The sequence below is a fragment of the Podarcis filfolensis genome, assembly GCF_964270895.1.
Source record: "Podarcis filfolensis genome assembly, chromosome: 6".
NCBI lineage: Eukaryota > Metazoa > Chordata > Lepidosauria > Squamata > Lacertidae > Podarcis > Podarcis filfolensis.
In genome coordinates this window covers 4,149,666-4,276,441 of record NC_139609.1, presented here as the reverse complement: position 1 = coordinate 4,276,441, position 126,776 = coordinate 4,149,666, and the positions used below count along the sequence as shown (strand labels likewise).

General features: G+C 42.6%; 1 protein-coding gene and 1 long non-coding RNA gene across 3 annotated transcripts; both read left to right on the top strand.

The window, feature by feature from the left end:
- The first annotated feature begins 27,211 nt into the window (after nt 1–27,211).
- COP1 (COP1 E3 ubiquitin ligase) lies at nt 27,212–124,793 on the top strand. Of its 2 annotated transcripts, none has more exons than XM_083621602.1 (20): nt 27,212–27,783; nt 31,008–31,067; nt 32,568–32,665; nt 37,000–37,076; nt 37,926–38,045; nt 41,481–41,549; nt 47,212–47,271; nt 48,907–48,983; nt 50,271–50,328; nt 53,203–53,317; nt 54,664–54,799; nt 67,774–67,917; nt 78,073–78,181; nt 80,243–80,324; nt 83,681–83,797; nt 100,014–100,131; nt 105,153–105,277; nt 106,047–106,207; nt 121,787–121,831; nt 123,687–124,793. In XM_083621602.1, exons 1-20 carry the CDS (start codon nt 27,347–27,349, stop codon nt 123,702–123,704), a joined length of 2,226 nt encoding a protein of 741 aa, XP_083477728.1. In that variant the 5' UTR covers nt 27,212–27,346; the 3' UTR covers nt 123,705–124,793. The 2 variants fall into 2 exon arrangements, with proteins under 2 accessions (XP_083477728.1, XP_083477729.1); XM_083621603.1 differs by having other exon boundaries at nt 27,213–27,783; nt 37,000–37,064.
- LOC310765994 lies at nt 67,954–73,413 on the top strand. Its single transcript, XR_014549909.1, has 2 exons — nt 67,954–69,280; nt 72,634–73,413. It is a non-coding gene; the product is annotated as an uncharacterized lncRNA (long non-coding RNA).
- Nucleotides 124,794–126,776: the final 1,983 nt, after the last annotated feature.

Sequence of the window (126,776 nt, the reverse complement as noted above, 5' to 3'; positions counted from 1 at the left end):
AAGAAGAAACCTCAAAGAGATTTACCAAAAAAAATCATTAGTAAAAACAATTAAAATATTCAGGAAATTAAAACCAGCAATAAACTAAAAACATATCAGCGTTCCAAATATCTGGATGCAATTTCCCAGCACTCAGTCCCAGAAAACAGGAACAAAATGACAATCCCAGAACAATCCCAGTGACCTTATTTAGGCAGCATCATCAATGCAGGTGGTGCTGTGGTCTAAAACACTGAGCCTCTTGGGCTTGCCGATCAGAAGGTCAGCGGTTTGAATCCCCGCGATGGGGTGAACTCCTGTTGCTCGGTCCCTGCTCCTGCCCACCCAGCAGTTCAAAAGCACATCAACTGCAAGTAGATAAATAGGTACCGCTCCGGCGGGAAGATAAATGGCTTTTCTGTGCACTGCTCTGGTTCGCCAGAAGCAGCTTAGTCATGCTGGCCACATGTCCCAGAAGCTGTCTGCGGACAAACTCCAGCTCCCTCGGCCAGTAAAGCGAGATGAGCGGCACAACCCCAGAGTCGTCCACGACTGGACTTAATGGTCAGGGGTCCCTTTACCTTTATCAGCTGTTAGACCAGCCTTTCTCAACCTTGGTCCTGTTTGCTAGGGGTGATGGGAGTTGTAGCCTGACAGCATCTGGGGACCCAAGGCTGAGAAAGGCTGTGATAAACCCTAGACCCAAGAAACAGGTGTGTCAGTGGCTGTTTTCTAGTCATCTCCTCAGGGTTTCTTTATGAGGGCCCATCATCAAGCTGTGGGAAGGAGAGAGGGCCTTTGTATGGCTTGACAAGAGATTTCCCATTCACTCCTCCCTGTCAGTCTACACACGAAGAGCATGGAACAAATATACTCATGGTGTCTGAGCCAAGAGCAAGTAGGTGCAGAGGATATTTGGCGGCCCCAAGGCAGCCGGGGCAGAGTAGCCTGCTTGGAAACTAAAGTGGGGGTTGGGGAGTGATAAGAATTACCTGGGTCTGTTGTTCCTGCAAAAGCAACCTCCACTCTTTTTAAACATGTGCAGACATGCGCCCAAGTTTTGCCTGGCGTGGAAAACGAAATTTCAGATTTGGTCAGCAGAACCAATTCCTCCTCCCCGTCGTTCTGAGGCACTTAGTCTTTCCTTTTGGCTGCTCCACGGAAGACTTTCCATGGCATGTATAAAGTAACATTGGAAGACGTCGTAGCAAGATCCTTATTATTTAGTGCATCAAGTGCCTGGAGATCCTCCAGCCTAGTTGGTAATGTTTCTTCTGACATCAGGGAAAAGATTAAGAGGCACACACACACACGCACACGCACCCAAGTCTGAAGAAATATGGCACAATTGGCAAGTGAGGATTGGCTGAGAGAGAGAAAAGGAAAGAGTGGTTGCGGTTAATGCGCTGGCTGAATGGAAAGTGACTGCTCTGCCTGGTGTTATGCAACCTTGTGCATGTACATTGGTTCTGCTCCATGTTGGAAGCAGATTTTTTCTTACTTGTACAGGGGGCATCTGGGGGCAAAGGCAGGGCTCCCCCATAGCTACACTAGCTATTGCTAAAGTTTCCTTCCATGGAAACTCTCTCTCTCTCTCTCTCTCTCTCTCTCTCTCTCTCTCTCTCTCTGTGTGTCTCTCTCTCTCTCTCATCCTCCTAAAACACTCATCTCAATTAACTGATTAACAATAAAAATAAACATCACGAAAGCACCCCCATAGCAAGTAGGAGGCCTTACCATAGTTTTAGGGTTTTCCAACCTGCAGAACAATTGGTGAAATCTTGCATGCATATTCATTAATTGCACACTGTATCTGAGGGCCAAAAACTTCCAATCTTGCTTCCTCCCTCTATGAGGCAGACCGCTTTAATTCCCACTGTGGGTAGGGCCACAGTTGTACACCCAACTGAGCCACGCTCAATGCACAAAAAGGTTAAGAGGAGCCCACAGGTGGAGGCCTGCAGGCACAAATATCCTCTACATACTTTTAGTCTTTGTTTCTGGGCCCAGTTCAAAGTGCTGGTGTTGACCTATAAAGCCTTACACAGCTCAGGACCTCAGTACCTTAAGGACCATCTTTCCCGATACAAACTGACCCAGACCCTGTGATTGTCGCCTGAGGCCCTTCTCTATGTCCCCCTATCCTAGAAAGGTTCAGAGGGTGGCAACAAGAGAACAGGCCTTTTCTGTGGTGGCTCCCTGATTGTGGAACACTCCCTAGAAAGTCTCGCCTGGCACCATCATTACCTGTCTTTAGGTGCCAGGCAAAAAATTCCTCTACCCAGGCCTGCAGAAGTCCCTGGCATCTCCAGGTAGGGCTGGGAGGGAAAACTCTCTGAAACTCTGGAGATCCTTTGCCAGTCAAGGACTTCACAATACAGCTCTAGATGAAACAATGATAAAAGGCAGCTTCTTAGGTTCCTCAATTAACATGGCTGCAAGAGTGAGTTGATGTGATGGACGAAAACTACCCCAATTCTGCAATGTAACAATTGGTCAGATGTTGATGGCCATTACAACCACATGGTGTTATCTGCAGAATTTAATGTCATCTGTTAATGTCGTACCGAAGAGTTGGATATCATGGAGACAGTGACAAGTGGACAGTGGAAGAGGCTTCATACCCTATCCATAACTGCCATCCTGGAGTATATCCCATCCTTTTTGACCGTGGAGTGGATGGTGTGGACACTAACCAACAACAGCATCACTGTTGGGCTCAACATTCCATAGAAGAAGGAGGTGCCCAAAGAGAAAACTGTATCTTAGCTAATTGAGCAACTTGGAGGTGCTGCTATTCTCTTGTGTGATCCCCAGTATAATTTTTTCCCTATTCTGCCCTCCTCCAAACACATCTAACGGGCTTCTCTTCCTAAGGGTGACATTTGGTCCCTTTCTTGATTTCCTTTAGGTGAGCCCTAAAGCCATTTGTTTTCTGATCTGCTTTTGGTAATCTCCATATGCAGTGCCCAGGCTTGCGCCCCGGGGAGGTCACTTCAGTACTGCTAACACAGCGGTTTGATTTCACCCCCAAAGGAGCACTTCACGGTCTTTCAAGACAGACAGATGCCGGCAAAGCAATGCTAGCATGGTTGTTATTTTTGTCAATTGCATGCATATTCTGTTTCGAATACTGCAGTGCAGCTGGCTGTCATGATTATGTGGTTTCCTTATCTACCTCTCTGCCCTCAAAGGGGCTTAGAATATAAGATTCACAAACTGAAACAGCAAAACAACATGATTAAATGTGCCCCCAGCAGCCTCAGCTGATGGTGACAGTAGAAGCAGAAGCACCTCCATCCACACCAGGTGAACAGAAGCCAGTTGCCATTTTGATTCCCCTCCAAGGACCCTCATGTAGTGTCATTCTGGAGCACTGTGGGGAGTTAAAATGTCTTCTGGGGACCACAAGCTAAACTTCCCATGATGCCCTGGAGTAATGCCTGAGCAGGAATCGTAGCAAGAGATTAAAGCAAGTGGCTACCAGACCCAGGGGTTCAGGCTGGGGGCCATGGGCCTTGGCAGGTCACTGGAACCCCATCAGCTGCCCATGGATGTCAGTTGTTGGCGCCAGACTTGGTGGGTGGCATCAGGAAATCCTAGGGCATCCTCACTCCATCCTTCAGGATGATGCCACTACCAATATTTTGTTGGGTTTTGTTCTTCCTTTTTCGGCTCTGTTCTTTAAGGCCAGTGGATAATTTTGTTTTCCTTTTAAACCTGTTTATTTATGTATTGAATTTGCATACCGTCCATCATCCAAAGATCCCAGAGCGGTCCACAGCAGAAAAATACAAAAGGAGGATACAAAATACATAATAAAACAAAAACAAACCAATACCTCCCTAAACACATTTAGAAGGCCATAGAATGTTAATCAGCCAAACGCCTGGCATTTCTGTCTGGTGCCTAAAGATATGTAATGAAGGCACCAGGCGAGTCTCCCTGGGGAGCATTCCACAAGCTGGGAGCCACCACAGAAAAGGCCCACTTTCGGGCTGCCACCCTCTGGACTTCTCATGGAGGGGATACACAAAGAATGACCTCAGATGATGATTGCAGGGTCCAGGTTGGTCCATATGGGGAGTTAAAGGGGTTAAGAGTTATATGAGAATGAGTGTTCACCCTGATTTGATTGTGGGGTGGTTATATGCTTTTCCATGAGTCATTTGTTGACTTCACACTTTTCAGTACAGTTCATTGTCTAATTGTGCAAAAATAAATCTCTAGGATGTGTTTGAATCTCTCCTGCAAATGCTGACAGTACCTTAAGTGTAAGGTTTGGGTTTGAGAGTCTTTTGGCGGGGGGGGGAGGGGAGATTGCTTCTCTTCTCTTTTTTTCAAGTGGGAGGTCACAACTGAGTGGCCAAGCACTTTCACAATGGCTTTCCTTGAGTCCAATCTGGCACTGGCAGTACCTGCTCTCATGACGTTGGCAGGACCCAATAACTCTCTTGTGATCTGGATTCTGTGACTTCAATTTAAACACACACAGCACTAAAGAATAGAACAATTAAATAGGATATGGACATCAACAAACACACAGTTAGGTAGCAACCCAACAGAGGAGCGACATCTTTGGGAGGGATATGAGCAACAACAGTCACCAGGGAGATGCTGTCTTCCCAACCTTTGGGTTTTATAAACAACCACATCACCTGGTTGGGAGAGTGGTTCCAGGGCCTTGTATTGGCACCTGAAACAGATTTTGGGGCCTCACACAGTTTTCAGTGAGCAAATTGGAAACTGAACACTGAAGCTGCTGCTCATGTTATGAAAACAACCTGGCTGCATAAGCCTCAGATAGAAGACATGTTCTGGTTGTTTGGCTGGAGGAACATCTTGTCCACAGTGGATAATTGCATTCTATATTCTAGAGTACAGCAGGAGTTAGCAGTATCTGGAAGAGATACTATCAAACAGGTTGTCTTCATTAGCACATGATACTGATACAAAGCACAATATTCTGTTTCATATGTTCTACAGCTAAACGCCGGCACTGAAAACCAGTTCTGGGACTGAGCCCTACAACTGAGCCCAGCTGTCCTATTACAGAACTGTCTGGGCCTGACTGGACAGGTTTGCTTCGTGCTGAAGAACCAGGATGGACCTGGGGGGCCACATCACGTCCTGCCAGCACCGGCATGCTGCAAGGAAATCTCCCCTGCTTTCGTTCTCTGAAGATGACGTGCCCCCAACACCTTGCTTCGTAACATCTCTGTTAAAAAATGGCTGTTACACTAACACCTTGGCTATTAAGGTACTAACATATTTCTTATGTAATGGTTCAAAACACAAGTCAAATTCCCCACCTCCCCTTTGAAAACACATATTCCCATACTGCAACACTCTGGTGTTGCCAAGGAAATGAATGACCCAGCCACAAATGTACAAGTTGACGCCTGAGATGCTGCCATGATAAGGTAATTAAGGACCTCTGTTTCAAATTCCTTGTTAATACATATTCATGTTCTGCTCCTCCACCTGCTGTCTGCACGGCTGCTTTTTATGAGTGAGAGCATAATGAGCCTAGGAAGTGGGGGGAACAGAAGGCAATGGATTGTATCATATATACCATGTTAATAGCGGGTAATTTTTATTACCCCACCTTGGAAGGAGAATGTTTGGTTGCGGGAGGTAGTTATTTTAGTGAGAAGAACTAGGGACAGATGGGAGCAAGAATCTGGGAGAGAGGTGGTCTCCACCACCGCCCCAGCCCCGTCCAATCAGTTCAGGTAATCTTTCCAACTGGATTGTGGTGGCTCAGACAAAATGGGGGACTTGCTAAGTGTTCAGTCCTGCTGTGGTATGTGAAATCCATGGACAAACCTGCACACTGTACCTATGAGAAAACCCCATACGTTCAAGGTACATTCAAGGTACATTTGAAGCATGTGAGTTCCCCCAAAGAATCCCAGGAACCATCTCTTTTCACTCACAGCCCTACAATTCCCAGTACCCTTCAAAAACTGCAGTTCCCAGGATTCTTTGGAGGAAGTCATGTGCTTTAAATGAACATTGGATGAGTTTTAAATGTATGGTGTAGATCTGCCCTGTGGAACAACCTTTACAAAACCTTTGCAAAGTTTTTTTTACTTTCTGAATTAAAGCTGAAGTTCTAGGACTTACTGGCAAATTTAACAAATGAACAAATCACCAGGTCCAGGTGGGAGCTGCTAAGAGCTCTTAAATTGTTGATCTCCTGTCAAAATATAGATACCGGTAATTTAATGAGCCACCTGTAAGATGCCTGGGAGGTGGGCACGTAACATCAATTTTTAAAAGGGGGATTAGTTTGTGGTCATTGTGTACCTGTACATCTAAATTATTGCCATCCTGTCTCACCGCTTCTGGCCTGCTCATGCCTTTATCTGGTCAGGATGGGACAGAAGTGACACAGAAAGCAGCTGCAACTCCCACAAAGTTACTATGGAATTTGCTACCATAAGTTGTAGCATTGGTCCCTAAGGTCGATGGCTTTAATGGGGGTGGGTGGGCAAATTAAGGGAGGAAAAGGTTAATCAATGGCTGCTACTAGTGACAAGGGCTCCGTAACACCTCTAATATTGGATGCAGTGTGTCCCAGAATACCAAAATTGTGGAGAGTGTACAACTAGTTTAATGGCTGCACAAGTGGACTCTTGGCTCCTTCAGTCACGCTGTTAGACTATTTATTTCACAGAATTTATATGCCACTTGATTGTACCAAAAACAACAACAAAAACAAACCTCAAAGAGGTTTATGAATTATGTAAAATGTGAGCTAAATGAGTCACATTGTGAATCGCATTAGGAATTACTGACAGCAGCAAAGTACGTACTTCCCACCAAACAGAAATAATAAGACACCCTCCTGAAAACATGCCAGTCTAAGGCACTGGTCTTCAGCTGGTGGGTCAGGGCAGCCTGATCCCGGGGGGGGGGGGGGGCAACAGGAGCACCAGCACCCAGGAAGGTTATGGTGAAAGACTAAGAAGTGGGTCTCCAAACAAGTTTGGGTTAAAAGTGAGTGCTGGGTCTGGAAAGGTCAGAGGTACCTGTTCTAAGGTGTGGTATATGGCAGAGATGGCAAAAATGGCTGAATATCCCATTAAGTTAGGAAATGAAATTGATGGGAATGTTTTATGGTAACTGACTGCCATTTATCAGTTTTAGGAAGGGAAGGTGTTATCTGGACAATGACAGATATTCTACATTTAACTTTGTGTGAAATATTATTATCAGGTGAAGAATTCTTGATGAGGTGGGCTTATGTTTGATATATTATGCATATTTTGGAGCACGGAAATGTTTTATATATAATTTGGTGGTTGTAATGTAAGGCATCTCATGTAAAAAATTTGAGGTATCTACAGTAGTATGTTTATGGTATATATGATATTTCTCATCAGGACTGTTGGTTTTGTATTGTGTCTGTAAGTGTTGATTATTTGAATTGATGAAGAGATGTTTATCTTTTCTAAGAACTGTTCTCTAAACAATTCCTTGTAGTGATTATGTTTTAGTTATTTATTTAGCATATTTATTACCCACTATTCAACATAGTTCCCAGCATGATAAAAACATGATAAAAAATAAAATAAAATAGTGAACAATTTAAATAACAACCAACCAATAACACAAAATGGCTACTTGGGAGACATAACACAAAATGGCTGCCACATCTAAAAGAGCAGAAAAAGAGACCCCTTCCTCTGCCACCATCAATGGGGGGGAGGGGGCGACATTCCTACATTGGCCATTCACAGAAAGAAGCTATTTGCACCTCTGCTTTGCTCAAAATGGAAGATTGTGTGGGTGTCCAATTCTAGCATCCAAGAAATGTGGATGTATATTTTGTATAGGAGAGGCTAAGCCAGTACAAGCAGGAACAAGCAAGAAGAGCAAATGGCCCCTCGTGCATTGTGGATATGTGACTATACCTCACCTTTCCTTACAAAAGTTCAAGGTAGCTCATCACAAAAATAAAATATTCTTTCTTATATTTACGGACGCATTTTGCAGCTGCCATAGGAGGTACTGGTGGGCACAGGCACTTGGCTGGCAACCTGTGGATGAATATTAGGGTTCAGTTTCAGGCAGAAATAGAACCACACAAATGGACAGCCTGAAAAGGAACCCCAACTCAGTGGTATCCCGCCAGGTTTCACAGTAGCTCCACCATCTTCCTGGGTGCGCTAGACCACATTGTATGTGCTTTCAGGTAGGGATCATGGGAATTAGATCCAGTTTGCATGTGAGGGTGAATCCATAGCTGCAGATCTTTCCTCAAGCAGCAACGCATCTTCTTCCAACTGTTCTTCCAATGCTGGTTGCGCATGCTATGGCTCTTCTTCATTCTTGGAACAAGAGTTGGGGTTGGTTGAGTCGAGTAGACACCATTAGAAATTCGCTCAGGAGAATCCAGCCAAGATGCATAGGTGCAGCAGCAGACATGGAGGAGAAATGCAAAGCAGAAGAGGAGGATGGGCAGTTTCTTCAGAGAGCCGTTCTTTACAGAGGATGTTTGCCAACAATGTACTTTAATAATTTAAAATACATCTCAGTATTCACATCATCATGTCAGCTCAACTCAAGCTGGTTCAGGCAGTGTTTATGATGGGATGTATCTAGGGCTAGTCCAACTCATTAACTCTGACTCCATCCCATACTACAGGTGCATCACCTTCACGGTGGCACATCAGTGATCCCTTCTGAGGCCTCCTCTGCCTGACACCTCATGCTTGGCTGTTCATGTGGCAAAAAGACAAAACAAAAAACAGCAGAGCTCAATCAGATTCAGCTAATTTTAAAAACTTGCTTGTATAATGTTATTCTGGTAAGACCTTTACACAGGGCAGCCTTTAACACAGCCACTGGCTCCTTTCTTCTGAACATCGCTCAAGCTCCTTGACAGATGGGCACAAAATGCATATGCAAGTTAATTGCAAGCAGCATGAATTAACACATGATGAACCATAATGTATTAATCTTTATTAATGATTTCAGATTTGAGATTTACGCAGTACATGATTACCATGCGTGGTTATTCTCCTTGCCCCATGCTTTCACCCTCGGGGAATAAAATAACACAAACAAAGCGTTTTGTTTAAAATTGCTCTTTGAGAATAGTGACAGGAGATGAATGAATAACGGGGACTAAACTGTGGAACTTACTTTTGTTATGTTCTGACTGGCATATGCTGTGGGAGATAGGCAGGCATGTAGCTGCTTGTATCTGGACTGCCACACAACCCCCGTCAGTCTCCTGCAACACAGCTGGACTCAAAAGGAAGTGAAAGAGTTGACTATCCAACTCTTGCTGGAATCAGGCTCTTCCGGCTGGAATTGAGACAGAAACCGGCTGTCAGACAGGCGCCTTCTTGACAGTGGCAACATACGGAGTCCTCTGCCAAGCTGCCATGCAGACATTGTTGCTGCTTCTACTGGATTCAACAGCTGGCTAGTTTATGAGCACTGGAGGCTTACAGGGTAAACAGGCAGGGCCCACTGAAGATAAGTCAAGGCAAAGCAGAAAGTGAACAAGAACAGGACCTTGGACAGCCCCAAGGCTGAAGCCCTCTCCTTGTAAGGCAGTTACAGGAAGGTGTTGTCTCACCAAGAAGCAGGACCCAACTGAAGCTTTACAAACCTGACTAGACCTGAAGTGGGCAAGCTCTGCATCCCTTAATTTTCAGTCTTCAATATCTCCAAGGCTCTGGGGATAGAAGTCCTGCAAGACTTTTCGCTCTCTGAGGCAGAGAATGGTGGCAGGCCACTGTAGGTTAGGCAGGAGGTCGCTGAGCAAGGTGCAGAGAGCTTCCCTGCTCCTGAAGAAGCATCCTGAACCTCATTATCATGAGAGTTCTCTGCTGTGCACTGCCAAGTCCCTGCTGGAGCCTGTAAACTTCCCTTCTTGGCCTTGCCTCTGCCTTCTTCACTAGAACCGGAACACCTGTCATGGGATGCTTGGGATGGAACCCTCCTACTTCTGAGGCCATTGCTTGAAGCACAACATAACTGGGAGGGATGTGTCATGATGCATGATGTTGTGGTGCACACTGTAGAAAACAAATGTCATATTGTGCATTCCAAGCCCCCAAGATGCGCTTTGGTAACATACATTGTCCAGCAATTTGGAGTTGCTTTGAAGAATGAACACAGGTGAGCTTTCATCTGGGTTTATAACATTGGGTTGTAACCTGTTTGCCAGATTCAGAATAGTAATCCATTCTGAATAGTAATCTATTGCCTGTCAGCCATCATCGATTTTGCAGACTTTTGAATATTCTGTGTGCTCTACGTACATTACCTTGAGACAGAGGTTTTCAACCATTCTGAGTCCATGGCTGCCTTGACCAACCACATTATTTCTGTGGAATACTGTGCAGGGGAATCCCTACTTATGCAGGAGTTCCATTCTGGGCCATGGCGTGCATCACTTGAATGTTCATAAGTGGAGATTCCCCTGTTCTGTCCCCGACCCTTTTTAGGACCATGTTCAGTGCATGCTTGGGCAGCACTCTTTCAAAGATGACCAACATCACATAGTACAGAGATGCATGAAAAAGTAGAGAAACATACCATATCTCGTTTGTCTGCTTGAGTAGGGAGTTTCCGGCTTTGCGTTGGAAGTTGTGGATTTTTTTCATCAGAGGCGGCAGGGAAGGGATGGGGGATGGGGGCTAGTGCTGTTTGTGGGATCTTTGACCATCATTCAAGTCACCCCAGGGTGCTACAGCACACTGGTTGAAAACCACTGCCTTGAGATCATTACAACAGCTGTGTAAGGTAGAGAGCCAGTGTGGTGTAGTGGTTAAGAGCGGTAGTCTCATAATCTGGGGAACCGGGTTCGCGTCTCCGCTCCTCCACATGCAGCTGCTGGGTGACCTTGGGCCAGTCACACTTCTCTGAAGTCTCTCAGCCCCACTCACCTCACAGAGTGTTTGTTGTGGGGGAGGAAGGGAAAAGGAGAATGTTAGCCGCTTTGAGACTCCTTAAAGGGAGTGAAAGGCGGGATATCAAATCCAAACTCTTCTTCTTCAGGTTGACTTGTGAGTTCAAGGCTGAGGGCAGTTTCAAGCCGAGTGCACCTGTCAGTTGTGCTTGATGGCAAATTTGGGTCTGACAATTTCACTTTCGATGGTTTAAAGATGTATACTTAAACATTTTAGATATACAGTTAAACATTTTAAATATACACCTAGAAATTTGTGGAGGTTGCCATCTTAGTCTGTGCAGCAAAAGCTGAAAAAGAAAGCACCTTAAAGACTAATGGCAGAAGCCTTTGCAATGTCTTAAGAGGCCCTGAGGCAACATTTGGACCAGGAGCCTCCCAGATCATTCCTCACAGTCTTAGCCTTACATTACAGGATATATCATACACCAGCATTGCTCTGGCACCCACTCAACTACCTGTAGGTAAAGGCCTTGGTGAAGAGGGGACTGATTTGCACCCAAGCAAATTAAATGGGGGCAGGAATAGGCAGGGTCGGGTGCTTCTGTTGACCATCGGCTGTTCCGCCATTTGTGGTAGGCAGTTTTGTGGCATGAGGCCTGGTGCGAATGCCCTGGCTGCCCTGACCCTCGAGGCTCTTCCTGGAATCCTTTCCCTGTGTTATTCAGTCGGCAGCTAATGCACTTTGAAACTATATCAGCTATCTGTCTCCTGAAAATCTCTGCCTTTGTTTGTGCCTAAAGACCACCCTGGTTAGACAGATATGTGGAGCGCTAAGTGTTGGGTGGCTCCAGCGGCCAGCCATGGTGACCTCATTGCTGAAGCGAGTGCCGAGTGCTTGATTGGAACGAACTCCGTGAGCCAAAAAGGCTCTTTGAGTGGTGAAATTATTTTTCTCGCAGAGCTTAATTCAAGTGATGAAATATTCATAGGGCACTAAAGTGAGTGGACTGGCTGGCTGGCTGCTTTCTTATGGGAATATCAATAAGGCTGGAGACAGCCTTAATCCAATATTCAAAGAGCTTCATTGCCTGCTGTTGCTTTGGGCTCAGGCTTCTTTTCGGAAACCTTGCTCTTGTGCCTCCTCCCTCTCCCAACACCAGCCGCTCCATTTGGACAAACAGGTACAGAAGGGTTGATGGGAGAGGAGGAAACCATGTGAGGGGGGACTGAGCAGGGAGGGCAAGGCATGGCCCAATGGTCAGCATGGAGGGGAGACACTTCAGGAACTTGGAGAGAAGCAAGGTCTTGAGCCCTGCCAGACCAGACCAAAGGTCCACTTACCCCAGCCTTTTTACCAAGAGTGGTCACGGTGGAGCAGGACCTGGGAAGCTTAGAAGAGGAACACAAGGCAACAGCCTGTTCTTGGTCCTTAGCACTGGGTGCTCAAGAGGTCTACTGTCTCTGCTTATGGAAGTTCTGTTAAACAACATGGTTGTTGATGGAACTAAAGGTCAAAAAAGAGGTAAACTTGGCCCCTAGAAGGTTAAGTCCAGTCAAAGGTGACTATGGGGTGTGGCACTAATCTTGCTTTCAGGCTGAGGGAGCCGGCGTTTGTCCACAGACAGCTTTCCAGGTCATGGGGCCAGCATGACTAAACCACTTCTGGTGCAGCAGGACACTGTGACAGAAGCCAGAGTGCATGGAAACCCCCATTTACCTTCCTGCCACAGCGGTACCTATTTATCTACTTGTGCTGATATGCTTTTGAACTGCTAGGCCGGCAGAAACTGGGACAGAACAACAGGAGCTCACCCTGTCACACGGATTTGAACCGCCAACCTTCTGATTGACAAACCCAAGAGTCTCCCTGGTTTAGACCACAGCACCACCCACGTCCCTCCATGATTTCCTTTTGTCACTGGTAAAATTCTAAAATGCTGCATTATTTTTTTTAAAAAAATCCAATCTGCTGCAACAGGTTTTGTGATTTGAAATTCAGTAGACTAATTAATGAGTTATGTTTCCTGCCCTCTGCCCCATGGTTTATAATTTTTTCTCCAGTTTGCATCAATTTTCTCATTCCAGATTTGTAATTTTGGATGCCATCCACCTGATTGAACAAATGTAGTTGGGCCTGTGTGTAAAACACTCTGTTGATCTAATCTGCCAGCATGTAGAAAATAGAATTTTAAGCTCCTTTTCCTGACCCAGCCAATATAAGCAGATTTTAAGCACAAACATGAACACAGCTCCTGTTGCTAAATGTTAAGGCTAAAAAAGATGAGCATAGTGGGAGCTCCTTTTCCTGTTCTTCCAGTACGTTCGCAGTGTGTATCTTGTGCACTTTACTAATGTAATTTAAGTTGGTCAATAAACAGAATAATTGATCTCTTGCAAGAACCTCTAAGTAATTCAGAGGCTGGCCATGTGGCAAAACTTCTTAGATTGTATCATTACAGTAAGAGTTGCACCATGCTGTTGAAAGCAATATATACGCAACACCTGCCTAAACAGTTGTTTCAGAAGGATTTCTCTACCAGTCTCATGCAATGGGTGGACACAGATGAAAAACAGAGTTTCAGCTTCTCAATCCCTACCCTGCTCAGGGATTTCAAAGGGCCAGAGTCACTATGTTCTTTGAGAGTTGACCTAAAAGAATGTCAGATTAGCACACTTCAACAGGATGTGGTCTGAAAATGTCTTGGTAGGTATCTTGTGAGCCGTATCTGGAAGTTCTCCAATGAGCCCAGTGTCTCCCTACCTCTATTCTTCCATTGCCCATCTCCTTTCTCTGCAGGCGATGAACCTGACTGACCAGATAAATAGGTACCTTGAGCAATTGCATCAAAGAGCATGAAGGTTTTCTCTTCCTTGCATAGCATAGCACCAGCCAAAATTCCATTTTCTATATATGATGAAAGTCCTGTCCCACCTTTGCCAGAGCTAGCATGACCATTAGGTATGGTGAGGCAGCCACCTAAGGTGACCTATATTGAGGGGGTGGGATAAGGAGTGGTGGCAAAATGTTGGAGGGCAGAATTGTGTGTGCTGTGTGTTAGCTTACTGCCCTCAGGTGTGGTGCAAGATGCTGGTCCATCACTAGTGTCAACACAGATTCATTTTTCAAGATTAAATGTGATGTTTTCCACCTCTGTGACATATGTTATTCCCTTTTATTTTGGAAATTGATTGGTCCAGCGCTCTTCTCTGCTCCCCCAGTAATGATTTCATTGAGTTTTGAAATAAAAATAAGCAAAACTGTCCTCAGCTGCTTTTCAGAAAATATAATGATAAGTCGCTCTGAGTTGGCTCCAAACAACTCTAAGTAGGAATAGACCAACTGAAATCAGTGGGCATAGCTAATTTGTCCATTAATTTCAGTCGGCCTTCTCTGACAAGGAGTTATTTGGGTACAACCATGTATGTCCAGTCTGCTCATTTTCAACTCCTCTTTACAGCAACAGCTTAATAGGTATCTCTGGCACTGTTTTTAAGGGAAGGGCTTACCACTGGAGGAGGAAGAGGAGTGGGGGGGAGCGAAACCGCCCCCGGCAGTGTGATCCCGGTGGGGTGCCATCACAGCTGCCCCCCTTGCCCGCATTGGGCGCCACGCCCCCGCAGGTAGCATGCCATGCCCCCGGGACGCGCGCCAGCCCTGCCCCCGGTGCAGGAGCATGAAGCTCCGCCACTGGGGCTTACGCACATGAGCAAAGATCAGGAAGGAATTCTGGTGCTGCTCATTTGTCTTTCTCTAGCTTTCAGATGTTGGTGACAGAGTCACCCAGATGAGATTCTCACAGCTTGCTAGAAGACGGGATGTGAGGAAAACATGGGAGTGGGATGACTTAGCTGCAATTCCTGCATTGCAGGGGGTTTGAATAGATGACCCTTTGAGACCTGGCATGGACTGGTTGGACATGGAGGAATGCTGGGAGGAACCAGCTGGGGGACCCCAAGGGAAGAAGGATCAGAGCCTGGGGAGTGGTGGTGGTGGGATGATGATGACTGGTCAGGTGGGGAAGAGGAGGTGTCAGAAGCTGAAGGGGGAACAAGGCTTAGTAAGCTGGGAGAGTCTGTGGAAGATAGAAGTCCGGAATCAGAGGGAGAAGCTGAAGGAGGAGAAGAGGGAGGCCAAGAGGCAGAGAGGAGTCATGCTGCTGAAGAGTCACAGGTGTCTCCCCCTCCTGCTGCGACAAACTTTCCTCCCCCCCCCCCGTCTCCCAGAACCAGAAGAGGCTTGTAAAGAGTGGAGGAGAGGTTGGCTTCATGCAGGCACAGTCTCTGATTGTTTGGAGAAAGCCATGGAAAGCAAGGATGTGGGATGGTGGGAACATTCAGTCTTGGCAACTGATTAATGGGGTGAGACCTACTGGGGATGAGCTGTTGTGTTCCTTAGGTCTGACTCTCAACCAAGTCTGTGCAGATTGTGTTCTTGCTAAGAAAGACTTAACTCCAACTTGAACAGTGTGATTTACTGCTGGCTCACTCCTGAGAAGACTCTTCCAGCTCTACAATTATATGATTCTATTGACTGTCAAAAGGACAAACAAGGGATTGCCCAAAGCACAGGGTGGCATTTGCGTCGAGAGCACTTGGAGGTGGGATGCTAGTTTCCCATCATTCCCAGAATGCCACATGTGACTTACAGCTACTAGAGTCCTATGGAGCCAACTACTCCCTGGCAAGTTCAGCATGAGAAGCCCCTGCAGTTTCTTTCAGAAACCTGTAGTGAGGGTTCATGCAGCCTTCTGCCCCACTTTCTTCCCAAGCTCCCAGCCCCCAGGGGCTTGATCCTGAAATTCAAGCCCAGCCCAAGTGTTCTGGCCGCGCCCTTCCCATTACAGTACAGAGGCCATGCTTTTCTTTGAGGAAGCGTTTGGTGACTTATATAAGAGTGCATTGCAGAACCAGAATCCACTATCTATGGTTGTCCATCAACAGCTACTGGTCACAATGGTTGTTCTCTACATCCACTGCCTCTGAATACCAGTTGTTGGGAATCATGAGTTGGGAGAGTGCTGTTGCACTTGGGTCCTCTTGTGGGCTTCCCATAGGCATATGGTTGGCACATTGAGAACAGGATGCTAGACTAAATGGGCCATTGGCTGCATTCAGCAGGCTCCTATGTTCCTGTGTCCTTCCAAAGCAGTCTTTGCTCCACCCCCCCAAATTTTCCTCCCTTTTCTGAAGCTGGTTCTCACTCACTCTTTCCTTGACAGGCCTAGCAGGGTGTGTGGCAGAGCAGATGTGATTTCTCTAGAGGCCCATGCAGATGAGGGCTTCTGAATGACAAATGAAGATTGTCCAAAACAAACTGGACCTCAGTGAGAGGTGGGCTTGGCAGCTTTTACAGTGTACTCAGTTTCACAGGAATGCACCTTGGGAAACCTCTTTCAGGAGGCTGCACAACAGGCTGGGCCAACCTTCCTTGTTCCATGCCTGTTGGCTGATACATACAGAAGCACAAAAACACTTGACGTAGCGGCCCAGCACTCCTGAGGACCACTGAAGCCCCTCTTGCCTAAGAGCTGTGTATTTGATTGATTGGTTTATCACATCCTGTCAAGCTTATCCAGCAGTTCACAAGGGCCAGAGGTGCTTAGCCTTTGTGTGCTTTCAAGGAAAAGATGATGAATAGTGACTGGGTTTCATTATTCCTTTGACAGAGGAGGCAAACTTAATTACGCCTTCTAAATCTTCTAATTCTGCCTTCTAAATTGCCCCTCTTTGAACAAGCAGCAGTGCCCCTAAAAACCCGAAGAGGGCACTTCTGGTGGCTGCATTGCACATTATGCATTTGAGACCAAGAGAAAAAGGCCCACTTTTGCATGCAGAAAGGAAGCGTATTAGCATTGCCCTTTTAGAGCTTCCTGAGTCCAGAGGTGCCAGATGTTTGCCATGTTTGCTCAATTATTTTGAGTAGCTAGACTAAAATAAAGCTGTTCTCTTCTGAACAGAAGTGTCTTCAGTGTGACGTTCCTGGGACTGCTAAAGCTGTTCCCCTATTTTTCACAGCAGTCTGACAAACAGAGATTTTGTCTGCTAAAACATTTCTATCCATTTCTTTGAAAAGCATCGCCTCCTGAATTAGCTGTCAGTCATGAGGATAGCTCAATAAACCTGGCTGGTCAAAGGGCCTGGGTCTGAACTTTAAGGGCCCCTCTCCTCTCTCTTCCTACCGAGAGGAGCGAAGCCAGCAACCTGTTTTGTGCTTGGCTGAGAGCTCTTGCTTTTAGCTTTGCCCCCTGTTCATCAAGCTCCATCTGAGCTACCAGACAGACTATGTTCCCAACCTGGCCACGTATCAGCCTGTGCCCTGAGCTGACTTCACCCCACTGAGACATAGCTAAGTGGAACCTCCATGTCCAGAGGTAGCATACCCATTGTTGGATGAAGGCAACAGAGGAAGGCCATTACCTTCATGTCCTCTTTGTAAGCTTCCAAAGGTATGTTTGACCAGATGTTGGAAACAGAAGGTTGGACTAGAATGACCCCTTTCTAGGGGATAAATTTTATTATGTATGCCTGTTAATGCTTTATACAAGGGGAAACTGCTTGCAAAAAAGTGTACATTAGTGAAAAAACTATACTAAAAATGTGTTCATTAGGAAAGATTTGCACTAAAATGCTGGTGAATTTTTGAGGATTTTTTAAAAAAGCAAATTGCTGCAGGAATATGGAGAACTGAATGCAAGACTCAAAAAATGAGAAATGGAGAGAACCCAAAATTCAGATTAGTCCATTCTTACCTTGATCTAACCTAGCATGTGTTATGTTGTTAAAAGATGAAGGAGCAGAGGCTGTAAGAGGTGGCACCACCAGATTGCAGGCTGGAGTGGGACTTTCTTCTGACTAATCATGGGTTAGGGCCAGGAGCCAGCCAGTGAAATTTTATTAGGAATTGCTTTGTGGAAGGAAGACTTTCATTTTCGAAGAACTGGGAGTTTGCAGGAGTCAGTGTGCTCGTTCAATAGGACTTTATGGTGCCAGAAATGCCTGAGTATTTCATGGAACAGGAACGTTCTGAAATAGCTAGGTATATTTTCCCAACAATCATGCACTCTCTTAAAGAAAAAGAAAAAGCTTGATTCAGAGTACAAATTAATTTCCTAGTGCTCAGGGGCAGGTTAGAGGTCTCTGAAGGAGAAGGGAGGAGGAAGCAGTCTTGCCATTCAGAATTCTCTGGTCCCGAAATTCTGCAGGCATGGAAATTAGGGTGGCTGTTAGATGCAAAAGAGGCACTTTGAAGAACTGTCTTGCAAGCTATACCTGCTGAAAGCCCCTTTTCTCTGCAAAGTTGCAGAAGCCCAGTCCTCTTTGGCCCATGGCCACCAAACCACCTGCCGCTTCTCTGCCTAATCAAGAATTTGTCAGTGAATCACAAGCATGAGGCAGGGACTAGTTCACTGTCACACAATAGCTGGGGCTCTATCCACAGCCCCCTTCCCAAAGTGGCCAAGCTCTTATAGGTAAAGGTAAAGGGACCCCTGACCATTAGGTTCAGTCGTGGACAACTCTGGGGTTGCGGTGCTCATCTCGCTTTATTGGCCGAGATGAGCCAATAAAGCCATCGTACAGCTTCTGGGTCATGTGGCCAGCATGACTAAGCTGCTTCTGGCGAACCAGAGCAGCGCATGGAAACGCCGTTTACTTTCCCGCCAGAGCGGTACCTATTTATCTACTTGCACTTTGATGTGCTTTTGAACTGCTAGGTTGGAAGGAGCAGGGACCAAGCAACGGGAGCTCACCCCATCGTGGGGATTTGAACTGCCGACCTTCTGAACAGCGCCACCCATGTCCCTCAAGCTCTTATAGAGCACTTGTTAGAAGTTTGTCTTATCTCAGCTTGTAAATACCACACCCTCCAACATTTCTGCAATGAAAATGGGGGCGTCCCATTCCATAATGATAATTTTACTATTTCTACCCCACACATCTCACTGGGTTGCTCCAACCTCTCTGGGCAGCTTCCAACATATATAAAAACTTGATGAAACATTAAACATTACTTTTTAAAAAAAAACACTTCCCTATACAGGATTGCCTTCAGACAGCTCGGGGGTCGGATAACTCCATACCCTCCAGTGAAAATAAAGACATCCTACCATACCCTCCAACATTTCTCCAATAAAAATATGGACATCCTAAGGAAAAGTGGGACATTCTGGAATCAAATCAGAAACCAGGACAGCTTCCCTAAATCAGGGATGTCCCTGGAAAATAGGGACACTTGGAGGGTCTGAAATACCCATCCAGATATTTGTGTGTCGAACAGAAAGAGTTAAAAGCTTGTCCCATATGCTTACTTCTACACCACCCAGAAATCCGGAATACACATAATTCGTATCATTAAAACAGTTTGAAAGGAGACCATTTCGAAGTCTATCTCTAGAAATGAGGGACAAGAAGTATTATAGCACTACCCTGCCACGCCACTCAGAAAGCTAAAATATGGTTGATGTACAGCCCAAGACCCAGTGATCAGCATTGAAAGGGCTATATCTGTACATCTCTCATTAGAAGCAGGGGGCATGAAATGCACCCCAAAATGACCAAGGCACTGACAGACCACCTAGAAGACTGCAGCCATGTAGCCCAAGATACAAGTAAACACAGTCCCAGAACTGGACATTTTTGCACCTAACAGCCAATGTTTACCTCTTTGTAGAAGCCAGTATTTTGCCACACAGCAAGCCAAGGCACAAGTGGGACTGAATGCTGGGCCATGAGAGTTCTGCTGCCTTTTCAGAGTTGGATGGAGGGAAGGAAAACTCCCACTTGCAGCAAGGAAGAGATCTCCGTGTGCAAATTGCATTTGCTTGCACACACAGAGGTAAAGAAACAAATATCTGTTGCCTTCAGCTTATCTTGCAGTGTTGCTTTTTTTTTTTAGTATACAGCAACTAACAAATGTAATACACAACATCCTTTGCCTGCTGCTGCTTTTTCTTCAAGGAACTAAAGTCAGCAGACATGTTCCCTCCCTTCTGTTTCATCCTCAAAGCAACTTTAAGATAGTTTAGGCTGAGCCCAGGGTCAAGCTTCATAGCCAAGTGGGGCATCCCACAGTGACCAAACCGGGCCACAAAAGCTTATGCTATCACGATCCAGGGCATGGGCGCCAAGAGTACAGGACTGACACCAGGACCAGGGTATGGGCAGTGGTAGCAGTCCAAGTGGCAGGTCCACAGTCAGGAGCAAGTCCAACAGAGATCAGGGACCAGAGGAGGCCAGGATGCAGGATAACTGGAACACAGGAGCAGACCATAGCATAGCACAAAACCACATTGCTGTGGCAAAGACCCACAGTGAAAGGCAAGTCTTATATAGTCCTCCTGAGCTTGCCTCCAGGGGCAGTGCATCACATCATCTGACCATGCCTGCTGGCCTGAATCTGATTCTCCCAAGGCAAGCCTGGCCAGGGCCTGGTCCCTGCAAAGACTCACGGTGCTCATTACACATGCCACAATAGATTTGTTAGCTTTTTACTAACAAGTGCTGCAGGATTCTTTCATGCTTTTGCCTCCTTAGATCAACATCAATACCTCTGAAGTTTAAAACAAGTGGCTGACAGACCCTTCTTCAGCAGGTTGTGAACATTCCATTTTTTTAAAGGTGTGTGGGGGGGTGATATTATAGGAACCCTTTAAGATTCATTTTAAGTGATTGAATTGGATTGGGCCCATTCTCATGGCTGTGTTACCCTGCCTCTCCTGCAACCTTAAAACTCTTCCATTTTCATGTCCAGATATTGTTTGCTTGCTCATTTATTTGTTTATTTATTTATTTAGTCTTATTCTCTCTTGAGCAAGTCTGCCCTCTAGCGGAGAGAAAGAATAATGATAATCAGTAGTAATCCTGTCACCAATCTTCTTTATTATTTTTTTAATTTTTTAAAACTTATACACCCGCTGACTGCAAAAAAACACACCTCTCAATGCAGTTTAGAAAACATAAAACAGTAACGTCAAGGGGAAAAAATACAACTCTACTTTAAGATATAAGCAATTTAAAATAATAAAACGGATTAAAATTACCTCAGCTTCCCTGTAGTATCAGCTGCCTGAGGCAGTTGCCTTACTCTGCCTATAATAATAATAATAATAATAATAATAATAATAATAATTTATTATTTATACCCCGCCCATCTGGCTGGGCCTCCCCAGCCACTCTGGGCAGCTTCCATAAAAACCAAAAATACACTAAAATATCACACGTTAAAAACTTCCCTGAACAGGACTGCCTTCAGATGTCTTCTGAATGTCAGGTAGTTGTTTATCGCTTTGACATCTGCTGGAAGGGCGTTCCACAGGGCGGGCGCCACTACCGAGAAGGCCCTCTGCCTGGTTCCCTGTAGCGTTGCTTCTCGCAATGAGGGAACCACCAGAAGGCCCTCAGCGCTGGACCTCAGCGTCCGGCCAGAATGATGGGGGTGGAGACGCTCCTTCAGGTATACTGGACCGAGGCCATTTAGGGCTTTAAAGGTCAGCACCAACACTTTGAATTGTGCTCGGAAACGTACTGGGAGCCAATGTAGGTCTTTCAAAACTGGTGTTATATGGTCTCGGCGGCTGCTCCCAGTCACCAGTCTAGCTGCCGCATTCTGGATTAGTTGTAGTTTCCGGGTCACCTTCAAAGGTAGCCCCACGTAGAGCGCATTGCAGTAGTCCAAGCGGGAGATAACCAGAGCATGCACCACTCTGGCGAGACAGTCTGCAGGCAGATAGGGTCTCAGCCTACGTACCAGATGGAGCTGGTAAACAGCTGCCCTGGACACAGTTTTGACCTGTGCCTCAATGGACAGCTGTGAGTCCAAAATGACTCCCAGGCTGCGCACCTGGTCCTTCAGGGGCACAGTTACCCCATTCAGGACCAGGGAATCCTCCACACCTGCCCGCCTCCTGTCCCCCAAAAACAGTACTTCTGTCTTGTCAGGATTCAACCTCAATCTGTTAGCCGCCATCCATCCTCCAACCGCCTCCAGACACTCACACAGGACCTTCACCGCCTTCACTGGTTCTGATATAAAAGAGAGGTAGAGCTGGGTATCATGAACACCCAGCCCAAACCTCCTGATGATCTCTCCCAGCGGCTGCATGTAAATGTTGAAAAGCATGGGGGAGAGGACAGAACCCTGAGGCACCCCACAAGTGAGAGCCCAGGGGTCTGAACACTCATCCCCCACCACCACTTTCTGAACATGGCCCAGGAGGAAGGAGCGGAACCACTGTATGACAGTGCCCCCAGCTCCCAGCCCCTCAAGATAGTCCAGAAGGATGTTATGGTCAATGGTATCAAACGCCGCTGAGAGATCCAGCAGAACTAGGAAACAGCTCTCACCTTTGTCCCTAGCCCACCGGAGATCATCAACCAGTGCGACCAAGGCAGTTTCAGTCCCATGATGAGGCCTGAATCCTGACTGGAAGGGATCCAAATGGTCCGCTTCTTCCAGGCGTGCCTGGAGTTGTTCAGCAACCACTCGCTCAATCACCTTGCCCAGGAATGGAAGATTTGAGACTGGGCGATAGTTGGCCATCGTGGCCACATCTAAAGATGGTTTTTTAAGAAGCGGTTTAATAACCGCCTCTTTCAGCGGGTCTGGGAAGGCTCCCTCACGGAGGGAAGCATTCACCACCCCACGAAGCCCATCGTCCAGTCCTTCCCGGCTAGCTTTTATAAGCCAGGATGGGCAAGGATCCAGGAGACAGGTGGTTGGTTTCACTCGTCCAAGCAGCCTGTCCACATCCTCGGAGGTAACAGATTGGAATTAATCCCACGCAATTTGACTAGACAAAACTCTAGCACTCTCCCGCCCCGGCCCTGCTCCCACGGTGGAGTCTACTTCTTCCCGAATCTGAGCAATTTTATCTGCAAAAAACTTTGCAAAATCATTGCAGATCATGTGGCCCGTACTGGGCCCCGATGCTGCAGGTGGTTCTGCTAAATTGTGAACCACCTGAAAAAGTCTCCTGCTGCTGTTTTCTGCAGATGCAATAGAGGCGGTGAAGAAATTTTTCTTCGCCGTCGCTATCGCCACTTGGTAGGCTCGACGTTGAGCTCTAACCTGTGTCCAGTCAGATTCGGAATGAGTTATCCGCCACCGGCGCTCTAGCCGGCTCAACGATTGTTTCATTGCCCTCAGATCCATGGAAAACCACGGGGCTGTCCGGGCTCCATGCAATTGGAGAGGGCACTTCGGAGCCAAACAGTCAATAGCCCTGGTTAACTCCACATTCCAGCGGGCCACCAGGGAATCAGCTGAAAGGCCATCAACATGGGATAAAGCATCCCCTACCACTCTCTGTAAACCATTTGGATCCATTAAGTGGCGGGGGTGGACCATCCAAATTGGTCCCACCTCCCTGCAGAGGGGATGGGTCACAGAGAAGTCCAGTTGCACCAGGAAGTGATCTGACCATGGCACTTCTTTCGTTTCGCTTTTACTTAGTGTCAGATCACCAACATCCATAGAGGTCCAAGGCATGTCCACGGCTATGGGTTGGGCCAGACTTATTCAGGGACAGCCCCATGGAGGCCATGCTTTCCACGAAGTCCCGAGCGGCCCCTTGTAAGGTCGTGTCGGCATGGATGTTAAAATCCCCTAGGACGACCAAACTAGGTGTCTCCAGGAGAACATCCGCCACGACCTGAAGCAGCTTGGGCAGGGAATCCTTGGTGCCACGGGGAGGTCGGTACACCAAAAGGAATCCTGTACTGCCCCTATTGCCCAACTTCCAGAACATGCACTCGGAAAACTGGGTCTTCCCAATAGGACGCCTGGTGCAAACTAATGACTTCCTAAAAATCACTGCAACCCCCCCTCCCCGCCCACATGACCTGGGTTGCTGTGCGTAAGAGAAACCTGGTGGACAAGCAGCGGCAAGGACAGGCTCATCTGCTTCATACAACCAAGTCTCTGTTACACATGCCAGGTCACGTCCTCCATCCATGATCAAGTCATGGATGGCAGTGGTCTTATGAATCATTGACCTGGCATTGCACAGCAGCACCTTCAGGTCATGTAGGTATCTATGGAAGGGCCAGCTCTGTATTCGCTCCAGGATGGGTGGGGAGACCAAAGCATTGCCATCTTCTCCAAGATTTACTGGGATTGAATGAAAATCAGTGTCCTTGAGTCCATCAGGGCACATAGATTACTCCAGGAGATATTAGGACATTGGGCTCATCCACACTTCTCCTTGTCCCACAGCTTTCCCCCAGGGAAAACAGCTTTTTAGCACTCAGTTGGAGCAAACGGCAATTCGGGTTCCCCCCGGATTGCCATTTGTTCCAATCTATAGCTAAAGAGTGGGTTTTCCCTTGGAAAGGAGCAGGGCAAGGGGAAGACCACTCGGGCCTGTGCTTTCTAAGCACAGCACAAGCGGAAGTGTGAACGAGCCCATTCTGTCAAGAGCAAACAATGTGACATTGTAGTGAAAGAGGTGCCTGTCTCCCTAAATATTCACATGATGGTGGTCTTCTCCTAAGTTACTGTGTCCTGAAAAAATTAAAAGTTCAGAATGCAGCAATTTGCTTTTTTATTTTACAAAATTAGGGAGGCTTATTTAACTAACAGGTTATAACTATAACTGACTTATTTAACTATAACATGGGCATGTCAACACATACAACTTGAGCACAAGATGGAAGAGCTCACAGCATTAACACTTCCAACAGATCCAGATCCCCCAGGGAGGCCTCACAAAGCTCTTGCTCCCCCAGGAAGGCCTCCTTCCAAGGCCATGCAAAGCCACAACAAAATAAAAAAAAATCCTTCCAGTAGCACCTTAAAGACCAAGTAACTTAGTTATTGGTATGAGATACTATCTGAAGAAGTGTGCATGCACATGAAAACTCATACCAATAACTAACTTAGTTGGTCTCTAAGGTGCTACTGGAAGGATTTTTTTTTTATTTTGTTTCAACTACAGCAGACCAACCTACCTGTAATGCAAAGCCACAGTTCTGGTTGCAGAAGAGAACATGCCAAGCACCTGTGTCTTCACAGCTGGATGGGTGAGATTGGCCAAAGGCTAGCCACTGGCCTATTATTCTCCTACTCCAAGGACTTGTCATCCAGCCAGGTGAGGGGGTAAGGCCAGCCCCCTTCTGTGGGAAGCATCACTAGCTAGCTGTTTCTATGACAATCTAGCTGTATTTAACCAGCTCTTTAGACATATTAAAAGGATGCTTAACAGGCTGGACCACTGAGTTAACAAAGAGACTGGCTTGACTGTGTCAGCAGTTCCTTCTGCTACTGACTCCCATCTTACAGATACAATACAAAACCACTGGCTTGGAAGGAATCCACAGATTTCATTCCAAGCAACCAAGCCCTTCAATCCTATAACAATATGATAGACTCTACAGACTCAATAGGAATGGTTCAGCTAAAAAGGTGCAGATGGTAGCCCTAGCCTTACCATGAAGTAATGTGGAAGGGGCTTAGGATTTTTGGCATCACTAAGAGCTGTGGTGCGATACAGACAGAGCTGACTCAAAGGCACAAGCCACTGGAAGGTTATCTTGGTCTACCAAGATGCATGGAAACTCCAAAAGGACATTACTGACCCATTTAGACGACAGTTGTATTGAGGAACTTTGGAGTAGATAGCGTCTCCTATTAATTAGTTGAAGGGGAGGCTGTTATTTGGATTAGGTAAAAATGTCTTTGACCTGCCCCAATTGCATACATAACACTGGAGATTTCTTATCAGCAATCGATAAGATACATAGGGTTTTAACCTTTTCCTACGGCAGTTTTGGTGCACTTAACCATAGGTTGGAGGCAAAAATGAGAAAGCGGAAGATTTTCCTGGGAAAAGCCTGTATCGCTGTATCCCTGACCAGGAACCCTGTCAAAAAGGATGAGAATATTTCGGCAGCAGAGGACTGGAAGTGCCGCCATCTCCTCCTTCAGTGTGGATGGTGCTACGCTGGGAGTCCCTTCTCTTGGTCCTGCCATCTTCTCAGGCACCCAGGAAGGGGCCTTCCTGGTGGCTGCTCCCAGACTCTGGAACTCCCTTCTCTGGAGAAGCTAGACCAGATCTCTCTCTCCTTGTCCTTTCACGGGCAGGTGGGAGACCCTCTTTGTTCCAAGGGGCTTCTGACTGCTTCCAATGGAAGGACTGCTGCCCAGCTGTTTTATATTACAATGATTTGGGAATCGTTGCGGCAGCTAGACTGGTGACTGGGAGTGGCCGCCGGGACCACCTAACACCGGTCCTGAGAGATCTGCATTGGCTCCCAGTACGTTTCCGAGCACAATTCAAAGTGTTGGTGCTGACCTTTAAAGCCCTAAACGGCCTCGGTCCAGTATACCTGAAGGAGCGTCTCCACCCCCATTGTTCAGCCCGGAGGTCGAGCGCCGAGGGCCTTCTGGCGGTTCCCTCGCTGCGAGAAGCCAAGTTACAGAGAACCAGACAGAGGGCCTTCTTGGTGATGGCGCCCACCCTGTGGAACACCCTCCCTTCAGATGTGAAGGAAATAAGCAGCTATCCTATCTTTAAAAGACACCTGAAGGCAGCCCTGTTTAGGGAAGTTTTTAATAGTTAATGCTGTATTGTTTTTAACACTCAATTGGGAACTGCCCAGAGTGGCTGGGGAAACTCAGCCAGCTGGGCGGGGTATAAATAATAAATTATTATTATTATTATTATTATTATTATTAGCCTGACTTTAATATATAGATTTAATATAAATAGCTTCGAGTCTACCAATATTTAATTGTATTTCCCCCCTATGTTTTAAGCAATTATTTTCTCTCTCTCCCTCTTTTTAAAAAATCTGGAAGTCCCGTCCTATCAGGGGGGAAAGCGGGGTAGAAATGAAACAGAATGATCCACACACAGAGCTTCCGAAACAGAGTCAGCGAGACTCGTACGCATGCAGCTGAAGCTACTGCATCTAGCGATGGGGTTGAGATTCCTGCAGCAGCCCCGCTTTTCTTCGGGGTCAGTCGGGGGCTTAGCCAACTCCAGCAGAGGCGGGTGGTTTGGTAGGCCCGCTCCGGTTGCTAGGCTACCCAGCCTTTCGCTCCTTGTGCGCAGGCGCGTCGCCTTGCGCTTTCTGACAGGAAGGGGAAAAAAAAACCCAACGCGAGCCGACTGGCGACGTTCATCTCGTTGGTAGAATGCTTTTTGTCAACCGACGGGCGCTTGTTAATAAAGTTTCAACAATGAGGTGGTTTCCCCGCCTCCTCTTTTCCCGGGAGGGGAGGGGAACCAATCAGATTCCTCTCCCGCGTCCCTCTCCCCCTCCATCTCTGGGTTGGAAGGGGAGGCGGCCCGCGGGAACCAATCAGGTTCCCGCACACGGAGTGGAAGGGGCGGAGGGACGGCGTCGGCGGCGTCGCCGAGCGAGAGTTTTTATTTTCGTTGTTGAAACTTTATTGTCCCCTCCTTCCCCGTAGACAGTCGCCCGTGCTGAGGGGAAATGATGCGCTGACTGAACCGGGCGGGCGACCCGTCGAGCCCAACAGGCCTCGGGATGTCAGGGAGCCGGCAGCCGCCTCCTCCGCCGCCGCCCCAGCAGCAGCAGCAGCAGCACTCGACTCCCGCGCCGGGGCCTGGCGCCGCGGCGCCCCCCCCGGGACCTTCCTCTTCCTCCGCAGCCTCCTCCGTCACCACCTCGGCCTCCGCGGCGGCCTCCTCGGCGGCGCCGGGCTCCTCCTCCTCCTGCGCCCCGGCGGGGCTGGGGGCCCCCGCGCGGCCTGTGCTGGTGGCCGCCGTGGTCTCCGGCTCCTCCTCCTCCTCCTCCGGCGGGGGGCTTTCGCGGCTGGCCGGGGCGGCCCGGGCCGGGGCCTCGGGGAGCGGCGCGGCGGCGGCGGCGGGCGGCGCGAGTGGCAGCAGGAAGAGGCCGCTGCTCACCCCGCTCTGCAACGGCCTCCTGAACTCCTACGAGGACAAGAGCAACGACTTCGTGTGGTGAGTTGGGCGCGGAGGGAGGGAGGGCGAGAAGCCGCCACGGGGATAGCCGAGAAATCCCCATTAGCAGCGACGCTCCCGGGCCAGAAGGGTTTCCTTTCTGACAGGTAAATGCCCACCCAGAACGGCTCTTCCATGTCGAGGGGTCTTTATATTATTCTGTTTTGTGTTGAGCTTTCAAAGTCTCCAATTGGTGTTTTGTTTTGGTACTGGCCACTGACCGTAAGAAAACGACTTGATTCGGACGCTAGTAATAATAACAACAGTGGCTGCACACGTGCACACTGATGCAGAGCATAAAATCGCGAAATTGTAGAGTTGGAAGGCACCACGAGGGCCACCTAGTCCAACCACCTGCCCAAGGTGGGACTCGAACCCGCAACCCTGAGGTTAAGAGCCTCACACTCATCTCCCAAGCGTTCAAAGTGCACCTCGGTCGCCAGTCCCTGCCTTGTAGAGGGATTGTTATAAAAGGTTATCGGAAGGAAGGCTTGTTCACATGAGCGCCTGTGGAGTGCTGAGCCCTCAGGAGAAAGTGCCCAAATGCACAGAATCTCTATAACAGCCCTGTGAGGTAGGTCAGTGTTGGGTTGAGCTTTGAGGATGGGCCTTTGTTCCAAATGCAACCAGAACTGTTTTTTTCCTTAATGCACAGGGATAGGGGCATGTTGCCTTTATGTGCTCATGGCTGAGGAGTGGTTTGAACTGGGGATTTAGTACCTTATGTTTTAGCAGAGTTCTTACATGGTCTCTTAAAAGCAAAATCTGCTGTGTTCTGTACAGTTTATTTGCTTGTAGTTATGGCTGTGATTGCAACCAGGTAAAGGAAAAGTTCAGCACCCTTGAACTCATCTCTCCTATGTAGGTGACTGAGGCATGCCCCAGATTTGAAAAAGACAGGTCTGCTGTTGGAAAGTTGGAAAGACTGTAATGCACAAGTAGCTTGTGGTGTTGCTCTATAGCTAATTTTGGCAAAAAGGATTTGAGGAAACTGGCAAGATTTTAATCAAAACCTTCTTTGTGCTCCTCAGCTTGGGTTGTTATGTCTGTTTGATAATCAAAGTGCAAACTTACCTCAAAAGGTTTTCAAGTGAGTGGTGGCTCACCCACTGATCGCTAAACACTCAAAAAATGTCCTAGGGTTAACTAATTTCAGATGGTATTTTTTGGCAAATTTCCCCAGCTGAGGAATTAACAGGTAGATAAAAGGCTTTGAAGGGTAAAAAGAAGAAGATGAATTTGACAATATATTGTATTCTTTTATTTCTTATGTGAATAAATCAAGCCACACTACAATTCCTCCACTGAAACATGGTGATTTCGAAAAAATGTTGGAAAGACTTTAGGATGTACAACAGTTTATGGTGACTCTATTTCTTGTTATACAGATAAATTCCTTAATAACAAACACTATTTTGTAAATCTTTGAATAAAAATATTTATAAAAAATAAATACCAGTTACAACCCTGCCAGCTTCTGTTCTCTATCAACCCAGCTCTTGGAGAAGTAGATCATAGGCTTCCATTTTCATGCATAAGGATAAAACCAGTAAGAGAAGATCTGTCAGAATCTCTTTAGCTAAAAATTTACTTAGCTAAAACTGAAGCCTTATTAACACATTCAGAAAACATTGTGTAGTCAGTGAAATAGACCTAGGTAATGTTGACTGTAAGGTTATATTTTATACGGCACTGGCAGGACTGTAGCCTAGGGCAGTAGGTGACTTTTATCCTGGTAGAAGATGCAGTGTGGAATTCAGTAAGTTTCTTCAGGATACAGGGCAGGGTGAAGCAAAAGATTGCTTGGATCTCCATGCTTACTTTCTCTTAAGACAGTATGAAAACTGAAGTGACTGCTACCTTTGTTTTAAAAATACTTGCTTATCTTGGGGTGGGCAGTTTTTTGCTGTTCCTTCTATAGAGGAAAATAGTCTATGCAGATTTAGTTCAAATACTGTTTGTTGTTGTTGAATCTGTCTTTTAACCAAAAATGATCTGGAGTCTTGAGTTTCATTCTAGAGTTCTTAGGACAAATACTGTGAACATTTTGTTTCTACTTTAAGGATTGATACACTAAAAGAGATTGATGCACCCTTTTGACCTTTCCTAACTTGTGAGGCTTGAGACTTAGTTGTGGGCTCTCCTTCTCAACACTGTTAAAGAAGATGTGAAATATTCTAGAAGGATCTCACTCATGTATGTAGATAAGGCAATTTGATAAACATTTTATACTTGGGATTTCATACAGCTTTTGACAAAATCCCTCATTGAAAGTTGCTAAGCCAACTTTGGCCTGTAAGAAGGCAGGTGGCAACAGTGGAAGAGATTTGGGTATTGGAGCAGCTGGCACCTCTTGCAGACTACTAGAAGGCAGGAGGCAGGCAAGGATGGTAAAGCTGTGATATGACTTACTGGAGCCATCACAGAGAGAGTGGCAGTCATATTCCAGTTCTAGAGTGCCACTTTGGAGGATGAAAAGATTGTTGTGGAGGCAAAGGGAATTTGAGAAGAAAATGCCTAGGAAGTAGTGAAGATATTTTGCTAACTCTGCCACTTAATATTTTTGAAGTTCAATTTCCAATGAAAGGTGCCTTTTGATTTATGTAATTTCAAATATCATTCCAGATACATTATTCCAGATATATCTTACATCTCAACATATTTAAGCAGAATACTTTAGGTGGAACTATTGCATTTACTGCTTTTATGCCATTTTTTGGGAATGTTTTTAAAGTTGTTGCACATGAGATTATTTGAATCAGCTGGTTGGTTTCAGCACAGTTCAATGGTTTCCAAATAAATTGATATAGGCTTTAACAATGGGCTGGTTTGCACACCACATTAAACCATAGTTCAAAATAAATTGTGGTGCTTTAATCCTCCTCTGCTTCTCCCTTGCTGCTGCTTACGTGTCTGGAAGGAAGCAAGCCATAGTGAGAAACGAACACAGATTCTGATGCAACAGAAATCCAGACTTTGACTAGTTTCCTTCTTTATGTGGCAGGAGCTGGGTAGGAACAGCAAAGTGTCTGTGATTTCACCAGTGTGCTGCTTGTTCCCATTAAACCATCATTAACTATGCTTAACCAGGCCAGTGTCTGTTGGTATTTGTTTAATGTTCCTTAGGTGCTGTTCATTCTCTCCCTCCTCTCCAGTAAATGGAAAGGTTGCCTGTTTAACGTATGTGATGCATTACTTACACACCTTTCCCCTCTTTGTTCCAGCCCCATCTGCTTTGATATGATTGAAGAAGCTTACATGACAAAATGTGGGCACAGCTTTTGGTAAGATTTGTTGACCAAACTGCATAGCATGATAAATTTATTTATAAAATTAAGTGTTGTGGGCGGGGGTTGGATTATTGGATGCACCCTGTGCCTGGGGTGGATTTTGAGCAAGTGGCACAGAATGACATTGTCTGAACATTTCCATGGATACTTCCTAGAGATAGATCCTGAAGACTGTCCTGGAACCTGCTTTTAGAGTATTTTCCTAGTTAATTTCGTACACAAAACTTATTAACCTGCATTGGGGAATGTCATCTATTGTATAATATCTGAAGTGGTGTTTTTTACCATAAGAACACGGATCTGTGTTGCAGCTTCCCAGTCCACGTAACCATGATGGGGAGAGACTTGGGCTGCTCTTAATATTAGCCTTAAACGAAGGGCTTGCATGTATAATCTTCTCTGCATAGGACATTTTAAAGCATAAGTCAGTTGAGATGTTGCATAATGCAGGGGAAAATGGTGAAACTCACAGAAGTGCTCCCATGTCTGTGTCCAAGATAATCTCCATGCAAATGCTTATAGTCATTATCCAAAATATAAAATGGATATCACTTAGTAGTTCCTAAATGTGTATGGACCTTCATAATAAATAAACTTTGAATCAATAAACAAATTGGGGATTCATAATCAATAAACAAATTGGGGATTGAAGCAAATTAGATATATTAGGATTACATTATAAAATAAAAAAAATTCTTCTAAAAATCTGGTTAGAGATAGCATTAATTGTACCTGTCATCCCAATATAGGCTTGCAAGAATGTTTTTAAACTACTTTTACTCATCTTCCTTTTGTGATCTCTGAGCACTTGATCAAAATAATGGCACATGGTTGCTGTTGGATGAATGGGGCACATTACGGATAGTGTTGAGGTACCACCTGCCTTGCTGACTAGCAGTCTTCCTACCTGATCTGAGGTGTTCTCAGATGTGATTTTGACATGCCCCAGGCTATTGGTGGTAACTGCTGACTGGGCTAAGGTGGTAATTAAATGCCTTTCTGAGAGTGGGAGTGGTCCTAGGCCTTCTGAGAGATGAATCATTAAGAATATTTTGCTCCATCTTGGACCAGGAGATTTAACAAGTATCGGCCAGTTGCAGGTGATGCCTTTATAGACAATCATCTTGAGTTGGTAGTCGCTTACCTCCTTCAGGCTCTCTTGGGTAAAACTGATAGTCTAGAGCCATTTTAATCAGGGTTCAGGTCCAGTTTTGGTTACCCTGTAATGACCTATTTTGTGAAGAAGGTATTGATTCTCCTTGATCTCTTGGTGGCTTTCAGTACTATCCAAAATGTTTTATCTACTTGACAGTCTTGATTGGTCTTTTACCTGAAGCCACCTAGGCCATAGGCCTACTTCTGCAATATTTATGGTATACTGTGCAAGTAGAAAGCAAGGGATAAAAGAATGTGGCACAACATGCCCAGTTGTACACATGCTCTTGCTTGCTGTATTTTCTTTCTCATGGTTCTGGTTTGTTTTCCCTTCGACAGCTATAAATGTATTCATCAAAGCCTGGAAGACAACAACAGATGTCCCAAATGTAATTATGTTGTAGATAACATTGACCATCTTTACCCCAACTTTTTAGGTAAGTTTTAGGATTTGTTGGTGTTGCAGCATTGAATAATTATATTCCAACTTGGGTTTTAGTGAGCAGATCTTGTATCATCTTTTTGCTCCTTATTTTTCTAAACATCATTTTGCTAACTTTACAGAATTTGGGTGGCATTCAGCCAGATTTTACTCAGAGTAGACTCACTGAAATTAATGGACATGACTAAGTTAGATCCATTAATTTCAGTTGGGTCTCTGAGTTAAACTTAGTTGATACCACCCAATGTTTCATAGAATGCAGTCTGTAAGCAGGTTGTGCTTTAATATATTTTCTATTCAAGCAGCATGTTGTCTGACATACTGAAAAAGTGCTTAGAGCACACTTTGTTTACTGGATTTGGCTTAATTCTTATGGGCATGATGGATAGAGAATGGAATGTTGCTGTAATAAAGAACCTGGATATAGTGTTGTGCAAAATAGATAAATTACCCTTGTTTCAAGGATGGCATATTTGGAAAGTATGTTTTAAAAATGTTTTTGACATTGAATTTTAAGTTGTTGTAACCCTCTCTAGGTATCATCTAGCTAGGTTTGCTTAGTAAGCTAGGTTTTATACTGGATTTTGCCATAGATGAGGGAAACAGTTGGAATATAGCAAGTTTCCGTAATTTTTGCTACTGCGGAGCAACAGACTTTAGATCTCTGGTTGGGATCTGTGTGTGTGTGAGTTAGAGATGCAAACTGGAAAGCATTTTAAGATCTTTCGGAACTGCTGCACTGCTGTTATTTCTTCTGTTCTGCTTCTTACTTCCACAACACCATCTGTCATGATGGAATATCTCATTGTCCTTCTATCAACCTGCTGTGTTCCTTCTTTAGATCACTTCTTTACTAGGCTATTGTAACTTGTGCTGCCCCTGAGTCCTTGCGTGTGTCACATTTATCAAACTGTCCTTACCATGCACTCCTGTCTTGTTAATCTAATACAGAGTAAGATCATTCTGTTCAGGGATACTTTACAATAATTTAATACAAGATCCCTCGTAGTGGAGAATGAACCTTCGGTGCACATTTGCCGTGCCAAGATAGCATAACACACAAGCTAGCACCAAGCAGAATCAAGGATGTAGGTGGCTTGCACAAGCACTTTCTCCTCCAGGAAAATATGCCTGCCTATTTTACTGACTTTCCACCACCCCAAAATGTGTCTTTAGCTGCCAGCTCTGCTGCCTAATACCTGACAGTGATGACCCTACCTGCTCGTGGACTGCCTCGCCAGAGTGGTGCATGCTCTGGTTATCTCCCGCTTGGACTACTGCAATGCTCTCTACGTGGGGCTACCTTTGAAGGTGACCCGGAAACTGCAATTAATCCAGAATGCGGCAGCTAGACTGGTGACTGGGAGTGGCTGCTGGGACCACATAACACTGGTTCTGAGAGATCTGCATTGGCTCCCAGTACATTTCCGAGCACAATTCAAAGTGTTGGTGCTGACCTTTAAAGCCCTAAACGGCCTCGGTCCTGTATACCTGAAGGAGCGTCTCCACCCCCATCATTCTGGCCGGACGCTGAGGTCCAGCGCCGAGGGCCTTCTGGTGGTTCCCTCATTGCAAGAAGTAAGGTTACAAGGAACCAGGCAGAGGGCCTTCTCGGTAGTGGCGCCTGCCCTGTGGAACGCCCTCCCAGCAGATGTCAAGGCTATAAACAACTATTTTACTTTTAAAAGACAACTGAAGGCAGCCCTCTTTAGGAAAGTTTTTAATGTCTAATGCTGTATTGTTTTTAACATTCAGTTGGAAGCCACCCAGAGTGGCTGGGGAAACCCAGCCAGATGGGCGGGTATAAATAAATAAATTATTATTATTATTATTATTATTATTATTATTATTATTATTATTATTCTCAAGCGTGAGCTCCACTACTTTAATGTCCCCACTAGATAGTGCTCAGGTGCCGCTTTAGGTTTCATATAGGTAACCCTTTCTCCAGTATCAGTAATGTCAGATGATCTAAATTGTTGTGTGAAAATATCACTACTACTAAGGGGTTAATTGGAAACAAATGGTGCTTTGGCAGTGAACTGGCATGGAAAAAGATAGGGGGTTTCCTTGAAGATGATTCTAACCTTCTCCCCACTTCTTTGACCCAAAATGTATTCTCCTGGAAATTTAACAGTGCACTGTATACCCCATTGTATTATGTCTAGCTCAGTAAGAGAATTAGCCTTATGTAAGTGAGCTACATTGTGCAGTGAAATGCGTACATTTGATTACAGCAGGCATAGGCAAACTCCAGCCCTCCAGATGTTTGGGACTACAATTCCCATCATCCCTGACCACTGGTCCTGTTAGCTATGTATGATGGGAATTGTAGTCCCAAACATCTGGAGGGCTGGAGTTTACCTATGCCTGGATTACAGGCATACAGTGGTGCCCTGCAAGACGAATGCCTCGCAAGACGGAAAACCCGCTAGACGAAAGGGTTTTCCGTTTTGGAGGTGCTTCGCAAAACAAATTTCCTATGGGCTTGCTTCGCAAGACGAAAATGTCTTGCGAGTTCCTGCGGGGTTTTTTTCCTCCCCCCCCCTTTCCCCAAGCCGCTAAGCCGCTTATCAGCTGATCCGCTAAGATGCTTAACAGCTAAGCCGCTAAGCCGCTTATCAGCTGACCCGCTAAGCCGCCAATAGCGCTAATCCGCTAAGCCGCTAATGGGCTTGCTTTGCAAGACGATAAAACCGCAAGACGAAGAGACTCGCGGAACGGATTCTTTTCGTCTTGCGAGGCACCACTGTACCTCCCCGACTTATGCACATCCCACCTGCGCGTGATCTTGTTTAAAATAGATAGATAGGCTTTCCCTTGCTTGGGGCTGCTGCCTGAGCTAGGGGAGGTGGCCTTTGATCAGCCAGCACTGGGCAGGAGGCTCCCATCCTGGCAGCAGTTCTGCTAGCGCCCTTCTTGGTTCTTGCCCCTCGTGGCCACACAGAAAGGTAGGCTCAGGGCAAGCTGGGTAGTAGCCCCAAGTGCTTTCCAGGGTAAGCTCTGTTTTTCTCTCCCCCACTCCCTATTTAAATGGAGTGCTCCCCACTTTATGCATTTTCACTTCTGCACATAAGTAGGGGGATGCCTGTACCTCCAGTGTATAAAATGTGCTTTCCTCCCCCCCCCCCCCGCTTGCCAAATGCTTGGTACTTAAATGCTGTGTTCTTCTACTTTGCTCATTCTGTTTTAAACAAAAATACATACTCTCCCAAGAGGTCAGAATTATTGTGTTTTTCTCTCACTACATTTCTAGATATTTTGCTCTAGGAAATGTAAGGTACCGACCTGTTTGAGAAAGTGTGGTAACCAGCTGGGAATATCTAAATGTGAATGTTCTTGACCCTATGCTGTAGGCAAGACTCATTTACTGCATAACATTTTTTGTGCTCAACGGGAAGGTCCCTTGCTATGAAAAAATTAAGTGGTGTTGGTGGTTTTTATTACTTTGCATGTGTAAACAAACTACACGTGGAGTGAAATTCTGGAGAGAACATAGGTTAAAGTGTTTGTTTTAATTATTCAGATCTTATTTATTTAAATATTTAAAGCCTATTTATTTAAATATTTAAAGCCTACATCAGATGATCTCAGGGTAGAGTACACATATATCTAAAAGTAATTCTAATTAAAAATAAGCAGCAGATCAAAACAGTAAATAATTTTAAAACACATTGCTATAGTATTTATAGTATTAATCTGTAAGATTAACAGTTCCCCAAAGCCTGAGAAAATAACTATGTCTCAGTGCTGAAACGCAAACAAAGTTGGCATCAGGTGGATCTCAGATGGGAAGATATTCCACAGGAGGGTGTGTAAATCCTAAAGGTGGGATAGTTGAGAAGGGCCTCCCCAAAAGATCACAATGTTCAATCACAATACAGGGAGAGACACTACTTCAGCCCAGTTGTCCAGGCCTTTGTAAGTCTTAACCAATACCTTTAATTTGTACCGGAAATGCATTGGCAGCCAGTGCAGTTTCTTAAAAACTTATTTTATGTGGTTGCCTTTAACTGTTCCCTTTATAGCCTAGCTGTCCAAAATTACTTCGTTTTCAGCTGTTCAATATTTTATTTCATAATGTGTGCCTTTATCAGCAATTTATGTACACATACTTAAACCATGTGTTACTGTGTAAACAAAATAGACAAACCATAGAAAAAGTTGTGAAATGATTTTAATTCAATCACATTAAATGAGTAAAACTGAGAAGTTGGAAAGATTCCTTTGTTTGATTTGCCTACTAAGACTAATTTCCTAGTAAACATACTTCAAGACAGTACACACACGTGTAAAAATTCACTGTTTATTTCTTTTCCTTTTGTTTAGTGAATGAACTTATCCTTAAACAAAAGCAAAGATTTGAGGAAAAGAGATTCAAACTGGACCATTCAGTGAGTAGCACCGTATGTCCAAATTTCTTACTCTCATTTTTCTTCCGGGTAATAATTTTAGTTACGGGTACTGTTTGTTCAGATTTGTTGCTTGAAACCACAGGTCATCATGGTAGGAAACATAAGAGATGGATGTGGAGATGAAAAACGGAACAAAAATATTCTTTAAAATTAAATTTTGTTATTACTTTAGATTTTGTGATAGGTTTTTATAGTCTAGGAATCAGTTATGCAGTTCCAACATACATATTCAGCTTTTTCTGTTGTATCTGGGGGCTTGGATTTGAGTGGAGATCAGAATGCGTGTAAATAGTCATAGGTTTTCAGAGAAAACAAATTGATGTAGCGTACAGTGTGTAATTAGCTTATATAACTACAATCCTGGGAGGGACCCTGAGGATCTAGGAATATGCAGCTGCCCCATACAGTTTTGAGTAGAAATGCTAAAAAGTTCATTCTTCATGCTGATAGTAAAATGATTCAATTAAACTTTACCCTGGAAACTAGGGCTCTATATTTCTTTTAAGAATTATTATCAAGACATTGACTTGTTCAAAGCTAGTGTACTTAAATGTTTCCCCTGAAATCTGTACCCAAGTTTCCACTGTACAGCTCCAAGGTTTGGATCCAAATAACTACTGGCAGTGTTTTGCTCTTTCAGTGGGGCATTCTGTTCTTACCTCTTGTCTCTCCTGAGGGTTAGATGGAAGCTGTGGAATAGTGTACAGTGGGTGGACGGCACTTAAGATGGGTGAATCTCTTTTTTGTGAGAAATGCATGTCTGTAATCTATAAATTGCTGCAACATTTATTTGCCTGTTTCCACCAACTCATACCTGTCTGTCTGTTTGCTTGCTTTTAGAATGGCCACAGGTGGCAGATATTTCAAGATTTGCTGGGAACAGATCAAGATAACCTTGATTTGGCCAATGTTAACTTAATGTTAGAACTCCTGGTCCAGAAGAAAAAACAGCTGGAAGCAGTAAGCTTTTCCCCTTCTCTCTGTTAATAAATACATTAAGAAGCATTACTTTTTGTTTGGTGAAATTCTAATACAGTCATTCCTTGGTTCTCGGACGGCTTAGTTGACAAACAAATTGGCTCCCAAACACTGAAAACCCGGAAGTAAGTGTTCTGGGTGGGGAACACTTAATGGGAAACCCAGCCAGATGGATGGGATATAAATAATAAAATTCTGGTTTTCGAATGCTTTTTGGAAGCCGAACGGCCGACGCAGCTTCCGCTTGAGTGCAGAAAGATCCTGCAGCCAATCGGAAGCTGTGCCTTGGTTTTCGAACAGTTTCAGGAGTCTAACGGACTTCTGGAATGGATGAAGTTCGAGAACCAAGGTTCCACTGTACAGTACAAAGGTGACTTCCTGATTAGCATTGTTGCTTAGCTATTTTAATACAAGTAGGAAAGCTTGTAAATGCCACTTACCTGGTAACTTGTGGTGAGTTATAATAGAATTGTAGAGTTGGAAGGTACCCTCAGGGTCATCTAGTCCAACCCCTTGCAATGCAGGAATCTCAACTAAAGCATCCATTACAGATGGCCATCCAACCTCTGCTTAAAAACCTCCAAGGAAAGGGAGTCCATCACCTTCTTAGTGAGTCCATTCCACTGTGGAACAGAAAGTTCTTCTTGATGTGATGGAGGGACTCAGGAGTGAGGCTGCTTCACCTGCAATAAGAGCTGGGTGAAGCTACCAACGCACTCTGGCCCTCATACCACAGAGGGACTGTGCAGGCAGGCGGCTTCTTTAAACTGCTTCACTGAGGGCCCACGCCTCAGCGAGCTGTTTAACAAAAACCCCACTCCAGCTTGCATGAGCTGGATGCTGTGGGCTTGATCAACTGAGAAGCAGACTTAACTTAACCCCCCGCTTCTCAGCTGATCAAGTCCCCCTTTGGTGCGTACATGGGGTGAGCAGACTGACTCTTTCTCTCTCCCCCACTCAATGGACCTGCCTCAGTTGCCTTAGCATGGGCAGATGGGCAGCAGTTTTGAAAGAAACAGAAGCTGCACACAGTGATGTTAATTGTTTCCATGGCCGGCAACTGCCATCTTTCTCCTCGCCTTCTTTCCGACATTGTGATGCCCCACCATATTGTGATGTTTCACAGTGTTGTAAAGCAGATACCACCCAGCCCAACATGGTGTAACAAATCAAGCTTGCACTACTTGTAACCCACCATGTAAAGCACTGCCCTCAAGAGAGCCATTGGCCAGCTACAAGAAATATGATAAACGTGTTGTTTGCTTGGGTTTGCTAATAACTGGTGGACCAGGATGCAAAATTGCTGGGCTAGATTCAGATTTCTGGGTTTGGTCCTGGATTAAATAAAGCTGATGATTCTGATGGGAAAAAAAGGTCAACAAAGCCTCTATTCTTGCTTTTTTCACCTTTTCACAGCCATTTTCACTTTTATCTTCTACTACATTAATATCATCAGCCCCTAAGACAGTTGGCTGGCACACTGTACACCTCCTTCCTGCAACTCCTGCAGCCAAGCATATTGCTCTGCTTTCCTTTCGACCACGTCAACCAGGACGAGAGGGGGGTCTTGTCGTTTGGGCAGTATAGGACCTCCATACACACTGCCCTGGCTTGCCCCCCAGGGAGGACTCTTTGGTGCTTTTAATGTAGCTGTTTGACTTCACCCCTGGAGGTGCACTCTATTATCTCTCAAGACCAGGCATAGGCAAACTTGGCCCTCCAGATATTTTGGGACTACAACTCCCATCATCCCTAAGTAACAGGACCAGTGGTCAGGGGTGATGGGAGTTGTAGTCCCAAAATATCTGGAGGGCTGAGTTTGCCTATGCCTGCTCAAGACAGACAGATACCAACAACTAACATCAAAATCATTTTTTCTTTTTTGAAAGGACACTACTTTTGCTCCCCGCTCCTCCTGTTCCACTGCTGTGTGGAGTGGGTACATATGCACCTTAACAGATTTAATGACCTTGGTGTGAACTAATATGCATAAATTCTTGGCTTGAAAAGCCATTGAACTTTTTAAAGGCTTATTTTTGTATGTTTATATGGCTTTAGATATTTTTAAGGCCTGTTGTGCACAGATTTATTGTATTTATTACACTTATATTCCACCTTCAGGAGAGTTACCAGAAAGTCTCCTATCTAAGCATTTAGCAAACTCAAAGCTGCTTATATTCAGCACTGGTTGCTACATGATGCGCCTTCTAACCGCAACTATGGCCTGTAGCGCAGATATGCATAAATGTATCAACTAACAATATTGGAGATTGCTTAGGAAACATTTTTGTCCCATTTGAGTGGACACTGAAAAGGGGAGTACTTTTAAATATGTAGGCTCAGTTAATATTTGCCCAACCAATAGTGAATGGAGATCTAATTAATTGGGTTGGGGAAGTGTGATGCGGTATTTTTCAGCTGCACAACCTTTTCCCTTAACTTAGTCTTCAGACAAAAACGCAATAAAGTGGAACAAATAGCTGTATGCCTACATTTAGACTCTCAGTTCCTCAGAGAAATTATCCTGGTATATATACAGTATGTATATAGCCTCCAGTAACAGTTTACTCTGCTTATTTTCCAGAATCTTTTGTGTTAATTGTATCATTGTCTTTTAGCAGCATAAATATATTTTTTAGAAGGGGAGGATAGCATTGATAATAAAGGATATTGGGCTGGTGCAGATAAAATGCTTGTACTAGGTAAATAGCCAGTTTTAGGAATATAAGACCCTAAGCCAAAACTGATCTACTTTGTGGAGCAAATTCTCTCCAACCAAGATTTTCCTTATTGCAGAATCTAAAAATCTAATTTGGAGTGGGTTTCAGATTGTGAGTGAAGTGAAAATGGCCTGTATTTGTATTCCCAAAGCTGGTTCTATAATACATGACCTGGAAAGCTTGTCTGCAAACAAATGCTGGCTCCCTTGGCCTGAAGTGAGATGAGCGTCATACCCCATAATCAAGTTTGACTGGACTTAATCACCCAGGGGTCCTTTACTTTTTACCTATAAAACCAATAATGTTCGAAACCTAAACATCACATGGATGTGTAATGACAGTCGTTCCCATTTCTGCCAGCGAACAAATGTACAAAAAGGTCTGGGTGAATAAATGGGTTTTTAACTAGTGCTTTAAATCCACCAGAGTCAGCATCAGTGAAATCTGAAAGGTGAGGGCATTCCATAATTATCAAGGTGCCACACATGCAGATTGCCATGTAATGTACAAAATGTACATGCTAGGCTTTCCTATTGTATAGGTTTTTGTAAATATTTCCATTTGTAGTCACGTATCACTTAGCATCTTGTATATGCATATTTTTAGAGAGAGAAAACATTTGCACTTTTTTAGAAATTTATTTTTTTATTTTATTTGGCACATAGTCCCGTTTTTATGTCTAAACCTTCTGTTACAGGAATCCCATGCTGCCCAGCTACAGATTTTGATGGAATTCCTGAAGGTTGCCAGGAGGAATAAAAGAGAGGTAACGTAACCTACTTAACACAACCTACTTGATTTACTACTATTGATGTCTTTTTTTCCATTGCACTATTTTTAATAATGCGAGTTGGCATATCACATTGTGTTAATAAAGAGGTGTGTGGGGTGAGGTGGGAATCCTTTCCAACAGAATCTTTAAAACACATGGATTTGAAAGACTCGACATCAAACTGTGAAGGATGGTTTGTGTTCTTGTGTTTCAACTTGAATTGGGTGTTTCTTTTGCTTAACTTTTAATATGCTGGGAAAGAAGACTGTCAAGGACATAGTTGTTGGCAGTTGCAGGAACTTTTTGGAGCAAATTGCAGCGGGGGCTAGAATTGGGCAGCATTACAAATTATTTTCTAGCAAAGTTTTTAAAAAGTCTTAATATGGAAGCCCTGTTACTGTGTACATACATATACTATAGATTCTAGGATGATTTTTATTTATTTATTTTTGCTGAAATAATATTGTGGTAGGTCTTATCCCATCTTAATAAAATGTGGGACAAGGGGAGATGGTATCTGTTTAGTGTATTGTGAAAACATGAAGTTTTGCTTTAATTGATTTAGCATGGGGGGAAAGTGTTAAATCTCATAGGATGCAAGTAGGTTTACAGCAGGCTTGTTAGCCTATTAGGTGGGGGGAAAGGAAGTTACCCTACATGGCCAGTGTGAATATTTGTCCTTCCAACTTAAATGAGTGTTAATTTAGGGCCATGGGGTTGCACACATGTGATTTCAGATTTACTCTGCCCTTGCCCCTCAGTATTGGTGATGCATCTAATGATGATTAGCCTGGAATAAATAAACTATATTTACTCTTAAACTCACGTTCAAAAATTGACACTTTAATTTTAGATGTTGTCATCATCATATCATTATTATTTCTGTTTCTATTTTTATACTGCTTTTCTTGTGTCCCTGAGTATATAAAAGCCTTTCCTCTTGGTCACAAATCTTGTAGTTTTTTTGCAAATAGTCTTTGTCTTGTCCCTGAACACCCCACTTATGAATGGTAAATTGGATTTAAAATTAGTTGGCTACTTTAACTTTGTTGTTGGCCAGCAGTAACCGCAGGGTACATTAAGACTTCCTGGAATGGTCTCTTGATACCCTTGGGAAGGATCTCCCAGATATCATAAGAAAACAAAAAGGTGTGTGACAGTGGAAATACGTTTTTATTTGTTCCTGAAATGTATACCCCAACTTTAAATAGCCAATTGGCTTTAAAAAGTTAGCAGTGTTAACAAGCCTGGAAACAGAGCGAGGTTTTGTCTTAGCAGTACCCAGTTGATCGGTGCCATGGTCTAGTAGAAGTTGAGAGAGAGCTGGTAATAGTGAGGCAGCAAGAGAATAATTTTGGGGGAGGTGTGGGGAACTGGTGTACATCTCAGTTTCAGTACAATGACTCCAAGGCTGCAGAAGATAAGGTAGTAGCATTCTGTAAAATTGCCAAGAGGGGTGAATAGCTAGGAAAGGCCTAAGCTGTGCATTCTTCTGCTGCTTCTGAAAAGAAAGAACTGGGTTGACATACAGACTAAAATCCTTTCAGGAGATACCAAGGAGGGCGGGTTTTCCATATTGCAGGGGGTTGGGCTACGCGGCACACTAGTGTGCCGCAAGATGTTGCCTGATGTGCCGTGGGAAAAATTGAAAAATTCGAAAGATTTTTTTTTTAAAAAAAATGTCAAATTTTCACTCACTAGGCGGGCGCCGGACTGTGTCCACCCTATTTTCCATCCATCCTGGGTGGGGCAATAGCATGCAGCAGGGATTTTTGCTGGTTTAATGCTCATTTCCATAAGCATCCATCCATTTGTTTGCCTTTTGAAAAATGTGGCATTCAAATCTCTGAAGTTGATTACTCAAAACTACAGCTGCTTTATGATCAGCTTTCTTTTTGTTGCTTTTATAATCTTTATGGTTTTTGGAAAGTGTTCATAGAACCAGGGGTAGATTTGACTCTGGAACATACAATGAATTATTGGCAACAACACATTTTATAGACTTTGTAACAAAAGCATATGGTGCCTATGTAAGTACACCCATCAAATTTCACAACTGTGTGAGTAGGTCAAATGAAACTATCATTTGAAGCATATATTTGGTATGATTTTCCATTATTGCATTTACTGCACAGATGATAGCTTCGGTTTTCCTTGTTGGCAGCAGTAGTGGGTCCTAACAGTTGTGAAGCTACCCCTCTTGATGTCCTAGACAAGCTGGTGATGTGTCACTTAAGCCAGGGTTTGTTCAACTGTAGATTCAGGTCTCATAGGAAGAGATGCTATTTGGGATGTTCACATCATCCTAGGTTTTTCTGCTTCAAGATTTCATAGGCACTTAAGTAGGCAGTGTGCCCGCTCCCCATTTGAAAATGAAGAAAAACTATCATCCACTGTTTGATTTTGCATATTGAAACCATCTGGGTACAGGTGTTCACAGCACCTTTCATTTTCTAATAATGAAATAGTCTTCCCAAACTGGTGCCCCAGATATTTTGAATTAAGGCTGTCACCATCCTCGACCATTAGCCATGCTGGCTTAGTTTGATGGGCATAGTAGTCAAAAACATCTGGAAAGAACTAGGTTAGAATCAGGTAATAGAGAGTGATCTCTGGCTTGGAATCTTGGTCCGAGATTGCAACAGTGTTTACTGAAGAAGTAAACACTGCAAAACCTTCTTGAAAACTAAGTATCTTGTTGGTGATACTTCTAAATTCTGGGCAAGAGTGTCAGGGGTAATTTCTGGTTTGTTTTTTTCAGTATGCCAAACTGAGTCAGGTTTTTCTTGTCTAATTCCCTGGTGAGTGGTCCTTTGGTAAAGAAGTTACCACTTTGTTTTATTCTATCCAGAACCCTGCAAATGTAATGTTACTTTCTAAACCACTGCGTGGCCTGTTTCATATTGCTGGAGCACTTCCTTCCTTCCTTCCTCATGTGTGTCTGTATTATAAACACAGGATCTGGAATTGTGATACAGTTAGGAATTGTATGCTATACTTTGTGGGCTTGGATGGCACATGATGCGTCTTCAGACATCCTTTTGTGAACGATGCTAATGGATGATCGGTTGTAACATTCCAATGTGGCATGAAGCATTGTGTGAGTGTGGTAAACAGATCCTACAAATAATGAAGAGGGTCACACTTATCTCTCATGCTGGTAGTTTGGGGCTGAAGCTGATAATAAAACCTGGAGATTTTATTGATTGTTTTGAAGGTGACTATTGACACTCTGCCCTGTAAGTGTCCAGGGCAACTCTCAGCAGCCACATTTTGCAAAGATCTTTCTGTGACAAAAGTAGTAATCTAAGGGCCATTGATTGAGATTTGCCATTAAAACTGGCTAGCTGCTGGAGTGAGACTGCTGCTTGCTTGTAAACGTTTGCAGGCGCAATTAAAATCTCTGACCACAAAAGCTTTGCTGCATCACAAGAAAGTTATCTGTCTGTCTGTCTGCCTCTCTCTCTCTTTCTCTCTCTGACTCCAAAAGCTGTAAGAGCAACTCTGGAAATAGTATAATGTGATTCCTTTTTTCAAGATGAAGCTGTTTTGTTTTTAATCAAAGTGCCCCAATTTTGAAATATTCCTGGCTGATAAGGAACCTGTTCAATCCTTTGTCCTTCTCCTGACAGCTAACTAATCAAAGGAGGAAATGGGTCTGTGTAGGGGGCTTGGAAATGGGGGGCAAGCAGGAAACCTCAATCTGGCTCCAGCGCTTGTTGCTTTTTCTCTCGCAGCTTTGGTCTTTAATCCTATTAAAAGGGTCTGGCTTATTGGACACTAAAAAGGGAGAGCCCATTACATGCAGCAAAAACAAGGGAAGGGAAAACCACTCAAGGGAGTTTTGCAGCCTAAAGAAGAGACTCCCTTTCCTTCTTGCAAGCCTTCCAGGAGGACCCTTCCCGCCATTCCATCATGTCTACCTTCCTGCAAAGACCTGCAAGAGAAAAAAAGCAAAGCAGGCACCGATCTCTGCATGGATAGAGTTTTGCATGCATTGGCAGGCTCTCTTCCTCCCCAAGCTGTTGCAGAGGCACATCACAGTTAGCAAAAAAAGCAGAGCAATGGTGGGGGGGGGGGCACACAAGGCAGGCAGACAAAGAGGGGAGGCTCAATGTCAGTAGGGAAGTGGACAGACCCTTTCCATTGGGGATGTGCTGACTGCACACATATATATCCCAAGAACGAAAATGGGGGTGGGGTGTCAGGATGGGTTAAGAAGGGGGGAAAGGGTTGGTGTGTAAGACAGGTCAGGTCCCACAGATCTGAGGAGCCGGCCAAGGTAATGAGGGAGAGGAAGCAAATGAGAAGGAGACCAAAGAGGACTGAGGGAATGCTGAAGGTGTAGGGGGGTTTCTTACAGGTGCAAAGAAAGGGAAACTTGGAGAGGCTATTTGAAGTATGGGAGGGGGGAGGATTAGAATGCTACAAGGAAGAAGCTTCTTTTGGGGGATGCGGGAGTAGAGGTGTAAGGAGAGAGAGAGAACTGAACGAGGCAGGGATCATGGCAGAGGACTCAGGACAACTTGGAAACTTGTTTTCTTGGGGAGAGTGGGCTGTCCCATAGATGGAAAAGTGGTTGGTGGAAAGAGAGATGGGGGAATTCCTCGATGCAAAGGTCCTTCTTTTGGGGATGTGGGGGGAGGGGATGTTCCCGTCATTGTGAAGAACTTGGGACATAATGGATGCAGGGAGATGATGAGGCAAAGAAAGCTAGGACTTCTCTGCCAGGACAAAAATGGTGGAAGGAGGAGAGGCAGGGCAGAAACGCCTTAAAGGGCCAGCGAGAAGAGAGGGAGAGGGAATGGAGAATGGGAGGATCACTTCAAATACAAGACAAACTGCATCCCATATTAAATCAATACAGAGCTTAGCATTTTACTTTCAAATACAAGACGATTCCGCATTTTAAGGGATGGGTGGCAGCCCTAGTCACAGTTGAATCTTACGTATCATGGCTACTCTACAGTATGGGTTGATACCGCTATTCAAGTATCTGATGGTGTCTAGATAACTCCTCCCCTTCTCTACTAGTAATTAGTCTGTTTTGATTTTTATTCCGTGGATTTAGTGGGCCCTGGACGTGACCTATTTTGATACAAGCTGTTTGATATAATGCCTAGTTGTATTTTAGCTGCTCCTTTCAAAAGATTTGAAATTCCCAATGTTGACATCGATGCATTGCCAATTCCCAAATAAACAGAATGTTTATCACTAGGCAAATTAAGTTGAGCTTGGTTCAAGTTGAATTATTTTACTTGTTTCCGAAGGATTTTTTGCCTATTTGCTATTATCTTACAGGCTATAGCAATACAAGTGCTGGGTGGATTATCAGTAACTTTCTAATTATGTGAAGCATAATTGCTTTTAAAATCACTTTAAGAACCTTGGATGTTAAGAGTACCACATATTAACGTTTAATAATGTTGGGCCCCTTTATTACTGAAGCTATGCAACGTAATGTTCTTGCCTGTGACATTTTTGTTTGTTTATATAATGCACATTACTTTGTGCACAGTGACTACCTGAGATGAGTATTTTTTCCTAACCCATTTGCGCTTCCTTCTCTTTAAGGAAAGTGATTTATTTTATGCTAGTGTCAGTATTTCCAGTACAAATTGGCTTAGATTTTGCTTATCCCTTTTTTCATCCACAGCAACTGGAGCAGATCCAGAAGGAACTGAGTGTTCTGGAAGAAGATATCAAACGAGTGGAGGTGAGGCACTGAGCCATTGTTTGCAACTTGAGCAGTTTTTCATTTCCATTAAACTGTCTGCATTGCTGTGAGCTGCTGTGTTAAGTTTATGGCAGTTACTTCAGTAATGATGAAAATGAACAGATTAAGCTTTCTGGTTAATTTGTTCACTTGAATGCTTGAGTTTCCGCTTGATGAGAGGGCATTTCAAATATATGTATACCTTCAGTGTAATCAGAATTTATTTCTCTGTGTGTAGCTTTCTGTGTGCTTCAGCTTGTGAGGTATTGGGAGTTGCATCATAATCCTAGAAGGCTCAAAAGAAATAATTATTATGGGTCATACTTCACTTCAGACTCTGATTCTAAACCTCTGCTGCCTTGTGGGATATCTTCGGGAGAAGAAAAAGCCAAGGAGTAACCTGCACAAATTCAGAGTGAACTTCCTAAGACAGTTGGGTGGCACCTTGTACGCCAAGCTGTTGCCACATGTGTTACTCCACTTTTCTTTGGCCCACATCAGCAAGGTTGAGAAGGGGGTCTTGTTGTCTGGGCAACACTGCCCATGTTTGAGCCCCAGACAGGTCACTTCAGTGCTGCTAACACAGCATTTTGACCCCATTGTCTCTCGAGACACCACCAACAAGAACTTCCCTTCAGCCCATAAAATGATAGTGCCAGAAGGAAAAGGCTGCATCCAAGTGGCAACATTCAAGTAGATAGGAATAGTGATCTCGCCCCTTCTGTTTACTTTGTCCCTCTCTTTTTCTGGAATAAGAGCCCCGTTTTGAAAGTTATTGCAATGATGTGGCAGTTCCTGATCCCATGTGGTTGCAGCATGTAACCACTGAGGGTAACCATTGGGGCTCTTTGTTGGAAAGACATGTTTGATTAGCAGTGCCCACATATTGCTTATATTTACATAAGTAAAGACTATGTAAGACTACAGGGAACTGCCACCTATTCTGTTGCAGATGTGAAGGAAGGCAGGCTATAAATGTGAATATTCAGGTGCTTGTTAAATTTCTTCCAGTAAGAGAAAAGATGCTTAGTAATCCTGTCTAGTTAGTTTCCAGAAGTACCGTACATTATGTTTTTTCTCCACAAAAAACATAATAACCTTTTAACCATAGTTTTAGTTTTGGACTTTGCAGTTTGACCCTGCCAGTTTAAGAGTTTTGCTACCTGTCAGCCTATTCAGGTAGGCTGCCCGGTAGGCTTCACTTATCTTGAGAAGCTAATTTAGAAATGCTGGAATGAACTTGCTATTTATTCAAATGCATCATCATATGTCAGAGCTCCTGTCTCACCATTAAGCTTATAAAAGTGTTTGGACATTTTGAGAGATAGCAGCTGACTTTCTCCATCTGGGCTGATATTAAGAGGCTCAGTTGGAAGCTATTGGTCCTAATTGTACCAGCCTGCTCTTGGAATAAAGCACTTTGATGATAAGCTCAGTGTGGCTTAGCTGCTTTAGCACCATAAAAAGAGAAAATAGCATTAGCTGCTCCAGAAAATGCTAGGAATGTTCTATGAAACTAGCTGAGTTGAAATGAAAATAATGAGTTAAGTAATATTTTCCTAAAGGTGCCTGTTGTTAATGGGGGTATAAATCTTACTTTGTATAATTACTGTGTTGCATCTGGTTATATTGCAGGAAATGAGTGGCTTGTATTCACCAGTCAGTGAGGACAGCACTGTGCCTCAGTTTGAGGCTCCCTCACCTTCCCACAGGTACTACTCTGTTGTTTGCTGAGATGTCTGGTATAGAACACACTTAATAAAACCAAAACAAAACTTGCTCCACCCTTATCTTCCCCCCTTCCCTCCTTCCCTTGCCATAGTCTACACCCATCTGCTTTACTAATGTTTCTGTCTTTTTGGAAGGAAATACAGTTTGTACAGAAGTAATGGGAATGGATTATGTCCTATGGGGGTAGGAAATCTTTTGCAGCCCGAGGGTTTGATTCCCTTTGGAGCAACTGTCTAGAGTTCACTTTGTGCTTCTCCCCAAAATTTTGGGGCTAGTACATTTTGCCAGGAATTTGAATCTTGCAGGAGGAAGAAAAAAACCTTGGGAGTCTTTTTTTTTTTATTTGCAGTCCAACAAATTACCCAAACATATACTTGCCCAAAGGGAAAACTCTCTCTCTTACATCACCATGGAATGTGATGGCTTAGGGCCTCTGTTGTTCCCACCTTGAAGAGAAGATCCTTGTCACTAGTAATAAAAGTCCCGAAACCTACATTTAGCTTCCAATGGGAAAACACCCAAACTCACTCCAGCAAATTTACCCGTGAAGCAACCCCACTTGAACACAATTCTAATAATCAGTAAGCACTTTCAGAAAGTCAAATAGATAACAAAACTGCCCCTCCTTCCCACCTTAACCACACCTTTTCTGCCAATGAAGACCAACATTTTGATTAAAGATCACACTTCATTGATTGGAAGAATAGAAGAATGGTGAAAGGAAATAGAAATCCATATGATTTCTATACAAAGTGGATGGTGTGGTAGGGGAGGCATGCTCAAGCAAGGCAAAATGGGGAGTGTGGTGCAAGGGAAGGTGTATGGTACAGCAAACTGCAATAAAATCACCAACAAAGTCAACCTCTTATGTCTGGCAAGGTGTAATACTACCTCCCTTTAAATGCCTTAAGATTTGCTTTCCTGGCAGCTTCACGTTACTGTGATTATAGCTTGTAGTGAGCTTTAAGCCCCAGTTTGAAGGCAAATGGTTGCTCTTTAAGTGTGGGGAGATGCACTGGGATGCCATTTACTAGCTTCTAGAAAGGTAGAAGAGTAGAGAAGGTAGAAGGTAGACTGAGTGGAGATGTTCCCTGATGACAAATGGTGACACTGTGACTTTTCTGGCTACTGAAGTTGCACATTGGGGAAAGTGTATATGACTTGCACTATACTACTAATTTACTAATTTATTTACGGCTATTAGCCCATAAAGACTTGCACTATATATTTTAACCCCTTATGTAGATTTTTTTCTTTATTTTTTTCAGTAGCATTATTGATTCTACAGAATACAGCCAACCTCCTGGGTTTAGCAGTACTTCCCAGGTAAGAAAATAACCTTGGCATGTACAAAGATGGGGAAGTTGACCTCTGACAGCTCAATCTGGGAGGGTGATACGGATGTTCTTAAATATTTACGGTGAGGAGCCAAAGCTAGTTTGTAGGTTAAATGCAGAGCATTTAAAGTTTTCAAATATGCTGATCAGGATATAATGCTAAACCATAGTTACAAGAATAAGCCTAGTCTCTTCCTAGACTTACACAGTTCTCCCCTCCTCTGATGCAGCTAAAAGGAGAAGTTAATTTTTGATTAGCTGCAGCTTGCTGTGTTGTCTATACCCAGACAGTCTTAAATATGGCAAGTGAAAGCATACAAATTTCAAACCATACTTTTTGAAACTGGTTTGTTTTCCTTATCCATAGTTACAATTAACCACAGTTTAGTTATTTTGGTACTCTTCAGATTTGTTTACCCTGTGGGGCAGAGTGTATATATTTTGTCTCATGGAGCAAATAGATTTGGGGATATTTTCATTGTGAAAACAGTGCAGTGGGGAAGGTTTTGCTTACCACTTATCTAGTGCCCTAGTCTTCATCCAGTCTGGGTTTCCCTATTGACCCTTCAGATCATCGCCAATCGCAGATAACAATGGCTCACAAAGTGAACCATTCACAGTGGCATCAGGTGTTAAACAGGGCTGTGTTATTGCTCCAACTCTATTCATTATTTTCATTGCTATGATCCTACACTTTGTCGAAGGGAAACTCCCCACCGGAGTAGAAATCATATATCGAACAGATGGAAAGCTCTTCAATCTGAGCAGGTTGAAAGCAAAGAGTAAGGTTACCGTTACTTCCGTCATAGAGCTTCAGTATGCTGATGACAACGTAGTGTGCACACACTCAGAGGATGATCTCCAAACCATCCTAAATATCTTTGCAGAAGCTTACAAAAAGAACCGCCGACCTTCTGATCGGCAAGTCCTAGGCTCAGTGGTTTAACTTATAAATGCCATCTCCAACTCCTCAAAAGATTCCATCAGTGGTGTCTCCGAAACATTTTACACATCACTTGGGAAGACAGGCGAGCTAATATCAGTGTACTGGAAGAAGCAAAGATCACCAGTGTTGAAGCAATGATTCGTCAACATCAACTTTGTTGGACTGATCATGTTGTGTGGATGCCTGATGATCATCTTCCAAAGCAACTACTCTATTTCGAACTTAAAAATGGAAAGCGTAATGCTGGTGGTCAACAAAAGAGATTTAAAGACTGTCTCAAGGCAAATCTAAAAAAATGTAGTATAAACACTCACAACTGGGAAACACTGGCCTGCGAGTGCTCCAGTTGAAGAACAGCCCTTTACCAAAGGTGTCATTGGCTTTGAAGACACTCGAACTCAGGACGCAAGGGAGAAACGTGCTAAGAGGAAGGCATGCTTGGCAAATCCGCACCATGATCAACTCCCGCCCGGGAACCAATGTCCCCACTGTGGAATGACGTGTGGATCCAGAATTGGCCTCCACAGTCACTTACGGACTCATTGTTAAAATCGTGTTTATGGAAGACAATCTTACTCGGCTATGAGTGACCGCCAAAGAAGAAGAATCTTCATCCAGTCTGGGTTTCTCTATTGACCCTTCAGATACTTGCAAGAGATATGTATATTTCCTACATTGTATTTAGCTTGGCCCTAATGAAGTTTTTCTGAATACTTCCTGCTGTATACTGAATACAACTACTTGAGATGGCATGGTAAGCAAGAGAGTGAACAGATCATTGAAGAAAACAGGCTGTGTGATGTGAAGCAGCTTGATTTCATCAAAAATGCATCATGGCAGATTGATCATTTAGTAAGAGAGCAGGTTCTTAGTTTTGTTGTAATACAAAGGTACATTGTACAATACTATCATGCAAGAGATGGCAGCTGCAGTCTTCTGGTTCACTTAGAGTTCAGTGTTGCTTTGACTTTTGAACAAACTACACCTAGCAATCTTTTTGGAGGTGTATTCAATTTTTGTGTGACATCAGCTTGTTTTAACACTATATCCTTAATGGGTCAAAGGGGTGGATTGATTTCATTTGGAAGTGGTCCTGGAACCCATACCGTAGTACAGATAGAACGGATTGAGGTTTGTTCTAAATGGGCACACCTTAGACCAAATTCCATATAAATCAAAGTGGAACTTACTCATCCATCATTCTTATTAGCTTTTTGATGTTAGTACAGTGGTACCTCGGGTTAAGTACTTAATTCATTCTGGAGGTCCGTACTTAACCTGAAACTGTTCTTAACCTGAAGCACCACTTTAGCTAATGGAGCCTCCTGCTGCTGCCGTGCCGCCGGAGCCCGATTTCTGTTCTTATCCTGAAGCAAAGTTCTTAACCTGAAGCACTATTTCTAGGTTAGCGGAGTGTGTAACCTGAAGCGTATGTAACCTGTATTGTAGTTCCGTAAGTTGCCTTTGGGGGAAAGGAAGCTCAAGAAGTATTTTCTTGGTCATTTGTTTCCTTGAAAGTGATTAGTGTAAAGACATTCCATTCCCTCCCCTCAACTTGGAGAGCTGGGTGTCATTTCTTTTGTAGTGGTATGACAAGAAATTAGAGAAGTTGCTGTTGTATCATCTGTTCACCGGAAGACTGTGATCTTTGATTTGTGTGATATTTCTCTTACAAATGTTATGCCTGAGGCATAAATATAGATCTCTTGTAATTATTACCTTCATATCAAAAGGATTATAGGTAAAAGACGTCCCATGTGGACCACTGACAAAATCAGAAGCAAATACAAATGTTAACCCTTATTTTGATTCTTAGCATATCTGAAATGTCTATCTACTGTTTATTCGTTGAGCAGTAGAATCTGCCAAAGGAGTTGCTTCTGAATACAGCCTTTCTCCTCCCCCTCCTTCTTTCAGGCTAAGAAGCAGCCTTGGTATAACAGTACGCTAGCATCAAGGAGGAAGAGGCTTACAGCCCATTTTGAAGATCTGGAGCAATGCTACTTTTCCACCAGGATGACTCGAGTATCAGGTAGAATACCTGTTAGCTACTGAATAGGGTACTTGACTGTGTCTTTACCATACATCTAATTACCTGTATTCTCCTGTCCAGCATGGCAATTTGCCACTCACCAAGGTTGATTTCTCTAGGCGACCAAGACAATTGACACCCACAGCCATAATATTGATTTGTTTCTTCTTTGTAATTTTGTCTGCCTTCCAATTCCTTATTACAGTGAACCCTCAGGTAACGTAACTTTTGGGTTGCGAATGCGGCAAACCCGGAAGTATATACTTCCAGGTTTCGCCGCATGTGCCGAAGCAGTGCTTCTAGATGCGGACTTTTTGGGGTACATACGGACCTCCGGAACGAATTAAGTTCGTATCCAGAGGGTCCACTGTAATTCTCTCCATTGGTTCATATTATTGCCCTCCACCCTGTCAACCAGATACAAAGCTTTGTCTTTATTTAATTCGTCCCTGCTTTGTCCCTAAAATTCAGTCTGACTTACTGTACAGTACGGCAGACTTCTCTCAGTCCCCACCCACAATTACTTCAGCATAAACCTCTAGTCTTCTCTTTCCTTGACTATCGCAGCTTTTCATTATGATTGGTTGTTTTTTTATATGTATATTTTATAACCTACTATGAACCATCTTGAGAAACCATATGGTAGAATAAATGTTTAAAAACATTCAAAAATAGTATATTAATTGCCCTCTCTTGTGCCACCTCAGTCTCCTTACCTATGTCTATATCTAAAACTTCACTGCCAACAGCATTCACCTCTTTGGCTCCTCTTTTAAATTCCCTACATAGATTCCTGTCCCTATCTGCAATCAGCATAGATTAGTTTTCTTTAACTTCAGAGTTCTTTGTGGCCTTTCCTACTCTGTTTTCATCTGTCCCTGTATTCATGTCTGTCCTGGGAAGTGGTGTATAAATTAGGGTGACAATTTTTTTGTGGGGGTGCTGTAGGGCACCCTGTCATCTGCCCTGCACCACCAATAAGGCTTTCCTTTTCCTCCCTTCCTAAAATGAGACAGGAAGGGTGCAGGTGGAAGAACTTGCTGCCATTGCTGAACCAACAGCGAAAGTAGTATCTGCTTAGGCTGTGATTCCATCTGGAAAGGGTGGGCCTGGCTTCATGCACTAATAATATCCAGGTTAGACTGCTGTAATGTGATTTGTGTGTACCTGCCTTTTTGAAGACTATTCAGAAACTAAGTGATGTAGAATTTGGCTGTCAGAATGTTAGTGTGGTTAAGGATGTCAGAACATGTGTCACTGAATAATATACCAGTTGCACTAATTGCTGATGCTCCTGACTGTTCTACCATCTAAAAATCCTATCCCCCCCCCTCCTACCTTTGTAGATGACAGCAGAACCTCAAGCCAGTTGGATGAATTTCAGGAGTGTCTATCCAAGTTCACTCGCTACAATTCTGTCCGACCCCTCGCAACACTGTCGTATGCTAGTGACCTCTACAATGGATCCAGCATAGTATCCAGGTAATAAACGTAATGTTGTTGAAATTCTAGAAATTCTACAAAATGGGACTTCATAGGGTCAGGCAAAGTTCTTCCTTTACTTGAAGGTCTATCTTTGGCCTCAATATTTTGCCTGCATGAATGCTGCCCACAATTTCTCCTTCTTGGTTTTCTTCTTAAGCTTGGTAAATCAATGAGTGGGCTTGAAATTAAATTTGCCAAATGAGGCACTAGCATTGCAGCAGGAACTTGCTGTGAGTAGAATAGTTTGGAACGTAATCAATGAAAAGAATGCTGTATGTTTGAATTGAGTTGGGAGGTCAGTGAATATAGGAAGAAACTTGAATATTTGGAGATATTCAAGAATGTTTTTGTGTATTAAAGACATACAAATAGTTTAAAATGCTGAAATCTTAAAGATGCCATCTCCTCTAATTCCAATCTACCTAGCAAGAATATAAAAATATATATATAGTTGGTTCAACACATGTTTAACCTGCAGTCAGAAACAGACAGAATTGGCCTGTAGGGTACTTCAGCTTTTTTTAAACAGCTCACTGTTTTTTCCCTTTCTTTCCTGTTATGCTGTAAGTAGAACATTTCCATTAGAATGTCAACTTTATTTTAGAAGAGTAAATTGACAAAGCTTGAAGCTGAGTATCTTGGGAGAGCTTTTTCTCTCTCCATAACGTTCTGAACACCTTGCAGTTGAATTCTTTTAAGATGCTAAATTAGGCATTAGGAAGTAATATGATCAACTTCAGTAATAGCTCTGTCTTGGAGGATTCAAAATGCTGAACCAAACATGCTGTTAAAACAAATGAGTATAACTTTCTGATGAGGTGTAAATGTAGACATGATGAAGTTACATTGATAAGAAAATGGTTTAATGCCAACTAAATTGTTTTTTGTTTAATCCATAATTTGTCAGTAAGTCGCAGAACCATTTTATGTTGGTTTTTCAATCAAATAAATTAGCAATTCCTAGTGTAGAAATTCACAAAGATAGGAAACTTCATAAAAGAAATTGGAAGAATGAAAAATGATTGAAAGAGCTTGCCTGTCATAAATTTTTGAAGGACATCTTTTTTTAAAAAAAATTATGTGGTGTCCATTACTTAGATATCAAAAACATGTTTGAGAACACTAAATGGACATACTAATTAAAATTTTAAAAATATCTAGTTCGGTTATATCCTTTACTGTCTATGCACCTCCTGTCTGGAAATTGTCCAAAAGTTAGACTATATATATAGTGTTTCCCATCCAAAATAATATTTAAAATATGACATGTTTATAACAGAATATGACCAAATAGTTGGATAGAAAACTAAATAGAAAATAAAATTAAAAGGGCACATAGAAAATGAAACAGGTTACATTTGGGACGATAAGTCAGCATGATGCTGACTGACAACTCCCATCATCCCTGACCATTTGCTGTGCTGGTTGGGATGGATGCCAGCAGTTTTTTGCAGGCAAGTCACTGCTGGCCACTGTCTGTTCTGCCACCTTCTTTGGGTCAGACTATAAAAGGCCTCATACTACCTAGAAAAGCTCTGCTGGTTGACCCGGTGGGGATGTAATGGAAGCAGCAAAAGTATGTCTTCTTGGCCACCTTCACTGTCACTATAAATAGGCTCAATAATGAGCACCCACTAATTTTGCTTACATTTACCTGCAGTTTTTCTCTGCATGCGCTCTAGCTGTCTCCCCTGTATCTTTCATTGCCCTCAGCTCTGCTCTACACCAAGGAGCCAGCGAGGCTCTGTCAAGTGGGAAAGGGTACTCAGGCAAGTGTGTCAATGGCCTGAGCCATCTGTATATTCCACAGATCAGGCAGTGTTTCAGCAGGAACCCCAGTCATATTAGGTGGGACAATTCCCTAAAATCACGTGGAAACCAACTGGATCCTTGAGCCTCTGGGGGTACACTATCCTAATAGGTCCCCTACCTCTGCAGAGGGGGAAAGCTGCTGGACACCTAAAACTCCTCAGGAGGCGAGCCAACCATGATAAAAGACTGATGTTAATATCCTTTCACTCTCAGTTCACTCTCTTCCTGCCTGGTTGAGAAAACTAGATCCAGGGTGTGGCCTCCCATGTGGCCAGTGACATGTTGAGACAGCCCCATTTTTGTCATGGCTGCCATGAAACCTTCAGCTCCCACAGCATAGATGTCTGGAAGCCTTCAAGACCACTTCCAAGACCACCTCTGTCAGCTCAGTCAGCAAGACTGCTGGGCAGTGTGGTGGGTGGCAAACCAGCAGACTCCTTAATATGTCCTGATTGCCCAATGCCAGGTACATTCACTCTAGATTCCCACTCAAGCAGACAGGAAGTTTGAAGAGAGAGATGGAATACAGCCCCACCCCCACCCTCAAGACTGATGCTGCACTGAGGACCCAGGTAGGCACAGCTGAATAAGACCAAACCCACTCTGTTTACCCATCCACAGTGCTATTTTTCTAGAAAAAGAGATGCCGGAACTGAATTCCAGTAAGTTCTGGCTGAAAAAAGGTCCCACCAACCCATGTCTCAGTAATACATACCAGGTCGGCCTCCTCATCCACAATCCAGTCATGAATGAGAGAGATATTATGTAAAAGCAACCTGGCATTTTAAAGCAGCGTTCTCAGGCCTGAGGGCTGGCTAACAGAGCAGTCACAATTCCTCTGGCTAGAGATAGGGCTGGCATGTGGCACAGCCACAAACTGTGTCAAGCTGTGACCAAAAAGGGACTAAGAAACTCAGTAAATTAACAGAAAGCACCAGTATTGCAAGTGAATCTTTATACATGCATACATACATAATTTTATTTGTATGCCTCCTTTCCATAGTTAAAACCATGCGCAAGATAGCTTACAGCATAAAAAATTACATAAGTACAAGCATAAGAAAGTAGTCATAAACAGTAAATAAAACATCAAAAAGTACACAGCCAAATCGAAAAGTTTTCACATAAATCATATTAAGATCTAAAATAACGATACAAAAAATTAATATCAATAACAGCAACCCCCCCTCCCACAACAAAACCTTCTAAACAATACTCCATCCCAATAGTCTGTTCAGCAGCCTCACCTTTGATAGCTGGAGTCAGTCCGGGTCCTGCCCTCTCAGGCCAGGTGGGAAAAGGCCTGGAAGGCAGGGATGAGGTCTTCCAGGACTCTCAAGAAGGCTTGCACTAGCATGTTCTCCCATTTTTATTTTGAGATCAGAAGATGCATTTGAGAAGGATGTACTATTTCCTATGGAAAAGCTAAATCATAAGACTCTTTTCTCTCCCCTGCTTAGTTTTGACTACTTCCAGTTTCCCCTATCTGCTGTTCTTGCTTCGCTGCTATGATTTTCTTCTGATTACTGCATAGGATTTGGAGTAGCATTGGCCACCCCAGCCAATTTGGAACAATGGAGTAAATGGGATAACATCTGTTACATGCTGCTTTTATTGGCAGCAAACACTTTCAATCCCTTTCAAATAAATTGCAAGAAGAGGCAGGATGCTATTTAATGCTTAAAATATTCCCAAAACATGTATTCACCTTTTGTATCAGATCTCACAAGAAGTATAACAACAATATATCATTTAATTAATAGCTGTAGTTTACCAGCCCACAAGGTGGCAACCTCTGTTTGCTTTGGAATCATCATTGTATCGTTTGGAATATGAGTTCTGTATCCAGCCTTTTGGTAGAAATTTCATGCTGTTGCAGATCCATAGCACTTTGGCTCAACAAAGGAACATTTGAGGCATTCTTTCTTTCTGAATTTATTCTATGACCATTTTAGCAAATGTTGATATTAAATAAAGATCAACAATGGGTTTTTTAAAAAAATCAATAGAAATGTGCTTCAGGTTTACCTAAAGGTAAAGGTAAAGGACCCCTGACAGTTAAGTCCAGTCGCAGACGACTCACTGCTGACCTTCTGATCGGCAAGTCCAAGAGGCTCAGTGGTTTAGACCACAGCGCCACCCGCGTCCTCAGGTTTACCTAGAATAATATAAAATCAATATAAAATGTTAGAAAGATGTGGTGAACACCTTGTATATAAATAGTGGGGGGGGGGGGGGAATTGGTCTTAAAAGCTATTACACACATTACATTTTTGTTGTTGTTGTGTGGACAAAAATATCTGTCTGTACCAAACATATGTATTGTATAGATGGGTCAGGGACCAGAAATTGGCTGAGAGTTCTCACTAGGTGCATTTATGGTGGCATACACACTTACTATGTCATGTATGTAAAACAACTTTTGAACATAAGAGTCTGCACATACAATTTTGGCCTACTGATAACTGAGCATACTGGCAGTCTTCAGAAATTTGATAAATGAGTAAAAATGTCAGCTTATTTGGATTCTGGTCTACAGTTAATGCAGCTAAACAACTTCTAATGTTTTCCCCATGGTGAAAGTCAGTACTAAGACATATAAAAGATGAACAAAGAATCTGCAATGTTTGAATGACAATGATTTTTAGGAATTTATTTAAATAATTGAAGTAGAGAGGTTCAAGGGTATGGCATAATTAAATTATTTCTAAAATTGCACTGGTAACTGATAGAACAGGTCTATAACTGGTCTACTGTGATGTCCTTTGATACTAGCAAGTTGTATTTATTGAGAGTGGTTAAGAATATTCTCAGTAGCTGTTAATGTGTGTGGCACAGGAGGTCAAAAGTGTGTGTTTAGGTTGGAGTAATGTAGCCTACAAAGAAGGATAAAAACTCATTGCAAAGTTTTACAGTGATTTTCAATAAGTGCTTGGCCTCTTCACTGTACACATGGTTACTCTTGTGTAGGCAGAATGTTAGGTTGGCCTAAAGACCACATGGCAAAACTTTATTTCAGAGGTGCTCAGAAAACCACAACCTCATTAGTGAGCTATAGGGAAAGAAAGGACATGGCACCCCATCAGGGCATGTTTCTCAGTCTTGGCAATACATGCATGGTTTCCCCCTTTTCTTTGCTATGCTTTCAACATTAAGAACTGATTGCTTAAGCTGTGATTGAGGTGTATGTTCTGATGGGATATGGCACCACCACCTTTCTGAAACTAAGCAGGTCTGGGTCTGCTCAGTGGTTAGACAGGAGGACTGTTGGAGAACTCTGTGTATGCCATCTTGAGTTCCATAATGAGGGGGGAAATATAGAATGTTAAAATTACAACATCATATGGGCACCTTTTTTCTGTTTTGGTCTCCATGGTACTGGGAAAGGGTTCCATGTGGGAATAAGGAAGATACAATGGCAGCCTCTTGCCATAGTACTCAATCATAGACTATGACATGAGCCTTTTTTCTCTCACTTCTAATTTTAACTTCTTCATAGTAGGGTAGAAGATGCATGAGAAAAATCCATATCTCCTCTTGGACTGCTTTCTTCAGGCTTACTTTACTGTGCTTGGCTTGCAGCTGATACAGATTTCCTTGTTTCCCTACCTCCTTGTCACTAGAAGTTAGAAAGTTAAGGGTTAAATTATGGAAAATACCTAAAATGCTTGAACTCTTCTTATATTCCTTTCCCCTAGTATTCTTCCTGTGAAGAGAATCTACCTGCCTCTGCTAGCAGTTAGGGCGAGTTCAGAAGTTAGAGCAACCTTTAATTGTTTAAATTGATTTTTCTTATTTTGTTAAAATATCAAATAGTTTGATAAAAGTACAGTTGGTGTGCTTTGATTCAAGGGAATTCTGAATTAACGGTAGTGTCTTACCCTACATCTTTGCCTTTGATGCTCTGTATTTGGTTGATAGTTGGGCAGGCTATTCTATGGTCAGTTATCCTGGTGATAAAAGTGGGGCACGAATACTAAATTAGCTAATCATCTGTCATATTATCTCTAGGGCAGAGGTGAGGAACCTCAAGCCTGTGGGCCAGGCTTGGTCTGTGAAGCCAATTTGGGGAGGCAAGAGAGTTCATTGGAAATGAAATGTGACACCCTGGATTCTCAAATGCGGGTGGTCCCCACCCACCTGTCAGAGTTGACCTGTGGTGCCAAATAACTCTAGGGCCGTGGTTTTCAACCAGCGTGCTGTGGCACCCTGGGGTGACTTGAATGATGGTCAGAGGTGCCGTGAGCAGCCCCAGCCCTCATTCCTCCTTCTTTCCCTCCTTCAGATGAAAACAAAACTCGGCTTCCAGTGCAAAGCCGGTAACTCCCTACTCGGAACCGACAAATAAGATGTGCTTCTCTACTTTTTCATGTATCTCTGTGCTATGTGATGTTGGTTGTCTTTGAAAGAGTGCTGCTTGAGTGTGCGCCTCTCTAGCCCGTCTCTATGATCCCAGCTGCTGAGGGGAGGCCTGAGTCACTGCCAGTTGGGGCTGCTTAGGAATCGTGTTTCAGGTTTTTTTTATTGGATGCCACCTTACAAAAAGAACATTGAGCAGGGCAATGAATGACTCATAAGTTTTTAAAAGCCTTTTCAAATCTGTACTGCTTAAATTTTAATCCTTCATAAAAGGATAGGCAAAACCACTAAATGACAAAACAGCCCAAGTTTTTACCAAGTACTGGGGAGTCCCCACTTGTGAACTACTGGCACACATGCTCCCACTTACACACACACTGAAAGTGGCACACAAAAGGGGCAGGGGCAGAACAAGGGAATCCCCACGTGGTAGCCCGGAATGGAACTCCAAAGTAAGTGGGGATTCCCTCGTATCCCGCAGGGGAGCCGCAGAAAGAATGTGGTTGGTCAAAGGAGCCATGAGCTCAAAAAGGTTGAAAACCTCTGCTCTGGGGATGCCAGGGTGTAAAGATGGGTAAGGACTCTCCTGAGGAGCCGGCAGGAAGGTCCCTTCCAACTATGATTCTGTGACCCAAAGGCACATCATTATTTCTTTAATGTAGTAAAAGTGGATTTGGGTGTCAGGTATTTCAGTTCAGTTTTCTAATTGATTTCAATATCTTAGTTTGAAATACAGTGGTGCCTCGCAAGACGAAATTAATCCTTTCCGCGAGTCTCTTCGTCTTGCGGTTTTTTCGTCTTGCGAAGCACGGCTATTAGCAGCTTAGCGGCTATTAACAGCTTAGCGGCTATTAACGGCTTAGCAGCTATTAACGGCTTAGCGGCTATTAACGGCTTAGCGGCTTTAAGAAAAAGGAAACAAACTCGCAAGAACTTGCAAGACATTTCGTCTTGCGAAGCAAGCCCATAGGGAAAATCGTCTAGCAAAGCGACGCAAAAACCGAAAAACCCTTTCGTCTTGCGCGTTTTTCGTTTTGCGAGGCATTCGTCTTGCGGGGCACCACTGTAAATGTTTTGCCAGAGCTGTCTTGAAGCATAGCTAGAAGAATACCCTGAAATAACTGCCCTTGGGCCAGAATAAGAGAGACGTTTGAGGTTTAGTAAGAGCACACTGACTTGACTGTGATAGCACAAAGGTCTACTAAGGACAGGGGTGGGAAACCTGTGGCCCAGGCACCATCAACTCCAGCCAGCATGGTTGGGCATGATAAGAGTTGTAGTTTAACAACTTTAGGAGGGTCACAAGTAGGCCTGGATGATGTATCGATACATTGCCTGAAACCAGTTTAAAGTTAAAATCGTGAGAGTGATTTCAGAATTGCAGAGCAGGCAATGTATTGTGAATCCCTGCTCGCCCCTGGCTGCAGCCAGCACTGCATGCTTTAATCCGGAAACCCCAGCCAGGCCACCTGATGTTTGCCCACTCGCTCCCTCCGCAGGCCAGCCACCGGCCTCAGGAGTCTGGCATCACCTTCATTTCTTTCCCTGGCCACGTGAGTGTCAGTGGGCTGCTCCCTTCCTTGCACCAAGCGCTGAGTGGAACGGAGCCGCCTCCTGTGCCTTGCGTGATGCTCTGGAGGGTGGTTCCTGGTAGCTGCCATTTGCACAGCAAAAGGCTATTGCCAAGGCAAGCCACAACTGCTGGCTCCTGGGAGGCCGGCGGTGCCTCAGGGCTCCGCAGTGTTATGCCATGTGGCACCTTGACTGGTGCGCCCCACCTGGGGCAGTGCCACCTGCCCAGCCTTGCCAGGAAGTGGCAGAAGCTGATCATGGTGATGCTGATCATCTGCATGGCTGACAACTGCCTGCTTCTTTCCTACCTTCTTTCCCCCTTTCCGACATTGTAATATTTTGGGATATCACGAGGTTTAGCTGGTGATATATTACAATGTTGGGAAGAAGAAGAAGAAGAAGAAGAAGAAGAAGAAGAAGAAGAAGAAGAAGAAGAAGAGGAGTTTGGATTTGATATCCCGCTTTATCACTACCCTAGGGAGTCTCAAAGCGGCTAACATTCTCCTTTCCCTTCCTCCCCCACAACAAACACTCTGTGAGGTGAGTGGGGCTGAGAGACTTCAGAGAAGTGTGACAGGCCCAAGGTCACCCAGCAGCTGCTTGTGGAGGAGTGGAGACGCGAACCCGGTTCCCCAGATTACGAGTCTATCGCTCTTAATCACTACACCACACTGGGCAGGTACTGCCCAGCCCTAGTCAAAGGTTCATCAACACTGACCTAGTCCTAGACTATAAAGGTCTAGACACTGTGTGTTGACCTGTTTGGAGAAAGAGGGACAAGATCCTGGCAACCTCAGATCTTTAGCTGTTAGCCAAATTTTGTGGACACAGCTTATTTTGTGGACACTGCTTACAGGGTCTGTTCACCCAGGCTTGCCAATGCTTAGGTGTGAATGGTACTGCTTTGATGACAAAATGGTTCATGCTCAGAGAATGAGTTTTCTGTTAGTATGTAGATGCTGGCAGTTATGTGCAGTGCTGTGTTCAGCAGTAGTTCATTGTGAAGCCCTTGCTTTTAGATGGTGCCAACTTTATGGGACCTGGCCATTTATGTAGGCTTCAGTTGGTAGGACTACACCTTGCCTCCATTCCAGAGTATTGTCTAGAAAATACAATGGCACTAAATCATGCTCACACTTCAAAGTATAACATAAAATTAACAGAACTGGCTTGGCAATTCTTAAGAGTATTTGTAATGTCTTCTTGAATTGTTTTCTGGTATTTTGCATCTTGATCGTCAAAACAATAGTCTCATTATGGATTTCCCTGGCATTGCTTATAATGGTTCTATGATGAATAAAAAAATAGCTTTATTGTGTATGCTTGAGAGATTTTTAATTTTTAGGGATAAAATTTGCATACTTTGAATTCAGGAAGTTAATAAATGTAAGCCACTAAGCCTCCAGTGGGACCTCTTTTATTTAGCTTTAGCTGATAATTTTTAGCCCCTGATATTTAGGAGATGCCATCTCCCATTAAAGCTGCTAAAGCTTCAAAGAAATCTCCATCTGCAGATAATTAAATGGTTTTTTAAACATTTAATCTTAATTTGTAGCCTATTTAAAAGTATATATCAAGATACTGCAGATGTTCATTTGGAGGAGGGCATCTTTTTCATCTCCAAGAAACAATATGGTCCTTGTATAATGCATGAACTTTGGCTTGCTAATTTGTAAAACAAACTTACTTTTTGGACTGTAAGTACCACAGTGCTGTGTTCTTAAAAAAAATAAAAAAGTTCCCAGGCAATCCAATTTTCCACCAGGAAGATTTAAAATTCTGTGCCCCATATAAATGATGCAGATTTATTAAGCTTGCCCAGTTGCTAACTTTGCATTTGCTCTTCAGTTTTTGCCCTTTATTCATAACTTGTTCTGGTCCTACTAATTGTGGGAGGGGCAGAAGCCTCATTCCTAACCAACAAAACTATTATTTTGCCATTTCTGTTACTTCAGCATACAGTGGTACCTCGGGTTACATACGCTTCAGGTTACATACACTTCAGGTTACATACTCTGCTAACCCAGAAATAGTACCTCGGGTTAAGAACTTTGCTTCAGGATAAGAACAGAAATCGCACAGCGGCGGCGGGAGGCCCCATTAGCTAAAGTGGTGCTTCAGGTTAAGAACAGTTTCAGGTTAAGAACGGACCTCCGGAACGAATTAAGTACTTAACCCGAGGTACCACTGTATATTTTCTACATCCTCTCTGTCTCTGCAGTGGTAAGGACCAAACAAGGTTAAACAAAATAAAGGCTGGTGAGATTCTCAGAAAACTGCCTGTTAGGTTTAGTATCAAGTTATGTGCCTTTTGTCCTCATAGAATTGCCACATACCTACACGTCATATATCCTGACAGTTGCGGAACCACCAAGATAACTGTAACTGTTAAAGTGGTAGTGCATCATGTGCCAACTGTTTGTGGCATCAGTCAGCAAACAGTCCTTGATCTCTGAAGCTGGCATGTCAAGGGTTTTTATGTCTGAGCCAGCCCACAATATGTCTCTTTGGCTCATGCTTTCTCCAATGTATTGTTTTATGCAAAACAGGTTGTGCAGGTAGAGTTTCCTTCAGGACATTATGCAGTTGTGAATGGACCTAACTGCTACGTTTAATTCTCTTCTGTTTATATATAGAGGCAGAATAACTGGGACTTTGAGTAGCTCCTCCATTTTAAAATAAGCTACCATGTACATACTAAAGGTTTTTCTTCTCTTCTACTCAGCAGATGAATATTGGCAAGGCAGTTCTTTATCTCTTTGTTGACTTTACCCCTGCAATGTCTCTGACTCTCAGGCTTCTGACCTTCAAGCAAACAGTGTCATTGGTTAATATGCACACTATTTATATTCTTAGAAATAATTTTAGATAGCCCATTAAGTTTTGCGGGCACATCATTTAAATGCTGATTTTAGTATTGACATCTTCTTAGGGAGTGAAAATACAGAGCATGGAATATAACTATTCAAAGCTTACATGTCTAACAGTAACAAAATCTCCTCAGGTAAGAGAGGATTTTCAGTTCTAATAACATGGACCTTTACCAGACATGGTAATATTTCTCTTTCAGCAGCAGAAGGCTGAGGGTATAAATTGAATCCAAGTAGATGAATAGCTGACATCAGTTTAGTTATGCCATAGCACAATCCACAGGGCAAGAAACAGTAGCTGACACAGCAGTTCAATTAAGATTGTGGTACAAATAAATCCATTGTGGTAGAATAGGCTCCTGGTTGTAAAACCCTTTCAGAGTAAGTTGACAAGGAAAAACACTGCAAGGCGATCAAGTGTACCGCAAAATGCAATTCTGCTAGGAAGCTTCTACAAATTAATCCTGAAAGCATACCTCTCTCCCCTTTAATTTTTCCCTGATCAGCATTGAACTGTAATCATTGTTATTTCTCTGAGGCATTAATCTGTACCTCACAAATGGCACCATTCATCTTCAAGATCAGAACTTGGAGAACAAGTGTTTCTCTTGTGATTGGCACCCCAGGCTTGTAGCTAAGTAACCAAGACTGGATGGCTATTTTTCCCACTTCAGAGGTGTGGCCAAGTAATTTGGTTCAGTGGAATGTTGTGTAGCCACAAGGATGCTTTCTCAACTCATGATGGAGAATGACCATAAAAGACCTGTATGTTTGCAGAGATTCAATATGTTGTCTCATCCACTCAATCTGCCGGAGCCTGTTTTCGCATGTAGGGGAAGTTCCTGACTCAGTAAGGATTTGAGACCCATTGGCTCTCCTCACCCGGTTTAGCCAGCCAGTCAAAGCTGTTTCCTGGGGTGTGGCCGCTGTCACATGCTGACAGCTTCTAGGAGCCAAAGGTGAGAGCTGAGTGCAGGGTGGGGACCAAAGGTGGCCAAAGTACCCCAGAAGGAGCATGACATGCCCTCCATCAGAGGTACTCCCCCTCCCCTATCACACACCCCCACCAAATAAAGCTACAGTGCTATCCTGTGCATTAACTGTAGCCAAACTATACATTACAATAAACTCACAGCTGCCTCCAAGGAAAAAAGCTTCCCTTTGCAGAGTTTTCCTCTTCCCTTCCATAACATCTAGTAGAACTTGTCTCAAATCAAAACACTCCAGTGTTACCTGCTCCTCGTTCCTGATTGCCAATAGCATGGAGCAGGGCAATGTGGGATGTCGTTATCAGAACGTTAGACAAGTCCTAAGAGGTATTACAAAGGGGAAAGGGAAAAACTAGATGTAGAATATGTCTTTATTGAGAGATATGTGTTTATGGAATTATCTTATTTGGCCTACATGCTACACAAAATACAACTATTTTAAGAAGGTCTTGCTTTTTGAAAAGCACTTGCAGGTTTGGATGCCATGTGTTGAAGCTTTGGTGCAATTGATTTTACCTCTCTGGCTAAAGTGTAGAATCTACCCAAGTTGCTCCTTTCTTTCTTTCCCTATATTAACATTTAGCTCTTCCAGCTTAAAAGTGGCATTCTCTGTGTGGAGGGGGGGTGAGGAGGTGCACTTGGACTCTTAATTGTAAAAGAAATCCATTGACAGCTGCCCTGCAGCATATTTATTCAAACACCACAGGTCAAATCCTCCCCTGTACTTTCACAGTGTGAGCTGTCAGCTTTGACATTTGGGTATTTGTTAATGTGGAAGGTAAAAAGGAATTGGAAAAAAACGGGGAAAAAACACTGGAGCATCTGCATAAAGCTCTCCAGCTGCAGGAGAACTATTGCGGAACCACACAGAATGGGAGAAGTCAGCATTTCAGAAAGAGTCATTGGCTAGATGAAGGCAATCATGCCCTGGCATGGTTTAACCTGGTCAGGTCAGTGCCAGATTCTCCAGCAACCACTTTCCACCTGCTATGGTGTCATTTTATATAATGCTGAAGAGTAGACAAAGTCAGAACAACATTGCCTTTTCCTACACCATTCCCCCCCCCCCATTTTATTTTTTTACTCATAACATCTTCTTGTTTATTTCTCCATTGGTTAAACGTCCTTCAACATTTTTAATTAAGTGTATTTACATTTAGGGAGGGGTTTGCTAGTTAATGGTATAGGTGAGAGGAGGTTTCGGCGAACATAAGAGATAAAAGGTTTGTTGTCTTTTTAAATGATGCCAATGTTGAAAGTTTTTTATTGTTCTGATAAATTTAAATAAAATAATAATAATAAGCTAGGAATATGCTTTGTTTGGTTTGTGTCTTACGCTTTTCTTTCTGGTTGCATTTTCGTTTCTTAGTATTGAGTTTGATCGAGACTGTGACTATTTTGCTATTGCTGGGGTGACAAAGAAGATTAAAGTCTATGAATATGGCACAGTCATCCAGGATGCAGTTGATATTCACTATCCTGAGAATGAAATGACCTGTAATTCCAAAATCAGGTATGTGTTTGTTGCCTCTTGACTGTGATTTGGAAAGTAGGGATAGTTCATATATGGTAATATAACCACCTCCAACCCATATTTCTGATTGCATGTCATTATTCCCGATAAGCACCTATCAGGTCAGTTTGTTGTTGTTGGAATTAGCCTGTGTCCTAGGTAACTAAGTGAAAAGCATGGATTCCTTTACTTCCAAAAACAGACACTCATTTCCATGTTGGTAATATTACTACAGTTTTATTATGAGGAATATAACTCCCACAATAAATATTTATTAAAAGCATTGCAGGTAATCTTGAATAAATGAAGAGAGGTTGTTTAAAACCCTGTTGAAAAGTTTGGCCCCTTACGGAAACCGGAAATGGTGCACCTGATTTGAGACCTGCCTATTTGCCATCCTTGTAGGATAATCAGAGTATTGTTTTACTGTGTTCTTCATTGGGAAGCTGTACCTGTCTCTATTTTTGTGCATTATAATGCATATTTTTCTGCTTTTTGAGAAACTGCATTTTATACCTTTGTAAACATACGCCAGTCTCTTACCTGTACAAATTTGGTCAATCTACAATAACATTTCCTTTTGAAAAACCAATCCATAATTGAGATTCCTGCACAGTACTTGATTGTCCAAGTCCTTGAGCAATTATTTGCAGATCAGAAACCATGCATGGTTGGCTAACAACTGGGGGAAGTGCACAGCACAGTGGTGAGAAGTGACTAATTAGTTTTAGGCCAAGAGGGTTGCATGCTGGCCATAGGTGGAATCAGATCCAGGACAGGTGGAACCAAAGACAAAAGTTTTCTGATTAGGAATTTAGACTGTCTGACCTCAATTTTCAACATGGCTACTTAAAAAAGAAGCCCATTGGGTTTGATAGGGTTACTCTCAAGCATACAGAGTCCCCCCCTCCATTATAACATACTTAAACCCCTCAAACTATTTAGGATTTAGTTACTGCTAAAATCTTTACTAAGGCAAAATGCAGGGATTACACAATCCCTTTATTATGTTGGCTTCCTTGGCTGTCAGCCCATTTCCTAATGCAATTCAGGGTGTGGGTTATTACCTTTTAAAGCTCTGAACAGCTTCAGACCAAGCTCCTTAACAGACTGTTACCTCTTGCATGAATTTGTCCACCTTTTAAGATAGCTGCTGTCTCCTCTTGTGTGTTTTGCTGCCTTCTGAGACATGATTGGTAGCAATGCATCAAAGGATTCTCCATGGTTGTGCCATATCTGTAGAAGTCCCTGCCTCAAGAGTTTAGGTTATCTTCCTCTTTATTTGTGTTCCAGGATTGAAGACCCTTCTAAGAAAACAAGCTTTTGATTCCACTGTTGCTAAATTCAATTTATTGATTGTTAGGTATGGCCCCTTTCCGTTCTTGTTCCATGATGCTGCTTAGTCTGGTAACTGTATTTTTAGTGATGGAGTATTGTTAATTTTGATGTTTGTCTGATATTTTCTAAGCTGCTTTTATGAGACTCATTTTGCAGGGGGGGGAGTAAGGTGTGTATGTGTGTGTGTGTGTGTGTGTGTGTGTGTGTGTGTATATATATATATATATATATATATATATATATATATATATATATATAAAGCCACTTCAAAGTAAGATCCCTTTTCTGATTTTAATGGGCTATATATGGCAGAAGCCTACTAAATTATTCTCAGACTGTGGATAAGGGGGTGTCATATAAAAAAAATTCTGATTGATAATTTTTATCAGATAAAATAATAACTTTTCCAATTGTTCTGAAGTTAAAGAGAAATATTTAACTTGTGGTACCTCGGGTTACAAACTCTGGTAACCCAGAAGTAGTTACCTCGGGTTGCGAACTTTGCCCCAGGATGAGAACAGAAATCACATGTCGGCTGCAGTGGGAGGCCCCATTAGTGAAAGCGTGTCTCAGGTTAAGAATGGTTTCGGGTTAAGAACGGACCTCTGGAACGAATTAAGTTCGTAACCCGAGGTACCACTGTAGGGGAAAACACATTTAAAAGCTAAGGAAAATCAGGAGGACATAAACAAGAGGGAAGGAAGGAATTCTGATGAGATGGAACAATGGGGCAACCAGGTGTTAGGGCAGGCATTGCAAACTCGGCCCTCCAGATGTTTTTGAGACTACAGTTCCCATCATCCCTCACCACTGGTCCTGTTAGCTAGGGATGATGGGAGTTGTAGTCCCAAAACATCTGGAGGGCCGAGTTTGCCTATGCCTGTGTTAGGGGCTACAGGTTGCTCACCTCTGCCCTAGACCCTGGGTAATGCTACGGTGATACCAAACTTTTTACAACCTTCTAATAGTTCCAAGGTAAGTCAAGGCAATTGAAATGAATGGTAAGACAGCTTTACCTGCCCTAGTGCTTGCATCCTTCTGCTCGCCAAAGCGTGTAAGCTAAGCAAAGTTTTGTACCCTCCCCTGCTTGAGAGAAACAGCCTGCATACCTTGAAAGTACCTTTTATTTATTTTATTTAAATGGTTTACATACACTTAAACTACAACCATCTTTAAGCAGAAAAGAGTAAAAATAATTTAAAACTTAGATGCTTGCTGAAACACAAAGCCAGTGCCAGGAGTTTAACTGAGGGGGCCTGTCAACTGGGAGGGAGTTCCATACAATTGGGCCTGCAATACTGAATGCAAGGCTCATGGTTGCGGCAAGCTGTGCATTCCGCCAATTGGGTACCATTAACATTGACTCACTGAAGATCTCGGTGGTTGAGCAGTGATAGAAAGGATTAGGCAATCCTGGACCTGAATCATTAAGGATCTTGTAAAGTAACACAAGAACCTTGAACCTGGCCCAACTCTGTATGGGCTGCCAGTGGAAGCTTTTGAGCACTGGAGTTATGCGCTGGTGATAGTCTGTCCCCCATCAACAGCAGCATTTTGCACCAACTGGAGCCTCCAGACCAGCCCCAAGGGTAGCCCCACATAGAGCACATTGTAATCTAGTCTTGAGGTTACCAGTACATGAATCACTGGGGCCAGACTGTCCCTGTCCCAGAATAGACATAGTTGACATACCAGCCATAACTGGTAAAAGGAAGTGTTAGGTCAGGTGGGGCAAGTGGGCATGGCTTTGGGGGAAACAGCCTTGGGGTCAAATTAGGACCGTATTAGTTTCAACTGGAGTAAAAAATATTATTATTATTATTATTTAAAATTTGTAATCTCATTTATTTTTAGATTCTGTTTACATGATATTAAAATGTGACAAGTGGTGATTAGGCAAATGTAGTGCACCTGCTAAAGAATTAAATTGCTCCTATTTATTAGCATTAGAATAGAACAGAGCATGTTTTCTAAGCTAAATGGTACTTTTAACACAAAAGTAGCTTGTATCTTTTGGCTCGTAGTGTTGATTTAATGCAAGCTGTTCAGTATGCTCTTTGGGGAAATGTGGCTTCTGGTTTTTTGTTTTTGCATGTTACAAACACTTTTAGTTAGCTGAAAGTTGACAAAGATCAGTAAACAGGAAGGAGACTGTTTCAGTCTTGTGATAATTTGATTTGAATTAAAAACAGTATTAAAGGTTTATGGTGTGTGAAGAGACTTGAATAGATGTTAACGGACCACTTAGTGATTACAAAGTACAATATTCAATTTGGATGTTTTCTAATTTCACCTGAGCAGTCTGTGCCTCAACAATAAAGCTGCGTGAAGGGGATGCCAACACACTGTTCTCAAGGGCCTGACATTTCTCTCATATTTGTGCCCTGCCCCTGCCCCCCCCCGCCTCACCTGCTCTGAGGTCTCCAGCTGCTCTGTCTTGCTGGAGTGCTGTTCTTCATGATACAGTCTGGGGGGAGAGAACTATTTTGCCATTTCCCCCCCTTCTTCTTTTCCTGCTGATCTAGTTGGAGAGATGGGAAATAGTGTACTTTCATAGGAACTGCTATCACTATTTGAATATATGAAGCTGCCTTTCTGAAGTCAGACCACTGGTCTGTTTTGCTTGTATTATGTACTGTCAGTGACATCAAGATTACAACTGGAAGTCTGTTCCTAGAGAACCAAGCTATGACCTCCCCGTTACAATTGCTTGCTTCATAGCTCATCCAGCAATTTCTTCTTGCCTTTGCCAAAGTTCTGGGGACTTTTTAGTTATTTAAAACTTTTCTCTACCCCTCTTCAGATATTAAGTAAGAGAACCACTTCTAAAAATTAACACCCCCCCCCATTTGAACCTTGATGGTCCAAACTGTCTGTTGTAATTTATTTACAGAAATGTAATTGGGTCTTCAAGTATTCTTGCCACAAACCTTTCCTATTGTAGTTGGAGACAGGCAAGAAGCTAAAATATATGTTCAGATTCTTCATACTCACTAATTCGCTTAACATGTTTAATTAACAGTACACATTCAAATGCTTTGCTAGAAAAAAGTTAGTATTTTGTAATTGACATTGGCAGTTGTATATGCCATGAACCCCAACTCGTCCCAGCAACCATTGTGGCTCTTATGGGACTTCCAAAATGTGGTCTACAAGTTTTGATTAGGTGGTCTTTGGTGTGTGTCCTTTAAATATATTGATTTTTAACTGTATTTACTTATTTGTATTTTATTGTATTAGAATTAGAATTTCCACATGGTCTGTGGAGTAAAAAGGTTTGGGAACCCTTGCATTGCTTGCTTGTGTTAAAGTCCTTCCATTTCCTTTACCTGTTCTCTAGAATGCTGAAGTGTCATGATACCTTTGCAAACATTCTAGGTCTTAATAATAAAAGTGTAAAGGAATACTGGCAGACAGTTGTAAGAGAAGCAGTCTGACACCGCCATTTTCAAAATAAAGCCCTCTTGCTTGGTCTGGCCTCCTCTCCATGGTTGCCCTGATGCCCACCTCCATCTCCAGGGCATCCACACCTACCCACACCTGGACAAATCTCTTCATCCAGTCTCCAACATGGGAAGAGGCACTGCAGTATCTGACCAGCATTATAGCAGCCCTGGAAGCTCATTGCTCCCATCTAATGACAGAAGAGTCAACTTGTTCCAATGTGTCAACTGGCTTACCTCATTGTCTTCACATACCAAAGTCTGATCTCCCTCTCTCCAGAGCACATCATAAAGATGAAAGCAGCAGCCAAGCTACTTTTCTCCTGCAAGAAGGTGAACATCAAGCTGATGTAATGGAACGTAGGGCTATCCATGTTGGCATCTCAAATAACCCCATTGGCCAAGCATCATGCTCAACTACTCCACGGGGCCCTTCTACCTCACCAGTGGGCCATCATGCACAACAAGCAACTACACATCAATGGAACCTCACAGGACAGGGCAGTCTGCGTGTGTCAGTGAAATTGCATATATTTGAAAACACCATTGGAAAAGCCTGCAAACACCCTCTAAACCTCTGGAAGCCCTTGAAAAACCTTTTAAAAGGCCAGTTTGCAAAGTCAGACAAAAAGATATCACCAAGGGCAACTGCTCCACAATAAGGAGTATAAACAAGCAAACTAATAAATCACAGATGTAGTCTTTTTCTTTACAATCACTCGTGTATTTGATAGAAGCAACATCAACTCGCGAGTCAACACCCAGACACTGTTTGGATACAATCATGTAACCCACAAAGGGGCTTAATCATCGAGCTGTACAATGAAGAATAAGCATTATACAATCAATAGCTTAGAGAAATGGGCAAATCTGTCCCTGTACGCATATCTCCCAAGGGAAGAACAGAAAAGGGCTCTCCAGCCTTCTATTTGTTAGTCTTCTTTGACAGTCTGGCGGCAGTGGTGGCTCTGTCTTCCTCCTTGCTGGAGGGTGATGTGGAAACAGCAACAAGGGGGATAGACCAGTACCCCAAAGTGCTTGGCCGTGAGTCAGAAGCACTTGCTGGTGCTGGTGTCCTGTGGAGGAACATGGTGATAGGCAGCTGGCTCTTTTTCCTCTTCAGCTGGTCAAACATCTCTGTATGGTTCCACGCTGGATCTTTAGGCTGCCAGAGCATTTCTTCTCCTGTTGTTGACTACCAAGTTGAGCCAGAACCAAACCCAATGATTTTTTTTATTCCAATATAAATCCATTCTTCAGGTAAGTATCAGTTGTACTAACCTGAGCATTTCTCCATAATTGTATTTCCGTAGTAGAAAAGCTGTAGCCTGTTGAATTTCTCACTGCTGCATAGCTATTAAACGCATAAAAACTCCTCCGCCCAGTGTCAACCCTGAACCACTAAATGGGAGGAGAAAACAGAAGCTGCTTAAGCCCCCAGGGATTCCTTTTGCCAGTTGTCCAAACAACTCATTTATCAGTTCACTCATTGGCTAAAAACACTTAACAGGCAGGAGCATCCAGTCTGACTCATTTCGCAGAAGTTGCTCAGAAGGGCAGCTGTACATTGTACTGCATAACTTTTTTTCTGGAGGGATCTAGAGATGTACTTTTGTTAAAAATGCAAGGTCAGAGTATGGGGCTTTGGTGGAGATGCCAGTGAAGGGCTTCACAGACGCCCTGGCTGAGTTGGCATGCTTGGTGATACAGTGGTACCTCGGGTTAAGTACTTAATTCGTTCGGAGGTCTGTTCTTAACCTGAAACTGTTCTTAACCTGAAGCACCACTTTAGCTAATGGGGCCTCCTGCTGCTGCGCACTGCCGGAGCACGATTTCTGTTCTCATCCTGAAGCAAAGTTCTTAACCTGAAGCACTATTTCTGGGTTAGCGGAGTCTGTAACCTGAAGCATATTTAACCTGAAGCGTATGTAACCTGAGGTACCACTGTATAGTGATGAAAGCAATAACTGGGTCTGGCGGCATACAAAATCAATATTGGCAAAGTATAGTTCTGGACTACACTTGCCACAGCAGAAAGCTATTATTGCTCACATGCTATTGGTAAGAAAACAAACACCAGACTGCTTTGTTCTCCTGAATAGCTAAGTATAATGACCCCAGAAATCAACTGAAAGTTAGTGCTTAGCAATCCTGTGTATTGCCCTTTGGCACGCTTCCTTACCCATTATATTCTTTAAAACTTGCTCCTTCTTTCATGGAGGGAACACTCTGTACACTGCTATAAAAATATCTGTGTTCATCTTGGTGGAGCCCTAACCTCTTAAAGAGTTTCATTTATCGCTGCTAGTGAACCACATTATACTGCTTTATAGCTCCATACACTTTCACTTGCAACATGTATTGGAAAACTGTTACATGAACTAGGTCTCAGAAGGCCTATACATTTGGATACAGCAAGGCAACAAACATAGTTAATATCTTGGCTTGGCTTAGAAAAGGCATTATAATGAATTTAAAGCTATAATTCTCAATTTTGTGTCAGACACCTGACCGTTATCTAAAGAGAGACAGTTACTATAGCCAGAAGTCAGGATATGAAATTTGGGACGGCACAGAACAAAACCCTGGGTTGCTCTCTCCTGGGCTATCCACAAAGCTTCTCTTGAAAAGTCAGGAGTCCCCCTAGCACATTCTGGGCTCTGTCATAAGAGTGCTGTGAGAGGGAGAAATTGTCCCAAATTCGAGAAGGAACTAGGAGCAAACATTGAACCACAAAAGTAACTCCCTTTCTTCACAACTCTCTGCCTTGAAGACTTAAAGCACTGCCTCATTCACAAGTCTTTTCTTGTTGTTTTTCAACGTTGTACAACACGGTGAACACAGTACTCCAGATGAGGGCTGACTCGTGCTGAATACTTGGAAACTTAAGTGTAGCTTAAAATCACATTAGCCTTTTTTGCAGCCACATTGATCCAGTAGCTCATATAGCTTAAGGCTATCTGCTCTGATTGACTGTGCCTGAGATTGTTTTAACTGGAGATACTGTAAATTGAATATGAGAACTTCAGCATGCAAAACATATGGCTTCCTGCTGAGCTATGGTCCCTCCCACAACAGATTTTCTATATTGCACTCATAGTACATGAATCATTAGGCTAACTCTCAAAATAATTGACACTTTGAGAGCTGTGTGCAGAGGTCCTGCAAACAGAATGTATGGTTCTTACATGGCTTAAGTTTGCCTGTCTGGTGTGCACCTGAAAATATTAATCTATTTAAGGCTAAATTCAGCCTATTCCAGCATTTTTGAAAAATGACAGAGACCTGAAATCAGTCTCTTAAACATAAAGATAACTAGGCTACTGTATTGGCTCTTGTACACACAAGATGGATTCTCCCTCCCCCTTTAATTGACAGGCAAGATATAATTGTATCTGCACATTGTTAGGTTATTAAGGGCAATCTGCTTCGTTTATCCTCCAATGGTGCATTAGTCACTGGGGGAACCAAAACGTGTAGTGCTCAAGACCTTTACCAGCAATGTCCCCACATCCTCTCTGTACCTGAAGTGGCCTCTGATGGTTGTTAACATGGCTAGGAGTTTCTGATTTCTAAGCCCACTGTCAGTTTAGATCTGTTCATTATTTCAAAAGCCAATGTTACTCATTTTTTGTTCTCCCAAAATTCAGTAGATGTTTCCGTAGGTCTTGGAAACTCATCCCACCTTCTTCTTGTCCCATCCCTTAGGAGAAGGTGAATGGGGATGGGGGTAAGGAAGAGAGATTGTTTTCATGTCTTCCAGTTCTGTGTGGACCAATGGATGCATTACTGAGGCCTACATGGCTCCCTTACATTTGATGGGTATTTTATAATATTGAACCACTGGTTCAGCAAAGCTTGCTTTTGGCTGTAGCGTTTTTCAAGCTGTTCTTTGTGATCCGGTTGCTGGTTCCTGTAGGGTGATCAAGAGCCTCATTTTAATCATCCCACCCTAGGTGGTGACTGCTACTGTAAAATTCAATATTGAGAGGAAACATGTGTAAGGAGGAGAGAATGAAGAACTTCATCTGAAGATACCACCCTAGTCTATTCTGCTGGAATAATGAATCATTGAAGCTTGCAGGCACACACCTGCTTGGGGAAATGGGGATACTGACTTGGGAGGTGCTAATCAGTATAGTTTTCCCCTCAAAATAGTTTGGGTTATTGATCTCCTGTGTCCACTGAGACACATTGCTTTAATGCAGTTACAATTTTGCTGTTAGGAAATGAAATATATCTTGATAGCAGTGCATACTATTTGGAAACTACTCAGTATGTGAAGGAAAGAGACTTGGCTTCAGCCTCTAGATTTCTGCTACATGTCTGTCCTCTCATCCCACAGAGAGGGGGTGGCCCATTGAGGAATGGCACCTGCGATAGAAGAAAAAAGACTTGTAGGAAAGACCCTGTCCTCTGTTTTGTGATTTAAAAGTTCAAAAGACACACTATGCCTACACTTTATTAAACAATTTTATTGGAAAGAGTAAAATGGAAGGATTATGGAAGATCTTCATTATAGTTATAAAGATCTTTATTACTTGCTCTACTTGGTATTGCAGTGCTGCATTGATTTTACTGTGCTGCCCAATGAAGAACTGAAATGTCATCTTTGCTTTTCCTTGTTTTATTGTATTTAAATTACGCTGACCCACACCTTACCTGTACATTCAATTTTATTTCCCCTACTCTTTAAATGTCTCTATTCTGAAATCTCAGATACTGATAATACAAGACCATATGACATATAGTTTCCTGTCATATGGATAAATAACAGGTGACTGGTTAGTGGGGTCTGTAAGCTGGCAATAGGAACAAGCTTATAGGTAGGGAGCAAGGATCAGTGTCTTGCTGAGATGCTGGACCTTGCCAGATCACGGACAGTTTTATGAACAGCAGTCCGTTTTTTTTAAAAAGGGCTGCAAACTAAACTGTCTCCACATTCAGACCCTGGGGGTGATTACATGCCTTTCATTCCAGCGGTATGGCATTGTTACCTCAGACAGATTTATGAGAGTGAACAGGGTTTTTTCAGCAGTTCCGTTTAATGCACCAAAAAGTAATCTCTGTGTTTTTTTGATAAGGAAAGAGAAGCTTCAGCTTCAGTTTCTGTTGTTTATTACAATAAAGTTAAATGGAACTCACTGTTTAGTTATAGCTTTATGTCTTCTTGAATTTAGACTGTAATTGGCCTAAAGAAGAATTTGGAATATAGAATGATCAGCACATAAGTAGTGAAAATTGTCTTAAGTAGGCAACAGTTGTTTTTGATAAATAAAGTACCCTGAGCTATTGGAATACTTATTTTGTCATGCACACAGTTGTAGCTTAAAGGAAGATGCTTTCTTATGCGGGGATTATTTCTCTCTTACAGCTGTATCAGCTGGAGTAGTTACCACAAAAACCTGTTGGCCAGCAGTGACTATGAAGGTACCGTCATCTTGTGGGATGGGTTCACAGGGCAACGTTCAAAAGTCTACCAGGTAAAGAAATTCTGTGTTTTGATTCCAAAAAACAGTGGTTGCCGTCAGCTAATGCAAGTTTCTTGCTAAAAAAGGTTCTAGTCAATTTCTTTTTCATTTCAACTTTGTCAACATTTATTTGTAAATGTTGCTGAAGTCAATAATAATTTGTGGGTCTAAAAATAATGAGCAAGAGGTGAAGTTAGTGAAAAAGGCAGTGTAGTTCCATTGTTTTCTATAGTCCTTCCTGTCTTAGAAGTGGCTAAGACCATAGTGATTCTGATTAAAAACTCTTGATCTTCTATGGTTGCAGGTTACTTTGACAGTGCATGACAAATATGCGTATAAGGGCCTTTCCCCTCTAAGTCTCTGAGAAAACTCTTCTGCATGCAGAAGCTCTGAGCACTAGACTTTCTGCAGGTGCAGGGAGCTGTTGGACTGCGTAAACTAAAAGCAGATGTAGAGTTATATGGTGCTGTGAGCCTCTTAACATCTGATCTCAGGGAAATTTGATACAATAGCTTCTTTTGTGGTTTTCATTATATATCATATGATAAATGTCAGAATAGTAGATACTTACAGGCAAAAAAATAAAAACCAGAGTCTCTTTCCTCTCTATCCCTCCTTCCCAGTGGAAAATCAAATGCCTTTAGTAAATTACTATTCTGCTATTAATGACGGAGGATAGGGGGTGACATTTCTCCTGGCCCTGGAGTAAGGGCCAAAAACTAGCCTCATAATTCACTCATTTCAAACATTTACCAGAAGACCACCATGGGCTTTCAACAAATGACTATTAGTACCTTTCTGTCATTTACCAATATAGGGGAGAGAAATGGGAAGTAAATTTTTTTTTTGGGGGGGTGGACATTTTCATCCATATATTAAGACTTCTCTGAAGCAATTGCAGATAAGCTAGTTCATGTGTTCCAGTGAATAAATGGCTAGTAGATAACCTGCAAATAATGCATGAATGTAGGAGCAGGAGATGCAGCTAGGGGCAGGTGAGTGTGCTTGGAGTAGATCAGGAGTGCAGAACCTTTTTCAACCTGAGGGCCACGATCCAGGTGGCTGCATGGCAGCAAAGGGTGGGTTGGGGGGGGAATGGCTGGAGTTACAGCTGTGACTCTTAACCCATGGGCAGTAGGACTACATTGCAGCCACACCAAAGTCAGCGGTTTATACACAGGCTCTCCATCCAGGCAAGCAAGGTTCCAGGGTTCCAGGGTGTGTACTGGGCAGGAGGTGTGGCCTTGTGAGAGTCCCAAGGGCCATACAGAGAGGGTTGCATTCATTTCCTGAGCATCTCTGGAGTAGGCGTATAATATAACTGCTTGAAATGCCTGCCTGGAATGCTTACTTTTGAATAGATGTGCTTTTGGGTAAGATCCCAACTTGGTGGGCTACTGCAGACTCCTTTTTGGGCGAGAGGGGGACTTCCTTTTGATTTTGATTGAAATGCATGATATGCAGAGGATATGGAGCACTTCTTAGATTATTTTCTTCAATTCTTTGGCCATACTCCCCAACCATTTTAAATTGTTCTGTATTGAGTTGTAAACTTAGTTCTCCAGAGTGTGTTTCTACCTAGACGGAATTAAATATATGTGCCCAACATTCAGAGAAGATAGAGTTGTGGAAATGGATCTTTCAGCAGAAATTAAATGGCATTCTTGAGAATACTGGTATCTAAAGAACAGCATATTGCTTTGAACGTTCTACAAGGAGGTTAATACATACATTTAGAAGCAACTATAGATACTTAGTATTTATTGATTTTTCTGTTTTTAAAAAATGGCAAAAGCCCACCAGAGAGCAGTAACAAGGCAAAGCACATACTTTCATAGTGAGAATAATCTGAGCTTCTCATTTTTGAAGATGCAAATAAGCAGCAGTTAAAAATATATCAGAATATTTGTAGCTCTCTAGCTTCCCTCTTTGGGAGCTGCTGTTTGGGTTTGAGTAGAAACAAATTTTCCATCTGAGTCTCAGTAAGTATAGTAAAGTTTCATCATATTAATTTAACCAAAACATATTTTCATTTATACCTAATAACATTTGTGTTCCTCTTTCTCAAAACAGGAGCATGAGAAAAGATGTTGGAGTGTGGACTTCAATTTGATGGATCCTAAACTTTTGGCTTCAGGCTCTGATGATGCAAAAGGTAAGACTCTGATTTTCTCTCTGGGTTCTCCCACCCTGCCTGATGATGATGATGTCCAGTTAATATGCCAAGGCTAAATTCATATGGAGCATCCTATGTAGTTTCAGAAATGAAGGTTCAAAACATCAGTTTTCCTTAGCAGAGTTTGATGATCTTATGAATAATTGGTAAGGTGCTAGGGGGAAAGCTCTTTATGACTGAAAGACTGCCTTAGGTTTCATCACAGAATGTTCTCTTAGCCCTGGTACAGATGTAGCATTCCCAGACTTCTAACTATGGTTAGGGAAGTGGAAGTGTCAAGAGCTCATCCTACGCTCGAGTAGGACCGTGGCAGAGACACATGCCCGACTGGCATGTTCTCTCCCTCCTGGTTGATCGTTCGGGAGCTTCAAAAGCTTTCTTCAGCCCGAACATCACAGCGACTGATGCCAACAGACCTTGGCAAACTTAGGGATCCGCAGAGTCTGCGCAGCTTGCGTAACAGACCTCAGCAACTCAGCATTTTGGCTAATCTACTTTATTTACATATAAACACACACGGAGCACTGCAACATGGCTCCCTCCCTCTCTAGCATCAGACAGCAAAGAGAAAAAGAACAAAGGACAATAGTCCTGCTTCACGGAACACAGTAACACGAACATCCTGTCTCCATCACCTCCCACTTTGTGGAGTCAAAACATATACCATCATGTGATAGACAATCCAATGACAATCCAATGACTGCAGTCACGGAGCAGGAATTCTAACAGGAAGTGTGCAGTAGGTTTGCATGCTCCCGTCACCTTCCATATCCACCTGAATCCCCCATCTCATCCCATTCTCTCTTTAACCATAGTGTATTGTTGTTGGCATTAATGGATGAACCAGATTCTTCCATAAACAGAGTGCTTAATTATGGTTCCAGGGATTATGGGCCAGTGTTACCGATAGTTAGTGCTAACGCCATTGTAACACTGACTGTAGTTAAAGGAAGCCATGCAAGAAAGGAAGAGAGCCACTGGACCCATAGCACTCTCTCTCTTTCTTGCTGTTCATGGTTAGGAGGCTAAGAATGTTGAGACTGCATCCAATCCTTGGCCTGTTTCTGTCATTAATGTATGCATTTCTTCTATCACGTTTCCTTCAAGGGAAGACTTTTAAACACTGTTAGCTTAAATTATATAAAAGCAGTAGAAATATCCACAAAATTGATCCCCTTGCATATTTTGTCTGCAGCTATAGCTACTCGAAAGTAAAATAACAGCTAAATATAGCTTTGAAGTTGGAAATACTTTACAGAATCCTTTCCAACTTGTCTGAAAAGAATAAATATATTGCATAGTCATGTTATATTAACTTGAATTCTCTGCTTCAACCTCAGGAGAAGCACTGACAAAATGGCAGGTTAGCAATGTCATTATTCTGAGTGGAGGAGATTGAGGGTGCAGTCCTCAAAAACATTTGCATTGCAGGGGTGACTTGGAGCGCTGCCTATTCTATATTCCCTTTAAAGCTGAAAGGAGGGGTTTGTCAATGGATGATGATGCTTGCTTAAAAGTGCATGGAGTTTTTGCTTTTTCGGTGTCTAAGCCCAGGCATGTAAGGGTCAAAGTAAAGGATGAAATGGGCACTCACGTCTGTAACTTGCTAACTAGGCCATGACACCCTGCCATCAAATTAGAGCAGCGTACTATCAGTTTGCTAATTCCCAGAGCAGGTGCATGATGCAACGAGTCATCAACCTACACATTGTATTTACTTCTGTATGCACACGTGGGGATAACATAAATGTTTTGAAATGGTAGCATTGAAACCTAACCTAAGGCCCAGGCTCACGAAATTTTATTTCTGAATCTATTGGCATATCAGCTGGTACACTTTCTGTTTCTTATCCATAATTGCGTGTATCTCCCCCTATCAAGGTTTTTTCCTCACACAGAGATGTTAGATCAGTGTTGTCTGGCAGATCACCTTATGTGAGTGCATCAGAATCCAGCTGGATGACAAAGGATCTATTGCTCTTGCTTATAGAAGTCTGAATTTAGCAGCCCCAGGCATCCTTATGCACTAAAATGCATTTATTCCCATCATTTTAGAATAGAGGCTTGAAGTGTGTTCAGTCCACAATGTGTTTACTGTAAGATGGAATCTCTGTCACTCGAAATACAGGGTGAGTCTTTTAAAAGAGGCCCCATGGAACATGTGTACTCTGTATCTTTTAAAGGACTCACCCTGTGTAAAACAGATTCCATTTGCCAGATTAGGTTGGAAAACATTCACTTGTAAAGATGATTCCTCCCACTGGGCTTGGTAGGCAGGGTCTTCAAAGACTTCTGCTGGCTCTTCAAGGGGGAGGATTTGTCCTGCCATCCCTACCTACCATGCCTATGGCTCTGTCCAGTTGGGTCTTTCCTTCGTGATGTGAAAATCTCTTTCATGAGCCTTTCCTGTGAGTGTTCTTTGCTTTAAAACAAAAACAAAAAACCTGGTCTCTCCTCTACTATTCTAAGTGTTGGCGTGTCCTGCTTATTCTTTTTGTGTTTCTTTTCCCCAGATCTCATGTGCCATTCTCCTGCATGTATATCCTCATACTTTTACCATCCTCTCCCATGCCTTTTCCTGCCAACCTAGCATTTTGAAAGCACGTCAAAGTGCAAGTAGATAAATAGGTACCGCTCCGGCGGGAAGGTAAACGGCGTTTCCGTACGCTGCTCTGGTTTCACCAGAAGTGGCTTAGTCATGCTGGCCACATGACTTGGAAAAACTGACTGCGGACAAACGTCGGCTCCCTCGTCTAGTAAAATGAGATGAGCGCCACAACCCCAGAGTCATTCGCAACTGGACTTAACTGTCAGGTGTCCTTTACCTCCCCCCCCCCCATGCTTTTAGAACAACAGCAATATTTTTTTCTTTCTTTTGTATGTCTTTTCTTCTGGTGTGTGTGGGGTGTCTCCATCCTCCTACCAGCTTGTCCCCCCCCCCCCAAGTATAAAACAGGTTCCATTTGATAATAAACACAATGTGTATTGATCATACCTGTGAGTTAAATGGCAAATCATTATAAATACATTAAAAAATTATGAGCATCTTAGCAGAACTTGATTTGGGGATAAATGTGGCACAACTTCCTCTCAATGCTGGGATTTGATGTTTTGACTTGCCTTCTAATTGTGAACCTCTTAGACTGTTTATGTGTGGATGGGTGTCTCAGAATAGTTGCTGTGTATCCCTTAGAATATTAGTAGTAGGTGTCATTTATTTCTGTTTTTAGATTCCTGGTTAGTGGTAAAATAACCAAAGGGATAAATAAAAATTATAGGAAACCGACTTCAGCTTAACCTGCCTATTTTGTTTGTCTCTCTCTTTTTTTCTTCAGTGAAGCTGTGGTCAACCAACCTGGACAATTCGGTAGCTAGTATTGAGGCCAAGGCAAATGTATGTTGTGTGAAATTCAGCCCATCATCTAGGTACCATCTGGCCTTTGGTTGTGCAGGTAGGTGTATGAACTGCCACTTCGTGTGAAAGGGCAGAATCACTTGTGTTTCCAGATTGTACTTGCTAATTGTGCTGTTTGTCTATTGCCAAGCTGTGATCAGGGGTCCACTTATGCAGCACTCAGTAACTCTGATCTCTCCCAGGTGACCAGAGGGCAGATTTTATATACTCCTGCAGCCCTGTCTTTTGGTCAGAGAATAGCATTTTTGTAGTGTTCTTCAGAGTGTCATTGGGTGCAGCTACTTCTCCTCACCCTTATTCTTTTGAGGCTTCCCTTCTCCTGAAAAGGAGCTGAGTTTGGGAATATACAACAATAGGGTTTGTGCGAGAAGAAGCCGTCAAAGCTCATAACAGGATAGTGCAGGAGCAGGTGTACAAGCCTAATATCCTATGTAGACTTATCTGGAAGTAAATCCCATTTTGTTCAGTGAGTTTGGTCTTTTCTCCAGTTGGTTTGGCAAAGAACTGGAAAGTGGAAGCTTCACACGGATCACTAATGCCACCCCTTCCCAGTAGCTGAGAGCAGCAGCTTACGATCATTGTGGAAGCAGCCCTTCTTTGGTTTTGCATGCCAATCCTTATGTTTGGGAAAGGATGGAAAGAGAAGTAGTAGCATGACGAGTAGGAGATGCTATAGACATTTTTGCCAGCAGTGGTGCTTACAGCGACCTTTCCTGTGCAAGAGGCAGGCTGCTGCAGTTCAAGAAAAGCCTCCTGACACTTCCTGATTGAATCAGCAAATCTGCTGCTCAACATGGCATTGGAACACAAGGGCTGGTGAGCTGGGAGCAAACCATCCCAATAGTGGCTCCTCCTGAGTGGTGCAAATCTTAAATTTAGCACTGACTAGGAGTCCTGATTTTGGCAGGGATTGGCTCCCATGGAACCAATTCCAGCGAGGGTTGCATTTGATGACAGTGCTGAATGCACCTTTTAACTTGCAGAAGTCTTCTGGTGGTTCCTCTGCAGCTGCAGTTTCACCTGCCTCACATTTGATGTTGTATGAGTTCCAATGGAGGGCAGGTGGGCCTGGCTTGGAATCATAGGCTATTGGGCCAAATTAATATGTCTGGCAAGCCTGATTTGGTCAACTGGTTAGAGGTTCCCTATTCCCGTCATAAGGTATACTTTTAAGATTCCTGAAGGGTGGGCCCTTAGAATTAAATAAACCTTGCAAGACATTCTAGCCTCCTTAGTCTTCAGCACTGATGCAACAGAAAGCCAGGCTCTTGTATACTGCTTCCATTATGACATGAGGTGGCTGCATAATGCACTGAGCCACTCCTGTAATCAAGATAGATGCTCTGGAAAAGGATAAAGAGATGATTGATCCTTTCCCTCATCGTTGCTCATATCTCCCTAGGAAGATACAGTAATGCCTCGTTTTGAGTCCACCCCGTTTAGCATCCATTTTATGGAACGTCCGCAGCAAACCTGGAAGTACCAGAACAGTTGCTTCCGGGTTTCCTGCACATGCAAAAGCACTAAATCTCACTTCGCGCATACGCAGAAGCGCAAAACTGCTCACACATGTGCGCAGAGCAGCACTTTGTCAAGTGTCCCTTTCGTCGAGCGTCCGGGGCTCCGGAACGGATCCCAGACTCAAAATGAGGTACCGCTGTATTGAGTTCCTATTAGGACTGAGTTCTCAATTTATGTAGCAAGTAGTAATAGTAGCAAGTAGTAATAGTAGTGAGTACTAGATTTCTATATGTATGGACATCATGTATCCATACACAAAAGTAACAGGTCTTCAATCTTACAACCTTACATACTGCATTTTAAATTTATTGAGTTAGATCATGGAATGGATGCATCAGCATAAGCTTAAAAAGATTTTCATGCTAACTCCCCACCCCCACCCCACTAAAGAGAGCGAAGGTAAGAAGGAAATTAGAGAACAGTGGAAGAAGGAGGTAGGAGAAGAAAATTGGTAAGTCAGTAGTGTCGAAGAACATGTTTAGTAGTAGTAGAACTAGGTAGAAATAAATAAATAAATAAATTATACCCCACCCATCTGGCTGGGTTTCCCCAGCTACTCTGGGCAGCTCCCAACAGAATAATAATAATAATAATAATAATAATAATAATAATAAATAATGCGATAAAACATCAGACATTAAAAAGCTTCCCTAAACAGGGCTGCCCTCAGATGTGCTTATGCTAACACCATTCTTTGGAGAAGTTTAAATTTTTAACATTTGTGAGGTCCCAAAGGTCTTTGAGAGTTAATGTTCTTAAAAACTAGAGATTCTTCCTTGCATCTTTGATGTAAGAAGGGACTTTACAGAAAACTATGTGATATGTGTATCCATCAAAGGATTGGATTTGAAGGGCTGACTTCTGAGCAGGAGCCAGGCAGAAAACCCTTTGGCACTGTCATTTTCAATTAGAGTTGTCAACAGCTACTGTTCCTGTCTGATTGAAATGTGTTGGCCATACTGCTACTTTCAACACAATTAACTTTTGCATCTTTTTGGTATAGAGAATTCAATTTTTTCTTTCATACTGGGCTCATTTTTCTGCCCCATTTGGTGGCGTGGCAAGAGTGAGATTTTTTTTAACAGCAGCTCTTTGAGAATCTTCAACACATAGGCAAACCTTACGCCAAAGAATAAACGGACATAAATCGGACATCAAGAATCACAAGACAGAGAAACCAGTAGGAGAACACTTCAATCTCCCAGGACATTCTATACAAGATCTCAAAGTAGCTGTATTACTACAAAGGAATTTCAGAAATAGACTGGAAAGAGAAGCTGCTGAATTGCAACTCATTACCAAACTTAAAACCATGGAGAGACCTGGTCTGAACAAAGACATTGGATTCTTATCTCATTATACATGACAAAGCCATTTTTCACCTTCTCACACCTTGCTTTTTCCTGTAAGACCTATTGCAGTCATCAAGAGTTGTCAACAGGCTCATCACAGCTATCTGCCAATCACCCATTCCCACCACCCTTCTGAGTAATACCCCTCCCCACCTTCTCACTATATAGAAGGATCTGGCAACTTCTGTTTCAGTGTATCTGAGGAAGTGTGCATGCACACGAAAGCTCATACCAAGAACTAACTTAGTAGGTCTTTAAGGTGCTACAGGAAGGAAAAAATTTTTTTTGTTTTGACATAGGCAGAGGTTCACGAGGGTATGCCGGGCCAGTTATGGAATGGTAGAGCTCAATAAGAACTTAGTTGGATACAAAGCGCAAAAAACTAGATGTTGAGGAACGAGACTAGTTTTATATGCGTAGGGATTCTTTGCTACATAGAAGCATATTCAGCAATGTGAACCGTTGCCTGTGGCTGCAGTCTTGACAAAGGATTACCACATTAGTGAGAACTAGGTCTATATCTCTGCAGACATAGTGGGAGGGAAAATGAAAAATGAGCAGGTAATGTATTCTTTTTCACAAGTGGAAATAGGAAATAATTTGGCACTTTCCCGCATATTAGCTTTGTCTGCCCAGCTTCTGGAATTAAGAGAGTGATGCTATTTTATTTATAAGCCTTTTACCTCTGTGCTTTACCAGCACTCGTTGCGTGTTTATCTTTATAAATTGTCTGTATTTCTTGGTGGCAATGATTTAGAGGGAGCATAAAAGGGAACAAGGTGTAGAGCAGTAATGCATGTGAAAGCCAAGAATATAGTCAGTGGGAGAAGCTAATGGAACTTCTGAGAGTGAATGTTTTGTTTAGCAATATTTATAGAATGTGTTAAGATGTTTTAGGGGTGAGGCAGTAATTATTGGTGTTACAGGTGGTTTTCACGTGTGTAACCGGTCCGCACATGCTTTAAAAAAGTCAGTCTTCATATTCCTTACTTCTAATTCCATCTGGTATAATGTACAGTGGTACCTCGGGTTAAGAACTTAATTCATTCCGGAGGTCCATTCTTAACCTGAGGCACCACTTTAGCTAATGTGGCCTCCTGCTACCTCTGTGCCGCCGCCGCACGATTTCTGTTCTCATCCTGAAGCAAAGTTCTTAACCTGAGGTACTATTTCTGGGTTAGCAGAGTCTGTAACTTGAAGCACCTGTGTCTGGGCATGCATTATCTGGGTACATTTGTTGTTTCCATCTATTTCAGTACAGTCTAATGGTGCACCATATGAAAAGCTAGTAAGAGTCAGAAAATGCTAGCCCTGTCAGTCTCCATACATTTAGGGCATCAAAAGTAGTCTAATCCCAAAGCCAATCTAGAAGCTGAATTTGCAGGAATTGAGACTGCTATGTCATCCAAGAAACTGAGCTGAAACCTACAGTCCATTTATTTCAAAGGACCTTACTTCAATGTCAGTTCTTAAGGTAGCATACTTGGCTTCACATTAACTTTAAATTGTACCAGGGGTCCATCAGCTGCAGGTGTCATTTTCCAGTGGTCAGGGATGATGAGATCTTACTCCATCAACATCTGGAGGTTCACAGGTTTGCCACTCCTGGGTTAGGCCAGCAACTGTTTCCAACTTGCGAAAACAGGAGCTTAGTTGTAGTCGTTTTACATTGTGAGAGGCAAATGGAAATGTTTGTGATAACTTTTCAACAGGTTTGTATCTCAGAGCCCTTACACTTCATATTAAAAATGGATAAACAAATAATGGTGTAGAAAGGAGAAAACTGCATCACATTGAATTGGAGGCTCAAACTTAAGGAAGACTGCAAAGTTTATTCAGCTGTGAAAATAAAATGGAAATTGTTTTGCCTACAGCTTTCTATTGGTATGCCGTCTGAGTTGGAGCATTCTTTAGTATAAACTGTAATCACAACTGAATATAAAATGCTGGTAATGACTCTCTATTGTTTCAAGATGAAAACTTTTCATTCTGAAAGTATCTTTATAAATCTGCTTTAGCAGTGTGGCGAGCCTGCATATTCCCCATCTTTCTGGGGAACAAACCTGTTGGATTAAATGCCGTGCCATGCATGACTAGGGCTGCAGTCCAAAGAACCATGTAACTGAATCTGTGTGCCCAAGAAGGACTTGAGAAAGGCAAGTTCCAGTTCCTACACGTTGCATAGCAAATCACTTTTATAAATTATGAGATTTTCCAAAGCAGATTGTGATAGAGCACTGATCTGGTTCAGTCCTGGAATATAAGCCTAGAAGATTATCCAGCTCTTACAACCTCAGAGTATAGGGCAGTATATAAATTCAATTATTATTATTATTATTATTATTAATAATAATAATAGTTTTCCAAGACAAGAGAATTTTCATTACACTTTTATTCCTCTTCTCCTCCCACATGGAGCGTTTTCATGTCTGAGTGGAGATTTAGCACTACATCCAGTACTAACGGTTATGCCATGCATCCATTGATTTATTTGGCATTAAATGTGTTGTTTAGCACAGCTTTGTTACTAAAACCTGCAAAAAGCTTGCCTGCCTATTTTTTACTCATAAGGGTATGAGTAAAAAGTAGGCTGGTAGTAGTAATTTTATTACTTATATGCTGCCTATCTGACTGGGTTGCCCCAGCCACTCTCAGCGGCTTCTGGAAAAACATATAATGTAAAATATAGAAAAGGTTTTGCAAACTAGAAGTGCAGCAGACTGGAGAAGGAGAAACTGTGTTCTGCCCCTCCTTCACAAACTCACTCACTTATCTGAAGGGAATTCCACTCAGATTTCTGCATGGAATTTCTGGTTGTCAGTGGTTATCAGTCCAGTGCTTAGATAAAAGACTCATTTAACATCCCGTTCTTAAGAATTGTTTGTAGCTGCAAAAGTACACAGAGCATCATCATCATCATCATCATCATCATCATCATCATCATTATCATTTATACTCCACCCTTCTGGCTGGGTTGCCCCAGCCACTCTAGGCAGCTTCCAACACATAGAAAAACACAATAAAAAACCAAACATTAAAAACCTCCTGATACAGGGGTGCGTCAGATGTCTTCTGAAAGTCGTGTAGTTCTTTATCTCCTTGACATCTGATCGCGGGGCATTCTGCAAGGAGGGCATCACCGCCGAAAAGGCCCCCTGCCTGGTTTCCTGTAACTTCACTTCTCGCAGTGAGGGAATCGCCAGAAGGCCTTTGGAGCTGGACCTCAGTGTCTGGGCTGAGGAGACACTCGTTCATGTATACAGGACCGAGGCTGTTTAGGGATTTAAATGTCAGCATCAACACTTTCGATTGTTCTCAGAAGCATACCAGGAGCATGTGTAGATCCTTTAGGGCCGGTGTCAGAGGTCCTGGCTGCTCTGTCACCAGTCTAGCTGCTGCATTCTGGATTAGTTGTAGTTTCCACATCATCTTCAAAGGTAGCCCTACATAGAATGTATTGCAGTAGTCAAGCGGGAGATAACCAGAGTATGTACCACTCTGGTGAGACTCTGGTAAGACAGTGCACAAGCTGGCAGGGTCTCAACCTGTGTACCAGATGGTGCTGGTAGACAGCTGCCCTGGACACAGAATTAATCTGTGCCTCCATGGAAACCTGTAAGTCCAAAATGACTCCCAGACCCTGGTCCTTCAGGGTCACTGTTACCCCATTCAGCACCAGGAAGTCCCCCACACCCACCAGAAAACAGTACTTCTGTCTTGTTGAGATTCAACCTCAATCGATTAACCGCCATCCATTCTACAACAGCCTCCAGACACTCACATAGGACATTCACTGCCTTCACATATATCATGTGTTAATTTGTCAGGTAGATTTGTGGTGTTGCAATGGCTAAATATCTTCAATTTTTCGGGAAGTCCTATTTCCAGTTGAGCATTGTCCCAGCCCATTTCTCTGCTGTGCTGTGCATCTCTGTCAAACTGTTACCCCTCATCTGTAAGCTGTGGCTGATCTGACACACTGGAATTAACCCAAACTCTGGTGACTCCCTAAGTCTAGGGCTGGCCCACCTATGAAGCAAGGTGAGGTGACTGCCTCAGGCAGCATGATCCACAGGGGCAGCAGATACAGATGTCTATCTTCCTTTCCCCCTTGTTCCCGATGTAGATCTTCCCTTACTCCCTCTTCCCTGCTGGGAGGGGGGCAGTTTTGGGGTTCACCCCAAAATGTATTGGGCTGGCCTCGCCTAAGTCTACACATGAAGATTGTGCCCTTAATTCTGTGTGGTGGTGGTTGAATCCCATATTTGCCCATTAGATCAAGGAATGTCCTAATTCTTCACAACAGCATGATAATTTCTAATCTTGGTAAATAGAACAGGTAGTATTGCATGATACAGTTACATTTCATTTTGCATTTTGACTCCCTGGCTCTGGATGTGATTCTCTTTTTGGACCAGACCCTAGCAGTTCTGCTTATTGGTAGCCCGGACCTCCTTACGGAAAGTGACCTTCAGCGTTTGTTCTATTCATGCCAGTATTTCTATGCGATATGTAGAAAGTGCATTTCCACATTGTAATGGTTATAGGGGTTGCTCGTGCGTAAGTTGCCGCCACTCCTGGCTAGGTTACCTGGTTGACCCCTTTCTGTCTGGACAGCCCTTCACTTCGTGGCTGTTTCAGTCGCTGGCAGAATCCGTCAGTGGGCGTTTCTTGAACTTCTTCCAGCAAAGAAGTTCTTTGACGCCAAGTCTCCTCCTACTCTCCCTGCGCGGAAGTCTTCTGCGCAGGGAGGGTGTGGGCAGCGGAGCACCCGTGCTCTCTCCGCTGGTCTCCGGTGAAGAGTCCTGGAGCCTCCTCTCCGATTCCCCCATCTGCCCCCCTTCTCCACTGGTGTTACGCTGATTTCCTTCCCCAGCAGATGGGTTGCCTCTCTGCCTGCTGGGACCCTCTCCGGCATCTCTCTGGAGCCTTCCCTCCGCCTCTGGCTCCAATGGCAGTTCCCTGACATACATTCATCTGTCTTTCCTACCCACCCTGCAACAAAGAACATTGTATGTTCATTCTTTTCTTGTGGTTTTCTTATAACATTCTGAATATATTAAAGCCCCTTTTATTATAACAATTTCTTATATCTTAAACTTCTGTATTAGGCATTCACCTTTCATTCAGAGCAATAGATAAAAGGCACTGGAGCATGAGTCCCCTTTACATTTTTTCTTGATGCCCCAAGCTAAAAATTAGTGGGACAGTGTTTTATAACTGGAATACTTGTGTTGCCCTGAGGGCACAAAATTGGCTTTACATGAAGGCTGTTAAAATAAATAATGTCCACAGGTAAAAATCTGATGAATACCAGGGTTGCTTTTTGAGCAAGTTATTTTGGAGTGTGGAAGAATTCTTGAAGTCCATGATTCTTTCAAGTGGTTGTTCAGAGTTCATTTTTCACTGGTATATTTTGGTAGAGGAGTGGGAAAAAACCAAGAAACCAAAGGCCCAGTGGGCATCATAGAATCGTAGGTAAAGGTAATGGTACCCCTGACCGTTAAGTCCAGTTGCAGACGACTCTGGGGTTACGCGCTCATCTCGCTCTATAGGCTGAGGGAGCTGGCGTTTGTCCGCAGACAGCTTATGGGACATGTGGCCAGCATGACTAAGCCACTTCTGGCGAACCAGAGCAGCGCACAGAAACACCGTGTACCTTCCCGCCTATTTATCTATTTGCACTTGATGTGCTTTCGAACTGCTAGGTGGGCAGGAGCAGGGACCGAGCAACGGGAGCTCACCCCGTCGCGGGGATTCAAACCGCCAACCTTCTGATCGGCAAGCCCTAGACTCTGCGGTTTAGACCACAGCGCCACCTAGAGCTGGCTAATTTCTCACAAAACATGAGAATGGTATCTATATGGCACGGCCTACATCTCAGGTTCCAAAAATGCTATAAATTTACCGGGGGGGGGGGGGGTGGAAGTTGGGAATCTAGGGATTATGGTTCTTTCTCAAGGCACCAGAAATAGTGAATGATAAAATCTAATGAAAAGGAAGTTTTAAGTTCTGTTTTGCAGGTGTGACCTGTATTATATGTGCCATATGTGAGAAAGCCAGCTTCCCATGCTGTTCTGCCTGCTGTGACCTCCTTCGATCATTCCAATCTGTTCGATTGGGAATGACACAAAACTATATCTGGTAGATGTGGAGCATTCATAAGAAGGGTTTTCATTTAAAGTAAATTCTGTAATATGCTGTGTGTTGAGTGAAATACCGTATTTTTCGCTCTATAAGATGCACCAGACCACAAGGCGCACCTAGTTTTTGGAGGAGGAAAACAAGAAAAAAAATATTCTTAATCTCAGAAGCCAGAACAGCAAGAGGGATCACTGTGCAGTGAAAGCAGCAATCCCTCTTGCTGTTCTGGCTTCTGTGATAGCTGCGCACCCTGCATTCGCTCCATAAGACGCACACACATTTCCCCTTACTTTTTAGGAGGGGAAAAGTGAGTCTTATAGAGCAAAAAATGCGGTAACTTAGAGCGAATCCTGCTCTTTTAATCTGGCTGGGGAAAGAAGGGCCTGTCATGGAAACCAATGAACATAATAAATTTGTAGAGTTGGAAGGTACCCTGAGGGTCATCTAGTCCAACCCCCTGCAGTGCAGGAATCTTTTGCCCAATATTGGTCTTGAACTCATGAGATTAAGAGTCTTATGCTCTACCCAACTGAGTGGAAGTCTAGATTAAGTGACCATCTTGGTTGATTTGAGGAATAGGAATAAGGTAGGGAAACATAATGTTTACGTAGGCTCTGGGACAGATGGTGAATTTTATTTTTTGGATGTTCATTTTGGGGATACATTTTTGGTTTTGCTAACTCCCAGTTTTATTGTGCCTTTTTCTAAACGTTACACCTTATAGGTTATAGGTTACTTTTAATAATTCTTCCATATAAAGTGGAAGCAAACTCATTGGTGTGTGAGTAATGTTTAAAATTCACTTGATTCCGTTTTTCCCCTTGCACTCTCCTAAACGCAAAATCACTGTCAGTGCCAGCTATTGCAGCTTCCATTAGAGAGAATAATGTGATACCCCTTCAGGAGTTGCCCTGGCTGCAGTCATGTTGGAGGACCTTCTAGCCATTGACTGAAATAAATTGCTTAATGGAATGACACTTTTAGATACAGATGATATGTCTGGTGCTTTCAGTGCTATTCTGCATAAGTTTCTACATATATCCAAGATAATTTCTCGCTTTCTCCTTCCTTTATTTTCCATTGCAGTGACCATGGCCTTGATGCTGTTTATGGCTAGCATTTTTTCCAGGAATATTTTTATTATTACAGAATACTGTATATGTAACATACAAATGTGTTCACTCAGTTTCCTTGGTTTTTCAACACTTACAAAAGTATTCCAGATTAATTCTGTATTCTAATGCCTGCTCAGTTTTTCAGGTACTGAAATGGCAACAGACACATGCAAAAGAGACATTTCACCAGACTAGTTTAACTTTGAAGTTTGCAGAAGGGGATTTGTGGCATGCTCTCCTCATGAAGGCTTGCCTGCTGCCTTCATTACATTTATTTAGGTGCCAGCTAAAAATGTTCCTCTATAACCAGGTCTTCTGCTGATTAAACAATCTAGGGCCTTTTAAACTCTCTCGCTCTGTGTGCGTGCATAACTATGTTATGTATTTCTACTTTATTATACTCTGAACCACCCTGTGAACCTCGGATGAAGGGTGATATATAAACTTAAATAAAAATTAAAATAAAAATAAATCCTTAGGGAACAGCCCAGTGAGAGATAAACTTGTTAGAGAATTTTGATACCTTGTGTTTGATGCCTTTAGTTTTACCTTGATAAATGTTCCTAAAGATTTACAGCAGCTCATGGCAAGAGTTTTGTGCAGACTGATCTGCACAAAAAACAGGCAAAAAGTGAATAATACCTGTTTTACCCTGTTTGGTATAAAAACTGGAGTTACAGCATAGATGTTAGTGTGAGATGAATGTCTGTGATCAATAGAAGCTACATATATAGCAACAGACCGCCTCCCTATTTTTCCATGGTGATCCCATTTTAGCACACCCATGCCAGATTCATGGTGCCCTAGAATAATAGAATTGCAGAGTTGGAAGGACCCTGACGGTTATCTAGTCCAACCCCATGCAATGCAGGAATTCTGACCACAGCTATCCCTGGGTGGACTCGAACCACCAATTTTCTGGTCCATTGTGCCACACTAATGACTACACTGGCTAAAGGAAATTTTATTACTGGTATTATATGTGGATTTGTCCATCGTTTTCCAAATATATCCCATGATCCTAAGAACCTATGTACTGATAAAAGTATATGTCAGTTGCACAGATGAGAGAGCTGACTCCAGTGTATCTGTCTCCATTTCTTTAGAATAATGAATAGCAGATTCACATACATACTTTTAAAACTACCTTTCATCCACTCTTCCACTCATTCTCAACTGGTTCTTTCCCCCAAACTGATTAAGTTCTTGAATGAGGTATGCAGTAGAAGTTTATTTAATGGAGCCTTCACAGGCTGCTCCATGACAAGCTTTAGAAAAGTCAATAAAAATGTCCCTGGCATGTGAAGGCTCTTCCCCATATCCTGATGAATGTCATCTGTAACCTCAAGCCATAGAGAGACTGTTCAATGCAAAGGGTTTTTTAAATAGAAAAAAGGCTAGCACTTGTTTTTTCAGTTGCTATTCCCCTTGTTCAATGCTGCACAGGGAGGTAATAAATCCACAGAGAAATGCTATTGTTGAATGGCCCCTTAAAAATAATGCTGAAATAGCTGTGAAGAGCTTGGTTGTGGGATCAAGCCTTTGCTTCACAGAAGAGCAAAAGTGAAAAAGATCCTTCAGAATGCAAGATTGTGATCCTGTCAGGAGAGAACCAGGAGCCAGCCAGCCAGAAATCTAGTCTTCCTTTTTTTTTGTTCTTTCCAGCAGAACCTTTGAACCTTTCCAGCAGAACTTTTGTCATGGATGCTCCCTAGGCCCCTGAAAGCAAGGACTCACGGCACAGTCAAGTGCTTACAAATTTCCTTGTAGATTTTTCATAAATGTGCATCATTCTTAAACTGTAACTTTGGACTATCTTGCATACTCTTTACATTTCTAATCAATATACATGAAAATGAAGGGCCCTTTCACACAACCTGTTTATTCATCATTCAGCCTGATTTGCATCCACAGAGGTTAGATTTATCTGGTCTTCATTGGACATTCGTTCTGATTCGTTTGTGAGGCCATAAGCGTTTGTCCTGCATTCATCCTGGTTTGCTTTAACACATCTTCCCAATAGTCATTTGTTCATCCCACACTTTTAAATTCATTTCCTCATCACATTCCAAACCACAGAAATTCTCATCCTTTTTAAAAAGTGAAATTGTTTCACCAGAACAACATCATCCTTTATTCTGCTTTAACTGGGCAAATCTTAAATTCCAGTATGTGCTTTAATCCCTCCTGCAAAATGGTGACAGTCAAGGCCCCCAAAATCTGTATTCATGACATGCAGACTGTCCATTCCAATCCATCTGATATATGGGCGCATGTATCATAAAGATAGGAATGGCTCTTTACCACATGCACTTGCCTTCCAATGTGCTTACACTGATGAACTGCAGTCCCATTTTTAGATTCCCCTGAATATTGCAGGAAGACACAGTTTTCAAAATTATTTTAGGAACTTCTCATGGGATTCCTATGCTGTAAATACAAAGAAAGTGAGTAAAAATAAAAGTGAAATTCAGTAGGGAAATTTCAGTTGCAAAAATAAGTACATGGTCTTGATAATATGGAAGACCTCTTACTGATTTCGTCTTTGTCAAACTGCTGATAATATCGGAAGAGTTACACTTCCCTTAAAATAAAAGCAACTTTGATCTGTTTTATTGATACAGTGGTACCTCGGGATGTGAACGGGATCCGTTCCGGAGCCCTGTTCGCATCCTGAACAGAACGTAAGACGCGACGGCGTGTCTGCGCGGGTCACGTTTTGCCACTTCCGTGCATGCTCGTGACATCATTTTGAGCGTCTGCGCATGCGTGAGTGGCGAAGCCCGGAAGTAACACGCCCCGTTACTTCCGGGTTGCTCAACCTGAAGCACATTCAACCCGAGGTATGACTGTACATGATAAAGCTGGTTAATTGGTTCTAATGTATGTGCTATAGGTAATATTCAACCATCATTACAGACAGATTACTAGTAGTCATATCACATTGTGGAACTGACATAGTTATTTAATTGTCTGTTACCTTTTCACTCAGTGCCTTCATGAGTTGGATTACCAATATTTTAGTACTGTGTTGTTTGTTTTAAGATACACAATACTTTTCAAGTATTCTGATTGCTAGTTCACCGGTGGAACAACTCTTTTGAAAAGCTAGTTCCAGGTGGAGCCCTGCTCCCCCCCCCCCCCGCCCCAGAGCTGGGGCTTTAAGACAATAAAGGTATGATCGGTGTGTGTTGAGGTGCTTCGTAGTCCATTTTACTTTTCAATATATAGCTTGTCTCTCTATTCATTGTGCAGGGAAGAGGGTGAATGGCTGAACCACTAAAGATATTCAGCTTTGGAATATAGGGACCAAAGGCAGTGCCTCTTGTTCTCTGCGTTTAGCACTAGCTATAAGGAGGGCCCCACCCTGATTCAAGTCCCGCAAAAGCCTTATATTTAACTGATTCCATAGAGCTGTGGTTACCAGAAGTATATAAATCTTTGGTTGAAATTAGGATGTTACAAATCTTAGCAGAACTTTGGTTTTGGGTATCTCAAAACTTTTCTCTGTTGGTTCCCCATTGTATAGTACTTCTCAAAGTATTTGGTTCCTATAATCCTTGGATTTTGGGGTATCAAGAGGTCATTGCAAGCCAGTGTTGAATGTTCTTTGAGTCAAGGTTCCTTGCTGGCCTGGCAGGAAGACTAATAGGCTAGACTCAAGGGGTATTGACAAAGCTATCGTTGTTCTTCTGGTCTGTTTTTGGTGCTCATTATTAGAGGAATTGTCTGGCTGCTTTAGAGTGCTTTAAATATAGAGCCCAAGATGTATAGGATTGCCGGGAGCATGGCTAGTTGTGAGCAATTTCAGTAAATCATAAATCAAATTGAGAGGCTTCTGCCTGGGTACTTGGGATATTTATTCCTCTCACTTAGCCTGGTTTAATCTTGGCTTCCTTAGCTGGTAGCACTTTTATCTTGTTCTGTGAAAGGTCCATATGGTCTGAAAAAGAGAAGGGGGAGAGAGAATCTCTTTAATTAGGAAGCATGGCCACCTGTTCAGGCATTAATGAATGTGATGAGCATTAGACATGAGGTAGCTACTTAAACAATGCAAGTTTGAATTAATAAAAATAATAATGAAACCTCTATTGGCACAGACAATAGTTTCTGTAATAATCAATTATTAAGTGGCTAATTTTAGAACGCAGGGACCATACAGTTTCCTGGACTCACACTGACCAAAACAGAAGTTGATTGATTGCATAGGCTATGCAAGCAGGCCTGCTAGGATGGGGCCATATGCTATCAGGCTTGGAGTTGTTTACTGCAGAATTTGGAAGGAGAATTCAAAGCTGAAAGCAGATGCTTCTGCCCCACTGCACCTTTTCCCTGTCTGTAGCAATCCAGTTTCTTATCTATTCCCTCCTCTCATCATTCTTCTGTTGATGCTTGAAGTCTGCAGCATTCCAAATGTGCCTACTGAATAGATGGGAGCTCTCCAGCTTGAAAGAAGGCTGCAGTTTTCAATAGAATTCAATCAACTGTTATCTTGCAGTACAATCTACTAATACAACCTTTTTCCAGAGAGGTAGTCTGGTTTAGTCTATTGCAGCAAGAATATAGTTTGTAATACTTCAGTTCTAGCAGATTTGCCAGAGTATAAGCTTAAATGATCTACAGTCCACTTTGTCAGATATGTGAAGTGTTATCCTCAGTTGACGGATATACATACACAAGAAATTGAAAGCAGTGAGACCCCAAATCCATGCAATACTAGAGGTACAGGTTTCCTGTGCAAAGCTCAGATTTATAGAAGAGAAGAACACGGTCCTTTCACTACAATAGTAATTACACTGTCAGCAATTTTGTAGCATTACTATACTAATTTAACACCTGTAGTAGGAGAGAAATCCATGATCTCAATTAAACAAATACTTTCTGAGACCATCAAATCTGTTTTAAATATATGCAAACACCGTATTTTCTGCTGCTAGCCTGCAATAGCTGTTGATTGCAATAGTAAGCTTTCCTAACTTTTTGATTGAGGAGACCCCTCCCCCCATTAGTGTTCCTTTGTTTTGTACTCTGACCTAAATAGATTTTGGTTCCACTTCACTGGCCACTTAGCTATGCAACTCCCAATACAAACTACCGTAAGCCACATAATTAACAATGGTATAGCGTTGTATCTGCACTGAAGTTTATGCTAGTCATAGTTGGTTTTCAAACCTTGGTTTAAAAATATATTGATCCCCTAGTTTCAAAAATAAGCACAGTTGGCACGTGGAAGCATAATAGTACAACTCTGAAGGAGAAAGGCAAGAGCTATTCAAGGAGATGGGGATTGCAGTGTACTCCCAGCCCTTCCTGGTCTCATAACCAAGGGTGCTCTGCATCTGAAACAGCTAACTGGTCCCTGCTAGTTTCCGGTGGCATTTTCTTCATATGGTAGTTCCCTTCAGATAAGTGAACTTGGCAGTAAAGTTCAAAAGTAGGAAAACAGAGAACACTTCTTTGAGGACTTTTGTATTGTGGATTCACTTGTGCAGCTTGCTTGTTAACTAGAACAAATGTGGGATTAAAGGTAAAGGTACCCCTGACAGTTAAGTCCAGTTGCGAACGACTCTGGGGTTGCGGCACTCATTTCGCTTTACTGGCCAAGGGAGCTGATGTTTGTCCGCAGACAGTTTTTCCGGGTCATGTGGCCAGCATGACTAAGCCACTTCTGGCAAACCAGAGCAGCACACGGAAACGCCGTTTACCTTCCTGCCAGAGCGGTACCTATTTATCTACTTGCACTTTTTGGCGTGCTTTCAAACTGCTAGGTTGGCAGGAGCTGGAACCGAGCAACAGGAGCTCACCCTGTCGCGGGGATTCAAGCTGCCAACCTTCTGATCAGCAAGCCCAAGAGGCTCAGTGGTTTAGACCACAGCGCCACCCGCATCCTTAATGTGGGATTAGCAGTCCCCAAAGCTCCTTGCTTGCCAGATCAATGAATAGCTGAGATCCACATCCCTGACTAGCAGGCCTTTAATGAGAACAATAGGTTCTTGATCTTGGGCATTATGTTCCATCCTTCTTTGTATTAAGGTGCTTGGTAAACAAATAATTGAGCATTATTAGTAGCACTTTGCATACACTGATTTCTTTTTTCCTTTTTTGTCACACCTCTCCCCAGATCACTGTGTTCACTACTATGACCTTCGGAACACTAAGCAACCGATCATGGTCTTCAAAGGGCACCGCAAGGCTGTTTCATATGCAAAGTTCGTTAGTGGAGAGGAAATAGTCTCTGCGTAAGTATTTTCCTTGGTGTTTGTGAAAAACGTCTGTGCTTACTGATTCTACTTGGTGCATTTTCAAAGACATTAAAATATATGGCTTGTGGGTGGGGGTATATGCACATACCATGTGTTGGTATGAAGTGTCATCCTGCTAAACAGATTGCTGTGCTTTTGATAGAACAAAAATAAAGGACTATTTCACACCTCCCTTGGTTCCATAGCCTATGGCTTCAAAGGAGTCCAAGAAAAAAATAGCTAAAGTGGACATTTGCTTTATTTGTAAAATAAATTAAAAAACTGTCCAGTAGCAATTTAGAGGGTAGGAGGGTGGGATGGGGTGGGATTTTTCTCAGAAGGGTAGTAGGAGATGGGTGATTCACTCAGTGGGTATGGTAAACCTGTTGACTGCAATTAGTCCTACAGGAAAAAGCAAGGGATAGTATGCAGATGACCAAAAGTAGCTTTAGCATATGTAATGAGACAAGAATCGAATATCTCTATTCAGACCAGGTCTCTCCATAGTTTTCACCTCCCACTGTATATAAGGGTCTGGTGACTTCTGTTTCAGTGTATCTGAAGAAGTGTGCATGCACACGAAAGCTTATACCCAGAACAAACTTAGTTGGTCTCTAAGGTGCTACTGGACATTTTTATTTTTATTATTATTATTATTCCGACTGTGTCAGACGGCTACCTACCTGAATTTATTTGTAAAGTTTTTATTTAGCAGTCCCTTTAGAAGGAGGAGCAGAAAGCATGCTGAAACAAATGCTAAGTTCTGAAAAAGCTTGATCAGATGTGAAGGTGATAATAGAAAGGCAGTACAGCAATACTTGTTTGTCTCTGCATAGTTCCATCCTTATTTCAGACATCATGATCTATTGATTTTTCATGATGTTTAGCTGGTGATATATTGCCATGTTGAAAACCAGATATCACCCAGCTCTATTTAATACCTAATGTTCTGCTCCAAGGCAAGATTCTTCTTACTGGCAGATGTTGCAAGAGCTGCAGCAGTGTCCCCTGGTGGTAACATACAGCTGCCATTTTGCTGCTTATGGAGTGTCATTTCATCTAATCCAAGAGGGAGAACCAGTAATGGAGAGAGAACTTGCTTGATATATGGGATAAATTTAGGGTTCAGAGTCCTCCAAAATCTTATTCTTTATTTCAGATTAGCAGTGATCTTTACCCTTGACTGGCAAATCTATTATTAGAACAAAATTGGGCATTTAATCTGGGGCATTTTAAATCTGGAGATTTTAAAAATGCAATGCAAAATGTGCACCCATGGCAGAGTCCTATTCCTCCAGCTGGGTAACCTTTTTGGAACAAAAATGTCTTCATTTCTCTCCGGAAAGTGCAGGTAGTGGGCGCCTGTCCTATCTCAACAGGAGTGCTTTTCAATGATGCTGTTAGCAATGTGCCCTCACCCTGCTGAAAGGAGGCTGACAGACTTCTAAGGATGGGGGGGGGGGGGAATACTTAATTAGGATGTGCTTTATGCCTGATATTCATTTCATTCTCTGTGAGGGAAAATTTACTGAATTAAATAAAGATGTTGCTTGTATTAGTTGTGATCCTGGATTATGGGGTAAATTGGTGCAATCTCCTGCTTCTGACATACGTTCTAGGGCTTCCCCTGCCCACCTTAACGACCCTCTACTGTCAGAGACTCAGAGCAAGGGCAAATCCCATAGTCTCGGGTCATGTACAGGGTTATAGTTGAACTGAACTCCTGTAACAGGAGGTCTGGAATACCATGCTAAGAGAGCTAGTGAAGAGGGGACCATATCCTTTGGCACAGCAGGTCCTCTTCCCAAATCCTGAATCATAAAGTCCCACGAGGAGAACACAACATTTAGGAGCTGGAACTACTCCAGAGGCAGATATAGGAACCAGAACCATGGGAGACAGTTTAAATTGGCCAGTAACCCTTTTACCTTTACTCAAAGCATTAGCTACTCTAGGACTTCTTAACCACATACATACATATATACATACATACATACATACCACAGTGTGGCATGCTGGTCTGACAGCCACGGACAGAAAGTCTCTACAGAAGGTGGTGAATACAGCACATGATATCATGGACTGTCCCCTGAGCCCGCTAGATGACATCGCAAGGGTTCGCTGCCTTGGGAGAGCGAGAAAAATTCTCAGGGATGACTCACACCCCGGCCATCACCTCTTTAATCTTCTACCCTCGGGCAGGAGCTATAGAAGTATAATCAGCCGTACCAACAGGCTAAAAAATAGCTTCTATCCGTGGGCTGTTAGGCTGTTGAATGGAAAATAACATAGCGAAATTGACTTGTGAGGTGGTATGTTGTTCGGTAAGAGATTGAGTGTTTGGGGGTGGGGAGGGAGGCTCATTTAATTTCATTGTACACAGGTTGTACAATGACAATAAAGGTATTATTATTATTACATACATGCATACGCAGCAATACATCAATTTGGGGTGGGTCAAGTGGGAGTTACAGTTCAAAATTCCTTGATGAACAGGAACAGAGCCCACTCCTTCTTTTCCAGCCATATTAGAAGTGTCCCTTTCCACACTGTCCCTGGGGATTACATTATGGTACTGTTCTCACAAGCGCCCTCAAAGTTTAACCCACCCACAGTTGAACCAAAATGAAAATATTGCTTCTTTTCAAAAATATAAAAAGATCTATCTTCCTTAGCCAACTTGACCTCTCCTGCCATTCAAATGACACAAGAGATTTTTTTCCATCTGAGATTAACTGAAGTACATTTTCTCATACTTTAAATAATTTCTGTACTGAAGTTACAGAGGTTTGGCAACTAAAAGAGAAGCATTGCTTGTCAAACTTCTATTAAACTGAATGGTTAAACCATAGGCAGTGTCAAAACCACAAAGCATTTTGCCTTTGTAGTCAGATGGCAACATCATGCATGGGACCTTGAAAGGACAAAAGAGGCCTGTCCTACTTGAGAGACAGACATTTGAAAATGCTTGTTCCATAGCCTTAGGTTATATTGACAGAGCTGTCCAATTCAGATGAAGCAATAGCTGGGCAAGGGTGTGCTGCGCAGAGATGTTGGGATCTCTTCTCTTCCACTTCCCTCCCAGCACAGTGCGCTGTATTGTAACATTGCAGTCAGTGGAAGAGCTTTATCAGTGGTTAACTGCAGTTAAAAAAAATTGTAAGAAAATATTTGCTTTTTCTAACGTAAACTGTTTTATGAATCACATCGATTAAATCTGCCCTGTGACCTCCAGGCCATTTGGAACCACCTGATATTTACCAGGGTTCATCAGTTCTGGTGCTGCTTTATTGCATCCTGTGCATTGTGAATAGTGTGTGGGGGGGTACACTTTGGGGGGGAGTCTATGCATCTCCAAGGCAAGTGGTTTTTTTTCATTTTGTACTTTTCCCTCCATGTCTGTTGGCTTAATTTTCACAATTAAAGTAATTAAAAGATTTCCCTTCCCCTCAAAGGAAATAACAACACCAGGAAAGCAAAAAGTGTGCCTGCCTCTTCTGTGGCAGTCTGCAGCCACAATTTGTTCAGGTCCCCAGACTTCCATTTTCACATTGCAAGGTATCCTGCCATACTTTCATTTCTCCGATAGGTTTGTGATATTATGGGGATTGTTGAACAATTCCAGTGTTCACTAGAGTCTCTACCCATTGTACCCTTTTTTGTTCTATAATGTAATTCCCATCTCCAGCCTACACAAACCTGCAGTGGTGCAGTTCCAGAGCCTCTCCACTTTCACAACTGAGCCTAATTGAAGGTGCTGGTGTTTACCTATAAAGCTTTAAATGAAGGAAAACCAATAATCATAATTTATTATTTATATGATGCCCATGTGATTGGGTTGTTGGAAGGGGTGACTGGCAGATATTATTGGACTCCCAAGTCCCATCAGCCTCAGCCATCATGGCCATTGGAGAGGAATGATGAGAGTTACATTCCAACAACATTTGAAAGGCACCACATTGCTACCCTTGGTCTAAATGGCTTTCTGGTCCAAATATCTGAAAGTGTTGTCTCCTTCTGTATCAACCTGCCTGGGTTATTAAGATCTTCAGAGGAGGCCCTTCTCCATAGAAGAAAATACATTATGCACAGAAGAGAAGGCCTTCTCTATGATGGCTCCCTGACTTTGGAATACCCTCACTGGTGCTGACACTTTAGACTTTCTGGCACCGGATTAAAACCTTTTTCTTGATCCAGGAATATAAAATTATGGTATTTTTAGCTAGTTAAATAGTTTTATTCCTCTAAATTGTACTATATTGCTATGTTTGATATTGTATTATTTCTAGATTTTTAAGTTTCTATTCTCTGAAATCCATATTTTGATGAAGCTATAGCTTACACATTTTAAGTACGTACCACCTACTAGGTGGTCCCATTGAGTGCAGTGAAACCTGTAGGCTTGTCTGCCTCTTCCCTTATCTTTCCAGAAGCAAGAGCATATGTCCATAGTTGATTGAAATAGCAAACATTTTCATAATTTGTCGCAATAGTACACAGAATGTTATGAGATGTTTTATTGATAATTACTGACCACAAAAATTTGGTATATTCCTCATTTTGAGTTTGTACAGAAAAAAAGTAAAAACCTTGGTGTAGTTGCAGTTTTAAAGGAGTGTACACATAGACTTCACATGATTGCATTGAACTCAGATTTCATTTTAAGACACGTTAGTTTTAACGTGACATTTAATATAACTGAAGTTTAAAATAAACCAAAATCCAACTTACATTTTAAAAACCTGATTTAGGCTGGTTAGCAGATAGAGCACATTGTGTACCCTGGTGGATATATGCCAGGCCAGTTCTGTGGAATGTGTCTTCCTTGTTCAACTCTATTGAGAAATCCTGTTGAGAATCTGCTTTCTTGACTGCTCAAGCTACACACGGATACCCACGTGTGCAGTGGTTTTGCCTGCCCTGACAAATGTCCATGTCTTCTTAGGAGGGCCTTCCTAGCACTTTGACATACAGTGCAAACTAGTGACTTATGGGTGATTCGTACGTCTTTTTTTCAGGTCAACGGACAGTCAGCTAAAGCTGTGGAATGTAGGAAAGCCACACTGTCTGCGTTCCTTTAAGGGTCACATCAATGAGAAAAATTTTGTGGGTTTGGCATCCAATGGAGACTATATTGCCTGCGGTAAGTGAAACAACTGTTCAGCAAAGGGGACCAACACGTACTGTCTGCAAAGCTGTAGGAGGGTCCAGCACATGCTTGTGTGGCACAATGAAATTAAAACACCTGAATTGCCACAGCACATTGTGACTTACACCCCAATTATAAAAACTGAAAACTTTTAAAGCACTGGGGAATATGGTGGGTGATTATCTCTCCCCTCTTCTGAGATTCTTTAAAATACTTTAAAGCTGTCAGCATAGCTGCCCCTTGCCACTCTTTCCTGTAGCTGAATAATAAGCCAAATCCTTCAGTCTTACCTCACAGGATGTCCCTTCCAGACCTTTTATCACTTTTGTAGCTTACTTCTGAATCCTTTTCAGTTTGTTACCATTCTTCTTGAACTCTGGTGCCTGGAGCCAGAGCACAAAAGACTTTATATGAAGTCCCGACACTGCGTGGTAGAGTGATAATAGGACATCTTGGAAATAGTGCTTATGTTTCTACAATACAGTTAAAAACTCCTACTAGCCTTCAGAACCACTGCCTTGCACTATTTTCTACACTACCCGAATTTTATGTGTCTGGCAAGCGTTGGCTACAATGAGTTGTAGGTAATGTTAGGCAATGCAGTGATCTTACTTCTACCTTGGAGTTCTCTGCTTTAACTGTAACAGTTAGCCTCCAACCCACACTTACATACCCCATCAAAAGCTATTTGAAACGAATATTTAGGAATCCTTGCACATTGCCAATCTGCCTCCTCTTTCTTTATTTTTGCTTTTGTTTGCAGGAAGTGAAAATAATTCCCTCTACTTGTACTACAAGGGTCTCTCAAAGACACTGCTAACCTTCAAATTTGACACTGTCAAAAGCGTCCTGGACAAGGACCGTAAGGAAGATGATACAAATGAATTTGTCAGTGCTGTGTGTTGGAGGGCACTGCCAGATGGGGTAAACATTTTTGCTCATTTTCCCTTCTTCTATCTTAGTGTGGGTTTAGCAGGTTATTTATCTGGGTCCAGTGGGTAAAAGGGTAATGATGTGTCAAAGATGGTGAAAGATTCCCTTTTGGGTAAGAAAGCAACAAAAATTTGGGTTACTGCAACAACATGAGCTGTGTCCCTGTCCTGTGGTAGCCTCATCTGGAGGCTACTGCATTCACTAGGGCTAAACTTAGGACGCTAAACTACTGGTGCTGCAAAATTCACTGCATTTTTGTGGAGGCTGTATTAGTCATCCACAATGTGTATCCTGTGGAAGTTGGTTGTACAAGCAAATATTAAGCTGCCTTACACTGTGTAAGATGTTGGTTCATCTAGCCTAGGTGATGTTTGCTTTGATTGCCCCTGAGGTCTTTTCCAGACCTCCTGTCTGGTATTCTCTTAATTAAAGGACCCGGGTGCAATCCTTGGGACTTTCATCATGCAAAACACATCCTCTTCTGTGGAGCATGTTGATAATTAGAGCTTGGGGAGAGCGCAAGCTTTGCCTCATGCTTAGTTTTGAGAATATTGTTTTGGTCAATGGTATTCATTGTTTCGTTTTGCTTTTCATTGTTCCCATTTCCCTGGCTCACTGTTAGTGGGTTAGCTTGTTCGGAATGAAGTATACACTTCCAGATTTAACAATAAATACATTACTTCTGGTAAAAGAGCCACCATAGCTGCTAGAGGGCCATGAAAATTTTGTCCCAGGTTTTTTCGACTAAGGGACACAGGTGGCGCTGTGGTCTAAACCACAGAGCCTAGGGCTTGCCAATCCGAAGGTCGGCGGTTCAAATCCCTGCAACTGGGCGAGCTCCCATTGTTCGGTCCCAGCTCCAGTCCACCTAGCAGTTTGAAAGCGCATCAAAGTACAAGTAGATAAATAGGTACTGTTCCGATGGGAAGGTAAATGGCGTTTCCATGCACTGCTCTGGTTCACCACAAGCGGCTTAGTCATTCTGGCCACATGACCCAGAAGCTGTCTGTGGACAAACACCGGCTCCCTCGGCCTATAGAGCCAGATGAGTATGCAACCCCAGAGTCATCCGCGACTGGACTTAATGGTCAGGGGTACCTTTACCTTTACCCATGTACTATCTAAAACCAAAGTGGTACATAGGTTGCCAAATGTGAAATATATTGGCATTTTTCTCAGCTCTCCCACCCCAGTATTAGACACTTTCTCAGATATAGTGTTGGAAGCTAGTCATCGCAATTACTTAGAGGAAAGCAAAAAAGCTATTGCTTGTGGACACATACACAATTTATGTAGATTAGGCATGGTCTCGATCTCCCAGTATTGTTATAATGAAGCCATTTCTTTTCATGCCTGTTTGTGTGTGTTCATTTCGGTATATAAGTAGGTTGGCTTGGGAAGGACTTGCTAAGTAGAAATGCCATGTAGAAAAGCCAGAGGCTTCTGGATGTTGGGAGAAAATGGAATGCAAATCAGCCATGGAAAAAACCTAGAATCTTTTTCAGAGGGAAGCCAGGAAATAGTAGCAATATAAGAGGATTGTGAAGAGCTCGCAAATCTAGCTTTCTGCTGATGGGGCCAGAATTATCAGTTTGCCTTCATCAAGAACTATTAATTGTGTAGTCTTTGTGCAGCATTGTGAGAATATCCAAGTAAATCAGGAAACTGGAGCTGAAGTGCCATTCCCCATTTGTGTGGTTGTGTGCTGTTAGCGTATCCTGGAGCTGCCAAACCTAGCACCTGTTGCTCGAAATAGATTCCGAATTCAATTTCCTATGTTGCTTTCATTGTTGTTGGAAAGTTGGCATTGGGGATGATTGATATGAACTGACCTGATCGCATTTCACAGACCAGTGTGCAGATATGAACTTAGTTATCCATCAACTTTCACACTTCCCAAATGTTCAGTGCAGTTCTTGTCTCAGTCAAAACACTGGAAATGCATATTTTGAGATGAAGCTATGTTTAGGTGTGTATATAAACATATGTGAATTTTGTGAATTTGGGGGAGGGGGATTTCAGATTAACGTGAAAAGGTGCATGGAACCAACAAAGGCGGACACTGATTCACCTATCCCTAACTGACATACTGTGCTGGCAAAGGATATTCTAGAATGCATTGTTTGGATAGTTCCAAGATCACTTACTGTAAATTTGGGGGAAATAGGTTTAGTCACCTCCCAAGTGTTGACTTCTAAGTCATACTCTGAATCTGCATCTTACCCAGGATAATCACTTTAGAAAGAATTCAGCCACAGGGAAATGGTAGAATCATCCCTCTCATTGATGAAACTGGCCTCAAAATGCCAAAGAAGGCAAGAGGCTTTTAACTATTCTGACCTCTTCATCCTTTCAATTGGGGACGACTTGAATGTCTTCAAGGCATGTAGCACTAGACCATACAGTAGATAGTTAACTCCTTATTTTATTAAATATGTGAAATGTCATCTCACTTTTAAAATTTTATTAATTAGAAAAATGCTTATAATTTCCGTACAATTTGTGTAAAATGTTTGAGACAATCAGAATTATGTTTATGGCCATTAGTATTGTGTTTGCTACATTTATATTATATTATCCAGCTAAAGTTAACTGCTCTTAAGCTCCTTTGATTTTAGTGGGGAGCGTGTGGTACCTGGTCACTGCATTTTATTTCTTCTGTGCAGTCTGCTTTCAGTGAAAAGTTTTCTGTTTCGCAGTAGTGCCAATATGCACTTGGACTGCCTTTCCCGCTCAGTTTTGTCCCTAAACAGCAGAAGAGACTTGCTTAGCCTGTTATGAGTTAGACAAGAAGCTCAGTCGTTAATGTAACATTTACAAGCAAGTGCGTGCTACTGAAAAAGAGTGATGTTTTGTGCCAAGTAATTTTAATGTCACAGTTTCTCAAAAGAATTGCAAATTGTGCCAGTGTGTATTTGCATATAATACTTATTAAGAGTACAGTTCCTATCACCTTCTAGATCCCCACAGTGGATGCCGTTTCTTATGTGAATAATTGGAAAAGGTGCCCAGCTGACTGTAGCAACTCTTTACTCATTATTACCACCTCAGGAGTCCCACTCTTGAGATCAACATGAGCCTGTCATGGTGTTATTATTAGTGGCACAGTTGCCGACTCAAATTTCAGTGTTTTGACACTTCAGTCCTTCTGCAAGGCCCTTTAGATAATGTGATTATGCAGAGTGCAGGATTTAGAATTCATTTGAATCTTTTTTTAGCAGGCTCATCACAATTCCCATTTGCTACCTTCTTACCACAGGTAGGGCTCTCTAGAGATTCTTGTCCAGGAAATTGTTTCTCACTAACAGAAAGGAGATCTAGGAAAAGGTCCCATGCCACCATTCCTCGGTCTGTGTGGTATTATTGCAATTAGCAGCCGTATGTTTCTCTTGAGTTCAGAAGTCAAGCTTGCAGAACAACTCTTCATCACACTTCTGCATAGTCTTAATTACAAAACCAACCACATCTTAATTGTCTTTTAACTTTGTGAGATTGGCAGAAGAACAGCCACAAAGCTTATGATTTGTTTTTGGTTTTTTTTAAATTATCTCAGAGAAAATAATGGTGCCTTTATTATCCTGTGCAGAACGACATTGCTCAATGTTCCATCCATTCACTTTTGAAAATTACTAGAAAACAGCTTTCCTAAGAGCTTGGGTCCTGATTTTCACTCCTGTTATGATTTGTTTTCTTACTATTATACCTTCGATATTTTCTAGTCAGGCAGAGGCAAATGAGATTCAAGTTGTTACTTAAATTTGAGAATGGGCTTGAAATATTTGGAGGCTGAAAAGCAGGGTGAACCAAGACTGTATGCGGTGAAATAGATAGGCAATAGTTGGGTTTTTTGTCATTTTGCAGGATTGGGGAAGACAAAGTCCGACAGCAGTTCTTTCAGAATGGCATAACTGCCAGCACTTGTGATATGTGAAACCATGCTATTTCTTTTTGTGCGGTAGAACCAGCTTTTTCAGATTTATTGCCTGTGTCACAAAATATGTTTTAAGTATGCCAGATGGTTATTTTGGTCATCATAGATGTAATAGCTACTGTTCCTTAAGTACGAACATGAGATTGTGATTGGATTGTAGCATATTTCTCCCACACTTTCACCCACCTCTCCACAATTTACCAATTCATTTAAATATTTGACTCCTTTATTTTAGTACCCAAAGTTAAGAGCAAATAGTGGTTGATATATGTTGGCATTGATCTTAGTTGTAGTCTCCCCTTGCTAGGGTTTGCCTCTTCCAAGTCTGCCAATTGTTAATTACCCCTTTTTTAACATTACTAGCTCTGAAAACAAGGCATGTGACCTGACTTCTTACATGTTATTTTCCCAGTGGGATATAGTGTATACAGTATCTGTCTGGCGTTTACAAATATATATTATAATCTAGGGCAAGTACACTCAGTTTTTATAGCAATTTAAAATGTGAGATTTCTGGAGAGGTGATTTTCTTCTCGCATCCAATTCAGAAAATAATATGCAAATGTAGGTACGCATATGCGCTTGCATCTACAGCTGCAACTACACACACACACACACACACACACACACACACACACACATGTTTTCTGAGACATATATTTATAAACTAGATTCAAGAGCATTGTGTTCCACTTATCAGCAATTGTATCATTATAAAAGTAATTACCTGGATTAAAACACTAGTTGAACACAAATTGCAATTGATAGACTTTAGTGTTAAAATTGTTTTTCTGTAATTCAGATTGATAATCCATGTCAGTTGCAGGTGCCTCAGATCTGTTTTGACCCAAATTGTAATGCCAACCAGCTCCCAGCGTCACACTCACCTTCTGGATAGTAAAATACATTCTCCTGCTGCCACTGAAATCACTTACTTTATCTTATTAGTATATTTTCCTGTTAATTAATAACCCTGAAAGGGGTGCAGAGACTGAAAAATTTAGAAAGCATGCAAGATGTAAAATGCCTTTTATCCAAGGCAAGTGGAAGAGCTTAACTAGTATTATTTAGCACAGGGTTCCTGAATTGGCTTTTGTCAAGCAGAGAAAATTATTAGTCACAGGGCACAATTGATCAGGCATGTCTTATGTATAAACTCTCTTGAAATGAATTCACAGAGTCTCTACGCTCTTCTTATTTATGAAAAAATAAATAAACTTCAAGATGATATTAAAAAGGTATGAATAAAACTAACCATGCCAGAAATACAGTTTGATACAACAATATCAAAATAAACATATCTTTCTGTGTGTGCTATGAGTTTCACAGTGGGGCAGTTCTGTGCCATTGGATGTGTATGTATGTTTTGTGTGGGATGTATGTACTAAACATTGCAATTCTGCTTCTTCCATTGATTGGGCTTGTGCAGGAGGTTCCTTTTGTGGATCTCTCTTTGAAAGCAGCAGGTCAGTACTAAATTCAAATAAACAGTATTATTAAATGTTACCCACAAAAAATGGAAACACAAAAAACTTTCAGCCCAGACCCTTAAGATCATGTACTCTTGTCCCGGCTCTATTGCAGAAGTTGTAAGCACAGAGGATTCAAAGTTTATTTATGAGAAATATTCATAAATACTGTTTATGACAATATAATATAATTTTAAAATAAACAAACAAGAATACAGTGGTACCTCTAGTTATGAACTTAATTCATTCTGGAGGTGCTTTCTTAACCTGAAACTGTTATTGACTAGACGCGTGCTTTCGCTAATGGGGCCTCTTGCTGCTGCTACACCGCTGGCACACAATTTCCGTTCTCATCCTGGGGCAAAGTTCTCAACTTGAGGAAACTGAAGCATTTGTCACCTGAGGCGTTTCTAACTCGAGGTACCACTGTAATAGCTCAGTCAGTAAAGCATGAGACTCTTAAATCTCAGTGTTGTCAGTTTAAGCCGCACGTTGGGTGAAAGATTCCTGCAGTGTAGAGGATTGGACTAGTCACTAGATGATCCCCGTGATCCCTCCAACTCTACAATTCTATGATTCTGTGAAAACAGAAATATTCTAATTTTTTATTAAACATAATTGTTGCTCCCCCCAAAAAAAAAGCCCCAAAAAAGTGATTTGCAAAATAAATAATTAATGCATATGTAGAACCAGCATAAAATAAAACAGAGAAAGATATTTTCTTAATTGCCCTCATAAGCTTGGTGGCACAGGGGAGTGTTCACAGTCATTTAAAGGTTAAAGCAGAAGGCTCCTCCTGAATTTTTAGACCGATGATACTGATGCCTCAGTTTCTTGTTGCTGTCAGATGAGCCTCGCTCACTTGGGATGACCAATCACGCTCCTGCAGATGGGCCCAGTTGTAAGAAGAGAGTCTAAAATGCCATGGATATTGGATGAAAAGGTCATAATGGTGTAGGATTCCATGGTATATTGGGAAAACTACTAAAAGCAAAGAGGAAGAGCTTGAATTATGACAAGTGGAATGCGCTAGGTACAATGAAGCATGCAGAAATTTTATGGGGTCAAATAAATCCTTGAAAAATGCAAAGAGAATTTGATTTTCAGAAAAGGTTAGAGCAATTACTCAAATTATGAGGTTATCCAGGTTATGGTCTACAAGGAAGTCTCAGAGGTGGCATTGATGACACCATTGTTTTGGGAGACCTTAGCATCGAGGTCATGTCTTCCTTGTCAGGTATGGCTTAAGATTTCATGGCTTCCCTGTGATAACCATTAAAGCAAATTCAAAGCATACACCCACCCACCAAAGAATTCTGGGAACTGTAATTTAACCCTCACAGACCTAGTGTTCCTAGTACCCTCAATAAGCTACAGTTACAGTCCCCAGAATTCTTTGCAGATGGGTACAGTGGTACCTCGTGTTACATACCACCCCTCTTACGAATGCTGCAGGTTACGCGCTCCACTAACCTGGAAGTAGATGCCCCTTGTTGCGACCTTTGCCCCAGGATGTGAGCGGAAGTCGTGCTTCAGCAGCACTGCAGCAGCGGGAGGCACCATTAGCGAAAGCGTGTCTCATGTTACGAGTGGTTTCCTGTTAGGAACGGACCTCCAGAATGGATTAAGTACGTAGCACAAGGTACCAGTGTATATGCTTTAAAGGTCTGCTTTGTATGCCTTAGATTATAATTGGCCCAGTCCATTAGTCAGATACACAGTCCCATCCATCCTGGTGGTGTGTACAGGACAGGATGCTGATGATCTGAAGGTAGAAAAGCTTTCTCTGAGTTGGAACTTGTGGGCAAGGAGATGTGAGACCAACCTGCTGTATGCTTGACGCTTGCCCACCTTGGTTGCTTAAAGTATCTGGATGGGTCTTGGAAGCAGTTAATTATGCCATTAAATAGAGGTGGTTCCCACAGTCCCGAAATCCACAAAATAAAAAAGTTCAGATCTAGACTTGCTTGTCCAAGGACATGCTTTCCAGTAACTGTGAGAGGACATGCTTTCCAGTAACTTTCTTTAATTCCCATTCGCTTCGTTCGCTTTGTCCTGCAAATTTGGTGTGAAGATGCACTCATCCCAGAACACTGAAAAGAGATATTTTCCCTATTTTCATTACTGAAAATCGTGAGGCAACCTCACTCAGTGTCTCATGTTGTCATTTTTACTTGGCAGTGTTGAGAAATGACATCTCTAAAAGCTTCCATGTGCTTCTCCATATGGCGTGTGTCCTACTGAGATGTCCCATGAGTAGGCACACTTTCCTGTTTATCTGTTGATATTGAGGGGTTGGGGAAAGAATCAGTGTTATGTTTTACAATATTGCCACTGCAATGCAACCTGTCGAGGCACAGTTAGCAAGATAAAGGGGCGTAAGTGGAAGAAAAAGAAATAATTACAATGCCTATAGCCTTTTGAAAAATTCTGTTAGATGAAAGTGCTAGTGTCAGATATCATGGTTTAATTGATGAAATGTCCCAGCCAGGGGGAAAGGTGGGAGATAAGTAAACATCATCTTCATCGTGTGTGTGTGTGTGTGTGTGTGTGTGTGTGTGTGTATTGGGCACCATCTCTCTTCTAAAATACATGGGGTTGATTCATGTATCTTATAATATCAAGTGAGCAATGTTCAAAACACAGGGTTTTTTTAACATAGATTCCAAAATTTCTCTTAGAATTCTAGCAATATTGGGTCATGTTTCTGATCCTCACTGCTGGCTTTGAAGCCATTAGCGGTGTGACAGAGAGTTCTTACAGAACTCTTGTAACAATCCCCAAATTTCTCCCTGCTGTTGTATAGTATCCCTGAAGTCCCCTTCCTCCTCCTCCTATACTATTATGGCTTTGGTATTATATTTTTAATCCATTACCCATGGCATTGTTAAGAAATAGTAATAAGCTGTTACCAGTTCTGTTGATCCTGAGTGTAGTTCAAGCAATAAATCAAAATTATAAGGTAGGTTCATAATTGAAGCTGCATGACTCCCCTGAGACAAGGTCACAGAACTGTGCATGGAATTCTGCTTTCCCCCCTAACAGTAGGAATCTGTATTTCTAATTATATTAGCAAACCCATTCTCCCAAGTGCTGGTCCTTGTGTAATCAAAGTGGCAGCGGCATCCACACACAAGGAGATGTCAGCAGTCTTGGAGAACCTCAAGGTTTACAAAAGTACAAAAAAGATTAGAAGAAAGATTCCTAAAGTGGAAGGGTCCCAAAACAGCCCAGGGCAGACTGAGCATGCTCAGTGGCCACAGAATGCTGACTGACCCTTAAGGGTAGGGAATGGAAAACACGAAAGAGGAGAAATGGAGTATCTTGAAGACGCAGACCCTACACTACAACATTTTGTTGTAACCAGGAATAACATTTCTCTTGAATTCAACTTGGGTTCTGTGTGATGGGCAGTTTCAAGTTAGTGTTCAGTTAGAAGTTACTCAGGAACAGGGGTAGGCAACCTAAGGCCTGGGGGCCGGATCCTGCCCAATCACCTTCTAAGTCCTGCCCGCGGATGGTCCGGGAATCAGCATGTTTTTACATGTGTAGAATGTGTCCTTTTATTTAAAATGCATCTCTGGGTTATTTGTGGGGCCTGCCTGGGCGTTTTTACATGAGTTGAATGTGTGCTTTTATTTAAAATGCATCCCATTTAAAATGGGTTACTTGTGGGGCATAGGAATTCGTTCATCCCCCCCCCCAAAAAAAATATATATAGTCCGGTCCACCACATGGTCTGAGGGACAGTGGACCGGCCCATGGCTGAAAAAGGTTGCTGACCCCTGCTCAAGAACAACAAAGCAGAAGAAAGCTGCATTAAACAAGCTTTCCCTAAATTAACTTAATTGCAGAAGCCCTTAAATGACCTGCACTCTGTGTGTTCTTTAAAAATAAAATTTCTGCATGAGCTAACAGTAATTCTGACCTGGATTAAACCTGCCTTTTTAATTAATTTTCCTTTTGTTTCTTTATTTATATGCATTAACATGTGTTTAATTTAAGATGTAATGTAGCCAGGAGCTTGGAATGCAAAGGGGGATGTAATAAAGGGTCTCTTAATAATGGCTCTTTGTAAAATTGGAAGCTGAACACACCTCCAATATGGGCAAACAAAATGTCTTTTGTCTACACTTTCAGCCTTCCTTGAGTAAAATGAAGGATTCTGCCTGGTTTTGCAGAGCCAGCTGATCCAGATTATTCCCCTTTATGTATATTTAAAATCTGTGCACAATCCCTGGTGCTATAGGCATTGTTATAGCCTGGTCTGCAGTGATGAGTTGGCATTGAGGACAGCAGAATAGAACCATGCAGACATTGCTCTTCTTATGCGAAGGGCTAAGTATAGCTGGTTTTAGCTTTTTAAAATGCCATCATCATCATAGTGGCATGACTTTCCTATTTCTTTCTACAGAATGCTTATAGTATTTCAGCTAATAGTCTGGAATAGTCAGAAAACTTTAAACTAAATCCTCAGATTTTCTAACTCTGAGCATCCTCTTTACATGGTTCCTTGAAGTTTCTACTGCATTAAATAACAAATGTAACCTGCAAAAAAATATGTAGCATGTCATCAGTACCTAGACCAAAGTACCTCTGAGCAACTTACAGAATGCAAATCTAAATGGCATGAAACATTAAAACCCAGTGTAAAAAACAGCAGTACACAAGACCTAAAGTGCACATCCAAAGTGTGTGTGTTAAAAAGGAAGTGTACAAAAAGAGCCCACAGACATAGCCAGTTACCCTCCAATTAAGGACTGATGGCCTTGGGTAAAATGTTTTTGCCTGGCACCTAAAACAGAGAATGAGTGCCAGCCATGTCCCATGGGAAGAGCATTCCCAAAGCAGGGAGCTATACAACATTAGAGGACTCAGGTTTGCGGTTGGTTGTAGCCCAGGACCAGAATGTTTCCTGTCTATGGGCTGGATAGTGGGGAAAGTGTCGTTTCCCCTTCTAATCAACAAACATCCTTGCCTAATGAATGGGAGGGGATATTTAATCTCATGGCATACGGTAGCGGATGCCACCGCTGTATACCAATTGCAGCAGATCCCAACTACATATAACACTCTATAATAACCAGCATAGGTTATCTTTTGGATTTTGTGTGAGGGAACTCTTAGATACTTGGAGACTCAGGCAGAAGTTGAACAAATAAGAAAGTTTTTTTTAACAGAACCTAAAACAAAGGATGTATCAAGAGGTAATGTTCTTTCAGGAAACAGTTATTGATAATTATACTAAATTTATTGGATGTTACAGGCTTCTAAACAAGGTAGTAAATGCACAGCTTCTTTCAAACTCCAGTTGTTTAGGTGTTTTCCCCCTAAATTGCAAATCTATATTCTTCTTTGTTGAGGGCCTCCCACTGGAAGCATATCTTGACACCAATGCTTTCAGTGTTATGGTACCAGTCGAAGACTTGTCTCCTTGTCTGTGCATTTTATGCTGCCGCCATTGGGAATTGATGTTTATTTTAACTAAGTTCCAGTCTGCCCTGGTACCATTTGCATTAGTGTCACCAAGTGTGTGGGAAGAATAGGCAGATGGTGTCAATGTATGCCCTTTACTGTCTCCTCTAATTCCTCTTTAGCTTGGTTGCCTTCGTTCCAATTGATGTTCCATCCAATAATGAGGATGATGGTGCAGGTTCTCAATTGAGTTAACCTTGGCATTAATACTTCACATTATTAAATTTCAGTCTCATCATGTCAATAAATCAGTTATATGTGCACATCTAATTAACTATCCAATCAGTAAAAACAATGCTTCAAATTATTACAGTGTATTTCATCAGGGAATCCAAAAGCCATGTTGTGAATTTCAGCCATGTAGAGGGGCCTCCGTCAGGTAGTTAAGGAATATATGGGAGCCACAGATCAGCAGATGGGGGCATTGTGACCATCTGATTTACCCCAAGGTGAAATATATCAGTGGTGGGGCTCGCAAGAGTTTTTCCAGAGGATATATATGGAGATTATCCCTTCATCTGATTCACTAACTGAAACACTAGGCATTTCCCGCAATTATTTTAATTGTGCATTTTCATAAATAGAATTACCCTTGTTCTCCATTACCTTGAATTGAAAAGACTAGTCTTGAAATCCTATGGCCATCAGACTTAGAATTTTCGCTCGGTAACTATCTCAACCATTACATCTCCTTAAGGAAGAAGTGTCTTTATTTCATTTCCCTTATGCAGCTCATCCAAAAGAGAATTATTGTACTATAGGTTGATACCTTCAATTATTCACTAATGCTCAAACAGCATGCATTGCAACAAAGAACGCCCTCTAATCACTCCCCACAGCATGGTAACATCACTTCTGGGGAACATAATGGTTTCTCCTTTAGTGATAGGCTATGTGATATTACTGCCAACTCCACTAGGGATTTTAGTCCTTGTTGTACATAATAAAAATCCTTTTATTATTTTTTCTGGAGAGAGTGGTCCATTTGTACAATAAGTGGATGAATGCTTTTAAGCAGATTTTAAAAAGCTTAAAACAGTTGTTCTACATGAATATATGGTGTTTCTACCATTTGGTTCTGTGTTCTGAACTTGAACAATTTTTTTGCCTGTCAGCAGGTTCCAGTGTTGATAGGCATTATAGAGAAGGCTCCTGTTTTGCTAATGCTTTGCTCTTTTCCTGAGAGCAGTCTGTGGCTGCATTCCCACTGGGGAAAATGGCAGCCATTTACTCAGGGGCACGAGTATGAATGTTGAAATGCTGCCTATTTATAGAGACAATTTGAATGCTTTCAGTACTATTTTATAACTTGCACAAAACAGTAGCTGGTTTTTCTTTTTAAAAAAATCAATAAGGCTTGGCAGCTAGAATGAAAGGTTGCATTGTAACACGTGGGTAGATGCAATATTCAGGGGAATAAAAAGAGATGTGGGAACAACTGAGAGTTTCTGCTGGGCAAACAGGGCTTGGTAACAAATTGAATGCTTCATTTGGAAAACTCAGGATCTCGTTGAGATTCTAAAAATGATGTCAGCAGGTAAGAAAAACTAAAGAACTTGACAGCTAATGAAAACAGCAATATAATCTCAAATATGAGTCATTTCATGCTTTTGAAATGTGATGCTTTCAGACATGCTGAAAAGTGGTCTTGGGTCAAGGGCACGCTGCTTTTGTTTTGTATTCATTGCTGCATGCATGAGACCTGAGAACCAAACTAGGCACGACTCAGGAAATTCATGAATAGAATCTCCAACTTTTTAAACTTAACCCAGAAGGTAGAAGGCATCTTCAGGGTGAGGATAATTCAGATTAAGATAATTACATGGCAAGAATTGACCAGTGACCCCTTTTGAACATTTTAAAAGTGGGGATCTTATTCACTAATCCCCTACACAATACCTAGTCTGGCTCTAAAAGGGGTCAAAAAGAGAGTTAGAGTTTTTAAGAAGCAACAATACATTTGAGAATTTCAGAAAGAAGTTGAGAGACGACAGTATGTTGGTTGGCCCCCCAGAAGAACTATAGCTGCCACCAACCCAGCAAGCATGGCCAGTGGCCAGTGATGATGGGGAGTGCAGTTCAACAACATCTGCAAGGCCAAAGGTTCCCACACCTAGCTTAAAGGAATAACAGAAAGGAATGAGAGGATGATAAACAGCAGCTATCGATTTCACAGAGGGGAAAATTGAGACAAGAGGGCCAAGTGATAGAATGAGGAGTGTTCTTAAAGAAAAATTAGGGGAAATAAATTAGTAGTAATAGTAGTAGTAATTTGTACCCCACCCATCTGATTGGTTGGAGAATCCGTAGGAGTAAAAAATTAAACACATGGAAGAAATGCTGCTGGTAAAGTCTTGTGCAAAGCCTTGATGGGAGATGTTCTGGGGGCAGGTTTAGTGAATTAAGGGTAGAAAAATTCCAGGTTTTCTGAGAAGAGGAGAGGGTTATACAAGAGAATTTTATTTATTATGAGAGAAGAGAAAAGGAGAATATTCACAAATAGTCTGGATAACCATTACAAGAATATTATTTACATGACTGAGGTGTGGTTTCTACAGCCTAGAAAGCAAATTTCTGAACTGAAATGAAGTTATCACATCGCAGAGGTAAGAGGGATAGCCCCTTCCCTTAGCCTGGTAAAAAGGGGGGGGGTAGATGTCCTCTTTTTCAAGGACACGTCCTCTTTTTCATGGGTAGAGTCATCATAGCGATCCATAGCTAAAAGTAGAAGTTGTCAAATGTGTACTCTTTTTTGCTCTTCAAAATATGGCAACCCTAAGTTAGAGAAGTATGTCTGACCCTATCATTGTTTGTTTTTAGATAAGCAGTGAAACTTTTATCACAGTTGGGCTTTCAGGGTATTGCTTTTTTAATTGGCTACTTCTTTTAATATTTCCCCATAACTTTACTATTCTATAATATTTTACAGTTTATAAGGCACATTGGCAACCTACAGGAGGGATATAAATGCTAGAAATTTTAAAAACTGAATATTATTAAACCATCATATCACATTCTAATGTTATGGAACATTAAAATGTCCTCTAAATCAATATCTAATTCAAAAAGCAGAAGTTGCGATATCCATCTTACTCGTGTGGACAACACTGATCTTAGAATTTGGAAAATTTACAAAGCTGTGATTTATTTTTATTTTTAGCTCATAGGCCAAGAAGGAATGTCTGAAAAGAGTCATCCTTGTGGACACACACACACACACAAACACACATGTATTCAAACTGGTCCAACATAGCTTTGTTAGAAGCTTGGATTAAAGGAATTTACATCAGTCAGTTCACTATTTCTTGAAGCTCCTAACATCAGTTCAGAGCCACTCATCTGGTTGTTTGTGGTGTACAAGAATCGCTTTAATGCGATTAGGCAGGGATGTTTTACAAAAGATAAGCTTTAGAAGGAAAAGCAGACATGTTTTGAGCCATTTCTAAAGAAAGAGAGGGAAAGTAACAAATACGTTCAAAAAGAGCATGCCAGGCATAAGTAGAAAGAGGAGAGGGAAATTTGTAATGTTTGATATGACAAGAGATCTTGCGCCTAACTACAAATTAAATTCATGATATGCCTAGGCTAGAATATAATATAATAGGAAGGTGAAGTTGAGCTAGACTTTTGAGAAATCTAAAAGTGGAAGCCAAAGGTTTCTCAATTGAATGAAAGATGAAATTGTGGTTGTGTCCTTCTTAGCTTCGAGATGTAACCAACATTTGTTCTTGACTGAATGATGAGCCCAGGTTCAGGTGACAGACTCAATCCAACAAACATCATTTTGAAAGCATCTCTTTATGTTTGGCAATTGGTGAGCTTAGACAAGGCACCTGAGACCTGTTGTTGTTGTTGTTTAGTCGTTTAGTCTGTCTGACTCTTCGTGACCCCCTGGACCAGAGCACGCCAGGCACTCCTGTCTTCCACTGCCTCCCGCAGTTTGGTCAAACTCATGTTAGTAGCTTCGAGAACACTGTCCCACCATCTCGTCCTCTGTTGTCCCCTTCTCCTTGTGCCCTCCATCTTTCCCAACATCAGGGTCTTTTCCAGGGAGTCGTCTCTTCTCATGAGGTAGCCAAAGTATTGGAGCCTCAGCTTCAGGATCTGTCCTTCCAGTGAGCACTCAGGGCTGATTTCCTTAAGAATGGAGAGGTTTGATTAGCTTGCAGTCCATGGGACTCTCCTCCAGCACCATAATTAAAAAGCATCAATTCTTTGGCAATCAGCTTTCTTTATGCTCCAGCTCTCACTTCCATACATGACTACTGGGAAAACCATAGCTTTAACTATATGGACCTTTGTCGGCAAGGTGATGTCTCTGCTTTTTAAGATGCTGTCTAGGTTCGTCATTGCTTTTCTCCCAAAATTTTGTGACTGCTGTCAACATCTGCAGTGATCATGGAACCTTTTGTACTAGTGGCTAAAAAACAAAGTAAACTTTGTATTTATTGTTTAGCTCCCACACAAACAGATCTGGATGTGATTTCATATTTGTATGTTACTTTGAAATACATTCTGCTTTTCTCTAAATGGTTTCCTAACTTTTTCAGGTGCAGTGTTTTTAAAAGATAAGTCAGATAGCAACTTCTCCTTAAAGTTGGAATCTCAGAATCAAAAGTGATTTAAGTATACAAGCAGCCACGTCCCCTTCCTAGTGCCTGCAGCATAACCCTGATGACTTTTCTTGTTTTCCAGGAGTCCAATGTGCTGATTGCTGCTAACAGTCAGGGTACAATTAAGGTAAGTTAGTCTATGCCACTCAATTAGTAGCCACAAGGTAACTGAAAATTGGAAAAGCCCATTCCTGGAGTTCCTCCTTACTCCCAAGTGTTTATAATGTGAAGTGATTTATTTGCATCTGCTGTAGGCTAGGGGTGTGGGAATAGAGTGAGCTTGGAGATCAAATATGCCCAAATAATGAAAAGGTGAGGAGTGTAACAGTGTCCAGAAGGCCATTCAGGGCCTCTTTGGAAGGCAATGAAACATGAGAAGATTATTCCATTTTGTTATGGTCTCTGTGCAAGTTGCACATGAAGAATGCTGCACCAACACAGCTAAGAACTCTGGAGCTTAGAGTTCTGGAAATGTGCTAGATACTCCCAGTCCATCTAAGAAAATGATGATCTCACTCAGCAGCAGTACTTTGAACCTTGGCATCTCATTGCCTTGGTGAGCACTCTTGTGCCCTTTCTGGACTTGTTCAGAAGCTGACTCCATCTCTGTTACAGTGCATCTAGATAATTTGAATAATTGAGCTGGTTAGCTAGGTAAATTATAACACTAAAAGGAAATTGAGCTAAAAGCTAGGGTATTTCCCTGCTGATAATCTGCCTTTCTTCTGGCCAGCTACAAATCCCGAAAGTAGCTTTGGAAAAGAAGCTCAGAGCTTGAAAACAACCTTGAATGGGGTTGCCTTAAGTGCTCCCATTTTCTTGTTATTAAGCACCATTTAAATGATTCTTCTATGAGTTTCTCCCTTTATAGTCCACAAGGCTGTCACATATTTGCTGTGCAAATCTGTACTGGGAGATGGTTATCCACCTTCAACTTGCTGGTTTGTAGTAATTATATTAAGCCTGAAGTCAGTACAGATATTGGTGGGAGAATTGGTTGTGAGCTTACCCACCTGTCATTTCTAACATTCTTTAAAGGGAACCTTTGAAAGACTGAGATCGTAACATTCTACCCTATGTGCATTTTGTACTTAGAAACACTCTCTACCTTGTGCCAAAGGTTCCTTAAGCAATACCTTCATGGATTGCAGTACTAAATGACATGAGAATGAAAGGGACTAGACCAGGGATCACCAGCCTATGGCCCGGGGGCTGGCATGCAGCGACTCCCGCCACCCACTCAGGGACCCACTTCCAGGTCGGAGAAGCACTGGAAATAGCTTGTGCGCATGTGCACGGGCCTCCTCTGACCCGGATGTGTACCAGAAATAGCATTTGCGCATGTGCAACGTGTGCGCCAAACGCTATTTCCGGTGCACATCCAGGTCAGAGGAGGCCCGTGCACATGCGCACAAGCTGTTTCCGGTGCTCCTCCGACCCAGAAGTGCGCCGGAAATAGTGTGTGTGTGTGCACGCATATGGGCGTGTGCTCCCCTGCCCTATGGCCCGCTGCACAATTGTCGCTGGAGACACCGGCCCAAGGCAAGGAAAGCTTGGAGACCCCTGGACCAGACCACTTTCAAGGGCCACATTAGACAAGGAGCCACCTTTTCTATTCCTCAATAAAACAGGATGGGGATTCATGTGCAGTCTTTTCATGAAACAAGGAAATGAGCCAACAGACCTCACTTCATTGCTTCAGACTCTTTTTCTTCTAGCCTAGCTCACTTGTAGTATCGGGAGCTAGGCTAGGGGAAAGAGAAGTTCCCCTACCTCTGTTCATCCATGTTATCTGTGTCTTGTTAATAAAAACTGATTTTCTTCCTGCCTCCCACTTAATGCATGCAGCCATGTAAGCAACAAATATGGTTGCCTGCACCACCTCAAATATGTCCCTAAGCTAGAAGGTTGTTTGTGAATAAGGAAATAAAATGGTGTCTGCTTTTCCCTTATTAATTGTTTTCTACTTTTCTTTTAACCAGGTACTGGAGCTAGTATGAAAGATGTTCTCTCTCAAGGCTTTGAATACTTGATCCTGCTTTCATCGGGGATTCTCAGTGGGGCACAAAACCGAAGCTAACCTGCTCTTCCTTCTCAGAGTGATCACATTTTGGGGGGTTTGTTTTCACGTATGGGACACTCTTAGGACACTGTGGGAATCTGGGAAGCACCTGGGAATTCAGTACCACCCACATTAACTCCACAGACTTTGCTGCTGCTGGTTCTATTGCTTGTCTAATTTTTATGATGGGGGAGGGAGACGTGGATTATTTTAAATAAAAGTGGATGCTGAAAAATGAATAGTCAAAAGTTCATTGAGCCACACATAGAAGCAGATGGCCCTCTGATGATAGACATGGAGACAGGTTTGCCCTTGTACCAGGATTTTTTTCAAGGACTGACCTTCTGGATCACCACGTCTGTCCTTTTTTCTCTTCTCCCCCACTCCCCATTCCCACAAAGCGGGGAAACATCTGTTATCCTGACATGTGTCTTTCTAATTTGAGGCCATCAAGTAAAATTTGGTTTACTTGCTTTTGTTTTTGAAATGATTTATGAGTTCGGGCAGGTTTACTTTTCCAGACGCTGAAGCCTACCAGAGCAGTCTGTTTAACAAACATTAATTCCTCAATCCTGATGTGAGGGGACCACTTCTAAGTCCACGCAAGCGGCTCAGTCTCCAAGCCCACCTGCTGCATGGCCACTTCTCTGGACTGCCAGCTAAGTCAGGGTGCCATCAGTGAAGTGGGCATGTGTTGCTTGGGAGCAGAGTTGGCACCATTATCTCCTTGACAGGCCACCAAACTATCAATAATGACTTTCTGTCCCTTCTGATCTGAATTATATTGAAATTCTTTAACTGGAGGTGAAAGGCCACAAAGCCTGTCCACATATGGTCCAGTTTGTTCAACCCCTCCCTGCCACTAAACACCCCACCCCCCATTTGTGTCACTTGTAGAAGCCAAGCATTTTGAATGTTGTAATATATTTTGGGGACAGGCTATGGTAGCCTTATTTTTTAATAACCATGCATACACTTAATTGTACAAGTGAAGAGAATGGGGAAATAAACTGTGATTTCAAATGTTCCTTATTGTTAATTTGTCAGCCAAAAAGTGAAGGCTTGTTTGTTTGTGGAGGGTGGGGGGGTGTGGCATTTCGGAATACTTCACACCCCTAAAAAATAGGGCTACATTGTTTTATAGTTGAATTAATTAAATAGTTGGCTTAATCAGAAACAAAAATTTTAAAGGGTGATTTCAGTTAATTGGGTAGCAGATTTTTCCAAACAATCTTTTTCATGTAAGCACCGACACATACACACACACACACACACACACACACACTGCAGATGGCAAACATGAAAAGAAGCATTCACCTTTTCTCTCACATTGGATGGAATAAATCACACCAAGCCATGTGTGTATTCCCTGAAAAAAAGAAAAATATGCTTCTTGCTTAAGAAATGGAAAAGTAATTGACCAAAACACATGATTACCAATTTTATTTCCAGTTTCTTTAGCTGGATTGCAGTTCTAGTGAAGAGCGCATGGCAACATGTGGACAGCATGCTGTACTGAAATCTCATTTCCTGGCCAGGCCTGGTTTTAAATGGAATCCAGAGAACCCCAACTTTCATTTAAAAATAAATGGGCTTTTTCTCAGTCACAGCAGAAGAGAGTTTTCTACATGTATTTTCCACGCCATCCACCCACCCTTACTCAGAGGAGGAGAAGGCCACCTTCACATTACAATATTGACCTGGCTTTCTGGGGCTAGAGGAGGAGTTCCGTTTGGAATAAATAACTCCACATGATGTTACAGAAGTTCAACATGTCTTCCAGCATTTCTTTGGTATTTGTCACATACATGAAGGCGTTATTTCCATGTAAATCACATTCTAAAATTTTTTGCCTACAAATAGCTGATTCAGTTTTTTCTCTTCAACCATGTGAACTTTTTTAAAAAATGAAGGCATCAGTTTTTATAATTCTGATAAAAAAATATCTGGGAGCGGAATCTAGGGTGCTATGTTGATGGTACTGCCATAGCCATCTTGACTGGACTATTGCAGCCTCGCAAAATGTGATCGCATACCTGTGCCACTACTCCCTTCTGTTGTTGCCATCAGTCGCTTGGAGGGTGGACCCCCAGTTGTCAACCCACTGCCTTTTCAGTCTCTCTAGACATAGCAACACGGAATAATCTCTGGCTGCCACTCCAAAGAGTTGGAAGAAGTGAAAGATTAACCAAGGACAGAGAACGCTATGGTAGTCTTTACAACTGAAAGAGTGCTATCATTTATTTATTTTGTTACATTTATATCCTCCCCTTCCTCCAAGGAGCCGAAGAGGTGGTGTACAGGGTTCTCTTCCCATTTTGCCCTCAAAACAACCCTGTAAGACAAGTTAGACTGAGAGTCTGTGATTGGCCCAAGGTTATCCAGCTTCATGGCTGAGTGGGGATTTGAACATGATTCATCCTGGTCCAGTACGCTAACCACTATTCCCCTGTGCATGATGCAGTAATGATAATGTAGCAGGTATGAGAGAGGGACAGCAGCAATTAGATCTCATTTGGATACTCACTTGTTCCTCATCACCCAACAGTGATACTTAATTGCAGGGTTCATAGCTTCCAGACTGGGACACGGGTTAGATCAGTTACTGATACTCTTGTTTTGAACATGTGTAACGGAATGAATGAAAATTGCTTGTCTTTTTAATGCTTTTGCTCCCCCACACCTTATGAGGAAAGATGATTCTCAAGAGCACCTTGACCCAGGTGACATTTAACGCCCTCTGCATTTCTCAGTTTTTCTGGATTTAGGTATGAGGTGTGACCATCCATGTATGAACTTGAAATTAAGAAATACATTTAGCTGATCAGCAAAGGAAAGCCCGTTCACAAGGAAGAAATTCTAATTTCAGAGTTGCCTTCAAGGTTCAATTAGCCAAGCAATGGGTGTCAGTCTGGAAGGAAACATCTCATTCTTACACTGTGTCTCCATGGTAGTGCTTTGAAATGGCACCAGATTTCAGAATATTCTAGCATATTGATTCCAACAGTCT

Excerpts from the sequence above, each read along its gene's own strand:
- COP1 (XM_083621602.1), top strand. The coding sequence starts at position 27,347 with ATGTCAGGGAGCCGGCAGCCGCCTCCTCCGCCGCCGCCCCAGCAGCAG. Across the intron at positions 67,918-78,072 it reads ACCTGTAATTCCAAAATCAG|CTGTATCAGCTGGAGTAGTT; the intron begins GTATGTGTTTGT and ends TCTCTCTTACAG. Across the intron at positions 80,325-83,680 it reads AGGCTCTGATGATGCAAAAG|TGAAGCTGTGGTCAACCAAC; the intron begins GTAAGACTCTGA and ends TTTTTTCTTCAG.